This window comes from Eleutherodactylus coqui, chromosome 1, assembly GCF_035609145.1.
Source record: "Eleutherodactylus coqui strain aEleCoq1 chromosome 1, aEleCoq1.hap1, whole genome shotgun sequence".
Classification (NCBI taxonomy): Eukaryota; Metazoa; Chordata; class Amphibia; order Anura; family Eleutherodactylidae; genus Eleutherodactylus; species Eleutherodactylus coqui.
Window position 1 is genome coordinate 527,664,230 of NC_089837.1, and position 144,179 is coordinate 527,808,408.

The 144,179-nt window shown below is 48.6% G+C and overlaps 1 long non-coding RNA gene across 1 annotated transcript; it reads left to right on the forward strand.

Moving 5' to 3' along the window:
* The first annotated feature begins 48,954 nt into the window (after positions 1-48,954).
* On the forward strand, positions 48,955-49,524 carry LOC136615162 (uncharacterized). The gene is made up of 2 exons (XR_010790979.1): positions 48,955-49,059; positions 49,379-49,524. It is a non-coding gene; the product is annotated as an uncharacterized lncRNA (long non-coding RNA).
* The last annotated feature ends 94,655 nt before the right edge of the window (positions 49,525-144,179 follow it).

Sequence of the window (144,179 nt, forward strand, 5' to 3'; positions counted from 1 at the left end):
AGCCTTCTGTGCTCTACCCAAGTCATTCTTTTTTTTTTTTTTTAAAGGGATCTTTATTTAGCCAAAATAGACAAATATACAGAAACAGCAGACATCGTAAAGAATGCACACCTTGCTGATACATCACAGTACGAGAACTGGAAAAAAAAACAAAAGTAAAAACACTGAGTGGCTCGCATATTCGTGTGCATTTCTCATAAAACATAATACTTGGCTGTCCATTTTCACATTTATCTATCAACTACTCATAATGGAACAAACCCAAACCAGGGAGGGCTCCCAGTCCCGGAGCCCCAAAACACCAGGAGAAAAAGGAAGAAGGCTAGCCAAGTCATTCAGTTTATTTGTGCCAGATAGCTAAAACACCGCAATGGGAAATCTTCGTGCAACTCTGAAATATTTCTGTAGCAAATGTATAGGCGAACCCCTCAAATGTCTCATTAAATCAGTTACGGTTGCTTTCATCACTCCAAAGACTGGATGAACCACGAAGAAGTTCCACAGGCCAAACCTGGTGCAGCTGCACCCCCCCGAGGACCTCAGCCTCTGCCCACACCCTCAGCAATCGTGGGCATAAAGCAGACTCAAATGCTAGTACAGCTGTGAACATCTCATTAATTCAGTTATGCTTCTTTTGATTGGTCCAAAGCAGTGTCTAACTGTGCTAACACAAGAGAAAATACATGTCACCCAGCGCAGATCCCTAGACCCCAAGCAGGAGGAGCAGGTGGCATAATAAGCCCGAGAAACCATGACCGTGGTAGGAACCGCAATACTCTGTGGGAAGCCCGTGAGCGGGCCCTGGGTCAGGTTCAGTCCCAGCCTCCACCTTGTGTAACCCAATGTGCCGTGAGTTACATAGCTATGGGAAATCCATGTGTCCCAACACAAATCATTCAGTGTATTTGTGCCAGATAGCTGGGAAACCTTTGTGCACCCACAGCAAAGGTGAGCCCATGAAACCCAAAGATAGTATTACACATGAAGAAATGAGAGTGCCCAAACATGGCAGAGTTTCACCCCGCCCAGGACCTCAGCCTTGGCCCACACTTCTGCCTAAGTCATTCAGCGTATTTGTGCCAGACAGCTGAACAACGCTATGGGAAACCTTTGTGCACCCACAGTACAGGAGAACCCCTGAAACATTTCTGTAGCAAGAGTATAGGCAAACCTCTCAAACCTTTCAGTAGCAAGAGTATAGGCGGACCCCTGAAACATTTCTGTAGCAAGAGTATAGGCGGACCCCTGAAACATTTCTGTTGCAAGCGTATAGGCAAACCCCTCAAGAATTTCTGTAGCGAAAGTATAGGTGAACCCCTGAAACCTCCTGTAGCAAGTGTATAGGCGGACCCCTGAAACATTTCTGTAGCAAGAGTATAGGCGGACCCCTGAAACATTTCTGTAGCAAGAGTATAGGCGGACCCCTGAAACATTTCTGTTGCAAGCGTATAGGCAAACCCCTCAAGAATTTCTGTAGCGAAAGTATAGGTGAACCCCTGAAACCTCCTGTAGCAAGAGTATAGGTGGACCCCTGAAACATTTCTGTAGCAAGAGTATAGGTGAGCACCTGTAACATTTCTGTAGCAGGAGTATAGGCGGACCCCTCAAACCTTCCAGTAGCAAGAGTATAGGCGGACCCCTGAAACATTTCTGTAGCAAGAGTATAGGTGGATCCCTGAAACATTTCTGCAGCAAGAGTATAGGCGGACCCCTGTAACATGTCTGTAGCAAGAGTATAGGTAAACCCTTCAAACATTTCTGTAGCAGTAGTATAGGCGAACCCCTGAAAAAATTTGTTTACGAAGAGTCTAGGCAAAGCCCGGAAAAATTAGACAGACAACAGTATAGGCAAGGGCCTCAAAAATTGCTTATCCCCGAGGGCAGGTGAAAACCATAAACATTTTTTTAAAGATAGAGGTTGTTGTTGCTTAATTTGTAACAGCCTGGAGGCAGCCCCCCCAAAACATTAGTTTTAGCAGAGCCTTTTGGCCCGCAGAAAAATTGGCAGTTCAGCGTGATGACATGCTGTTTGATGCATGCTAATAAATTTAGTTGACTTGTGGTCTTTAGTCCTTGTCATTAGTCCTACAGTATATTAGACATCAAAAGGTACATTATGTGTAATGCAATTTGCATAATTAGTTTATCAACAGTAGCCTGACATTTAATGTATGTTCATTAGCAGTGACATGCATTACCTGTACAAGCATTTGCTGGTATTGATTGCTAATGAGCTGTGAAAAGAAGATAGGAGCTACCAGGGGTTAATATGGCTACCATAATAGCGTGGATAAGTCTATACAATGAAAAGTGTTGATATGATCTCCATGGCCGGAGATGCAGGCACGGCAGAGGAGATGATGTCTTTCGCGTGAGTTGAGAACGAGAGCATGACGCGGCAGGCTCTGGAGGATCCTCTGTATCGCACGAGGCTGAGAACCCGCGCATGCGCAGTGGAGTAACATCAATGCCGGTATGCATATTAGCAGTTTACGCTTCGGATATTCCTGCTGCCGATTCCAGCCAATGAGGTGGCTGGAATCGGCACCACGTGACTTCCCATCGTGCACGAGCAGTACAGTTCAGCAGCCGTGCACGATGAGAGCTGTGCCCGCACCTCACGTGACCTGTGACATCACCGACACTTGAATTTGCCCGCGGATTCCGAGCCCTGGCATCTACAGAGGAAGCTGATGGTTGGAGCCTTTTATACAACTTACAACGTGGGAGAGGAAGATTTGTGCGCTACGTGTGGTGAGTACCCACCTGAGATTTGTGCGCTGTGCGCTACGTGTGGAGATGCCGTCACCTGAGATTTGTGCGCTACGTGTGGAGACGCCGTCACCTGAGATTTGTGCGCTACGTGTGGAGACGCGGTCACCTGAGATTTGTGCGCTGTGCGCTACGTGTGGAGACGCGGTCACCTGAGATTTGTGCGCTGTGCGCTACGTGTGGAGACGCGGTCACCTGAGATTTGTGCGCTGTGCGCTACGTGTGGAGACGCGGTCACCTGAGATTTGTGCGCTACGTGTGGAGACGCGGTCACCTGAGATTTGTGCGCTGTGCGCTACGTGTGGAAACGCCGTCACCTGAGATTTGTGCGCTGTGCGCTACGTGTGGAGACGCGGTCACCTGAGATTTGTGCGCTGTGCGCTACGTGTGGAGACGTGGTCACCTGAGATTTGTGCGCTGTGCGCTACGTGTGGAGACGCCGTTACCTGAGATTTGTGCACTGTGCGCTTTGTGTGGAGACGCCGTCACCTGAGATTTGCGCGCTGTGCGCTACGTGTGGAGACGCCGTCACCTGAGATTTGTGCGCTACGTGTGGAGACGCGGCCACCTGAGATTTGTGCGCTACGTGTGGAGACACCGTCACCTGAGATTTGCGCGCTGTGCGCTACGTGTGGAGACGCCGTCACCTGAGATTTGTGTGCTACGTGTGGAGACGCGGTTACCTGAGATTTGTGCGTTGTGCGCTACGTGTGGAGACGCCGTCACCTGAGATTTGTGCGCTACGTGTGGAGACGCGGTCACCTGAGATTTGTGCGCTGTGCACTACGTGTGGAGACGCGGTCACCTGAGATTTGTGCGCTACGTGTGGAAACGCAGTCACCAGAAATTTGTGCGCTGTGCGCTACGTGTGGAGACGCGGTCATCTGAGATTTGTGCACTGTGCGCTGCTACTTGTGGAGACGCGGTCACCTGACATTTGTGCGCTGTGCGCTACGTGTGGAGACGCGGTCACCTGACATTTGTGGGCTACGCGTGGAGACGCCACCCGAGATTCGTGCGCTACGTGTGGTGAGTACGTCACCTAAGATTTGCGCGACGCCACCTGGCGCAACCTGACTTTTTTTGCAGATTCCTGCGCTACGTGTGGAGACGCGACCACCCGAGATTCGTGTGCTACGTGTGGAGACGCGGTCACCTGAGATTTGTGCGCTGTGCACTACGTGTGGAGACGCGGTCACCTGAGATTTGTGCACTGTGCACTACGTGTGGAGACGCGGTCACCTGAGATTTGTGCGCTGTGCACTACGTGTGGAGACGCGGTCACCTGAGATTTGTACGCTGTGCACTACGTGTGGAGACGCCGTCACCTGAGATTTGTGCGCTACGTGTGGAGACGCGGTCACCTGAGATTTGTGCGCTGTGCGCTACGTGTGGAGACGCGGTCACCTGAGATTTGTGCGCTACGTGTGGAGACGCGGTCACCTGAGATTTGTGCGCTGTGCGCCAAGTGTGGAGACGCCGTCACCTGAGATTTGTGCGCTGCTACTTGTGGAGACGCCGTCACCTGAGATTTGTGCGCTGTGCGCTACGTGTGGAGACGCGGTCACCTGAGATTTGTGCGCTACGTGTGGAGACGCGGTCACCTGAGATTTGTGCACTGTGCACCACGTGTGGAGACGCGGTCACCTGAGATTTGTGCGCTATGTTTGGAGACGCGGTCACCTGAGATTTGTGCGCTGTGCACTACGTGTGGAGACGCCGTCACCTGAGATTTGTGCGCTACTTGTGGAGACGCGGTCACCAGAGATTTGTGCGCTGTGCACTACGTGTGGAGAAGCGGTCATCTGAGATTTGTGCACTGTGCGCTGCTACTTGTGGAGACGCGGTCACCAGAGATTTGTGCGCTGTGCGCTACGTGTGGAGAAGCGGTCATCTGAGATTTGTGCACTGTGCGCTGCTACGTGTGGAGATGCGGTCACCTGAGATTTGTGGGCTACGTGTGGAGACGCCACCCGAGATTCGTGCGCTACGTGTGGTGAGTACGTCACCTGAGATTTGCGCGACGCCACCTGGCGCAACCTGACTTTTTTTGCAGATTCCTGCGCTACGTGTGGAGACGCGACCACCCGAGATTCGTGCGCTACGTGTGGAGACGTGGCTACCCGAGATTCGTGTGCTACGTGTGGTGAGTACGTCACCTGAGATTTGCGCAACGCAACCTGACTTTTTTTTGCAGATTCGTGCGCTACGTGTGGAGACGTGGCCCCCCCCCCCGAGATTCGTGCGCTATGTGTGGTGAGTACATCACCTGAGATTTGCGCGACGCCACCTGACTTCTTTTTTGCAGATTCGTGCGCTACGTGTGGAGACGCGGCCACCCGAGATTCGTGCGCTACGTGTGGTGAGTACGTCACGTGAGATTAGCGCGATGCCACCTAACGCAACCTGACTTTTTTTTGCAGATTTATGCGCTACGTGTGGAGACGCGGCCACCTGAGATTTGTGCGCCTTTTTGCAAACTTACGTGTGGAGAGGATTCTGACGTTTGGACGCATTTTGAGAAGAATTTCGCTTTGCTCAGACACCAGCTGACATAACTCGGCGAGGTAAGCTGCTGCATCTGCCAAAATTTTCATTGCGTGCATCTGCTCATTTTGCACATATTTGCAGGTTTTCGCTTGCATCTGCTCATATGCGCATATTTGCAGGTTTTCGCTTGCATCTGCTCATATGTGCACATTTTGCGCATATTTGCAGGTTTCCGCTTGCATCTGCTCATATGCGCATATTTGCAGGTTTTCGCTTGCATCTGCTCATATGCGCATATTTGCAGGTTTTCGCTTGCATCTGCTCATATGCGCATATTTGCAGGTTTTTGCTTGCATCTGCTCATATGCGCATATTTGCAGGTTTTCGCTTGCATCTGCTCATATGTGCACATTTTGCGCATATTTGCAGGTTTTCGCTTGCATCTGCTCATATGCGCATATTTGCAGGTTTTCGCTTGCATCTGCTCATATGTGCACATTTTGCGCATATTTGCAGGTTTTCACCTGCATCTGCTCATATGCGTATATTTGCAGGTTTTCACCTGCATCTGCTCATATGCGTATATTTGCAGGTTTTCGCTTGCATCTGCTCATATGCGCATATTTGCAGGTTTTCGCTTGCATCTGCTCATATGCGCATATTTGCAGGTTTTCGCTTGCATCTGCTCATACGTGTACCTGCGTGTATGTACATTGAATTTGGACAATAATTAGCTGTGTTAAATTTTCATCTTATAGGCCGGATAACAGATTACATAAAATTTTTGAATTTTTATTTTTTATTTGGCATTTTTGGATACACTAATAGCTTTTATTTATTTTCTAGCAAACGTACAGGTGCCATCACAATACTGTACCAAATTAGCACACAGCTAACAAAGCTTCGGAAAAACATACCAATTGTCCAAATGAGATGTCTGGATCTATTAAAGTTGTGGTGAAGAAAAGCAGGGACAGTATGTAGCTTATAGCGGTTTAGAGATTTATTAGCCACAAAGTACGCAAACCCCCAGAATAAAGCAAACTTTTTTCCTTCTTCTTTACAGGTGAGCTGATAAGTTATTTCCAGATTACCACACTGCGTTTGCTCACAATCATTGTTGAAGCAGCAGAGAGACTGACGGTCCTAGATGTTGGCTCAGTAGGACGCTTTCAAGATGGGCATGTTTGCAAATCGAAGTGATTCTTACATTGTTTTTTCTGTGCCTTGTTGTACTTCGTTTAAGTGGTAAAAATGGGCAGTTAGAAGTTGTGTATATTAATTAAAATTAAGAATATTGACAACATTTTGAATAACTTGTAATTTTTTAACATTTGCAAATGTTATATCTCATATGTGCAAGCATACTCTACAAATCTTTGCCAACATATATTTCCATCTGTTCACTTTATTCTAGACGCACAAAAACATCTTTTGTTTGGAACCATTTAGGAGACATTCAAGTTGAATCTTACTTTTCCTCATTTTGATAAACCCTTTTTCCTCCACCGAGCCAAGATTGCAAAGGCTCGTGGGTGTCAGAATACACACCCTCTAAAATGACCCTATTTTACAAAGTACACCCCTTAATGTGTTCACTGAGGGGTGTCAGGAGTATTTAGATCCCACTTTTTCAGGAATTAATGCAATTTAGATTTTTTTTTTTAAAGTGTTTATTCGGCTAATGTGCTTGTCTAAAAACTTTTTCCCCCCAAATCATTTTCATGTGCACTGACACCCCAAAATGGATACCCCTGTTTGTATTGTTTTCAGAAATGTACCCATTGTGGCCCTAATGTTATGTCAGTATGCACAAATGGGGCCCAAAATGTAATCAGTACTATGTGGCTTTCTGAACAGACTGTTATGATCGTGTGGGCAGATTTAGCAGACTGCCAACACCATCGTGACCAAAGGAGTAGTAGTCTAGCAGTATACATGCACACAGGAAACACAGGAGATTCACATGGAATCCATGCCACTGACCCTGTGCTAAAGGGGGGGGGGGGGTCGACAGTGGCCCAACCTAAGCGTAGACATCGCCCAAATAAGAGGGCGGCCCAGCAGTCTTCGGAACTGGGCCATAGCTGATCCTAGGAGCCACAGAACAGGACACACGCATGGCATATAACAGAGACGGAACAGAATACACAGAGATAGAAAACACTGCATACAGAAGCCAAAAATGCAACCACTACTAACAGATAGGCTGATTATAAAGAACAGGTATTACTTGACAATTTAGACAAAACGTGAAGCTAGCGGGCGAACTTCTAAGCTCCTGGTTATACCGCTATTCCCTACACTAACCATGAGTCCAGGAGACCCGGACAACGATCACACAGGAGATGAGGTAACACTAAACTGACAGAACGTAAACGTACAAACGGGCATGAAACTGCAAGACACAGATCACACAGAAAGCTTGCATCTGGGACAGGACAGAGCAGGTGGCACACTGCCAACTATCAAATATAGTGAAAACCACACAGACAATACCCCTACCTCACATGCACACAGCTGAAACCCACAGTAAGTCAATGTGTCCTCATACCAAGGGGAATAGACAGCTACACAAGGTGAGATAGGAGACTGTCAAGTTACACTAACTGACACACAGAGCAGACAAGACGTACGGAGGCCACAGCTGTAAAGGGAATGCATATAACGGAGACGAGGACTACAGGTGTCCAAACCGTCTTGGGGAAGCTGAGAGACATATAACTACTTACAAGTTCTGCGTGGGGAAAAAGGCAGATACCTCAAGACAAGGATTTATAACTGCTCAGTCTGAAACCCAGACACAGACTGCCAAGAGCTGGGTTTATATGTATGCACAGAGCCAGCAGATTGGCTTGCAGGAAGTACCACACCCAGGCAGCTCAAAAAATTAACCCTCTCAGGGCTCAGGGCTAATTGAGCGCTATGTAATGTGTAAAGGAGAAGGCAGAAAGGATTAAAAACCCTTTCTGCCTTCTCCTCGGGTGTCCTCGATGAGGACCAGTGCAGGAGTGCATCTGTACCCGATGTGTCTGACGATCGGGTGCAGATCCACTCCTGCACTGCAGTGTCGGGCCTGCCCCGACATTGGAGCTGTGGAGGGAAATTATGATGTCGGGGCAGGCCCGACATTGGACTGGAAAGGGTTAACAGCGGGAATCTGTTGTCTCACCCATCCCCTCTGTGGCTGCGGGAGGCCAACTGTCATTAGCAACAGTCTTCAGCAGTAGATGGTGTGGGCTCAGATCTGTAGGATGTAGATGCAAGTCCATTCCAGAAAGCTGCTTCCTAACATATACATACATTCACGTGCTGCGGTGGCAAGGGGTTAAAAGGGTTCCCTGGGACTCCAGTACTGATGATCTATGCGCAGTGAAGTGGTGATCTGCCTCCCAGAATCCCTGCCAATCAGCTGATGACGAGTGCGCACCGCTGCCACTTCAGTCTATGCCAGACGCAGCACCGTACATTTCCGGCTGTACACGCCTGCATAGGATTGCATTTCAATACGCAATCCTATGCAGAAGGCCGTGGTTTGTCTACGCGAAATTACGCGCAGAAAGCAAACCGCGCCATGCTCTAATTCTGTGCGGGGTTCGCAGAGCCCCGTACAGAAACGTCACTCGCTGGCTGCCGGCTCTGCGCATGCGCCGTCTGCTGGCACATGAGACAGAGCTGCGGGAGCGGGCGAGTTCCGCACTGCTCTCTGCAGGCGCTCAGGTCGGGTCCCGTTGCGAGCAGCTGGATGCGACACGGCCGTCTGCAGGCGGCCTTAGGCCTCATGTCCACTAGAAAAATACAATCCGCGTAGAATCAGCTTTCTATTGTATCATTTCTGCATGCAGATATCTGCACACATCAATGTGATAGCAATGTGGCCGATTCGCGGTAAAATGGAGCATGCCGGGTTTTTTTCTCCCACGCGTGAAAAACGCAATTCTATTAAAATTCCATCGGCGGGTGCAAAAATCAGTTTAATGGACTGCGGATGGCCAATGATTCCCTAGGGGCAAATCCGCTGCGGAAACCGCAATTCCATTTTGCTAGTGGACATGAGGCCTTAAGGCTCCTTTCCACAGACGGATCTATTCAACCTAATAGCTCAATGCTCACCCACGGCATGCTCTATTTGCCGCGGGTATACGCTCGGACGGCTTCCATTGCAGTCTGTGGAAGCCGTCCATTGACGCTATCTTCCGCTGAATTCCATGGCGGAGCCCGTCACAGCCATGTGCAGCCGGCTTTACAGCGTGGGTAATCAGGAGTCTGAAAACATAAAGGTAAAACAAAAAAACAAATTCAAATCACGTTTTATTTTTTATTAAAAATGTGGATTTTACACATTCCCTGATAAACCAAAGGCCGCTGTGTTTGGGGATCTTTTCTGTTTACTCAATCGGTGTAAAATATTGCAGTTTTTCAGGATCCTCCGTCATAATTCTTTGAAAGAAAAAGCTTATAAAAAAAAAAAGAAAAAAAAAAAGGTGAGTGACAGGCAAAAAGCAGTCCATAAAACGAAGGGTTTCAAGATTGCTGAACGTCGAGGGTCTCTTCACTGTCGGACAGCCTTCCCATTTTCAAGGACGTCACATCTGCAGGAAATGACGAAAAATCAGCAGGTTAACAGTCAAATCACACCAGTATTACTGATCCCTAGATCCGCTCCACCCACTTACATTGACCACTACTCCCCCAACCTGGTCAGAAGAATTATATATATATATATATATATATATATATATATATATATATATATATATATATATATATATACACACACACATACATACATGTACGTACATACATGTACATACATACACACACACACGTACATACACACACACGTACACACGTACATACACGTACGTACGTACATACATACATACATACACACACACACACGTACATACATACATACATACATACATACACACACGTACGTACATACATACATACACACACACGTACGTACATACACACACACACACGTACGTACATACACACACACACACACGTACGTACATACACACACACACACGTACGTACATACACACACACACGTATGTACATACACACACGTATGTACATACACACACACACGTACGTACATAAACACACACGTACGTACATACACACACACGTACGTACATACACACACGTACGTACATACACACACGTACGTACATACAGACACACACACACGTACATACATACATACACACACGTACGTACGTACATACATACATACACATTTGTACATACACGTACACATACGTACACACACACGTACGTACACACACACGTACGTACACACAAACACACACCTATATATCTATATATATACACACACACACACACACACATATATATCTATATACACATACATACACATATATATCTATATACATATACATACACACACATATATATATTACACACACAGATATACACATACATATATATAGTAATATATATACATATATGAACATATGAGCAGATGCAAGTGAAAACCTGCAAATATGCACAAAATATGCACGTATGAGCAGATGCACGCAATGAAAATTTTGGCAGATGCAGCAGCTTACCTCGATGAGTTATGTCAGCTGGTGTCCGAGCGAAGCGAAATTCTTCTCAAAATGCGTCCAAACGTCAGGATCCTCTCCACACGTAAGTTTGCAAAAAGGCGCACAAATCTCAGGTGGCCGCGTCTCCACACGTAGCGCACAAATCTGCAAAAAAAAGTCTGGTTGCGCCAGGTGGCGTCGCGCAAATCTCAGGTGACGTACTCACCACACGTAGCGCACGAATCTCGGGTAGCCACGTCTCCACACGTAGCGCACAGCGCACAAATCTCAGGTGACGGCGTCTCCAAACGTAGCGCACAGCGCACAAATCTCAGGTGACGGCGTCTCCACACGTAGCAGCGCACAGCGCACAAATCTCAGGTGACGGCGTCTCCACACATAGCAGCGCACAGCGCACAAATCTCAGGTGACGGCGTCTCCACACGTAGCAGCGCACAAATCTCAGGTGACGGCGTCTCCACACGTAGCAGCGCACAAATCTCAGGTGACGGCGTCTCCACACATAGCAGCGCACAAATCTCAGGTGACCGCGTCTCCACACGTAGCGCACAGCGCACAAATCTCAGGTGACCGCGTCTCCACACGTAGCGCACAGCGCACAAATCTCAGGTGACGGCGTCTCCACACATAGCAGCGCACAAATCTCAGGTGACCGCATCTCCACACGTAGCGCACAGCGCACAAATCTCAGGTGACCGCGTCTCCACACGTAGCGCACAAATCTCAGGTGACGGCGTCTCCACACATAGCGCACAGCGCACAAATCTCAGGTGACCGCATCTCCACACGTAGCGCACAGCGCACAAATCTCAGGTGACCGCGTCTCCACACGTAGCGCACAAATCTCAGGTGGCCGCGTCTCCACACATAGCGCACAGCGCACAAATCTCAGGTGGCCGCGTCTCCACACGTAGCGCACAGCGCACAAATCTCAGGTGGGTACTCACCACACGTAGCGCACAAATCTTCCTCTCCCACGTTGTAAGTTGTGTAAAAGGCTCCAACCATCAGCTTCCTCTGTAGATGCCAGGGCTCGGAATCCGCGGGCAAATTCAAGTGTCGGTGACGTCACAGGTCACGTGAGGTGCGGGCACAGCTCTCATCGTGCACGGCTGCTGAACTGTACTGCTCGTGCACGATGGGAAGTCACGTGGTGCCGATTCCAGCCACCTCATTGGCTGGAATCGGCAGCAGGAATATCCGAAGCGTAAACTGCTAATATGCTGCTGGTATACCAGGCTGTCAAGCGGTGGATTATGGATGTGGTTGCGGACCCAGCACCTGCGATAGCGGCGCATAACACAAGATCCAGCTGTAAGTGGGGGTGTTTTTTAATTGTTAGTGTATGGTGATTGGTGGTGGATATACATTTATTGTCTGTGTACAGCATTTTTAGTCACTTGAGAAAGACCCCTGCGTGGGTTGAAACGTTGTCTGTGTTCTACGAAGTAAATAAGCATCAGGCGGATGCACTTTTATCGAAAACACTCTTGTTGCTGCTCATTGGCTATCTAATATATGCATAGAGACACAGTTGTCTATCAGTGAGGTAGTAGTAAGGGCAGTAAGTCCGAGGGAGGAGCGCACAGAGGATTCGGAGGAAGAGCAGCTGGACGATGAGGTGACTGACCCCACCTGGTGTGATAAGCCTACTGAAGACAGGTCTTCAGAGGGGGAGGCAAGTGCAGCAGCAGGGCAGGTTGGAAAAGGCAGTGGAGTGGCCAGGGGTAGAGGCAGGGCCAGAGCGAAGAATCCCCCAACTGTTTCCCACAGCACCCCCTCGCACCATGCCACCCTGCAGAGGCCAAGGTGCTCAAAGGTGTGGATGTTTTTTAGTGAGAGCGCGGACGACCGCCGAACAGTGGTGTGCAAGATCAGCCGGGGAGCCACCAGTACCAGCCTCACCACCACCAGCATGCGCAGACATATGATGGCGAAGCACCCCACGATGTGAAACGAAGGCCATTCACCGCCTCTGGGTCACACCACTGCCTCTTCTCCTGTGCCCCAACCTGCCACACAGATCCAACCCCCCTCTCAGGACACAGGCACGAGTGTCTCCCGGCCTGCACCCACACCCTCACCTCCACTGTCCTCGGCCCCATCCAGCAATGTCTCCCAGCACAGTGCCCAGCTGTCGCTAACACAAGCATTGGACCAAAAGCGGAAATACACCGCCACACACCCCCATGCGCAATCTTTAAACATACACATTGCCAAATTACTCAGCCTGGGGGGGGGGGGGGGTCCGCCAGGCTCTTGCCCCCCATTTGGCTTAATTGTGAGACCTGGGAGCCTCCGATGCAGCCATGCATGCTGCCCCTGCCATTCCCTATCCGTTTCTATGGTGATTCCATCACTTTCTGATGTTTTCAGGTGTTTCACACAACCTCCCCCATGTGGAGCATCGGTCATATACAAAAATGCTTGAGTCCCCCATTGACTTCAATGGAGTTTATTACTCGAAACGAGCTCTCAAGCATTACAAAAAGTTTGACTCGAGTATCGATCACCCGAGCATTTAGTACTCTCTCCTCTCTAGGTATTATCCATGTATTTTCACTGTTCTGATTTCTTGCAGAGTTTGTATATAAAACGTAACTTTTATTAGTTTTAGAAATATAAATAATTCCCGGTCATACAGACCAATTATATATAAAACAGGACAGACGTGCGGCACAGCCCACCATCAGGGCCACAGCTGGTCAGACTATCGGTGGTCATCTGATCTGAGCAGGCTTCAGACCCGGAATGTCTGTTATTTTTATGAGATTCAGGGATAATGGTGTATCGCTCTCTCAATCACTCAGATCCACATACACATTCGTGGGACAAACACCATATAAATGCCGTTCCCTCACTGAATCGGGGCTTTAGGTCAGGCCATGTTTCTCCCACTTGTCTTGCTAGGCTTGCACTTGTAGTCCTATGGTTCTGCACTTCTATACCTGCACACAATGTGGTTTATCCAATGAACTCTCAATCATTCATTAGTTTATATGGACATTGCTGCCTGCATCCCCCCTGTGTTTGTGCACTTAGTGTTGGGCTGGATTATTCAGTCCCTCAGCCCTATAATAGTCTATCCAGCTGCGTGTAAAGTCACAGTTTGTTTTAGGAAGGATCATTTCTCAGATTTTCTTTTCTTTTGGTTCTTTATAATTTATTGATGGTATGACTCTCATTAGACACCTGATGGATAAGGTATGTAATAATGAGAGCCCCAAATCAGTGACCTTCTCTGTTGCTGAAAGCTCCAGTAGACACTGACCCCGAAGACCTGCAGTCTAATGATTGCCCAGGTATCTCGTACGTATTTCTCTAAGCCCAAACTCATCTTTGTTCTTCTATACTATCTCATTTGCAGCGTCCTATAGGGAGACCCCGGACACCTGACATACGTGGGGAGCTGGGAGTGTAGAGTGCTGACTTGTGGTGGCACTCACCATGCTCCTTCCCGGAGGGATAGACACACCCAAGGCCAGAGCAGGAACTTCTCCTTTATTAGCAAAAGAGCATTGCACACACGGATGTGAAAAGTGAGGACGCTGTATGCATATGGACCGTCAGGTCTTTCTCAGCAGCCTCTGTCCCCGTCACCTCTCCTTCAGCCTACATAGGACCCTCCATCTCCTCTCCCGTCGTCCCAGTGCAGTGTCCGAAGAGCGGGCCCGCAGCCAAGAAGACAGCGGGGTAGATGAGGCCTTGTCACGGGGCTCTACCATCTCCTCCCTTTGGGGGTAGCTTGGGACCCGACCAAGTTACTGCTGGGGAAGAACACAAGGAAAGCCATCTGTACATTACCTTCACTCTTTGGTCACACGTGACATCACTGCTCCGTCCTCTATGGTGAATCTTAATGATGGAATAAAGTAGTCCGCACACAGGGAAAACACACGCATGTCACACACACAGCTCTACTACACGTATGTCACAGAGACACCTCTACTACACACATGTCACACACACACAGCTCTACTACACGTATGTCACAGACACCTCTACTACACACATGTCACACACACAGCTCTAATACACGCATGTCACAAAGACACCTCTAGTACACACATGTCACACACACACAGCTCTACTACACGCATGTCACGCGGAATATGTTGGCGCTATACAAATAAAGATTATTATTATTATGTCACAGAGACACCTCTACTACACACATGTCACACACACACAGCTCTACTACACATATGTCACACAGACACCTCTAGTACAGACATGTGACACACACACACAGCTCTACTACATGCAGCTCAGCGTGGTGACCGATCACATGATGGTGACATCATCACAGGTCCTGTGAGCACACGGCTGCTGTCAGGCTCTGCAGGTTTTATGCTTCAGGACCTGTGATGACATCACTGTCATGTGATCAGGGCCTGCTTTCAGTTTTGCTTGCCTTAGGACAGGCTCATACGACCCGATTGGATTCTGCATGCAGGAAGCCCACAGTAGATGGCGGCAGTGAGCCCGGCCGGTGACCCTGCGTACGGCACCTTAATGACTGCGCATAACCATGGAGGCCGCAGCTTTATTTTCTTGCCTCCATTTCCCGCACCGTTGCTTAGCATTGACACGGATACCCACAGCCCTTACACAATGTTAATTACATATGGGCTGCGGATCGGACGCCTACATTGACGGATTCCGTGGTAACATAGAGCGGGCTGTATTTTTTCTTCTGCTCTCAGAATACGCAGTCCATATCCAGGAGTGTGAGGGAAAATTCAAAAGTTCATGGCTCTCAATGCCTCCATGCGGGCGCTGATCGTGGAAACCACAATGCAAACCGGTCATGTGACACCAGCCTAACTCTGACACTCCCTCAATGCCCCTCTGCACCCTGTAGCCCCTACACCTTACAATATTCACCAAGCCCCCCTGCAGCCTGTACCCCCTGCACCCTGCCCTCTCTACACCCTACAATATTCACCCTGCCTCCCCTGCACCCTGTACCCCCTGCACCCTGCCCTCTCTAGCCCCCTACACCCTGTACCCCACCCTCTCTACCCCCTACACCCTACAATATTCACCCCCCCCCTGTACCAGACTATTTATTTCCTCCCCCCTTCTACCATCTTACTGGTCTTTCACTGCAGCCCTCTTTCTATGGATGCATCACAAATGCGAGTGCGATATCAGTCCAAGTAACTCTGCCCAATATCGCACCTGTGCAGCCTGCGAGGGCGCTGCAATTTGTGGGAAAATCACTTGGATTTCCGATAGGAAAGACTTGAAATTGCATAGTCCTCACCTACCAGGAGCCATTAAATATACTATTGTCTTCTCGTATGTCAGAGCGCCCCCTTCAGGCAGCTGAGCCCAGGTGTGATGCTTCCTCTGCACCTCCTATAGTTACACCTCTGCTGGGAGGGGTCGGCTCTTCCTGAGTGATGATTCCCCCCCCCAACAGTATATATTGAAGTGTAGCATCCAGGTGGAGGCATATAGTGCTGCCATCAGAAGAAGAGAAGGACTGAGCCCATCATGAGACGCCTCAGCCTTTGTCTCCTGCTCCTCCTTGCTGCCACCTGGAGCCTCGGTAAGTGTCACTGGCGCCCCCCATAGGTTACTATGATGTCACTATACATCACTGGCACATAATGAGATGCTACTCCGCCTGGAGATCCCTATATAATACACTCATTACAGATCTCTCTGGTCTTCCTGGATCATGAAGAGAATGCTAGAATGTAGTACATACTGACACAGGATAGCTGAGGGATGTACTAGTGGGGGTCAAATAGCTGGGGAGCAGCTGGAATACTACTGATAATGGACAACCATGCAGGCAGAGCGAGAGGATTGAGAAAATACAAGGAATGCTAGAACTGCAGTGAAGACTGACACAGGGGATAAATAGGATAACTGGGAGACAGAGAAGCAGTTCTACACGGGAAGCCACATCTCTACAGAGGAGAGGGACTAGGAGCTCCTTGATTAGTGGGGGTCCCAGTTGTTTGACTGTCACCAACCACCCACTTCTGGTATGTCAGGTGGGATATCTCTGACCCCCTAATTTGTGGGTTAGTCGGGGTCTGTGTAAAGGTGGATGATGCCCCCTATGGGTAGTGGAAGAGTGGCTGGCACCAGCACAGATCAGACATATGGACATATACGTACGTGCTCACTGATACGAGACATGTATATACAGCAGTATATACCACCCATGTCTGAGGGGTTGTTACATTGTATCGGTTTATACAATACTCTCTGATATAAACACATCAGCAGCACAAATCTCTCTGCTAGAGATGAGCGAGCCCCAAAATGCTCGGGTGCTCGTTGCTCCAGTCGAACTTCCCGCGATGCTCGAGGGTTCGTTTCGAGTAACGAACCCCATTGAAGTCAATGGGCGACCCGAGCATTTTTTTATATCGCCAATGCTCGCTAAGGTTTTCATTTGTGCAAATCTTCAAAATGTACGAAAGTGATGGGAACGACACAAAAACGGATAGGGCAGGCGAGGGGCAACATGCTGGGCTGCATCTCAGGCTCCCAGGTCCCACTATTAAGCCACAATAGCGGCAAGAGTGCCCCCCCCCCCCCCTAACAATTTTTACTTCGGACAAACCCTCATTAGCAAGGCACACCTTAGCTAAGCACCACACTTCCTCAACCTGGTGCCGTTGCAGTTCCCCCGGGACATAGGCCTCGGCCAACAGCTTCAGCAATCGTAGGCAGGAAGCGGACTCCGATGCTAGTACAGCTGTGAAGGTCTCATTAATGCTGTGACGCTCCTCTCCTGTGGCCCAAACGAGTTTCTCAGATAACTGTGGTAACACGAGAGAAAATACATGATGCGCATTGCTGATCCCCTGACCCCAAGGGGGAGGAGGAGGAGGAGGTGGCCTTACAGGGCTAAGAAACCAGGACCAGGACCCGCTGTAGCCTGTGTGGGAAGGATGTGAGCGGGCCCTTGGCCAGGCTCGGTCCCAGCAAACACCTTGTGTGGCCCAAGGTGCTGCGACTGACATAACAATGGGGACTCCATGTGTCCACACACTACTCATTCTGTTTGGGTGTCGGATACCTCATCGACAACACAAGGGGTAAACCATCTGCCCTCTGCACCCTACCCAAATCTGTCAGTGTTTTGAGGACAGACAGGTAAAACACCTCTATGGGAAGTCTGTGTGCAGCATGGGTGGGCCCAAGGAACTTAAAGACAGTACACATAAAGAAATCAGAGTGCCCAAACATGGCAGACTTTCACTGCGCCCAGGACATAGGCCTCTGCACAAACCCTCAGCAATTGCGGACTCCGATGCTAGCGTAGCTGTGAACGTCTCATTAGCGCTGTATCGCTCTTCTTGTTTGTCCCAATGCAGGGGCCCGGATAGCTGTGGTAATGTGAGAGAAAATACATGTTGGCTTCGGCCCACACTCCATGCCCTAGTCAGTCTGGGTTTTTTTTAAAGTGCCAGGCAGGTACAACTCCGCTATGGCAAGTCTGTGTGCACCCACAGCAAGGGTGGGTCCCAGGAACCCAGAGAAGGTATATAAAGAAATCCCATTGCAGTGCCCCGGATAGCTGTGGAAACGTGAGAGAAAATACATGTTGGCTTCGGCCCACACTCCATGCCCGAGTCAGTCTGGGTTTTTTTTAAAGTGCCAGGCAGGTACAACTCCGCTATGAGAAGTCTGTGTGCACCCACAGCAAGGGTGGGTCCCAGGAACCCAGAGAAGGTATATAAAGAAATCCCATTGCAGTGCCCCGGATAGCTGTGGTAACGTCAGAGAAAATACATTTGGCCTCGGCCCACACTCCATGCCCTAGTCAGTCAGTGTTTTTTGGGGGGGCCAGAAAGGTAGAACACCGCGATGGGAAAACTTAGTGCACCCATAGTATGCACAGACCCCTGTAATAATCCTGTAGCAAAGGTATAAGCAGACCCCAGTAACAGTTATGTTGCAGAAGTCTAGGGAGACCCCAGTAACATTTCAGTAGTAACAGTATAGACAGACCCTAGTAACATTTCAGTTGTAACAGTATAGGCAGACCCCAGTAACATTTGTGTAGCAGCAGTATAGGCAGACCCCGGTAACATTTCAGTAGTAACAGTATAGACAGACCCTAGTAACATTTCAGTAGTAACAGTATAGGCAGACCCCAGTAACATTTCAGTAGTAACAGTATAGACAGACCCTAGTAACATTTCAGTAGTAACAGTATAGACAGACCCTAGTAACATTTCAGTAGTAACAGTATAGGCAGACCCCAGTAACATTTCAGTAGTAACAGTATAGGCAGACCCCAGTAACATTTGTGTAGCAGCAGTATAGGCAGACCCCAGTAACATTTCAGTAGTAACAGTATAGGCAGACCCCAGTAACATTTGTGTAGCAGCAGTATAGGCAGACCCCGGTAACATTTCTGCAGCTGAAGTATAGGCAGACCCCTGTAACATTTCTGCAGCTGAAGTATAGGCAGACCCTTGTAACATTAATGCAGTTACGCTCCTCTCCTTTGGCCCAAACAAGTTTCTCAGATAACTGTGGTAACACAAGAGAAAATACATGATGCGCATTGCTGATCACCTGACCCCAAGCAGGAGGAGGAGGTGGCCTTACAAGGCCAAGAAACCATGACCACGACCTGCTGTAGCCTGTATTGAAAGGATGTGAGCGGGCCCTTGGCCAGGCCTGGTCCCAGTAAATACCTTGTGAGACCCAAGGTGCTGCGACTGACATAGCAATGGGCAGTCCATGTGCCCACACAATATTCATTCTGTCTAGGTGTTGGATAGCTCTAGCGACACCACAAGGGGAAAGCTATCTGCACTATGCACCCTACCCAAGTCAGTCAGTGACTTTGTGCAGGACAGGGAAATCACCGCTATGGGAAGTCTGTGTGTACCCACAGCGTAGGTGAGCCGAAGGAACCCAAAGACAGCATTAAATATGGAGGAATCAGAGTGCCCAAACTTAGCAGACTTAAAGTGCGCCGAGGCCATAGGCCTCTGCCCACACCCTCAGCAATCGTGGGCATAGACCGGACTCCGATGCTAGTACAGCAGTGAAGGTCTCATTAATGCAGTTACTCTCCTTTGGCCCAAACAAGTTTCTCAGATAACTGTGGTAACACAAGGGAAAATTCATGATGCACATTGCTGATCCCCTGACCCCAAGCAGGAGGAGGAGGTGGCCTTACAAGGCCAAGAAACCATGACCAGGGCCCGATGTAGCCTGTGTGGGAAGTATGTGAGCGGGCCCTTGGCCAGGCTTGGTCCAAGCAAACACCTTGTGAAACCCAAGGTGTCGTGACTGACAGCAATGGGAAGTCCATGTGCCCACACAGTATTCATTCTGTCTAGGTGTTGGATAGCTTTATCGACACCGCAAGGGGAAAGCCATCTGCACTATGCACCCTACCCAAGTCAGTCAGTGTATTTGTGCTGGACAGGTAAATCACCACTATGGGAAGTTTTTGTGCACCCACAGCGTAGGCGAGCCGAAGGAACCCAAAGACAGTAATAAACATGAAGAAATGATAGTGCCCAAACATGCCAGACTTTCACTGTGCCGAGTACATAGGCCTCAGCACACACCCTCAGCAATCGTGGGCATAGAGCGGACTCCGATGCTAGTACAGCTGTGTACGTCTCATCAATGCAGTAACGCTCCTCTTCTTTGGCCCAAACCAGTGTCTCTGATAACTGTGGTAACACGGGAGAAAATACATGATGCCCAGTGCTGATCCCCTGACCCCAAGCAGGAGGAGGAGGTGGCATTACAAGGCCAAGACACCATGACCAGGACCCGCAATAGTCTGTGTGGGAAGCACGTTAGTGGGCCCAGGTCAGGCGCCTCCACCTCCTGTGACCCAAGGTGCCCTGAGTTACATAGCAATGGGAAATCTATGTGTCCCAACACAGATAGCTCAACACTGGAAGGGGCAGTCTTTGAGTTCCTTGGCCTAGCCTATGCTGTAAGTGCACAAAGATGGTATTACACAGGAAGAAATCGGAGTGCCCAACCGCAGGAGAGTTTCGCCCCGCCAAGCAACTTGGCCTCGGCCAGCAATTCTGGCCTAGTCAGTCACTGTATTATTTGTGCCACATAGGTAAAACACCGCGATGGGAAGACTTAGTGCACCCATAGTATAGACAGACAGCTGTAACATTCCTGTAGCAAAGGTATAAACAGACCCCAGGAACATTTCTGTAGCAGCAGTATAGGCAGACCCCAGTAACATTTTTGTAGCTGCAGTATAGGCAGACCCCAGTACCATTTCTGTAGCTGCAGTATAGGCAGACCCCAGTAACATTTCTCTAGCAGCAGTATACGCAGACCACTGTAACATTTATGTAGCAGCAGTATCAGCAGACCCCTGTAACATTTATGTAGCAGCAGTATTAGCAGACCCCTGTAACATTTATGTAGCAGCAGTATTAGCAGACCCCAGTACCATTTTTGCAGCAGCAGTATAGGCTGTGAGGAAGGAGGAGCAGCAGCCAGAGGATTCAGAGTTTCAGCAGTGGACTGCGTAGAAGACTGGGTGCCCGATACATTGCTGGATGCATTTTCTGCCATCCACGACAGGACGACACAGACCGCTGTAAATAATTATGGAATTATATGCATACACTTTCACGCAGAGAGCGGAATCATACCGCTAACTCCAGGCAGAAAAAAATGGAAGGAAGGCCGCAAACGGGCGTAGCAGTGCAATAGTGATGCACCAAAACTCCCAGCAGGCACCCAGTAATATGCAGACGGTCAGAAGTAGCCCAACGAAGGAGCTTTTTGGGGTTTTTTGGAAAAAGAAGTCCGGCTATATACTGTGTATATCACTTTCCCTCTATAAGTAGCTGTGTTGGCCGTACGCTGAGCGTCAAATTCACTGCAGACACAGGCCGGTGTAAAGAATCTTGGAATTATGTGCGTAGACTTTGTCACTTCTTCAGATTTATCCTATTATGCCTGATGAAGAATCCTCAGTAGGTCTAAGAGCTCCCTGGAACATCAGCTCTTCTTGTTGCCATTAGAAGGTCTCATATCTACAAGATGACTCTTGGCCCTTACTGACAATCACACTCGGCTCTACTGGCTAAGGGCTTATTCCCACGACCGTATCTCCGCCAGTGTTTTTACGGCCGGTACACACCAGCATCTGAGCTATCTCCCCCTTCCCCTCGCAGGCTCCCTGCCTCTCTCCTCCCCTCCGGCTGTTTGCAATGGGAGGGGCGGGGCAGGGCTAAGCTCCCACCTCCTCCCCACCATTTGTCCGCAGCCAGCAATGGGAGGGGGTGGAATGGGGCCGTAGCTTGGCTCCACCTTCTCCCATTGCAAACAGCCGGAGGGGAGGAGAGAGGCAGAGAGCCGGCGAGGGGAGGGAAGGGTGAGACAGCTCAGATGCTAGCGTATCTCAGCCGGTTGTGAAAACCTGCTGGTGGAATGTAAAAGACAACGTTTCCATGACAACCAGGCTATGTCCAAGAGGGGGCCGACCCCGGCCGATACAGGAACCATAGAGGGGGAGGAGCCTGAGCTCGGCTTGGATGCATTCCCCATGCAGGGCTGCAGACAAAACTAATTACTGAGAAACCATCAGCTGCTACACTGAAACATTCAGGGGCCAAATAACATATACAGCGGCACACAATTACTTACACCGGCTTGTAAATCCCCACAGCGGTACATGATTACACCTTCCGCTCCCCACTGGCTCCCATCTAGGGGTCTCTTCCCAAATTCCAACAATGGCCTTCAGGATATAACATGTGAAATGGAAACCACTTTGAACTTTATAATGGGCCTTACTAACCTTCTGGAAGGCCGGGCCCTTGGGATACTGACAGAGCCGCTGCCCTCGGTCCTCAAAGCAGCACGTGTTCATGCAGAAGCAGCGGACCCACAAGTTTACTGGAGGGCTAGTTTGAGTCTTCTTCTGATTTCTCCTTTTCTGCACCTCAATGCAGAACCTTAAAACTATTTGAGCTTCTGGGCTGAAGGGGTACAGATTTACTCCTGTGGAAGTCCTGCTGATTTTTGCTGCAGAGAAACCATAACATGTGAGCGTCTCCTTATACCGCTAGTGCAGCTGCTGCAGGGAATCCATAACATATGAGCCTCCCATTATACCGCTAGTGCAGCTGCTGCAAGGAATCCATAACATGTGAGCGTCCCCTTATACAGCTAGTACAGCTGCTGCAGGGAATCCATAACGTGAGCGTTCCCTTATACTGTCAGTGCGGCTCGTGCAGGGAATCCATAACATGTGAGCGTCCCCTCATACCACTAGTGCAGCTGCTGCAGGGAATCCAGAACATGTGAGCGTCCCCCTATACCACTAGTGCAGCTGCTGCAGGGAATCCATAACATGTGAGCATCCCCTTATACAGCTAGTACAGCTGCTGCAGGGAATCCATAACATGTGAGCATCCCCTTATACTGTCAGTGCGGCTCGTGCAGGGAATCCATAACATGTGAGCGTCCCCTCATACCACTAGTGCAGCTGCTGCAGGGAATCCATAACATGTGAACATCCCCTTATATCGCTAGTACAGCTGCTTCAGCGAAACCATAGTATGTGAACGTCCCCTTATACTGTTAGTGCAGCTGCTGCAGGGAATCCATAACATGTGAGCGTCCCCTCATACCGCTAGTGCAGCTTCTGCAGGGAATCCATAACATGTGAGCGTCCCCTTATACCGCTAGTATAGCTGCTACAGGGAATCCATAACATGTGAACATCCCCTTATATCGCTAGTATAGCTGCTACAGCGAAACCATAGTATGTGAACGTCCCCTTATACAGCTAGTGCAGCTGCTGCAGGGAATCCATAACATGTGAGCGTCCCCTCATACCGCTAGTGCAGCTTCTGCAGGGAATCCATAACATGTGAGCGTCCCCTTATACCGCTAGTATAGCTGCTACAGGGAATCCATAACATGTGAACATCCCCTTATATCGCTAGTATAGCTGCTACAGCGAAACCATAGTATGTGAACGTCCCCTTATACCGCTAGTGCAGCTGCTGCAGGGAAGCAATAACATGTGATCGTCCCCTTATACCGCTAGTGTAGCGGCTGCAGGGAATCCATAACATGTGAGCGTCTCCTTATACTGCTAGTGCAGCTGCTGCAGGGAATCCATAAGATGTGAGCGTCCAATTATACTACTAGTGCAGCTGCTGCAGGGAATCCATAACATGTGAGCATCCCCTTATACCACTAGTGTAGCTGCTGCAGGGAATCCATAACATGTGAGCGTCCCCTTATACCGCTAGTGCAGCTGCTGCAGGGAATCCATAACATGTGAGCGTCCCCTTATACCGCTAGTACAGCTGCTGCAGGGAATCCATAACATGTGAGCATCCCCTTATACCACTAGTGTAGCTGCTGCAGGGAATCCATAACATGTGAGCGTCCCCTTATACCGTTTGTACAGCTGCTGAAGGGAATCCAAAACATGTGAGCGTCCCCTTATACTGCTAGTGCAGCTGCTGCAGGGAATCCATAACATGTGAGCGTCCCCTTATACCACTAGTACAGCTGCTGCAGGGAATCCATAACATGTGAGCATTCCCTCATACCGCTAGTGCAGCTGCTGCAGGGAATCCATAGCATTTGAGCGTCCCCTTATACCACTAGTGCAGCTGCTGCAGGGAATCCATAACATGTGAGTGTCCCTTTATACCGCTAGTGCAGCTGCTGCGGGGGAATCCATAACATCTGAGCGTCCCCTTATACCGCCAGCTCAGCTCCTGCAGGGAATCCATAACATGTGAGCTTCCCCTTATACCGCTAGTACAGCTACTACAGGAAATCTATAACATGTGAGCATCCCTTTATACCACTAGTGCAGCTGCTGCAGGGAATCCATAACATGTGAGCGCCCCGTTATACCGCTAGTGCAGCTGCTGCAGGGAATCGATAACATGTGAGCGTCCCCTTATACCGGTAGTGCAGCTGCTGCAGGGAATCCGTAACATGTGAGCGTCCCCTTATACCGCTAGTGCAGCTGCTGCAAGGAATCCATAATATGTGAGCATCCCCTTATACTGCTAGTGCAGCTGCTGCAGGGAATCCATAACATGTGAGCGTCCCCTTATACTACTAGTGCAGCTGCTGCAAGGAATCCATAACATGTGAGCATCCCCTTATAACGCTAGTACAGCTACTACAGGGAATCTATAACATGTGAGCATCCCCTTATACCACTAGTACAGCTGCTGCAGGGAATCCATAACATGTGAGCGTACCCTAATACCACTAGTTCAGCTGCTGCAAGGAATCCATAACATGTGAGCATCCCCTTATACCGCTAGTACAGCTACTACAGGGAATCTATAACATGTGAGCATCCCCTTATACCATTAGTGCAGCTGCTGCAGGGGAATCCATAACATGTAAGCGTCCCCTTATACCATTAGTGCAGCTGCTGCAGGGGAATCCATAACATCTGAGCGTCCCCTTATACCATTAGTGCAGCTGCTGCAAGGAATCCATAACATGTCAGCGCCTCCTTATACCGCTTGTACAGCTGCTGTAGGGAATCCATAACATGTGAGCATCCCCTTATACCACTAGTGCAGCTGCTGCAGGGAATCCATAACATGTGAGTGTCCCCTTATACCACTAGTGCAGCTGCTGCAAGGAATCCATAACATGTGAGCATCCCCTTATACCGCTAGTGCAGCTGCTGTAGGGAATCCATAACATGTGAGCATCCCCTTATACAGCTGCTGCAGGGAATCCATAACGTGAGCGTTCCCTTATACTGTCAGTGCGGCTCGTGCAGGGAATCCATAACATGTAAGCGTCCCCTCATACCACTAGTGCAGCTGCTTCAGCGAAACCATAGCATGTGAGCGTCCCCTCATACCGCTAGTGCAGCTGCTGTAGGGAATCCATAACATGTGAGCATCCCCTTATACCGCTAGTATAGCTGCTTCAGCGAAACCATAGCATGTGAACGTCCCCTTACACTGTTAGTGCAGCTGCTGCAGGGAATCCATAACATGTGAGCGTCCCCTTATACCCCTAGTACAGCTGCTGCAGGGAATCCATAACATGTGAGCGTCCCCTTATACCGTTAGTGCAGCTGCTGCAGGGAATCCATAACATGTGAGCGTCCCCTTATACCGCTAGTATAGCTGCTGCAGGGAATCCATAACATGTGAACATCCCCTTATACCACTAGTGCAGCTGCTGCAGGGAATCCATAACATGTGAGCGTCCCCTTATACCGTTAGTGCAGCTGCTGCAGGGAATCCATAACATGTGAGCGTCCCCCTATATCGCTAGTGCAGCTGCTGCAGGGAAGCAATAACATGTGATCGTCCCCTTATACCGCTAGTGTAGCGGCTGCAGGGAATCCATAACATGTGAGCGTCTCCTTATACTGCTAGTGCAGCTGCTGCAGGGAATCCATAACATGTGAGCGTCCAATTATACCACTAGTGCAGCTGCTGCAGGGAATCCATAGCATGTGAGCGTCCCCTTATACCACTAGTGCAGCTGCTGCAGTGAATCCATAACATGTGAGCATCCCCTTATACCACTAGTGTAGCTGCTGCAGGGAATCCATAACATGTGAGCGTCCCCTTATACCGTTAGTACAGCTGCTGCAGGGAATCCATAACATGTGAGCGTCCCCTTATACTGCTAGTGCAGCTGCTGCAGGGAATCCATAACATGTGAGCGTCCCCTTATATCACTAGTACAGCTGCTGCAGGGAATCCATAACATGTAAGCGTCCCCTCATACCACTAGTGCAGCTGCTGCAGGGAATCCATAACATGTGAGCGTCCCCTTATACCCCTAGTACAGCTGCTGCAGGGAATCCATAACATGTGAGCGTCCCCTTATACCGTTAGTGCAGCTCCTGCAGGGAATCCATAACATGTGAGCGTCCCCTTATATCACTAGTACAGCTGCTGCAGGGAATCCATAACATGTGAGCGTCCCCTTATACCGCTAGTACAGCTGCTGCAGGGAATCCATAACATGTAAGCGTCCCCTCATACCACTAGTGCAGCTGCTGCAGGGAATCCATAACATGTGAGCGTCCCCTTATACCGCTAGTATAGCTGCTGCCGGGAATCCATAACATGTGAACATCCCCTTATATCGCTAGTATAGCTGCTTCAGCGAAACCATAGCATGTGAACGTCCCCTTATACTGTTAGTGCAGCTGCTGCAGGGAATCCATAACATGTGAGCGTCCCCTTATACCCCTAGTACAGCTGCTGCAGGGAATCCATAACATGTGAGCGTCCCCTTATACCGTTAGTGCAGCTGCTGCAGGGAATCCATAACATGTGAGCGTCCCCTTATACCGCCAGTATAGCTGCTGCAGGGAATCCATAACATGTGAACATCCCCTTATATCGCTAGTATAGCTGCTTCAGCGAAACCATAGCATGTGAGCGTCCCCTTATACTGTTAGTGCAGCTGCTGCAGGGAATCCATAACATGTGAGCGTCCAATTATACCACTAGTGCAGCTGCTGCAGGGAATCCATAACATGTGAGCGTCCCCTTATACCACTAGTGCAGCTGCTGCAGTGAATCCATAACATGTGAGCATCCCCTTATACCACTAGTGTAGCTGCTGCAGGGAATCCATAACATGTGAGCGTCCCCTTATACCGTTAGTACAGCTGCTGCAGGGAATCCATAACATGTGAGCGTCCCCTTATACTGCTAGTGCAGCTGCTGCAGGGAATCCATAACATGTGAGCGTCCCCTTATATCACTAGTACAGCTGCTGCAGGGAATCCATAACATGTGAGCGTCCCCTTATACCGCTAGTACAGCTGCTGCAGGGAATCCATAACATGTAAGCGTCCCCTCATACCACTAGTGCAGCTGCTGCAGGGAATCCATAACATGTGAGCGTCCCCTTATACCGCTAGTATATCTGCTGCAGGGGATCCATAACATGTGAACATCCCCTTATATCGCTAGTACAGCTGCTTCAGCGAAACCATAGCATGTGAGCGTCCCCTCAAACCGCTAGTGCAGCTGCTGCAGGGAATCCATAACATGTGAGCGTCCCCTTATACCACTAGTGCAGCTGCTGCAGGGAATCCATAACATGTGAGCGTCCCCTTATACCGCTAGTGCAGCTGCTGCAGGGAAGCAATAACATGTGATCGTCCCCTTATACCGCTAGTGTAGCGGCTGCAGGGAATCCATAACATGTGAGCGTCTCCTTATACCACTAGTGCAGCTGCTGCAGGGAATCCATAACATGTGAGCGTCCAATTATACCACTAGTGCAGCTGTTGCAGGGAATCCATAACATGTGAGCATCCCCTTATACCACTAGTGTAGCTGCTGCAGGGAATCCATAACATGTGAGCGTCCCCTTAGACCGCTAGTGCAGCTGCTGCAGGGAATCCATAACGTGAGCGTCCCCTTATACCGCTAGTACAGCTGCTGCAGGGAATCCATAACATGTGAGCATCCACTTATACCACTAGTGCAGCTGCTGCAGGGAATCCATAACATGTGAGCATCCCCTTATACCACTAGTGTAGCTGCTGCAGGGAATCCATAACATGTGAGCGTCCCCTTATACCGTTTGCACAGCTGCTGCAGGGAATCCATAACATGTGAGCGCCCTGTTATACCGCTAGTGCAGCTGCTGCAGGGAATCCATACCATGTGAGCGTCCCCTTATACCGTTTGTACAGCTGCTGCAGGGAATCCATAACATGTGAGCGTCCCCTTATACTGCTAGTGCAGCTGCTGCAGGGAATCCATAACATGTGAGCGTCCCCTTATACCACTAGTACAGCTGCTGCAAGGAATCCATAACATGTGAGTGTCCCTTTATACCGCTAGTGCAGCTGCTGCAGGGAATCCATAGCATTTGAGCGTCCCCTTATACCACTAGTGCAGCTGCTGCAGGGAATCCATAACATGTGAGTGTCCCTTTATACCGCTAGTGCAGCTGCTGCGGGGGAATCCATAACATCTGAGCGTCCACTTATACCGCCAGCTCAGCTCCTGCAGGGAATCCATAACATGTGAGCTTCCCCTTATACCGCTAGTACAGCTACTACAGGGAATCTATAACATGTGAGCATCCCCTTATACCACTAGTGCAGCTGCTGCAGGGAATCCATAACATGTGAGCGCCCCGTTATACCGCTAGTGCAGTTGCTGCAGGGAATCGATAACATGTGAGCATTCCCTCATACCGCTAGTGCAGCTGCTGCAGGGAATCCATAACATGTGAGCGTCCCCTTATACCGCTAGTGCAGCTGCTGCAAGGAATCCATAACATGTGAGCATCCCCTTATACCACTAGTACAGCTGCTGCAGGGAATCCATAACATGTGAGTGTCCCCTTATACCACTAGTACAGCTGCTGCAGGGAATCCATAACATGTGAGCGTCCCCTTATACTGCTAGTACAGCTGCTGCAGGGAATCCATAACATGTGAGCGTCCCCTTATACTGCTAGTACAGCTGCTGCAGGGAATCCATAATGTGAGCGTTCCCTTATACTGTCAGTGCGGCTCGTGCAGGGAATCCATAACATGTGAGCGTCCCCTCATACCACTAGTGCAGCTGCTTCAGCGAAACCATAGCATGTGAACGTCCCCTTATACTGTTAGTGCAGCTGCTGCAGGGAATCCATAACATGTGAGCGTCCCCTTATACCGTTAGTGCAGCTGCTGCAGGGAATCCATAACATGTGAGCGTCCCCCTATACTGTTAGTGCAGCTGCTGCAGTGAATCCATAACATGTGAGCGTCCCCTTATACCGCTAGTATAGCTGCTGCAGGGAATCCATAACATGTGAGCGTCCCCTTATACCGCTAGTGCAGCTGCTGCAGGGAATCCATAACATGTGAGCGTTCCCTTATACCGCTAGTATAGCTGCTGCAGGGAATCCATAACATGTGAGCGTCCCCTTATACCGCTAGTGCAGCTGCTGCAGGGAATCCATAACATGTGATCGTCCCCTTATACTGTTAGTGCAGCTGCTGCAGGGAATCCATAACATGTGAGCGTCCCCTTATACCGTTAGTGCAGCTGCTGCAGGGAATCCATAACATGTGAGCGTCCCCCTATATCGCTAGTGCAGCTGCTGCAGGGAAGCAATAACATGTGATCGTCCCCTTATACCGCTAGTGTAGCGGCTGCAGGGAATCCATAACATGTGAGCGTCTCCTTATACTGCTAGTGCAGCTGCTGCAGGGAATCCATAACATGTGAGCGTCCAATTATACCGCTAGTGCAGCTCCTGCACGGAATCCATAACATGTGAGCATCCCCTTATACCACTAGTGTAGCTGCTGCGGGGAATCCATTACAAATTGTTGGGCACGTTGGGACCTTTTCGCTGCCCATCTGTGCTCCTGCCATGGGTGCCGGGGACTTGTGCCCTCTCCTCTCTCCACATCATACCACCCTGGAAGTAATGGCACACAAGTCTTCTCCTGACGGAGCCGGGATGGTGGGGGGCAATTACATGTTCACTATGGGGGCCTCCTGGTAGGCAGCATGGTGAATAGTGCAGCTGCCAATGACTGCCGGGGGCCTTGTGCCTTTACAGATGGGAGGTGGTAAGCCGGTGACCCCGGCTCAACTTGCAGGGGTCACAGTGTTACCAGCAGAGGAAGGGCATGGGGTGGGTTACTTCTGCCAAGGACGGCAACCAGACACCCTCCCGCGCCACAGAGAGCAGTATGGGGAGGGTGTTCTGCTCTGTTTTGACGTGTGTTTCCTCTCATTGCGCGGTCGCCGTCACGGCTGAGGATCGGTCGATGTGAGGGAAGTTTTCAACAGCAACATTAATTATCCGGAGAGCTGAGGTCCTCGAGGGGTTAATGGGGGGTTCAGGACGGTTACAGCGGCGTGTTACGGTTCAAGCTGTAGATAACGCTGTGGCCGACCCCGCTTGGCCCGAGGTCGGTGTTGATGTGTTTTTGGTTTGAGGGTAACAATATAGTGGATGTGGCGTACCGGCCGTCGCCGTACATCACTGACTACATCTATGGAGGCTCCATGTCTGACTGCTCTGTATTCTGCTTCCCTTGCAGGTGAGGAGAGCAGTATTGATCCACGTACATGTATGTTACTGAGGGGTCGGTGTTACAGATCATCCTGTCCTGCCCACGCCTCTCCTGTATCCCTGTGCAGATGTGGGTATAGGGTTGTGTAAGTGACACAGACTGCCGGCTGCAGCGCCCGTCCAATGTACCATCAGCAGGTTATATTAGAGGCACTGTGCCCCCATTAGTGCCCCCACTAATAATGCCCCCCGCCTCTCCTGCCTCCTTCTAGCCCTGCCCTCACCACCCTGTATTAGGGCCATAGACCTTCCATACAGTATTCAGTCCTGATGACTGTTTCCACTAGTCATGTGACCTCACTGATCCCCAGACACCTAATAGCAGTGTGAAAAAGAGACATCATCCTCATCATCCTCATCATCCTCATCATCCTCATCTCTTTATATTCCTACAGATGTTGTAAAATACGAAATGGATAGAAAATGGAAGAAAAGAGGAAGATTATAAATATCGCTGACCGGCATCCGATATCGACGAGGGAACATCTCTATTAGAAAAGTGACGGCAGCGCGAGATGTAATAAAAGTACTACAACTCCTATCATTCTGCTGTTATTATGGCTCCGATAAGCAGTGCTTGCACCCCCCATATACATCCAGCCTGTGTTTATAGGACGATGCACCCCATTATGTATCTCTTTATAGGTCTCTGTCATCACTCTATAGTCCGCCTCAGCACCCCCATTCTATAGTTAGATGTGCCCCCCCATTCTATAGTCCATCTCAGCACCCCCATTCTATAGTCAGACTTGCCCCCCCACTATATAGTCCGCCTCAGCACCCCCATTCTATAATCCGCCTCAGCACCCCCATTCTGTAGTCAGACGTGCCCCCCCCATTCTATAATCAGACGTCCCCCCAAACAATCTGTCCAACCCATTATGTGGTCAGACATATTACTCCACCCCGTCTGGCCAGCCTTGGCATGCTCCATCATATAGCCAGCTTCCCCGTATACAGACAGCAGCGATCTATACATAAATGCTGCAGGATATTTGGTGAGGAAGGGGGACGGGACAGGGCTGAAATATTGGGATTGGAACCCCCGAATCACCTTTACATGTGCGATCCAATACCAATATTACTGAATGGATGAGTTAATCAGAAGATAGAAAGTTCCTGCGCCCCAGGGGTGCAGAAGAAGACAAGCAATTTATGTAGAAAGGTACCAAAAAATGTGACTGTCAGTTATGCATTTTTCCTTTTAAGGAAGGGGGGGGGGGTCCTTTTCCTAGAGCCCCCATAAATCCCAGTTATGCCTTGAAGTTACACAGGTGGGGAGAGTCCATGCCTACAGCTTCTGGATCTCGGCCATCATTTATCAGATGCATGAACAAAAAAGGAAAGTGCAGCGTCTCTCGAAGGTCGTGTCCTTATACTGCACCCCTGAACTTTTTATCTATTGATCAACTTATCTTTTTGCTTGACCGGGGTGGTATTCCACCTGCAGAACTTCCACAGACGCTCTCCACATCGTGGATATTCAGTGAGGATTGGGATCTTTGGCAACAGCTCAAAATGTGAGCCTTAAAGCAAACCTGGATATCAAGTGTGACATCCGTCCCTGTTGGGCAGTGGCTGCTCACGGCGGGTGGGCCATCTCTGACTTAGAATCTTGTTATTTAATATACTATTTAATTATTACTGCATGATACTGTATATACTGTATATACTGCCCAGCATCACCCTGGGGTATCCAGGAATGAGAGGAAGGGAGCTCATGTGATGGGGGGAGCAGCAGCCAAAATGGGCAAACACAACTCTAAGAGAAGCCTGGAGTCTGGATCACGTGAGGTCATTATCCTCCTCCACTCTTCCCTAGGGTGAATGCACACGGAGGGGAATTCTGCAGCAGGATTGCGCACAGAACTTTCACTGTTGCACGCGGCCTAGGATTCAAATATACGTCAGCATAACAATAATTACAAGTAGATTAAAAACACATAATGCAGTCACCTGACACTCCGTCCAGTCCATAACGTGATGACGCTACATCAGCATCTACGGTCCGTGCTTGAACGCCGCAGGATATCATCCAGGAACTACATGATGACGCTGCTTATATCTGCACGGTTTATGACAGCTGTTGTCTATCTCTCAATTGCCTCACATTAGGCGCGTTGCCTCCCCTTGCTGGACACACATGGACTGGACGGAGTGTCAGGTGACTGCATTATGTGTTTTTAATCTACTTGTAATTATTGTTATGCTGACGTTCTTGTGTCTGATTGGTGGGGGGTGGATTTGTTCCGCCCTCAATTTCACTTGTTGGTGCTATTTAAGATCTGGTTTGTGGGCACACTAACAGGCTTGATAAAGACTACTCTTTAGTCGAAACGTTGCCTGGATTTGTTTTTTTAAATATGGAGCAATAAAATTTGACATTTTATTTCAAAACCCTCATCGAATGCTGCCACTTCTTCCTCTTTGAATACGACACGGGGACTGGAGGTCCATGGTCCCATTGGTGGCTTGGCGTATTCTTCAAAGACCTCTGCGCTATTGGGCATTACTTGGTGTACTGCGGGCTTCCACCTTGGATACCATATCCCAGAACACAGACGCCATCACCTTAGTGGCTGAGAACCACTGGGCCTCCATTCTTCTGACTGCTCCTTGGTTTAAGGGTCATACAAATAAACCCAGGTCTCATCCATGGTGACCGGTCCATCCAGGAAGTTCTTATCAGTCCTGAAACGCTGACAAATGGACCGGGAAGTTTTCACTCGCATGCTTTTCTGATCTGTTGTCAGACATTTGGGGACCCACTTTCCAGATGGCTTCTTCATGGATAATGACACAAACACGTTCACCAGAAATCCCCATGATGTCGGCTATTCCTTCAGCTGACATTCGCTGATTCTCCAGTATGAGGTTGTGCACAGCATCGGCGATCTCCGGAACAACAACCTCTCTCGGTCATTCAGGACGTTCATCATCATTGGTGCTGAAGCAGCCACCCGGTTCTTAACTGTAGGATATGAAGGGCATTGATCCCCCCAATGTCTGCGACATATCACCAGGAATATCCTTCGCGGACTTTCCTTGCAGAAACAAGAATTTTATCACACCTCTGCTCTCATTTGCTGTGAATATCGCCTTAGACTCTGCCATGTTGTTTTCCCGCTTGCCGAGATCACTGTTGCCATAAGCTACAAACGCATATATTAGACACATAAGGCTTTCATGTGATGTAACATTCGTTACCATAGAAACAAAGAAAGAACACAAAGCCAAAGACTTATCAGCAGCCCCTCGTGTAAAGATGAAAGCCCTCACTGACTGACTGACTGACTGACTGGCCACTAATTTTCTAACTTCCCGGTGTCATACAAATATGAAATTTAGCACAACCATTCTTTAGGTCCTAAGTAGAAAAAGTAAGCTCTTAAATTGGAAAAGTAAGGGGGTCACAACTCAATTATGTAATGCTAATTGCAAAAGTAAGTACACCGCTATGTAATGTAACTTCCCGGTATCGTGCAAGCATGAAATTTGCCACGAGCATTATTTAGGTTGTAAATGAGAAGAGTGGGAGAGATGGCACATTCTGCAGAGGGACATCAGTACATGCAGCCTGAGGAGAATCTCAATCTCTCTCTTTCTCGTACATGCAGTTTCTTTTTGTTCAATATATTTTTATTGGTTTCACAAAATAAGCAAGACAGAGAAAAACATTTATGATTAGAGATGAGCGAACGTACTCGTCCGAGCTTGATGCTCGGGCGAATATTAGGGTGTTCGGGATGTTCGTTATTCGTAACGAACACCACACGATGTTCGGATGTTCGGGTTACTTTAACTTTCTTCCCTGAGAAATCTTTTCTATATGCGCTCAATGGGGCCGGCGGCAGCAGCGCCAACCCCATTGAGAACATATAGAAGACAAATCCTTCTTCTCTGCCACAGCTGTAACAGCTGTGACAGAGAAGAACGATGTTTGCCCATTGAATTCAATGGAACCGGCAATACAGCCGACTCCACTGAATGCAATGGGCTGCCGGCGATCGCGGGATGAATTGTCGGAAAGGGGTTAAATATATAAGCCCTTTCCTGCAATTCATCCAGAAATGTGTAAAAATAAAAAATATATATATACTCACGTGGTGCCGGCAGACGGAGTTCAGCGCGGCAGGCTGCAGTTCTCCTGAACTGCTCTGAACAGCTGTGAGTAGTATTCAGCAGCCTGGGATTTAAAATCGCCGCCTGCTGAATAAGATGCCTCTGAATGGTCACAGCCTGACCAATCAGAGGCCAGCCCTCACTCACACCCATTCATGAATTCATGAATGGGTGTGAGTGAGGGCTGGCCTCTGATTGGTCAGGCTGTGACCATTCAGAGGCATCTTATTCAGCAGGCGGGGATTTTAAATCCCCGGCTGCTGAATACTACTCACAGCTGTTCAGAGCAGTTCAGGAGAACTGCAGCCTGCCGCGCTGAACTCCGTCTGCCGGCACCAGGTGAGTATATATATATTTTTTATTTTTGCACATTTCTGGATGAATTGCAGGAAAGGGCTTATATATTTAACCCCTTTCCGACAATTCATCCCGCGATCGCCGGCAGCCCATTGCATTCAGTGGAGTCGGCTGTATTGACGGCTCCATTGAATTCAATGGGCTAACATCGTTCTTCTCTGCCACAGCTGTTACAGCTGTGGCAGAGGAGAACTTGCTGTGTCGTTCCCATCATTTTCTTGAATTGCCAAGATTTTCACACATGAAAACCTTAGCGAGCATCGGCGAAATACAAAAATGTTCCGGTCGCCCATTGACTTCAATGGGGTTCGTTATTCGAAACGAACACCCGAACATCGCGGGAAGTTCGTTTCGAATAACGCGAACCCGAACATTTTGGTGTTCGCTCATCTTTATTTATGATGTCTCAGTTTGCTATTAGATCAATTTAACAATAAGACTTAATAAATCTTAACTGGAAAAGTGCACTACTTGTCTGTGAAATTTTGTACAGTAAACAAACAGGGGGAGGGGGTAAGATGGGAGTGGGTAGAGGGGGGGGTTGGTGCAGAGGAGGGGGGGGGAATCGGTTGGGGACTCCAGGATTATTGTTTCTGGCTATAGATATAGTTTGGTCAAGTTACACACACCTCCCTGACTGTAGCCAACCAGCGAATAAGGGTGTGTTCCGGATGTCTATCCATGTTGCCCATGTATGATAGAATTTGTCATGACCCGACGGGTCGTCCGAGAGCCTCAGTCTCTCCATGCGTTCTATTTCATCCATCGCCCCCACCCAGGCGCTTCTAGGTATTTCTATTCCTTGTTTCCAAAACCTGGGAATCGATTGTCTCGTGGCCATGATGAAGAATTTCAATAGTTCTTTTTTGAGGGAGGGGGCGCCTTCCGGCGGGATGGACAATAGTGCCAACTCGGGTGTCAGGGTCAGGGATTCCCTGCTCACCCTCTCGTATAGGCGCTTCACATCCTGCCATATGGGAGTGACCATGGGACATCCCCACCATATGTGGAGCATTGAGCCCACGTCCGTCCTGCAGCGCCAACAGGTGTTTGGGGTCGCTGGAAAGAGAGTGTGTAGTCTCTCCGGGGTCATATACCACCGTGAAAGAATTTTAAAGTTTAGCTCCTGTAGTTTGCTGGCTATGGACATCTTATGTGTGAATTGGAATGCCTTGTTCCAGAGCTCCCCGGGAAATGACCTACCCAAGGCTTCCTCCCACGCGCCCAACCACCTGGGGAGATGGTTGTCAAGCTTTTCCTTTAGTAGTTGGTCGTATAGCAGTGAGGCCGTATGTCTGGGTATTTCCGAGGCACAGCATAATCTCTCGAAAGGGGTAGGGCTCTCGCTCCAGCCCCCCTCTGGTTTTATTCTCTCCAGGTAGCTGCGAACCTGAAGGTATTGCATCCATGAGCCCGGGGGGAGCTCCCGTGTCCCCCCCATATCCACCAGTCCTCGTCCACCACGTTCCCCACCCTGGGCTCCGTCCCCGGTGGCAGAAACCCCAAGTTATGGGAAGATATTGTTGCTGCGAGCTGTGGGTTACCCACTAGTGGAGTCAGGGGTCCCGGGACCGACATATTGCACCCCCCCCCCCCCCCCCGCCACGCCCCCATGAGTGTGTTCATCAGGGCTGATGTCTCTATGTTCCCCCGGCTGACCTTACCCGGAATCCAAAACACTCCCCTCGTCTCACAGGTGTTGTTTTCATTTTCAATTTGTACCCAACATTTGTCTGATCTATGATGGAATAGGTCCAGAATGAAAGTCTGGAAGTCCCGCACCCCCCTTCTCCTTTCGTTTAGTTAGGCTCTTATAGTTGAGTCTCTTGGATCCTCCTTTCCAAATGAACTGAAGTATTTGACTGCGTACTTTATCGAAGAAGTCTTTTGGGGGGTTGCATGGTGCAGTTTGGAAAACATACAGTAACCTGGGGAGGATGTCCATTTTAATCGCACCCATTCTGCCGAACCATGATAATGGTGCTCCTACCCAGCTTTCTAGGTCCCTTTTAAGGGTCAACAGGAGTGGTTTGTAGTTTAGTTCGTACAGTCTGGATGGATCAGTTGGGATCAGGATCCCCAGGTATTTAAAGGACTCCTGTTTCCAAAGAAATGGGAAGGCTAAGGTCAGGTCCTCCACGTCTCGTTGCGGAATAGAGACGTTAAGAATGACAGACTTTTGAGCATTGACCTTGTAGTTGCTAAGTTTACCGAATGTCGTAAATTCTTGTATAATGTTGGGGAGGCCAATGCGAGGGTCAGTAATGTAGACCAGAAGGTCATCCGCGAATAGTGAGATCTTGTGTTCTTCCCTCCCCACCTGCACGCCCCGTATGGAGGGGTTGTTTCTTATAGCGTTGGCTAAGGTTTCCATCACTAGGATGTACAGGGTGGGGGACAGGGGGCACTCCTGCCGCGTACCATTTTTGATCATGAAAGGGGGGACAGCCCACCATTGACCCTTACTTGTGCCGAGCGGTTATGATATAGGGCCATGATCCAGGAGAGCGCCCTGGGCCCCACTCCCAACTTTACGAGGGTCGCCTCCATGAATCTCCAGCTTATCCTGTCGAACGCTTTTTCAGCGTCGACCGATAATAGACAGAGTGGGTGTCTTTTCCTCCTTGCCCGATCAATTAGAGACAGGGTCTTGGTGGAGTTGTCCCTCGCTTCCCTCCCTGGGACGAAGCCCACCTGGTCCCTGTGTATAAGTCGGGGGACCGAGGGGTCCAGTCTGTTCGCTATGGTTTTGGCAAAGATTTTTAGGTCACAGTTGATGAGGGAGATCGGGCGGTAGCTGCCGCACGACAGGGGGTCCTTATCTGGCTCAGGTATTAAAACGATGTGTGCCGGAAGGGCCTGGGGGGGGGGGGGGAACGGGCACCCCCCAGCTACCGCGTTGAAGGCCTGAAGTAGTATGTCTGAGAACAGGGTTCCGCAGGTTTTAAAAAACCTTGGGGAGAACCCGTCTGGGCCTGGGCTTTTCCTACTTTTGATTCCCTTATTCCCTTTAGGACCTGTGTAAGTTCCTCTGTCTCAAAGTCTCTTTCTAGGTCTTTGGACTCTTCTAGGGAGAGGCGTCTCGGGGTGTAGCGGTCGAGGTATTCCGTAAGTGCGGTTGTGTGTTGGCCTCAGATGTGTCCTTAGCTACGGGGATGTTATAGAGTTTAGAGTAGTATAGGCGGAATTCCTCTGTTATTTCCCTAGGGGAATGTACTCGCCTACCCTCCGAGGAGTTGATAGCATGGATATGAGGGTGGGATGTTTTGGGGTGCAGTGCTCTGGCTAGCCATCGCCCACTTTTATCTCCATATTCATAATAGCCTGCTTTGAGTTTATCTCTCCTACACAGGGCTTTTTGATCTAAGATGTCCAGGATTTTGTGCCGGAGGTCCGATATCTCGGTTTGGAGAATGGCTGTCGGTTGGGCCTTGTTTGAGGTTTCTTTTGTGTTGAGCTCTCCTATTAGTTGGGTGAGACGGGCTGCTTGTTCTCTTTTAATTCTTGCACCGTGTGATATGAATACGCCTCTTATGACGCATTTCAACGCTTCCCATTTTATCGGCGCGGCCGTGGGGTCTGAGTTGTGATCTAGTTTAAAGTTTTCTATTGTTCTTTTAATGTCATTCATACATGGTGTCTTTAAGTAAATTGTCGTTGAGACGCCATGTGGGGGCCCCCCTCCTCTCTTCCCCCGGGCCCAAGGACACAAAAATTGGGGAGTGGTCAGACCATAGGAATACGTCTAAGGAGCATTGGGGTGCCCCATCTAGTAACCCATGTGAAATGAAGATATAGTCTATCCTGCTATACGAGTTGTGTACCATGGAATGAAAGCTGTAGTCTCGCTTACCCGGGTGGAGGATGTGCCACAGGTCAATCAGGTTCAAACTCTCGAGCAAGCACTGGACTCTACGGATGGCCGCCCTCGTGAGAGTCGAACGTCCCGATGAGGAGTCCAGCGGGGGTCCATACACATATTAAAGTCTCCGCCTAAGACGATCTGGGTCCCACCCGCGAAGTCCGAAAGTTCCCGGAGAGCTCTGGAAGCAAACCCCACCTGGCCTTGGTTAGGAAAGTACATGTTAGCCAATGTGAGTATCTTATTAGAGATGGATATTTTTAGAAAGATCTATCTCCCATCCTCATCTACTTCTTGCGCCAGGATCACCAGGGCCAGTGATTTATGGAAGGCTATAGAGACTCCACAGGATTTCCTTTCCGGGTGAGTTGAATGATACCAAACGTGGTAGAATTTGTTTTTGCCGCAGTCCGGGGGACTGTTGCGAGGAAAATGCGTCTCTTGGAGCATTGCTACCATGACCTTTTTCCTGTGGAGCCTGTACAGCACCTGGTTGTGCTTGTTGGGGCAGTTAAGCCCTTTAGCGTTAAATGAGCAAAATGTCAGACGGGCCATCGGGTCATGTGGTAGGGTGGTAGTGACAGCCAGCAAGTCTCCTGGGGTGATCCCCTTCTCTGGGGGGTGTTCTGGGTCGGGAGGACACACACGAGGGTAAACGGGGGAGGGGAAATGGGGATAACATGCATTCGCATATACATCTAAAACCTGCTGTGGTCCCTAGTGGGGAGGCGGCCAAGTCGGGTCGAGTCCTCTAGGCGCAGCTCCTCCTCCCCACGGCGACCGAAATTGGTAAACAACTGTATGGTGGGCATCCAAACCTTGGTACTGTATTCAGTGAGAGGAAAAGGAAGGCAGAAGGGGGGCGGGAGCAGATGGAGAGAGGACAACAAGGAGGGAAAGAAGAGAGAAGAGGAGAAAAAAAAAAGAGAGAAGGGGGGGTAGGGGGAAAGCCGGAGACGCACGGGTTATAGATGAGCGCGTCAGCAGCAAGTGGTGCTATGGGGGGGGGGGGGGGGGGGGGATCTGATGTCCCCATTGGGTGCACCGGGAGGCTCAGCAGTTTAAAATCCCGCTATGAGGAGAGGGCCCGATATCTCGGGTTCAGAGTAAAGTGTTCACTTGGATAGAGTTCCGTTCTTGTAGTTGTGGCGTGCCGGCTCCCAGGGGTTTGGCGTTCTGGTATGAGGTCCTGGGGTCGGGGTCTCCATGGGTTTTTCCTGTTTGTCTTACAGGAGGGGTGGCAACGAATTGTGTCTTCTTTTGTGGTTTAAGTGGTTTCCAGGATAGGAAGAGGCTCACTCATCCGTCAGTCCTTCCGGTTTTCAGGGGGCGGAGTCTCGTGGTGGTGGAACTCTGCCGTTGTTACTTTGTCTCCTCCGTCCCGGTTGCACTGTGTGCCATTGGCTTCTGGGTGGGTTCAGTGTCGGGGCACTTGTTTTCTGCCATTCCGGAAGCGAGACCATTGGAAGTCTAAGAGCTGTGAGAAAATTAGGGAGGTCTCCTAGGGATCTGAAGATGGCGGTCCCGTTGCCCGCACCGGCCACAAGTTGGAACGGATAGCCCCAGCGATACGGGATTCCCTTTTCCTTCAAGGCTGCTAGGAGGGGCCGGAGTGCACGGCGTTGTTGTAGTGTTCTCCTCGAAAGGTCGGGCAGGATCAGCAGGTCTTTGTCTCCGACTCTTATTGGGCCTTTAGTTCTTATCTGGCGCAGGATCTCCTCCTTCTCCTTGTAGAAGTGGATCCTGCAAACCACATCTCGCGGTCTTTCCGGGTCTGTTGATCTGGGACCTAGGGCTCTGTGTATTCTGTCTATCTCGATTGGGGTGCCTGGGGGCCTGTTTAGTAGATCTCCAAAGCACTCTTGTGCCCAGGTCTCGAGGTGTCTATTGTCTATCTCTTCGCTTAAGCCTCTAATCCTCAGATTATTACGTCTGTGGCGATTCTCGATATCGTCCAGGTGGGTTGTGAGCTCTGAGATCTGGCTAGCATGTTCGCTCAAGATATCGTGGTGTTCATTCACGTGTTGAAGTAGCTGTTCTTGTGTTTCCTCTGTTTCTCTGACTCGGTTTCCCATCTGTTGGATTTCTCTTTGTATTGACTCGAGCGCCGATTTTTGTGACGAGGCAAATTGGGTGAAGAGACGGTCAAGGTCTCCCTTGGTTGGGATAGATCTAAGGTGTTCCTTCCAGTCCCAGTTATCAGAGGAAGGTTCTGTAAGATGTATCCGAGACTCGCTCTCTGGCTGCCCGCTGGTCATTATGTTAGATCTCCTGTCTGTCTTGTGCGCACCCTTCGGGGGGTTTGTTATGTCGGCGTATGTTGGATGCTTTCCTCTATGATCCCAACTATGAGGTGTCCTTTCTTGTAGTGCTTCCCTGCGCTGTGGGGGTGTTCTGGGGGGCAGGGGGGTGAGGTGGGCAATATGGGCTGTGTGTGGCTGTTCCCTTCCGTTGCTGGGTCGAGTGCCTGTGTTTATTACGTTGCTGTTGCCTCCCCGGGTTACAGGTGAGGGCCCCGGGGGAAGCTGCCCATTCTTCGTCTCCCTCTGTGGGGAGTTCATGAGCTGCATATGGGGCATATGACTGTCTCTGTCTCTCCCCCCTCCCCCCTAGGTGCAACTCCGGGGCCCCGGAGCCTGGGCTGGTCTCCGTGGGAGAGGAAGGGTCCGTCCGGCCTCCCCCCCTTGCGTCTGGTGACTCACCGGGTGCTTCCTGGCTGCTGGTGTCACTCGCTGCAGCTCTCTGCAGCATCGCGCCCCCCCTGCCCTCCACCTCCGGTCCGGCGTGTTCACAAGATGGCGGCCGGGCCCGCACTTCCGGCAAGATTCTCCGGCGTCGCGGCTCCGGCGATGGCGTCTTGCTGGACCCTGTGGGTGGTGAGTAGGGTGTCTTCAGGGGCGGAAAGCCGGTGTGTCTCGTTGCGCTGTCAGGAGGGTCGTCGGCTGCTGTGGATGTCTGCGGTCGCGGCGCTGCTCCATCCGGCGCCATCTAGTCGCCGCTCGGATCTTCCATTCTGCCGGGCTGGGGCTTTACGGGCGTGGGAGGCTTGGGTCTGCGGGCTCCGTCTGGGGGTCTGTCCTCGTGGTCCGGTTCGGCATCTTCTGCTCGGCATCGGCTCTCTCCCCTCTCCACCGTCCGCTCTGCAGGGGGCCGTTTCCCGCCTTCACCTTCCCGCTCACGGCGGTCACCGCTGGCGGAGATGTACCGGTCCAGGGGTCCGGAATCCTCTTCCTTGTTCCTCCCGAGGCTTGCACCCCTTCTTCTCCTCACCATGGTCTACTTTTGGGTGTGTTTGAGGTGGATTGGATGCCTTTTATTATATAATTTCGGCCGTGGGGAAGACGGAGCTAAGGGGCAGCACGACTTAACTCTCCATCGGCTAGGCCACGCCCCCTCGTACATGCAGTTTGAAGTGTATCTAAAACTCCTCTATGTGTATACATATTTTATTCCTTTAACCCCCTTCCCTCCATATAGTGTAAGGGTGCGTCATGACAGCGGGGTACTTCTCGCAACTGGACGTACCCTTACGTCATGCGGAGACCGCGAGATCATAAGAGATAACACACACACACAGCTCTAATACACGCATGTCACACATACACCACTCTACTACACGCATGTCTCACACACACAGCTCTATTACACGCATTTCACACACACAGCTCTATTACATGCATATCACACACACAGCTTTACTACGTGCATGTCACACACACAGCTCTACTACACGCATGTCACACACACAGCTCTACTACACGCATGTCACACACACAGCTCTACTACACGCATGTTACACACACAGCTCTACTACACGCATGTCACACACACAGCTCTACTACATGCATGTCTCACAGCTGTAATACATGCATGCAGTAGAGCTGTGTGTGTGAAATAAATGTCCCACACACGGCTCTACTACACGCATGTCACACACAAACAGCTCTACTACACCCATGTCACACACACACAGCTCTACTACATGCATGTCTCACAGCTGTAATACATGTATTTCACACACACAGCTCTACTACACTCATCTCACACATACACAGCTCTACTATGCGCAGCTCAGAGCAGGTGAATGATTACATGATGGTGACATCGTCACAGGTCCTGTGAGCACACGGTTCTGCTAGTTTTATGCTTTAGGACCTGTGATGACATCACTGTCATGTGATCAGGGCCTGCTTCCAGTTTTGCTTGCCTTAGGACGGGCTCACATGACCGGGTCGGATTCCGCATGCAGGAAGCTCACAGTAGATGGCGGCAGTGAGCCCAGCCGGTGACCCTGCGTACGGCACCTTAATGACTGCGCATGGCCATGGAGGCCGCAGCTTTATTTTCTTGCTTGCATTTCCTGCACCGTTGCTTAGCATTGACACGGGTACCCGCAGCCCTCACACAATGTTAATTACATATGGGCTGCGGATCGGACGCAAACATTGACGGATTCCGTGGTAACATAGAACAGGCTGTATTTTTTCTTCTGCTCACAGAATACGCAATTCGTATCTATGAGTGTGAGGAAAATTCAAAAGTTCATGGCTCTCAATGCCTGCGTCTTACAGCGGAAAGTCCATGCGGATGCCGATCCTGGAATCCACAATACAAACCGGTCATGTGACACCAGCCTAACTTTGACACTCCTTCAATGCCCCCTGCACCCTGTGCCCCCTGCCCTCTCTACCCTCCTACATTCTACAATATTTACCCGACCCCCTGCACCCTACCCTCTCTACCCTCCTACACCCTACAATATTCACCTGTCCCCCCTGCACCCTGCCCTCTCTACACACTACAATATTTACTAGCCCCCCCTGTACCCCCTGCACCCTGCCCTCTCTACACCCTACAATATTTACTAGCCCCCCCCTGTACCCCCTGCCCTCTCTACACCCTACTATATTTACTAGCCCCCCCCCTGTACCCCCTGTACCCTGCCCTCTCTACCCCCCTACACACTACAATATTCACCTGTCCCCCTGCACCCTGCCCTCTCTACCCCCCCTACACCCTACAATATTCACCCGACCCCCTGCACCCTACCCTCTCTACACCCTACAATATTTACTAGCCCCCCCCGTACCCCTTGCACCCTGCCCTCTCTACCCCCCCACACACACTACAATATTCAACTGGCCCCCCTGTTCCCCTGCACCCTGCCCTCTCAACCCCCCTACAATATCTCCCCCCCCCCCCCCGTACCAGACTATTTATCTCCTTCTCCCTGCAATTTGTGGGAAAATGACTTATATTTTCAATAGGAAAAACTTAATATTGCATAGTCCTCACCTACCAGGAGCCATTAAAAATATTAGTGTATTCTTGTATGTCAGAGCGCCCCCTTCAGGCAGCTGAGCCCAGGTGTGATGCTTCCTCTGCACCTCCTAAAGCTGCACCTCCGTTGGGAGGGGTCGGCTCTTCCTGGGTGATTAGTCCCCCCCAATAGTATATATTGAGGTGTAGCATCTAGGTGAAGGCATATAGCACTGCCATCATAAGAAGTTGCTTAGCTCCGCCCCCTCCCATTGCAAACAGCCAGAGGGGAGGAGAGAGACAGAGAGCCGTCGAGGGGAGGGAGAGACAGCTCAGGTGTCAGCGTATATCGGCCAGCAATGAAAACACCGGTGGATACAGGCTCATGTGAATAAGCCCCAACACTGTACTAAACGGTTTTCTTTTAATTATATGGTCAGTAACATGATGGGTCTCGTTGTACATTAGGTGATGCCGGACGTCTACCGCCTCCTGCTGGTGGAAAGTAGAAGAAAATGTTTCCATGATAACCAGGCTATGTCCAAGAGGGGGCGACCTCTGCCGATACAGGGGCCACAGAGGGGAGGAGCCTGAGCTAGGCTTGGATGCATTCCACATGCAGGGCTGCAGGCAAAACTAATTACTAATAACTAAACTGAAACATTCAGGGCCAAACAACATATACAGCGGCTTGTAAATCCCCACAGCGGTACATGATTAGACTCCGGTCACATCTCACCTCCCCGGGCTCCCATCTAGGGGTCTCTTCCCAAATGCCGACAATGGCCTACAGGCTATAAAATGCGAAACGGAGACTCCTTTGGTCATCATCATGGGCCCTACTGGCCTGCTGGGAGGCCGGGCCCTTGGGAGACTGACGGAGTCGCTGCCCTCAGTCTGCAAAGCAGCACGTTTTCATGCAAGAGCAGCGGAGGGGGCCGAGCATGTCAACCTATGGAAGCGGGGCCGGGGGGGACAGATGGACCTTGCAATGTGATAGCAGTCATCAAATCCTGTAGGGGTAAGGGGTGGAGCGAGCTACCTACATGCATTTTAAAAAACAAATTCAACTTCTCGGTGCAGGGACCCACAAGTTCCCTGCTGGGCCAGTCTGAGTCTTCTTCTGACTTCTCCTTTTCTGCACCTCAAAGCTGAACCTTAAAACTATTTGAGCTTCTGGGCTGAAGGGGTGCAGATTTACTTCTGTGGAAGTCCTGCTGATTTTTGCTGCAGAGAATCCATAACATGTGAGCATCCCCTTATACCGCTAGTACAGCTGCTGCAGGGAATCCATAACATGTGAGCGTCCCCTTATACCTCTTGTACAGCTGCTGTAGGGAATCCATAACATGTGAGCGTCCCCTTATACCGCTAGTGCAACTGCTGCAGGGAATCCATAACATGTGAGCGTCCCCTTATACCGCTACTACAGCTGCTGCAGGGAATCCATAACATATGAGCGTCCCCTTATACCGCTAGTGCAGCTGCTGCAGGGAATCCATAACATGTGAGCGTCCCCTTATACCACTAGTACAGCTGCTGCAGGGAATCCATAACATGTGAGCGTCCCCTTATACCGCTACTACAGCTGCTGCAGGGAATCCATAACATGTGAGTGTCCACTTATACCGCTAGTGCAGCTGCTGCAGGGAATCCATAACATGTGAGCGTCCTCTTATACTGCTAGTACAGCTGCTGCAGGGAATCCATAACATGTGAGCGTCCCCTTATACCACTAGTACAGCTGCTGCAGGGAATCCATAACATGTGAGCGTCCACTTATACCGCTAGTGCAGCTGCTGCAGGGAATCCATAACATGTGAGCGTCCCTTTATACCGCTACTACAGCTGCTGCAGGGAATCCATAACATGTGAGCGTCCCCAATACCGCTACTACAGCTGCTGCAGGGAATCCATAACATGTGGCCGTCTCCTTATACCGCTAGTGCAGCTGCTGCAGGGAATCCATAACATGTGAGCGTCCCCTTATACTGCTAGTACAGCTGCTGCAGGGAATCCATAACATGTGAGCGTGCTCTTAAACTGCTAGTACAGCTGCTGCAGGGAATCCATAACATGTGAGTGCCCTTTATACTGCTAGTACAGCTGCTGCAGGGAATCCATAACATGTGAGTGCCCCCTTATACCACTAGTGCAGCTGCTGCAGGGAATCCATAACATGTGAGCGTCCCCTTATACTGCTAGTGCAGCTGCTGCAGGGAATCTATAACATGTGAGCATCCTCTTATACCGCTAGTGTAGCTGCTGCAGGGAATCCATAACATGTGAGCGTCCCCTTACACCACTAGTGCAGCTGCTGCAGGGAATCCATAACATGGGCGCATCCCCTTATACCACTAGTGCAGCTGCTGCAGGGAATCCATAACATGTGAGCTTCCCCTTATAGCTCTTGTACAGCTGCTGCAGGGAATCCATAACATGTGAGCGTCCCCTTATACCGCTAGTGCAACTGCTGCAGGGAATCCATAACATGTGAGCGTCCCCTTATACCGCTACTACAGCTGCTGCAGGGAATCCATAACATATGAGCGTCCCCTTATACCGCTAGTGCAGCTGCTGCAGGGAATCCATAACATGTGAGCGTCCCCTTATACCACTAGTACAGCTGCTGCAGGGAATCCATAACATGTGAGCGTCCCCTTATACCGCTACTACAGCTGCTGCAGGGAATCCATAACATGTGAGCGTCCACTTATACCGCTAGTGCAGCTGCTGCAGGGAATCCATAACATGTGAGCGTCCTCTTATACTGCTAGTACAGCTGCTGCAGGGAATCCATAACATGTGAGCGTCAACTTATACCACTAGTACAGCTGCTGCAGGGAATCCATAACATGTGAGCGTCCACTTATACCGCTAGTGCAGCTGCTGCAGGGAATCCATAACATGTGAGCGTCCCTTTATACCGCTACTACAGCTGCTGCAGGGAATCCATAACATGTGAGCGTCCCCAATACCGCTACTACAGCTGCTGCAGGGAATCCATAACATGTGGCCGTCTCCTTATACCGCTAGTGCAGCTGCTGCAGGGAATCCATAACATGTGAGCGTCCCCTTATACTGCTAGTACAGCTGCTGCAGGGAATCCATAACATGTGAGCGTGCTCTTAAACTGCTAGTACAGCTGCTGCAGGGAATCCATAACATGTGAGTGCCCTTTATACTGCTAGTACAGCTGCTGCAGGGAATCCATAACATGTGAGTGTCCCCTTATACCACTAGTGCAGCTGCTGCAGGGAATCCATAACATGTGAGCGTCCCCTTATACTGCTAGTGTAGCTGCTGCACGGAATCCATAACATGTGAGCGTCCCCTTACACCACTAGTGCAGCTGCTGCAGGGAATCCATAACATGTGAGCATCCCCTTATACCGCTAGTGCAGCTGCTGCAGGGAATCCATAACATGTGAGTGTCCCCTTATACCACTAGTGCAGCTGCTGCAGGGAATCCATAACATGTGAGCGTCTCCTTATACCACTAGTGCAGCTGCTGCAGGGAATCCATAACATGTGAGCATCCCCTTATACCACTAGTGCAGCTGCTTCATGGAATCCATAACATGTGAGCGTCCCCTTATACCACTAGTGCAGCTGCTGCAAGGAATCCATAACATGCGAGCGTCTCCTTATACCGCTAGTACAGCTGCAGGGAATGTATTACAAATTGTTGGGCACGTTGGGACCTTTTCGCTGCCCATCTGTGCTCCTGCCATGGGTGCCGGGGACTTGTGCCAGCTCCTCTCTCCACATCATACCTCCCTGGAGGTAATGGCACACAAGTCTCATCCTGACTGAGCCGGGATGGTGGGGGGCAATTACATGTTCACTATGGAGACCTCCTGGTAGGCAGCATGGTGAATAACGCAGCTGCCAATGACTTCCTGGCGCCCTGTGCCTTTACGGATGTGAGGTGGTAAGCCGGTGACCCCGGCTCAACTTGCAGGGGTCACAGTGTTACCAGCAGAGGAAGGGCATGGGGTGGGTTACTTCTGCCACGGACGACAACAAGACACCCTCCCGCGCCACAGAGAGCAGTATGGGGAGGGTGTTCTGCTCTGTTTTGATGTTTGTTTCGTCTCATTGCGCGGTCGCTGTCACGGCTGAGGATCGGTCGATGTGGCGGACGTTTTCTACACCAGCATTCATTTTCCGGAGAACTGAGGTCCTCGAGGGGTTAATGCGGGGCTTTTGGAGGGTTCACTCCGTTCAGGGCGGTTACAGCGGCGTGTTACGGTTCAAGCTATAAATAACGCTGTGGCCGACCCCACTTGGCCCGAGGTCGGTGTTGATGTGTTTTTCGTTTGAGGGTAACAACAAGATAGAGCGCATGTGGCGTACAGGCCGTCGCCGTACATTACTGACTACATCTATGGAGGCTCCATGTCTGACTGCTCTGTATTCTGCTTCCCTTGCAGGTGAGGAGAGCAGTATTGATCCACGTACATGTAGATTACTGAGGGGTCGGTGTTACGGATTTTCCTGTCCTCGCGGCACCTCTTGTGTATCCCTGTACGGATGTGGGTATAAGTATGTGTAAGTGACACTGACTGCTGGCTGCAGCGCCCGTCCAATGTACCATCAGCAGGTTATATTAGAGGCACTGTGCCCCCATTAGTGCCCCCACTAATAATGCCACCCGCCTCTCCTGCCTCCTTCTAGTCCTGCCCTCACCACCCTGTATTAGGGCCGTAGACCTTCCATACAGTATTCAGTCCTGATGACTGTTTCCACTAGTCATGTGACCTCACTGATCCCCAGACACCTGATAGCAGTGTGATAGGAGAGACATCATCCTCATCATCCTCATCATCCTCATCATCCTCATCATCCTCATCTCTTTATATTCCTACAGATGTTGTAAAAGATGGATCTGATAGAAAATGGAAGAAAAGAGGAAGATTATAAATATCGCTGACCGGCGTCCGATATCAACGAGGAAACATCTCTATTAGAAAAGTGACGGCAGCGCGAGATGTAATAAAAGTACTACAACTCCTATCATTCTGGTGTTATTATGGCTCTGATAAGCAGTGCTTGTGCCCCCCCGTATACATCCAGCCTGTGTTTATAGGACGTTGCACCCCATTATGTATCTCTTTATATGTATCTGTCATCCCTCTATAGCCTGCCTCAGCAGCCCCATTCTATAGTCAGACGTGCCCCCCCATTCTATAGTCCGCCTCAGCACCCCCCATTCTATAGTCCGCCTCAGCACCCCTCATTCTATAGTCCGTCTCAGCACCCCCATTCTATAGTCAGACTTGCCCCCCCACTATATAGTCCGCCTCAGCACCCCCATTCTATAATCCGCCTCAGCACCCCCATTCTATAATCCGCCTCAGCACCCGTTATTCTATAGTCAGACGTCCCCCCCCAACAATCTGTCCAACCCATTATGTGGTCAGACATATTATTCCACCCCGTCTGGCCAGCCTTGGCATGCTCCATCATATAGCCAGCTTCCCCATATACAGACAGCAGCGATCTGTACATAAATGCTGCAGGATATTTGGCAAGGAAGGGGGACGGGACAGGCTGAAATTGGGATTGGAACCCCTGAATCACCTTTACATGTGAGATGCACCATCAATATTACTGAATGGATGAGTTAATCAGAAGATAGAAAGTTCCCGCGCCCCAGGGGTGCAGAAGAAGACAAGCAATTTATGTAGAAAGGTACCAAGACAATGGGACTGTCAGTTATGCTTTTTTCCTTTTTAGGAAGGGTGGGGTCCTTTTCCTAGCCCCCATAAATCCCAGTTATGACTTGGCGCTATCACAGGTGGGGAGAGTCCATGCCTACAGCTTCTGGACCTCGGCCATCATTTATCAGATGCATGAACAGAAAAGTGCAGCGTCTCTCGAAGGTCGTGTCCTTATACTGCACCCCTGAACTTTTTATCTTTTGATCAACTTATCTCTTTGCTTGACTGGGGTGGTATTCCACCTGCAGAACTTCCACAGACGCTCTCCACATCGTGGATATTCAGTGAGGATTGGGATCTTTGGCAACAGCTCAAAATGTGAGCCTTAAAGCAAACCTGGATATCAAGTGTGACATCCGTTCCTGTTGGGCAATGGCTGCTCACGGTGGGTGGGCCATCTCTGACTTAGACTCTTGTTATTTAATATACTATTTAATTATTACTGGATGATACTGTATATACTGTATATACTGCCCAGCATCGCCCTGGGGTATCCAGGAATGAGAGGAAGGGAGCTCATGTGATGGGGGGAGCAGCAGCCAAAATGGGCAAACACAACTCTAAGAGAAGCCTGGAGTCTGGATCACGTGAGGTCATTATCCTCCTCCACTCTTCCCTAGGGTGAATGCACGCGGCCATTAGTTTATGCAATCCTATGCAGACAGTCGCAATTTGGCTGCATGAAATCTTACATAGTAAACAGATTGCAGCATGTCCTATTTCTGTGCGAGGCTGACGCGCCGGCTCTGCTCTGCACATGTGTGGCTGTGCGCCAGCTGGCACATCGCGGAGCAGAGAGAAGACACCAGAGGAGGTGAGCTGTGGGTCACTGCAGGGGCACAGGTCACATCCCGCTGTGAGAATTCTCGCAGTCGGGACTCATCCCAGCCGCCAGCATTCCCCCTTAGTCAGACCTCATCTGGAATACTGCCTCCAGTTCTGGGCACCCCACTTTAAAAAAGACATAGACAATCTGGAGCGAGTTCACCCCTCCGCCACCCTGGGTTGAGTTGAGTGGCTGCTCAATCAGCCTGCACATTTTTGCTCCTCTATAAAGCTATCTGGCTTTCTGCATGCTATCAGCGATTGAGCATTCCCTGTAGTATATATCCCGTATCTGGCTGCTTTTGGTCCGGCGTTATCCAGCAGAGCAACGTGTGATTGTTCTCATGAGAGAAACACATGGCCATACATTTGTACTCCCAAATTCTTCTGTGACGCTGCGACTTGAAATTGCCCTTCAGTATGATAACTCTCATCTGCCTATGCTGCGTCCCTGACCACAAAAATGTTTTAATACACAGATAGGCCCCCTGCACACGGGGGGATATTCCGCGGTGCGATTTCCGCAGAATTTCCATCCGTGGACGCTGCCACTGGCGAAATCACAAAAACGTATGGATCACAAAAACGTAATCTACCTGGAGTCAGCCAAGAGACTTAACCGGAGACGGGCACGGTGGTCATTGTTTCTTTCACGTTTTGACTTTCTTGTCACATGTCAACCAGGCAATAAAAACGTTAAGGGCTCCGGCACACTTGCGTTTTTCTTGCACGTTTTTTCATGCGATTGTCAATGGGACTTTCTAATGTTAAAAACGCAGCGCAGATTTGTGCTTTGCAATTTTTGTGCAATGCATTTTTAAGATTAGAAAGTCTCAATGACAATTGCGTAAAAAAAAAAATGCAGCGATATCACGTGAAAAAACGTGCATGGAAAAACGCAAAAGTGCAGGATCCCTAAGGGCTCCTTTCCACTGGGGAGGTAATCGCACATGTTCAGTGCGATGCGACAGTGCGAGCTCTCGCAGGAAAGTCCCACACATGTTGTTCTATGACAGCCTTTCCACTAGCGATGTTTCAGGGCAAAATCGCAGCCGGAGGATTGTTTCAGCATTTTGCATTTTTCTGTCGCCCATACAGTGCAATAGCAAAACAGATTCTCACATCGCAACGCAAACGCTTGCGATTTTGCAGCATTGCAATGTGATTTTAACATTGCGGTTTTCTCACAGCGATGTCGCTATCGCCAGTGGAAAGGAGCCCCAAGGGTGATGCGGTTTCAGGGAGTTTCGTTCCCGTAATTTCTGATAGACCTCCCATGCCCATTCTTTCGGAGGGGTTGGAGGAGCAGGTCTGTAATGTGCAGGACGTGTCACCGGCAGGGTTGGCTGGGCACCTGGAAGCTACTCACAAGAAGGTTTTGGTGGCCATCTTTGCGACGAGATGTTTTCTGTTTTGTTGCTTCCTGTGAGGTTTGTGCGAAGACTTAGTCACCTCGGGATTCTCCTGCTGGGAGACTGAGGCTTTTGCGCAAAACAATAGACCGCTGGATTTTACGGGGACCTCAGCTAAAAATTTTAAGCTGGTGACTAAGGATGAGCGAGTATACTCGCTAAAGCACTACTCGTCCGAGTAATGTGCCTTAGCCCAGTATCTCCCCGCTCGTTCCTAAAGATTCGGGTGCCGCCGCGGGGCGGGGAGCTGCGGGGGAGAGTGGGGAGGAACGGAGGGGAGATCTCTCTCTCTCTCCTGCCCGCTCTCCCCTGCTCCACGCCACGACTCACCTGTCAGCCGCAGCGGCCCCCGAATCTTTCGGGACGAGCAATGAGATACTCGTCTAAGGCACATTACTCGGACGAGTAGTGCTTTAGCGAGTATACTCGCTCATCCTTACTGGTGACGGATAACAGACGTTCGGAGAGATTTGTTTTCTTGGTGGGTCACTTGGTTTGGTTGTCTACTAGGAAACTAAAAATCAAACAGCGGTCATTCAGGTTGGATCCACGATTCGTCAGTCCATTCAAAATCATTGAAAGAATTGGTTCGGTGTAATTTCCTAGTTCTATGAGAATCCATCGTGTGTTTCATAAACCTCTGTTGAAAAAATTGTGGACTCTGGCAATGGTTCATCTGCGTCGGCCCCGGTTGTGGGGGGTGGACATGTTCATTTTGAGGTAGGTTGTATAGTGAATAGAGATGAGCACCAAAATGCTCGGGTGCTCGTTGCTCGACTCGAACTTCCAGCGATGCTCGAGAGGTTGTTTCGAGTAATGAACCCCATTGAAGTCAATGGGCGACTCGAGCATTTTTGTATATGACCGATGCTCCGCTTTGGTTTTCACTTGTGAAAATCTGGAAAACCTATGAAAGTGATGGAAACGCCACAGCAACGGAGAGGGCAGGTGAGGGGCAACATGCTGGGCCGCATCTCAGGCTCCCAGGTCTCACTATTAAACCACAATAGCGGCAAGAGTGCCCCCCCCCCCCCCCCCAACAATTTTTACTTTGGACAAACCCTCATTAGCAAGGCACACCTTAGCTAAGCACCACACTACCTCCAACCAAGGACAATCCCTGCTTGCAGGACACATCGCTGCCTCTTCTCCTGGGTTACATGCTGCCCAACCCCCCCACACGACCCAGTGTCCACAGCGCATACCAAAGTGTCCCTGCGCAGCCTTCAGCTGCCCTCATGCCACACCACCCTCATGCCTATTTATAAGTGCGTCTGCCATGAGGAGGATCCGGAGGAACACACTGCAGAGGGTTGGCAGGGCCAGGCAGTGGCCCTCTTTAAAAGGGGGGGGGGGGCGATAGCCCACAATGCTGTTGAGAATCGATGAGAAATTGACGTTCGATCTTCATTCCAATAAAGTGCTAACCTCCGTCAGGAGCTGCAAACGTGGACATGAGTTACATAGCTATGGGGAATCCATGTGCCCACACAGTATTGATTCTGTCTAGGTGTCGGATAGCTCAATCGACACCACAAGGGGAAAGCCATCTGCGCTCTGCCCCCTACCCAAGTCAGTCAGTGTTTTGGGGACAGACAGGTAAAACACCTCTATGGGAAGTCTGTGTGCACCAACAGCATAGGTTGGTCGTAGACATGAACAATAAATAAATAAGAGTTGCCAAACATGGCAGACTTACACTGCGCCGACGACATAGGCCTCGGCCCACAGCTTCAGCAATCGCGGGCATGAAGCACACTTCCATGCTAGTACACCTGTGAAGGTCTCATTAAATCAGTTACGCTTTCTTTCCCTGCTCACATGACTGGATTAGCCAGGAAAAAGGTCCACAGGCCCAACCTGGTGCAGTTGCAGTTCCCCAGGACATAGGGCTCGGCCAGCAGCTTCAGCAATCGTAGGCAGGAAGTGGACTTCGATGCAAGTACACCTGTGAAGGTCTTATTAAATCAGATACGTTTTCTTTCACAGCTCCAAAGACTGGATTAGCCAGGAAAAAGGTCCACAGGCCCAACCAGGCACAGTTGCAGTTCCCCCGGGACATAGGCCTCGGTCAACAGCTTCAGCAATCGTAGGCATGAAGCGGACTTCGATGCTAGTACACCTGTGAAGGTCTCATTAAATCATTTATGTTTTCTTTCACCGCTCCAAAGACTGGATAAGCCAGGAAAAAGTTCCACAGGCCCAACCTGGTGCAGTGGCAGTTCCCCCGGGACATAGGCCTCGGCCCACAGCCTCGGCAATCGCGGGCATGAAGCGGACTCCGATGCTAGTACTTGTGAGCCCCAAGGTGCCACGACTGACATAGCAATGGCAATTCCATGTGCCCACACAGTATTCATTCTGTCTAGGTTTCGGATAGCTCTAACGACACCGCAAGGGGAAAGGCATCTGCACTATGCACCCTACCCAAGTCAGTCACTTTGTGCCGGACAGGCAAATCACTATGGGAAGTCGGTGTGCACCCACAACATATTAGAGTCAAAGGAACCCAAAGACAGTATTAAATATGAAGGAATCAGAGTGCCCTAACATGGCAGACTTTAACTGCGCCGAGGCCATACGCCTCTGCCCACACCCTTAGCAATCGCAGGCATAGAGCGGACTCCGATGCTAGTACAGCAGTGAACGTCTCATTAATGCAGTAATGCTCCTCTCCTGTGGCCCAAACGAGTTTCTCAGATAACTGTGGTAACACGAGAGAAAATACATGATGCGCAATGCTGATCCCCTGACCCCAAGCAGGAGGAGGAGGTGGCCTTACAAGGCCAAGAAACCATGACCAGGACCCGCTGTAGCCTGTGTGGGAAGGATGTGAACGGGCCCTTGGCCAGGCTCGATCCCGGCAAACACCTTGCGACTGACATAGCAATGGAAAGTCCATGAGAAGTCTTTGTGCACCCACAGCGTAGGCGAGCTGAAGGAACCCAAAGACAGTAATAAACATGAAGAAATGATAGTGCCCAAACATGCCAGACTTTCACTGTGCCGAGGACATACGCCTCTGTCCACACCCTCAGCAATCGTGGGCATAGACCGGACTCCGATGCTAGTACAGCTGTGTACGTCTCATCAATGCAGTAACGCTCCTCTTCTTTGGCCCAAACCAGTGTCTCAGATAATTGTGGTAACACGGGAGAAAATACATGATGCCCAGTGCTGATCCCCTGACCCCAATTAGGAGGAGGAGGTGGCATTACAAGGCCAAGACACCATGACCAGGACCCGCAATAGTCTGTGTGGGAAGCACGTTAGCGGGCCCAGGTCAGGCGCCTCCACCTCCTGTGACCCAAGGTGCCCTGAGTTACATAGCAATGGGAAATCTATGTGTCCCAACACAGATAGCTCAACACTGGAAGGGGCAGTCTTTGAGTTCCTTGGCCTAGCCTATGCTGTAAGTGCACAAAGATGGTATTACACAGGAAGAAATCGGAGTGTCCAACCATGGGAGAGTTTCGCCCTGCCAAGCAACTTGGCCTCGGCCAGCAATTCTGGCCTAGTCAGTCACTGTATTATTTGTGCCACATAGGTAAAACACCGCGATGGGAAGACTTAGTGCACCCATAGTATAGACACACCGCTGTAACATTCCTGTAGCAAAGGTATAAACAGACCCCAGGAACATTTCTGTAGCAGCAGTATAGGCAGACCCCTGTAACATTTTTGTAACTGCAGTATAAGCAGACCCCAGTACCATTTGTGTAGTGGAAGTATAGGCGGACCTCAGTAACATTTCTCTAGCAGCAGTATACACAGACCCCTGTAAAATTTCTGTAGCAGCAGTATATGGTTCGTACTCTGATTGGACCACAGTCGCTAGCGGGGGGCCACAGGGTTCAGTATTAGGCCCCACTCTGTTCAACATATTTATCAATGACCTGATAGAGGGGCTGCACAGCAAAATATCAATATTTGCAGATGATACAAGATTATACAATATAATTAATACAACGGAAGACAATGTGCGGCTACAAACGGACCGAGATAAGCCAGGGGCTTGGGCAGAAAAATGGCAAATGAAGTTCAATACTGATAAATGTAAGTTTCTGCACATGGGCAGGAGAAACAGATGTCACCAATATACACTAAATGGGGTACCACTGGGGAAAAGTGATATGGAAAAGGATCTGGGGGTATTAGTGGATAATAGACTGAACTGGAGTAACCAATGCCAGTCAGCTGCTGCAAAGGCAAATAAAGTCTTGGGGTGCATTAAAAGACGTATAGGGGCGAAGGACGAGAACATTATCCTCCCACTATATAAGGCACTTGTCAGGCCTCACATGGAATACTGCGCACAGTTCTGGTCACCGGTGCTCAGAAAAGATGTTACAGTGCTGGAGGGGGTTCAAAGAAGGGTAACTAAACTAATAAATGGAATGACGGGACTGGAATACCCAGAGAGGCACCAAAACTGGGATTATTCACCCCGGAAAAAAGACGGCTAAGGGGCGACCAAATAACTATGTATAAGTACATGAGGGGACAATACAAGGATCTCTGCCGTAATCTGTTTATACCCAGGACTGCGACGGTAACGAGAGGGCATCCGCTACGATTAGAGGAAAGTAGGTTTCATCACCAACATAGAAGGGGATTCTTTACTGTAAGAGCAGTTAGACTGTGGAACTCTCTACCGGAGGAAGTGGTGATGGCAAAATCCATAGAGGAGTTTAAGAGAGACTAGATGTCTTTCTGGAGAGGAAGGACATATATATATATATATAAAGCTGAAAGCCCTCACTTACTCACTGACTCACTGACTGACTGACTGACTCGCCAAAAGTTCTCCAACTTCCCGATGTCGTAGAAACATGAAATTTGGCGCAAGCATAGATTATCTCCAAAATAGGAAAAGCTAATGGGTCCCAACTCGATTATTCAATTCTATGCGCAAAAGAATTGGCGTCAAAATTTTATGTACATAATCTAAATCTCTCACTTCCCAATGTCATAGAAACGTGAAATTTGGCACGAGCATTGATTATGTCATGAATAGGAGAAGCGAATGGGTCCCAACTCGATTATTCAATTCTAGCGCAAAAGAATTGGCGTCAAAATTTTACGTGCGGAATGTAGTTTTCTCACTTTCCAGTGTCATAGAAACAGGAAGTTTGGCACGAGCATTGATTATGTCATAAATAGGAAAAGCTAATGGGTCCCAACTCGATTATTCAATTCTATGCGCAAAAGAATAAGCGTCCAAATTTTACGTACGGAATCTAATTTTCTCACTTTCTGGTGTCATAGAAACGGGAAATTTGGCACGAACATTGATTATGTCATAAATAGGAATAGCTAATGGGTCCCAACTCGATTATTCAATTCTATGCGCAAAAGAATTAGCGTCCAAATTTTACGTGCGGAATGTAATTTTCTCACTTTCCGGTGTCATAGAAACGGGAAATTTGGCATGAGCATTGATTATGTCATAAGTAGGAAAAGCTTATGGGTCCCAACTCGATTATTCAATTCTATGCGCAAAAGAATTAGCGTCCAAATTTTACGTGTGGAATGTAATTTTCTCACTTTCCGGTGTCATAGAAACGGGAAATTTGGCACGAGCATTGATTATGTCATAAATAGGAAAAGTTATTCATTATTCAATTATTCATTATTCAATTCTAGCGCAAAAGAATTGGCATCAAAATTTTACGTGCGGAATGTAATTTTTTCACTTTCCGGTGTCATAGAAACAGGAAATTTGGCACGAGCATTGATTATGTCATAAATAGTAAAAGTTAATAGGTCCCAACTCCATTATTCAATTCTATGCGCAAAAGAATTAGCGTCCAAATTTTACGTACGGAATCTAATTTTCTCACTTTCTGGTGTCATAGAAACGTGAAATTTGGCACGAGCATTGATTATGTCATAAATAGGAAAAGCTAATGGGTCCTAACTCCATTATTCAATTGTATGCGCAAAAGAATTAGCGTCCAAATTTTACGTGCGGAATGTAATTTTCTCACTTTCCGGTGTCATAGAAATAGGAAATTTGGCACGAGCATTGATTATGTCATAAATAGGAAAAGCTAATGGGTCTCACTCTCAACTCGATTATTCAATTCTAAGCGCAAAAGAATTAGTGTCAAAATTTTATGTACGTAATCTAATTCTCTCACTTCCTGATGTCATTTTATATAAAAGAAACGTCGCATGGTTACCTCCACGTGGGGTTTCCTGGGTAACGCAGAGAACTATGCAAAATGGTGAACATATGTTTTTCCTCAGTATCTCTAAAGTAACTACGACTTCATAAGATTTTCCGTGTGAACACCAGATAAACACCAGTACCAAATTAACTCGGGCGAAGCCGGGTATATCAGCTAGTTATAGGATATAAATCTTAGGTTAATTGTCAATCCGAGTATACAGGCAGGTAGGAACTATTAGGGGTTTATCCAGGGAACAGTCTGATTGCCATTAGGGAGTCGGGAAGGAATTTTTCCCCCAAAAGGGCTAATTGGCTTCTGCCCTTGGGGGGTTTTTTGCTTCCTTCCTCTGGATCAACACAGGATAGACAGGCTGGACTAGATGGACATTGTCTTCATTCAGCCTTACGAACTATGTTACTATGTTACTATGTTTAGTATAGGCAAAGAGGTGTAACATTTATGTAGCAGAAGTATAGACCGACCACAGTACCATTTTTGTAGCAGCAGTATTGGCAGACTCCAGTACTATTTCTGTAGTGGAAGTATAGGCAGACCCCAGTACCATTTTTGTAGCAGCAGTATAGGCAGACCCCAGTACCATTTTTGTAGCAGCAGTATAGGCAGACCCCAGTACCATTTCTGTAGCAGCAGTATAGGCAGACCCCAGTACCATTTCTGTAGTAAAAGTATAGGCAGACCCCAGTTACATTTCTGTAGCAGCAGTATAGGCAGACCCCTGGAACATTTACGTGACAGAAGTATAGGCAGACCCCAGTAATATTTTTGTAGCAGAAGTATACGCAGACCCCTGTAACATTTCTGTAGTAATAGTATAGACAGGCCCCACTAACATTTCTGTAGCAGCAGTATACGCATACCCCTGTAATACTTATGTAGCAGAAGCATAGGCAGACCCCAGTACCATTTTTGTAGCAGCAGTATAGGCAGACCCCAGTACCATTTTTGTAGCAGCAGTATAGGCAGACCCCAGTACCATTTCTGTAGTAGAAGTATAGACAGACCCCAGTAACATTTGTGTAGCAGCAGTATAGGCAGACCCCTGTAACATTTATGTTGCAGAAGTATAGGCAGAACCCTGTAGCATTTCTTTAGCAGCAGTATAGGCAGACAGCTGTAACATTTTTGTAGCAGAAGTATACACAGACCCCTATAACATTTATGTTGCAGAAGTATAGGCAGACCCCAGTAACATTTACGTGGCAGAAGTAAAGGCAGACCCCAGTAACATTTATCTGGCAGAAGTATAGGCAGACCCATGTAACATTTCTGTTGCAGAAGTATAAGCAGACCGAAGTAACATTTCTGTTGCAGAAGTATAGGTAGACCCCTGTAGCATTACAGTGGCAGATGTATAGGCAGGCAGACCCCAGTTAAATTTCTGTAGCAAGAGTATAGGCCAACCCCTGACACATTGGTGTACCATGAGTGTAGGCGAAGGCCAGAAAAATTACTTGGATTACAGTATAGGCGAGGGCCCGAAAAATTAGTGTACCAACAGTACAACTGTACCCCTGAAAAATTGCTTAACCGAGAGGGCAGGTGAAACCCATTAATATTTTAGGAAAGATACAGCTTGCTGTGGCTTAATTTGTAACAGAGCCTGGAGGCAGCCCTGTTAAAAAAAATGCTGTCTGTTAAAGTATCAGTACTTTTGAAACTTTGAAAAATTGTAAACAGAGCCTTTTGGGCCGCGGAAAAATTTGCAGTTCAGCGTGATGACATGATGTTTCAGGAGGAGGAGCAGGAGGAGGAGGACTAATATCATACACAGGTTGACAAAGGTAAATGTCCTTTTTTTCCCCGGTGATAGAGAAGAATGCTTTTATCCGCGATTGCAGCGAAAAGAATCTTTAGGTTCCACTGCTCTCCGCTGGTGGAGAAGAGAAGTCTGGGGAAATCCAGGCTTTGTTCATCTTTATGAGTGTAAGCAAGTCGGCACTGGCAGTTGACCGGCAGGTACGCTTATCCGTGATAATTCCCCCAGCTGCTCTGACAAGACGCTAGCGGCAGGGCAAGCAAGCACCTCTAGGGCATACAGTGCAAGTTCGTGCCACGTGTCCAGCTTTGACACCCAGTAGTTGTACGGTGCAGAGGCATCACGGAGGACAGTGGTACGATCGGCTACGTACTCCCTCACCATCTTTTTACAGTGCTCCCTCTGACTCAGCCTTGGCTGGGGAGTGGTTACACAGTCTTGCTGGGGAGCCATAAAGCTGGCAAAGGCCTTGGAGAGTGTTCCCCTGCCTGCGCTGGACATGCTGCCTGATCTCCACGCCTCCCCTGCTACTTGGCCCTCGGAGCTGCGCCTTCGGCCACTAGCGCTGTCAGATGGGAAGTTTACCATCAGTTTGTCCACCAGGGCCCTGTGGTATTGCACCACTCTCGAACCCCTTTCCTCTTCGGGAATGAGAGTGGAAATGTTCTCCTTATACCATGGGTCGAGAAGGGTGTACAGCCAGTAATCCGTAGTGGCCAGAATGCATCTAACGCGAGGGTCATGAGAAAGGCAGCCTAACATGAAGTCAGCCATGTGTGCCAGGGTACCAGTATGCAACACATCGCTGTCCTCACTAGGAAGATCACCTTCAGGATCCTCCTCCATCTTCACAGCCCATACACGCTGAAAAGATGACCGGCAAGCAGCATGGGTACCCTCAGCAGTGGGCCCAGCTGTCTCTTCCCCCTCCTCCTCCTGCTTCTCCCCCTACTCCTCCTCCAAAACGCACTGGGATATAGACATGAGGGTGCTCTGACTATCAAGCGACATACTCTCTTCCCCCGTCTCCTGTTCCAACCGCAAAGCGTCAGCCTTTATGCTTTGCAGCGAACTTCTCAGCAGACATAGCAGAGGAATGGTTACACTAATGATTGCAGCATCGCCGCTCACCATCTGGGTAGACTCCTCATAGTTTCTGAGGACCTGGCAGATATCTGCAATCCAGGCCCATGCCTCAGTAAAGAATTGAGGAGGCTGACTCCCACTATGCCGCCCATGTTGGAGATGGTATTCCACTATTGTTTAACGCTGCTCATACAGCCTGGCCAACATGTGCAGCGTGGAATTCCACCGTGTGGGCACGTCGCACAGCAGATGTTGCAGGGTCCTCAGGGTGGCGGCGCCCGTCGTGGACTTGCGGAAATGTGCGCAGACGCGGTGCACCTTGCCGAGCAGGTCAGACAAGTGGGGGCAGTTTTTCAGAAACCGCTGAACCACCAGATTGAAGGTGTGGGCCAGGCATGGCACATGTGTGAGGCTGCCGAGCTGCAGAGCCGCCACCAGGTTACAGCCATTGTCACACATGACCATGCCCGATTGGAGGCTCAGCGGCGAAAGCCAGAGGTCGGTCTGCTCTGTCAGACCCTGCAACAGTTCGGCGGCTGTGTGCCTCTTGTCACCTAAGCTGATTAGTTTCAGCACGGATTGCCCACCGCTGTGCTGCCACGCGCTTTCGACTGCTGGCGACGTGCTCACACTTCTTAATTGAGAGGTAAAGGTGGCGGAGGAGGGTTTGGAGGAGGTGGCATAAAACGCCGTAGATACCAGCACCAAGGTAGGACCCACTATTCTGTGTGTGGGTAGGACGTGAGCGGTCCCAGAATCTGACTCGGTCCCAGCCTCCCCCAAATTCACCCAATGTGCCATCAGGGAGATATAGTGGCCCTGCCTGCCAGTACTTGTCCCCGTGTCCGTCGTTAAGTTGACCTTCCCAGTAACTGTGTTGGTGAGAGCACGATTTATGTTGCGGGAGACGTGCTGGTGTAGGGCTGGGACGGCACACCGAGAAAAATAGTGGTGACTGGGGACCGAGTAGCGTGGGACCACTGCCGCCATCATGTTTTTGAAAGCCTCCATTTCCACAAGCTTGTACGGCAGCATCTCCAGGCTGATTAGTTTGGCAATGCGCATGTTTAAAGCTTCTGCATGCGGGTGTGTGGCAGCATATTTGCACTTTCGCTCCAATGCTTGTGTTAGCGACAGCTAAACGCTGCGCTGAGAGACATTGCTGGATGGGGTGGAGGATCATGGAGGTGAGGGTGTGGGTGCAGGCCGGGAGGTGCTCGTGCCTGTGTCCTAGGAGGAAGATTGGATCTGTGTGGCAGGTTTGGGCACAGGGGAAGAGGCAGTGGTGGGGTGCTTGGCCATCATATGCCTGCACATGCTGGTGGTGGTGAGGCTGGTACTGGTGGCTCCTCGGCTGATCGTGGTGTGACACAGGTTGCACACCACTGTTCGTCGGTCATCCGCGCTCTCACTGAAAAACATCCACACCTTTGAACACCTAGCCCTCTGCACGGAGGCTTGCTGCGAGGGGGTGCTTTGGGAAACAGTTGGGGGATTCTTCGCTCTGGCCCTGTCTCTACCCCTGGCCACTCCACTGCCTCTTCCAACCTGTCCTGCTACTGCACTTGCCTCCCCCTCTGAAGACGTGTCCTCAGTTGGCTTATCACACCAGGTGGGGTCAGTCACCTCATCGTCCAGCGGCCTTTCCTCTGAATCCTCTGTGCGCTCCTCCCTCGGTCTTACCGCCCCTACTACTACCTCACTGATAGACAACTCTGTCTCATCGTCATCGTCCTCCTCACCCACTGAAAGCTCTTGAGACAGTTGCCAGAAGTCCCCAGCCTCTTCCCCCGGACCACGGGAACTTTCCAAAGGTTGGGCATCGGTCACGACAAACTCCTCCGGTGGGAGAGGAACCATTGTTGCCCAATCTGGGCACGGGCCCGAGAACAGTTCCTGGGAGTCTGCCTGCTGCTCAGAATGTGTCATTTTCATGGAGTGAGGAGGCTGGGAGGAAGGAGGAGCAGCAGCCAGAGAATTCAGAGTTGCAGCTGTGGACAGCGTAGAAGACTGGGTGGTCGATAGATTGCTGGATGCACTTTCTGCCATCCATGACAGGACCTGCTCACACTGCTCGGTTTTTAATAAAGGTCTACCACGTGGACCCAAAAATTGTGGTATGAAGATGGGGACCCCAGAAACTGTCCTCTCTCCTACTCCCGCAGCAGCCGGCTGTGATTTGCCTGGGCCAGGAACTCGGCCTATACCCATACCCTCACTTGGAACTCCGCATCCTCGCCCCCGTCCCTGTCCTTTAGCCCTACCACTACCCCTCAGCATGGTGGATTAAGAATCGAGCAGAGACAGAGCGGTAAAAATGTTTGGATGGACGTGAAGTCCCACAGGCCACGCCGGCAAATGCACTGGGTCACCATCAGCCGTAAAAAGGATTTCTTTTTAAAATTTCCTCTTTTTTCGATGCAATGCAGGCTGAGGCTATGCAGTGTGTATTGCACTTTCAATCTATGGGTGTCAGACACACCGTGCACTTGTGTAAAAAATTTGTGGTTTCTTGGCGTAGACTTGGAGGCAGACAGTGCAGACGTTACACTAACTGCGAACACAAAATATTTAAATGAAGGCTGCACGCAGGCCTTGCTGTGCACTATGCAGTTTGGAGGGACGTGAAGTCCCACAGGCCATGCAGGCAAATGCACTGGGTGACCGTCAGCCGTAAAAAGGATTTCTTTTTTAAATTTCCTTTTTTTCCGATGCAATGCAGGCTGAGGCTATGCAGAGTGTATTGCACTTTCAATCTATGGGCGTCTGATACACCGTACACTTCTGAGACACGCGTGTAACACAGAGCGGTGTAAAAAATGTGTGGTTTCTTGGCGTAGACTTAGAGGCAGACAGCGCTGATGTTACACTAACTGCGGACAGAAAAATATTTACATGAAGGCTGCACGCTGGCTCTGCTGTGCAATACTGAGGTACTACAACTCCCAGCAACCACGGAGTTAAATGCACACGGTCACAGGTAGCCCTAAGAAGAACCGTTGGAGTACTTGTAGACAGGATTCTACACTACCACTGTCCCTGCCTGACCAATACTGCCCCTATGCTCAAGTACAGACTGCAGCCTAAGAACGATATAGCCTGCACACCCAATATACATAAAAAAAAAGTGCAAAACTGCTCACAGCAGCCACAACAGTAATGCACTAGGTGAGCTGTGGCCCTAAGAAGGACCGTTGGGGTTCTTGAAGACGCTAACACTCTCCCTATAGCAGCACTTTCCCTGATCTTTCTTAGTGTGTGACTGTGGCGAGCCGCGGGCGGGCCCACTTTATATACTCAGCGGTCATTTGATCTCGCCAGCCACTCACTGCAGGGGGGTGGGATAGGGCTTGAACGTCACAGGAGGAAGTTGTAATGCCTTCCCTGTGCTTCTATTGGCCAGAAAAGCGCGCAAATTTCTCAGGGAAGATAATGCAATTGAGTCGAGTGCCGCGTGGTGCTCGTCTCGAGTAACGAGCGTCTCGAACACCCTAATACTCGTACGAGTATCAAGCTCGGAGGAGTGTGCTCGCTCATCTCTAGTGAGGATCTTTTCTGGTGTGCTATAAGGCAATAAGAAGGATTTCCAAAGCGTTTTGGCTGCTGTTTTGGCAGTTAGGTCTCTTACAGGAATTGATGCTGTAAACTTGGTGTAGTGGCCTATCATGGTAAGCAAGTAGGTATAGCCACTCCTACTTGGCTCAATCTTCAGATGGTTAAGGGCAAGCAGTCCTAATGGTTTCTTTGCCACTATTGAGTGTAACCAAAGGTAACGAGGAAAGAAACACTCTGCGCTCTTTAGGGACTCAGGTGCGGGGGAATTTCTTTAATACAAATTGCCACGCATATTGGCACCACACAATGTACCTTCCTCAAGCATACTTCACATCACTTAGATACAGATTATATATATATATATATATATATATATATATATATATATATATATATATATATATACACACATAAAGATAAACTCACATTGAGGCGTCCATCCCCATGGAAACAATCACTCACTAGACGCAAGTCTTTAGATCAACGAAAATAAAAAGACTTTTGATTGCAAGCATCAGCACTTTGCATAAAGTATAATCAGAAACCATAGTTTACCGATCAGTATATCATACTAAAACATATGTATACAATACCAGTTATCATAACAACTTTATAACGGAATAAATACATAATGTATTACACTTTGATAGAAGAAGGCTTAAAACTATTATTTATATATCACTCATAATGATTAAAAGTAATTAAAAATGCTATATTAAGCTTTGAAGTCGGAAGATACATTTTCGGGTCTTTTAATAGATAAATGAAATTGATTGATAAAAGAAAGTATTTGTGTCTGAAGTGTATTAAATTGATAATTGCATGCTCCGCAAGTGATGGATGTGCGGGGGGGGGGGGGGGTAGAGGCCTTTCCTCTTACTTTAAAAACTAATTTGAGTTGCCCATAACATTTCGTACAGTTAATAATTTGGTAAGAGATTCTAATGATTTTCAAACCCACAAATATTTCCCCAGGGGTTGTAAAAAGCCGATTACTAATAACATGAGGAATAATAAAGGATATTAAAGTCCCATAAAAGGGTGAGTGTGGACAGGGAAACAAAAGTTTTTTCTTAGACTCAGGCTGCATTCAGACGGACGTATATCGGCTCGGTTTTTACGCCAAGCCGATATACGTCGTCCTCATCTGCAGGGGGGGGGGGGGGAGCCTGGAAGAGCCATGAGCAGGAACTGAGCTCCCGCCCCCTCTCTGCCCCTCTGCACTATTTGCAATGAAAGGAGGCGGGACGGGGGCAGGGCTAAGTTCTGAGAATTAGCCCCGCCCCATTCCGCCTCTCCCTAATGCAAATAGAGCAGAGGGGCTGAGAGGAGGCAGAGAGGGGGAGGAGCTCAGTTCCTGCTCCTGGCTCTTCCATCCTCCCCCCCTGCAGATGAGGACAACGTATATCGGCTCGGCGTGAAAACCGAGCCGATATACGTTCGTGGGAATGCAGCCTCAGGTGAAGAAAAGGATGAGTAATTCCATAGTCAGCAAACCATTCAATATTTCATCAAGGGGGGCCACAAGTAAGAAGAAGCCCGACCAGACCCCGCTGGTTAGAATAGAAAATATCTATCCCATTACCCCAAATGATTTTGAACAAAAACACCTACGATGTCCATAATTCCAGCCAAAACCAAGGTCCTGGCGGAACCTGCTAGTGCTCTACAAGAAACTGATAACATTATCCTAAATCTATTCATAGAAGACACCCCACTGGATTTCATGGAAGCTAATAAAAAATTAGGAGAAGAAATGGAATTAAATTCCCCAAAAAACAGTAATCCGGAACCCTTTTCAGGTATTAGGGTGGCACGATTAGAACCACAAACAGCTATCACCCCTGAACCTGTATTAGGAAATAAAGGAATGACATGTTTTTTAGGGGCGCGCCCAAAAACAAGACTCCAGTGTCACTTAATGTTACGGCAAAAATATATGGCCATTTAGGGAAAGCGGAGTGTACCTTGTGACTGACATCATATGACCCATGCTACGGCGATAGCCTGGTGAGGGACAGCAGAGTGTACCCTGTGACTGAAGTCCAGGTGACCCGTGCAGTAGGGCTGCCCACACCCAGAGTTCAGTACGTCATATGATGGAGGAATTAAAGGAAAGAGCCCACACAGTTATGGATCCATCAAAGAAATTCCACCCGATCGGTGTCGGGCTTCTTTATTTATAGCCCCCCAACATAGGGGTGTCGCAGCATCATTGGACAATTAACTATGCACGTTTACTGATTAGTTTCCAATCCAAAACATTTCTTCATGTCCATTGGTTACATCTCATTATTCCAAGAAATATAATAGTTTTTTGCACAGTTCTCAATCTGACCTCTGATTGGTTACTTCTTAGACAATACATGGCATTCATTGGATACATTCTGATTCTTCATTTGCATACCTTCAAGAAACTATTAAGTCACAGTGTAAAAGCTCTTGACTGAGTGCCAAGAGTCCCAAGTAGCTCAAAGTTCTTATCTTACCTCATCATGTGTCCCTTAGCTAAGAATATGGTCACGCGATCTGTGTAATATATTTCAGGATGATTCTGTGGTGTAATATTTCAAATATCACTTCTATACATATATCTATATACATATAGGCACACACACATACATGTACACACACATTATATATATATCCAGTTCATGATTACTTTTATAACTTCAGTACATTATACTAAGGTTAATGTGAGATGCCAACCCCACCTAAGTTATATCTTGATATTCTTGGTAGGGCCCCTTGAGCCGACATGTGGAAGCTCCTTGATATCCTTATCTTATCTAGACATATGTCTCTCGGTACAGTTACACAACCCAGTCCGTGAAGTGTCTTTTCTGGCATATTTCGATGGTGTCTGTTATTGCGCAGTTTAAATTCATATAACATACAAATTATCCATAATCAAGTATTTTCCATGACATCTCCTCCTCCTCCTCTTATATGAATGGAGACTGGGCAATGTAATCTTCCTGCGGCGGCTTCTTGGCATCCTCCTCTTCACGATTAGTAATATATATATATATATATTCACATCACACATTATATTCTATGTTGCTATTATCTTATGCTTTCGTCAAGGATGACTCCTGTGATAACAGGTGTCTCATTACCAGTTCCTGGTCTCGTAGGTCGTTATAGTGCTTTAATCACTTTATAACATACCAGAGAGTGTTTACCTGGACCTCGGTTACTTGCTCCTTAAGAGAACAGCGACGTACATGATTTATTCTTACATTATGTATATACTCACCCAATATGTTCCTCCTAAAGCTTCACACACTATACTATAACTCCAAGAGTTTATCTTCCCGATCAGCCCTATTACTGCTACTCTTAATATTTCAATATATGTTAACTGAAATACACACATACAATTGTATCATCATAAATAATTAAGTCATGTGACTAGAGATGAGCGAACGTACTCGTCCGAGCTTGATACTTGTTCGAGTATTAGCGTGTTCGAGATGCTCGTTACTCGTGACGAGTACCACGCGATGTTCGGGTTACTTTCACTTTCATCTCTGAGACGTTAGCGCGCTTTTCTGGCTAATAGAAAGACAGGGAAGGCATTACAACTTCCCCCTGCGACGTTCAAGCCCTATACCACCCCCCTGCAGTGAGTGGCTGGCGAGATCAGGTGTCACCCGAGTATAAAAATCGGCCCCTCCCGCGGCTCGCCACAGATGCGTTCTGACAGAGATCAGGGACAGTGCTGCTGGTGCCGGAGCTGCTATAGGGAGAGTGTTAGGAGTGATTGTAGGCTTCAAGAAACCCAACGGTCTTTCTTAGGGCCACATCTAACCGTGTGCAGTACTGTGGAGGCTGCTTTCTGCAGTGTTGCACATTTTGTTTTTTTGGTATATCGGCCGTGCAGAGCATTGCACCCTGCAGTAATACTCCAGGGACAGAAGTGTGGAGGCAGGGACAGAAGACATATTATTGATTGAATATACGCAGTGGGCCTTTTCTAAAAAATGTTGGGCAAAAAATTTATTTGGCCTGCCTGTCATTGTGCTCAGTGTTCTGGGTCTGTGTGTGCTGGGTGTAGTAGTTCTACAAAATCATACGCAGCCAGCTAAGTGTTACAGCAGGCTTGCGCCAAATTATTTCCTGGCATTCCGTAAACGAAGTCAGCCTCCAACCACAGGCCAATAAGCGGCACATTTAATTACAGCGTTCTGTTTCTGCACTACTGGTAATACACCATGCTGAGGGGTAGGGGTAGGCCTATAGGACGTGGACGCGGGCGAGGACGCGGAGGCCCAAGTCAGGGTGTGGGCACAGGCCGAGCCAGTGCGGTGGCCAGGGGTAGAGGCAGGGCCAGACCGAATAATCCACCAACTGGTTCCCAAAGCGCCCCCTCGCGCCATGCCACCCTGCAGAGGTTAAGGTGCTCTACGGTGTGGCAGTTTTTCACAGACGCGCCTGACGACCGACGAACAGTGGTGTGCAACCTTTGTCGCGCCAAGATCAGCTGGGGAGGCACCACCACCAGCATGCGCAGGCATATGATGGCCAAGCACCCCACAAGGTGGGACGAAGGCCATTCACCGCCTCCGGTTTGCACCACTGCCTCTCCCCCTGTGCCCCAACCTGCCACTGAGATCCAACCCCCCTCTGAGGACACAGGCACTACCGTCTCCTGGCCTGCACCCACACCCTCACCTCCGCTGTCCTCGGCCCCATCCAGCAATGTCTCTCAGCGCAGCGTCCAGACGTCGCTAGCGCCACTGTTTGAGCGCAAGCACAACTACGACGCCACGCACCCGCACGCTCAAGCGTTAAACGTGCACACTGCCAAATTGATCAGCCTAGAGATGCTGCCGTATAGGCTTGTGGAAACGGAGGCTTTCAAAAGCATGATGGCGGCGGCCCCGCGCTACTCGGTTCCCAGTCGCCACTACTTTTCCCGATGTGCCGTTCCAGGCCTGCACGACCACGTCTCCTGCAACATTGTACGCGCCCTCACCAACGCGGTTACTGCCAAGGTCCACTTAACAACAGACACGTGGACAAGCACAGGCGGGCAGGGCCACTATATCTCCCTGACGGCACATTGGGTGAATTTAGTGGAGGCTGGGACAGAGTCAGAGCCTGGGACCGCTCACGTCCTACCCACCCCCCGAATTGCGTGCCCCAGCTCGGTGGTGGTATCTGCGGGGGTGTATGCTTCCTCCACTAAACCACCCTCCTCCTCCTCCTACGCAACCTCTGTCTCGCAATCAAGATGTGTCAGCAGCAGCACGTCACCAGCAGTCGGTGTCACGCGGCGTGGCAGCACAGCGGTGGGCAAGCGTCAGCAGGCCGTGCTGAAACTACTCAGCTTAGGAGAGAAGAGGCACACGGCCCACGAACTGCTGCAGGGTCTGACAGAGCAGACTGACCGCTGGCTTGCGCCGCTGAGCCTCCAACCGGGCATGGTCGTGTGTGACAACGGCCGTAACCTGGTGGCGGCTCTGCAGCTCGGCAGCCTCACGCACGTGCCATGCCTGGCCCATGTCTTTAATTTGGTGGTTCAGCGCTTTCTGAAAAGCTACCCACACTTGTCATACCTGCTCGGAAAGGTGCGCCAGCTCTGCGCACATTTCCGCAAGTCCCACAAGCACGCTGCCACCCTGCGGACACTGCAACATCGGTTTAATCTGCCAGTGCACCGACTGCTGTGCGACGTGCCCACACAGTGGAACTCTACGCTCCACATGTTGGCCAGACTCTATGAGCAGCGTAGAGCTATAGTGGAATACCAACTCCAACATGGGCGGCGCAGTGGGAGTCAGCCTCCTCAATTATTTACAGAAGAGTGGGCCTGGTTGGCAGCCATCTGCCAGGTCCTTGGAAACTTTGAGGAGTCTACCCAGATGGTGAGCGGGGATGCTGCAATCATTAGCGTCACCATTCCTCTGCTATGCCTCTTGAGAAGTTCCCTGCAAAGCATAAAAGCAGACGCTTTGGAATCAGAAACGGAGGCGGGGGAAGACAGTATGTCGCTGGATAGTCAGAGCAATCTCAAGTCTATATCTCAGCGCGTTGAGGAGGAGGGGGAGGAGCATGAGGAGGAGGGGGAAGAGACAGCTTGGCCCACTGCTGAGGGGACAGATGCTGCTTGCCTGTCATCCTTTCAGCGTGTATGGCCAGAGGAGGAGGAGGAGGAGGGGGTGGAGCATGAGGAGGAGGGGGAAGAGACAGCTTGGCCCACTGCTGAGGGTACAGATGCAGCTTGCCTGTCATCCTTTCATGGCCAGAGGAGGAGGAGGAGGAGGATCCTGAAAGTGATCTTCCTAGTGAGGACAGCCATGTGTTGCGTACAGGGACCCTGGCACACATGGCTGACTTCATGTTAGGTTGCCTTTCTCGTGACCCTCGCGTTACACGCATTCTGGCCACTACGGATTACTGGGTGTACACACTGCTCGACCCACGGTATAAGGAGAGCCTTTCCACTCTCATTCCCGAAGAGGAAAGGGGTTCGAGAATGATGCTATACCAAAGGGCGCTGGTGGACAAACTGATGGTAAACTTCCCATCCGACAGCGCTAGTGGCCGAAGGTGCATTTCCGCGGCCCAGGTAGCAGGGGAGGCGCAGAGATTAGGCAGCATGTACAGCGCAGCAGGGGAACATTATCCAAGGCCTTTGCCAGCTTTATGGCTCCCCAGCAAGACTGTGTCACCGGTCCCCAGTCAAGGCTGAGTTGGCGGGAGCACTGTAAAAGGATGGTGAGGGAGTACATAGCCGATCGCACGACCGTCCTCGGTGACACCTCTGCCCCCTACAACTACTGGGTGTCGAAGCTGGACATGTGGCCTGAACTCGCGCTGTATGCCCTGGAGGTGCTTGCTTGTCCTGCGGCTAGCGTCTTGTCAGAGAGGGTGTTTAGTGCGGGTGGGGGAATCATCACAGATAAGCGTACCCGCCTGTCAACCGACAGTGCCGACAGGCTTACACTCATCAAGATGAACAAAGCCTGGATTTCCCCAGACTTCTCTTCTCCACCAGCGGACAGCAGCGATACCTAAGCAATACGTAGGCTGCACCCGCGGATGGAAGCTACGTTCTCTCTCACCATCCAAAACGGGGACATTTCTTCTTCATCAATCTGTGTATAATATTCCTCCTCCTCCTCCTGCTCCTCCTCCTGAAACCTCACGTAATCACGCCGAACGGGCAATTTTTCTTAGGCCCACAAGGCTCAGTCATATAATTTTTCTAAACAATTTTTATACGTTTCATTGCTCATTAAAGCGTTGAAACTTTCACCTCAACCAATTTTTATTTTAACTGGGCTGCCTCCAGGCCTAGTTACCAATTAAGCCACATTAACCAAAGCGATTAATGGGTTTCACCTGCCATCTCGGTTGTGCATGGGCAATTTTTCTCAGGTACATTAGTACTGTTGGTACACCAATTTTTGTGGGCCCTCGCCTACAGTGTAATCCAATTAATTTTTTGCCCACCTGCATTACAGCTGACGTAACATCAGCTGTGTTGGGCACTGCAATGGGATATATTTATGTACCGCCGGTGGGTTCCAGGGAGCCACCCATGCTGTGGGTCCACAGGGAGTTGTAACTGCATGTGTCCACTTCTAAAGAACCCCAGTCTGACTGGGGCATGCAGTGTGGGCCGAAGCCCACCTGCATTAAACATGACATTACCTCAGCTGTGATGGGCAATGCAATGGGATATATTTATGTACTGCCGGTGGCTTCCTGGCACCCACCCATGCTGTGGGTCCACAGGGACTTCACAATAGGGAGTTGTACCTGCCTGTGTCTATGAATTAAAAACCACGGTCAGGTTGGGGCATGCATTTAATCTGACGTTAGCTCTGCTGTCCAGGGCACTGCAATTGGATACATTTATGTACAGCCGGTGGGTTCCAGGGAGCCACCCATGCTGTGGGTGCACACGGAATTCCCATTGCGGAGTTGTACCTGCCTGTGACTATTTATAAAAAAACGCGGTCTGACTGGGGCATGCAGACACCTTGACAGAATGAATAGTGTGTGGCACATAGGTTCCCCATTGCTATGCCCACGTCTGCAGCTCCAGATGGAGGTGGCACAGGATTGGATTTCTCATTGCTTATGTACAGCATTGTGGACTATCGCCCCGCCCCTTTTAAAGAGGGTCGCTGCCTAGCCGTGCCAACCCTCTGCAGTGTGTGCCCGCGGTTCCTCTGGCAGACGCACTTATAAATAGACATGAGGGTGGTGTGGCATGAGGGCAGCTGAAGGCTGGGCAGGGACAGTTTGGTATGCGCTGTGGACACTGGGTCGTGCGCGGGGGTTGGGCAGCATGTAACCCAGGAGAAGTGGCAGTGGAGTGTCATGCAGGCAGTGATTGTGCTTTGTTGGAGGTAGTGTAGTGCTTAGCTAAGGTATGCCTTACTAATGAGGGCTTTTCAGAAGTAAAAATTGTTGGGAGGGGGGGGGCACTCTTGCCGCTATTGTGGCTTAATAGTGGGACCTGTGAACTTGAGATGCAGCCCAACATGTAGCCCCTCGCCTGCCCTATCCGTTTCTGTGTCGTTCCCATCACTTTCTTGAATTGCCCAGATTTTCACAAACGAAAACCTTAGCGAGCATCGGTGATATACAAAAATGCTCGGGTCGCCCATTGACTTCAATGGGGTTTGTTACTCGAAACGAACCCTCGAGCATCGCGAAAAGTTCGTCTCGAGTAACGAGCACCCGAGCATTTTGGTGCTCGCAAACCTCTCACTCACCTTCCCGACCCCAAACTAAACTATCCTACAGGGGCAGGTTGTCTTACCCAACACTGGGAGAAGGGCATGAACACCCGGGGCTCTCTTCAGGAGTCCACACCCTTTACCCATACAAGGTAACCCCCCGTAGGGCATCCCCCACCGGAACCTATGGCAGCTATGCTATCCCTGGGTAAGAGAAGGAGCGAGCGTGTGTCTTCATGAGACAAGCAGAAGCGGAACACAATATTGTAAAGAGGTGTTTGGGAAACATTTCACAGTACAGTCCATCTTTGTTCATCTGTCCATAATTCATGCAGAATGCAGTCTTTGTAAGCGAACAGTACTTGCTGCTTTGCTCTGTGGTTCAATAGCTTCATAGATCAGGTCAACCAGTATGATAGACATCATGGAGATGATACTGGAGGGACAACAATTCCACAATGTTAGAAGAAAACATAGAAATACTAGACCTTTTCAAGTTTTATTTGTCTGTTTTTCAGTCTCAGGGTGAATTCACACGAACGTATATCGGCTCGGTTTTCACGCCGAGCCGATATACGTCGTCCTCGTGTGCAGGGGGGGAAGGCTGGAAGAGCGAGGAGCAGGAACTGAGCTCCCGCCCCCTCTCTGCCTCCTCCCCGCCCCTCTGCACTATTTGCAATGGGGAGAGGCGGGGTGGGGCAAATTATTGGAACTTAGCCCCGCCCCGTCCAGCCTCCTCTCATTGCAAATAGTGCAGAGGGGCGGGGAGGAGGCAGAGAGGGGGCGGGAGCTCAGTTCCTGCTTCTGGCTCTTCCATGCTCCCCCCCTGCACACGAGAACAACGTATATCGGCTCGGCGTGAAAACCGAGCCGATATACGTTCGTGTGAATGCACCCTGAGGCCTTAGTCAGACGGGCGTTTTTAGCCGCGATTTGCGCATGCGTCCGGCGATTTTATAAAACCATTGCTTTGCAATGGTATCGGACACATGAGCGCTTTTTATGCGCTCGTCCGATAAATTATAGAACAGAAATCGCAGATCGCACCTATGTGCGATCTGCGATTCCTGTTCTCTTCTCTATATGTGCTCAATGAGGCCAGCGGCAGCAGCGCCGACCCCATTGAGAACATATAGAAGACAAATCATTCTTCTCTGCCACAGCTGTAACAGCTGTGACAGAGAAGAACGATGTTTGCCCATTGAATTCAATGGAGCCGGCAATACAACCGTCTCCATTGAAAGCAATGGGCTGCCGGCGTGCGCGGGGTGAATTGTCGGGAAGGGCTTAAATATATAAGCCCTTCCCTGCAATTCATCCTAAAATATGTTAAAATAAAAAAAAATTGTATACTCACCTTTCCGCTGCAGCCGGAGTCCAGCCGCGGCCGCTGTCAGTTCTCCTGAACTACTTCTCGGCACTATTCAGCCGGTGGGGCTTTAAAATCCCTGCCTGCTGAATGATCTGCCTCTGATTGGTCACAGCCCTGACCAATCAGAGGCAGGTTTCACTCACACACCCATTCATGAATTCATGAATGGGTGAGTGACTGCTGCCTCTCAGCGCTGAACCAATCAGGGGCAGGTCTGACTCACACCCATTCATGAATTCATGAATGGGTGTGAGTGAGACATGCCTCTGATTGGCTCAGCGCTGAGCCAATCAGGGGGCAGGTCTGACTCACACCCCCTTCACACCCACTGCAGGACGGCCGCGCGGAGCTCCGGCTGCCGGGAGAAGGTAAGTATATATATATTTTTTATTTTTACACATTTTAGGATGAATTGCAGGGAAGGGCTTATATATTTAACCCCTTTCCGACAATTCATCCCGGGCTCGCCCGCAGCGCATTGCTTTAAATGGAGCCGGCTCTATTGCCGTCTCCATTGAATGCAATGCGCTGGACAGCTCCGGCCCGTTTCTAATGAAACGCGGCTAGGAGCAGATTTTCGGGCGATTTGCGGGCGACTTGCGCGCACCGGTAACGCGATTTGCGGATGCGCATCCGTCATGCGATCCGCAAATCGCGTGAAAAAACGCCCGTGTGACTAAGGCCTCAATGTGTGATTTGTAAGTAGTTTTCATCAATCTGATATTTCTTCACAAATGCTTATTATTGGTCATGAAGTTAGACTGAGTATATATGTATCTCTCAACCTACATTCTATAGCATTAGCACTCTAATATTTAAGCAAATTAGGCTGAGCAGCTAAGCTGGCATTTCAAAATTCTTAACACATTTTATCACAATCCAAACATTAACCCCTTAGTGACCAGGCTTTTTTGCTTTTTTCCATTTTTGTTTTTTCCTACTCCCTTTTAAAAAATCGTAGCTCCTTTATTTATCCATCGACGTCGCTGTATGAGGGCTTGTTTTTTGCGGGACGAGTTGTATTTTTCAATGTCACTATTTATTGTACCATATAATGTACTGAAAAACTTTTAAAAAATTCTTAGCGGAGAGAAATGGAAAAAAACCCGACATTCCACCATCTTTCGGTGCGTCCTGTTTCTACGACGCACAAGCTGCAACAAACACAAACTGATATTTTTATTCTATGGGTCGGTACGATTACTACGATACCAAACTTATATAGTATTGTTTTTGCTGTAGTACTTGTATTTTTTTTTTAAGATATTACATTTTTTTCAATTATTTTCTGCGGTCATTTTGTGTGCGCGATAACTTTTTAATTTTTTCATCGACGTAGTTGAGCAAGGGCTCATTTTTTGCGGGATGTCCTGTAGTTTCCGATAGTATCAATTTGGAATACATACGACTTTTTGATCGCTTTTTATTGCGTTTTTTCTGGGAGACAGGGCAACTAAAAAAATGCATTTCTGGCGTTCTTTTTTTTTTTTTCGGACGACGTTCACCGTGCAGAAAAAATAATGCACTACTTTGATAGATCGGACTTTTACGGAAGCGGCGATATCAAATACATATTTTTATTTTATGATTTAGATTTTTTAATAATAGAAATGGCAAAAGGGGGGTGATTTAAACTTTTAGAACTTTTTTTTTTTTTACAATTTAAAAAACTTTATAGATCTTTTTTTTAGTTTACATTGAAGTCCCCCTGGGGGAATTTAACATGCGATGCTTTGATCGCTCCTGCAGTATGACGTAATGCTATAGCATTACGTCATACTGCTTTTTTACAGGCAGTCTTTCAAGCCACCCTGTGTGGATGGCTTGATAGGCAGTCTGTTAAGGCAGCCCTGGGGCCATATTCATTAGGCCCACGGCTGCCATGACACCTGCACGGATCCCCCGATCTCACCGCGGGGGGGGGCCGTGCGGGACCCCCAAACAGCGTTCGGGGGATTTAAATGCCGCTGTCAGAATTGACAGCGGCATTTAAAGGGTTAATAGCCACGATCGGCCGAACATGTTTTGTATACATGGAGTCAGGATCTGGAAGGGAAGCAAACACTGGTTTATGAATCAAATATGAATGTTTCTACAGGGCCTGGACATATCCGTAGTACCATACTGTATCTGCAACTGCTGCTGAAAGTACCGCCCTGTACTGGAAGCTGATCCAAAGGGGATACAATGCAGAAGGAAGGGTGGCAGGGAGTGTGAAAAGCCGTTGTTTCTATTGTCTCTGGAATCCTATACCCACAAAATCACCTCATTCAGCAATTTGGCTGCTACCTCTGTAGTGGCAGAACGATACCTGATCGGACGGGCCTTAACGTATACAGATAAGCGGTCAACACAGATATGGCATAATATATATATACATACAGATTTGCAACCTTTACTTCTCTCCCTGTGTTATGTAAAGCACAGGTCATATGCTCCTGGGTACACCTGGCTGCGACCGTGCTGGATCCAGGAACAATCCAATGTGGAGACACAAGGTTTCACATATCAGTCTTTGACTGGTGTGTTTCTCAGTGTGCTCAGTGGGCCATCATCGAGTAGAGGGCATGAGACATGATCAGTGGTCTCTTCCCACAGGCCGGTGTCCGTCTGGCTTGCCCCTGCCTTTGTCCAGCGGCTCAGTTATCAAGCTCACTGGAGGGGCCGGGGTTACAGGTTTGGACGTTGACCTAACCCTCTTCCCTGGGTCTTACCACACCTGCCTTGGCAGCAGCGCCCGCATGTCTATTTCCTTTTGCTTCTATATAGTCCTTTATTATCCCTAGCTATGTAAGAGCCTGCATATTAGGCCGTAATCTGTGAATCTGTCTGCCTTACCCTCTGCCGCTCTACATGCTTCTGTCAGGGCCTTCACTTCCGCCTCCTGTGCTGACAGATGAGGTGGGAATGGTTCTGCCTTGGTACCTCATTCTGTGTGACTGCTGCATACTGCTGTACCCGCCATGTTCCTGGTATCCTCAGCCATCTACAAAACAAAACTGGAAATCTGAGTTAGCCATCGTTCATCTTTTACATATTCAAACCCCTCAGTTTCTTGTGCCATGAGGGTAATGCGGTCAGGTGACAGGAGTGCATCCTATTACTGTAACTAAAAAAAACTAAATATTCTCAATTTTAGGGTGAAGTCACACGAACGTATATCGGCTTGGTTTTCACGCCGAGCCGATATACGTTGTCCTCGTGTGCAGGGGGGGGGATGGAAGAGCCAGGAGCAGGAACTGAGCTCCCGCCCCCTCTCTGCCTCCTCTCCGCCCCTCTGCACTATTTGCAATGGGGAGAGGTGGGACTTGGGTGGGACTAATTCTCGGAACTTAGCCCCGCCCCCGCCCTGCCTCTTCCAATTGCAAATAGTGCAGAGGGGCGGAGAGGGGGGCGGGAGCTCAGTTCCTGCTCCTGGCTCTTCCATCCTCCCCCCCTCTGCACATGAGGACAACGTATATCAGCTCGAGCCGATATACGTTCATGTGACTTCACCCTTACTCCCCCCTCTAAATCCAGCGGAAGACCGAAGCGCAGTATAACCCCCGCAATCCAGCCACATGGCTCCTGCCGGATTTAGAATCACACCATACCCCAAGCCAACATTTGGGGGTAGAAGTAACTGTACACATGTTGTAGAATAAATACCCCAATCCTGCCCTGATACATATATATATACTGGGGATGTGCCTGACATAAAAAACCTTGTAATCCTATATATTTATTTATTTCTCCACCAATTAGGAATGCCATACAAACCCGAGAGTCTGACTGTAATATACCTGTGAGGACTGTATAGCACTTCAAATAAACGGAACCAATACATATATGTCCAATATATATCACACACGGCCTGAGCTGCACATGGTCCATGTATGTTATAATTATTTAGTACTCATGTTAGCAATATTCTCTAGCACAGGTGAAATACTAATTTACCAAGGGCGGATACAAGCATCAGCTAAAACTAAGGGTCTATATGGTAATGCTGACATTGTGTTCTTACCAAAGCCGTCACTTCCCAGCAACGGCCAACTACTGGTTGTGAGAGAGGCAGAAAACAAAATATATAAACCATATACACATATTATAGAGATATGCAGTTATTAAATGTGAAGGGAAATCCTATCAACGGCTCAGATAACAACAAAACCTATAATACCGCATTCTGACCTCATGATGTGAGGGGGCAGCGTGGAGCGCTCCACACTGTGTATGCAGATGTCTCACCAGTACAGCAGCGTAACAAGTCAGTAATATTAACCCTTTATGCTGGACCGTAAGCTGTCTATACAGCGACCCATACCTCCGCCCAATCTCTCTCAGCTGTGTTATAGTCTCTCTCTTTTCCTGGATGTCTAGTGTCTGAGCATAAAGTTACTTGTGAAGATAGTCATTGCCAATGTTACCTTGTATAAACTCTGTCCACTGCTCCAGTCCAGTAACGGTGCGTATGTGAAGATGTTCCGTCATCTGTCACTATTGTGTCTGTATAGTCTAAGTTATGGAGACTCTTATAAGTCAATCTATTACAATCAGCGCATCTGACAGGGGGGCTTACTGTCTCCTGGACCATCTGCCATCCCCTACCCTCTCATTTCCATGATCCACCTGGTTATTACTAAGCCTCAGGTGTGTCCTGCAAAATCATGTACAAATGTCATCACATAGGTGGATGCTCCCCCCTTTGTCTATGCACAGCCGTCTGGGGCTGATACCACCCCAGTGCCGTCACGACGGGTCACTAGGCGAAACAATCCACCTCTGTCTTGTACCCTTTGGGGCTGATACCATCCCAAAGTGACCAAGATGGGTGATGATATAAAGCTTATTGATAATACTCATGGCTTTATTACAATGGCTCACTGCATCGTCCTACCCAGGTTGCGCATACCCAGGTCACAGTGGTGAATAAGCTGCATCTCACCTACCTCGGGACAAAAAGAGAACTTATCACTCAGAGAAACAACAACATTTTAGCCGGCCGACATCCATACATTGCCATCCATGCCATACATGTATATATCTATGGGAAATGGGGGCAACTCAACTGCTACTGCTGTTCATACATCAGTGACTTAAGGGCAATACAGTACATTGGGTCATTGTCCAATTCACCTCTCTGACATGGGGAAATTGGATTACACAAAGTTTCATCATCCTGTCTCATTTCTTTCTGGGTAAAGCCAAAGACTTATCAGCAGCCCCTCGTGTATACAGATATACAGGAGATATGTAGGTTATACCAGCATGCTCTATATCGCTATATACTGGATGTATAATTTATACCAGCTGTACATATATAATTATATACAGGAGATACCCAGGTTATACCAGCATGCTCTATATCGCTATATACTGGATGTATAATTTATACCAGCTGTACATATATAATTATATACAGGAGATACCCAGGTTATACCAGCATGCTCCATATCACTATATACAGGATGTATAATTTATACCAGCTGTACATATATAATTATATATAGAAGAAACCCAGGTTATACCAGCATGCTCCATATCACTATATACAGGAGATGTATAACTTATACCAGCTGTACATATATAATTATATACAGGAGATACCCAGGTTACACCAGCATGCTCCATATCACTGTATACAGGATGTATAGCTTATACCAGCTGTACATATATAATTATATACAGGAGATACCCAGGTTATACCAGCATGCTCCATATCACTATATACAGGACATGTATAACTTATACCAGCTGTACATGTATAATTATATATAGAAGAAACCCAGGTTATACCAGCATGCTCCATATCACTATATACAGGAGATGTATAACTTATACCAGCTGTACATATATAATTATATACAGGAGATGCCCAGGTTATACCAGCATGCTCCATATCACTATATAAAGGAGATGTATAACTTATACCAGCTGTACATATATAATTATATACAGGAGATACCCAGGTTATTCCAGCATGCTCCATATCCCTATATACAGGAGATGTATAACTTATACCAGGTGTACATGCATCATTATATACAGGAGATACCCAGGTTATACCAGCACGCACCATATCACTATATACAGGATGTATAACTTATACCAGCTGTATATATATATATATATATATATATATATATATATATATATATATATATATATATATATACATATATATAATTATATACAGGAGATACCCAGGTTACACCAGCATGCTCCATATCACTGTATACAGGATGTATAGCTTATACCAGCTGTACATATATAATTATATACTGGAGATACCCAGGTTATACCAGCATGCTCCATATCACTATATACAGGAGACGTATAACATATACCAGCTGTACACATATAATTATATACTGGAGATACCCAGGTTATACCAGCATGCTCCATATCACTATATACAGGAGATGTATAACTTATACCAGCTGTATATATATAATTATATACAGGAGATACCCAGGTTATACCAGCATGCTCCATATCACTATATACAGGAGATGTATAACTTATACCAGCTGTACATATATAATTATATACAGGGGATACCCAGGTTATACCAGCATGGTCTATATCACTATATACAGGAGATGTATAACTTATACCAGGTGTACATGCATCATTATATACAGGAGATACCCAGGTTATACCAGCATGCTCCATATCACTGTATACAGGATGTATAACTTATACCAGCTGTACATATATAATTATATACTGGAGATACCCAGGTTATACCAGCATGCTCCATATCACTATATACAGGAGACGTATAACTTATACCAGCTGTACATATATAATTATATACAGGAGATCCCCAGGTTATACCAGTTTTTAATAGATTCTTCTTCAGTGACTATCTTCAGATTATATTTGAAGAATTACTGCCTCGCTGACGATTTTTGATTTATTATGGTGGGTTTCCTATCCGATGGTGTTAATACCAACAATTGGATAGCGGAAGCAAAAAATGTGTTCTCGAATTAGTACTTAGAACCAGGTGCTCAATTAGCATCCATCAATTCTACATTTAAAAGTTTGACAGTAATTTACAAAGAGTTCATTAGGTCCTGGTGGGAGGTCCAGGGCCTCAGTAATTATTTAGAGAATAAGATAGTACCAAGGGGTCTCCGAATCCATACCCTTCCATAGCCCAAATTGCGCACAGAGGCTTTCATGAAAAAATGGGAAAAGGAGGCCATAGATAGCTCACTGAGGTTGATGCATTTGCTTTGGGAGGAGGAAAAAGCCCTACTAGAGAAAAATAGCATCAAATTGAATGAGGCGATAGAAAGCGCTAAAAGGTTTTCTGGTGAAGGAGATTTTGGGGAAAAAAAGAGAAAAACTTACAACTATCTATTGAGAAGTATACTGGTTACTTAAAAGAAAGAAAACACTTCCAATTCACCAGAGACCTAAAAGACTTCATGGACAACAGGGACTAGGAGGCTCGGACTAGAGAGGAGTCTGAGCTAAGCTCCTCTGAATGCGATCTCTCTGAAAGTGAGGCACCTAGAAGACTGCCGCAGTATGCTAGGGGCAGGGTTAGAGGAGGAGGGGGAAGACAAAGGATGAGAGGAAGAGGAAACAGGGGACAAGTAAATGAAAAATGGTGGGGAAAAGGAAAGTAATACGAATGAACTTGAAGTCATTAATTTGTCCACCAGGAAACTTTCAGAGGCAGAAATAAGTTTGTTAAACAGGGGACTCTTGTTTGTACCAACTAATAAATATAAATCTTTTGATTCGGTAAAGGATGTGGCTCTTTTTCTCCGTAAAGTTAGATGGAGAAAATACTTTGCAATCAAGGGTCAAAATAGGTGTGAGGAACTGAACATCAGTCCCTAAGTCCCTGGAATCCTCTCATTCTCCTGAGCTTTTGGAGGAATTATCTCAGGAGAATTAGAGGATTCCAGGTCAGGGACCTTTTACACAACCGAGACCAAAAATTACCAGTATGCCTCCATCTGGTGACTGTCCGTATATAGACATCTTTGAGTCACTAGTAACAGAGAAATTGGAGAAACTCGAAGTACAAGAAATTATCAAACCCAAAATCTTTCAAAAGAGGAGAAAAAAGCATTGGTATTATTAAAGAAGGATCCAAATATCATTATAAAACCACCTGACAAAGGGGGAAACTTGGTGATTCTGGGACGCAAGGATTATAGAGATGTATCTTTAGTTTACTGATGGATACCACAAATTATGGGATCTTACCCTCTGACCCTACAGATGTCTTCCTCTCTGATTTGAAATCCCTGACACAGAAGGCACGAGACGAAAAAAATCCTCAAACCTACCTCAAACTGTGACGTTCTACGCACTCCCAAAGATCTACAAGGGCCTAACCCCGTTGAAGGGAAGGCCAATTGTGTCAGAGATAGATTCCCTCACACAAGGAGCCAGTGAATACATTGATATAATACTAAGATCATTTGTGGAGAGTTTGCCTTCCTACATATGGGACACTATTGATCTTCTGAAACGATTGGAGGGTATTACGATTTCAGATAACACCCTTCTGGCCAGCCTGGATGTGGAGGCTTTATATAGTAATATCTCACACAAAGATGGAATCGAAGCAAGTCGCTTTTTTCTGGACCAAAGGGTTATTCATATGAAACCCCATAGTAACTTAATTCTTGAGTTGCTCAAGCTCGTTTTGGAACATAATTTCTTTCTGTTTGAGGGGTGATACTTCCACCAGCAGAGAGGGACCGCGATGGGGAGTCCATGTGCCCCGACTTACGCGTGTCTCTTTTTGGGCTGGTGGGAGGATAAACATGTCTTCCAGGAGCATAACAAAAAATGGACAAACCTAATCGAGTTATGGGTTAGGTTTATAGACGATGTATTCATACTTCAGTCTGGTACTGCTAAGGATTCGGTGAATTTGTGGAATCTCTGCACAAGAATTGTCTGGGATTATTCCTTACATCTGAAATCCAACATGACAAGAATGCCTTTCTGGATTTAAATATTTCCAAGACCGCTATTGGTACTCTGGAAACAACAATTCACCGGAAACCAACAGCAACCAACAGTGTCCTGCATTGGGAAAGCTATCACCCAGGTCCCCTAAAAAGAGGAATTCCAAAGGGACAATATAACAGGGCGAGAAGAAACTGCTCTGACTAAGGGGAATTCCAAACACAAGCAGAAGATATGATAAGAAGATTCAGAGATAGAGGATACCCTGACAATATACTTACTGAGGCACTTGAAGAGACCAAAAATAGAGACAGAAAGGACTTATTGGATGTCATAAAAAAAACAGAATCTAAACATTTGGTAAGACTGATAGGTACATATGATGACCAGTCGAGAAATGTGAACAAGATCTTACAGAAATATTGGTATATTCTACTTAAGGACAAAGATTTGGTGGAATGTCTAGGAAACAGACCCTCCATTACATATCGGAGAGGGAGAAACCTGAAAGACCGCCTTGTTCACAGTCACCTCACTCCAGAAATACCAAGAGAAACTTGGTTGACCACAAAGAAAATCAGGGATACATACCCTTGCTCGGACTTTAAAGCTTGCGAGTTTAAAAGGAAGGGACCCACCTTTGCAAGCACGAACACCGGTCGCCACTATTTTTCCCGGTGTGCCATCCCAACCCTACACCAGCACGTCTCCCGCAACATTAATCGTGCCCCCTCCAACGCGGTTACTGGGAAGGTCCACTTAACCACGTACACGTTGACAATTACTGGCGGGCAGGGCCACTATATCTCCCTGACAGCACATTGGGTGAATTTGGTGAAGGCTGGGACCGAGTCAGAGCCTGGGACCGCTCTTGTCCTACCCACACCCAGAATAGCGGGTCCTACCTTGGTGCTGGTATCTGCGGCGTTTTATGCCATCACCTCAAAACCTTCCCCATCCTCCTCTTCCTACACCACCTCTACCTCTCAATTAAGAATTTTGAGCACGTTGCCAGCAGTCGGTATTGTGCGGCGCGGCAGCACAGCGATGGGCAAGCTTCAGTAGGCCGTGCTGAAACTAATCAGCCTAGGTGACAAGAGGCACATGGCCCCTGAACTGTTGCAGGGTCTGACAGAGCAGACCGACCTCTGGCTTTTGCCGCTGAGCCTCCAACCGGGCATGGTTGTGTGTGACAACGGCCGAAACCTTGTGGCGGCCCTGCAGCTCGGCAGCCTCACACACGTGCTATGCCTGGCCTACGTCTTCAATCTGGTGGTTCAGCGGTTTCTGAAAAACTAACCCCACTTGTCTGACCTGCTCGGTAAGGTGCGCTGCGTCTGCGCACATTTCCGCAAGTCCACAACGGATGCTGCCACCCTGAGGACCCTGCAACATCGGTTTCAGCTGCCAGAGCAACGACTGCTGTGCTACATGCCCACACGGTGGAATTCTACGCTGCACATGTTGGCCAGGCTGTACATGCAGCGTAGAGCAATAGTGGAATACGAACTCCAACATGGGTGGCGTAGTGGTAGTCAGCATCCCCAATTCTTTAATGAGGAGTGGGCCTGGATGGCAGATATCTGCCAGGTCCTCGGAAACTTTGAGGAGTCTACCCAGATGGTGAGCGGCAATGCTGCAATCATTAGCGTTACCATCCCACTGCTTTGTCTGCTGAGAAGTTTGCTGCAAAGCAAAAAGGCCGACGCTTTGCAGTTGGAACAGGAGACAGTGGATGACAGTATGTCGCTTGATAGCCAGACCACCCTCATGTCCATATCTCAACGCGTTTTAGAGGAGGAGGGGGTGGGGAAGAGCAGGAGAAGGAGGTGGAAGAGACAGCAAGGCACACTGCGAAGGGTACCCATGCTGCTTGCCTCTCATCTGTTCAGCATGTATGGGCTGTAGAGGAGGAGGAGAATCCTGAAAGTCATCTTCCTAGTGAGGACAGCAATGTGTTGCATACAGGTACCCTGTCACACATGCCTGACTTCATGTTAGGCTGCCTTTCTCATGACCCTCGAGTTAGATGCATTCTGGCCAACATGGATTACTGGGTGTACACCCTTCTCGACCCACGGTATAAGGAGAACCTTTCCACTCTCATTCCCGAAGAGGAAAGGGGTTCGAGAGTGATGCAATACCACAGGGCCCTGGTGGACAAACTGATGGTAAACTTCCCATCTGACAGCGCTAGTTCCGAGGGCCACGTAGCAGAGGAGGCGCAGAGATCAGGCAGCATGTCCAGCGCAGGCAGGGGAACACTCTCCAAGGCCTTTGCCAGCTTTATGGCTCCCCAGCAAGACTGTGTCACCACTCCCCAGTCAAGGCTGAGTCGGAGGGAGCACTGTAAAAAGATGGTGAGGGAGTGCGTAGCCAATCATACCACCGTCCTCCGTGATGCCTCTGCTCCATACAACTATTGGGTGTCAAAGATGGACACGTGGCACGGACTTGCGCTGTACGCCCTGGAGGTGCTGGCCTGCCCTGCTGCTAGCGTCTTGTCAGAGAGGGTGTTTAGTGCAGCTGGGCGAATCATCACGGATAAGTGTACCCGCCTGTCAACTGCCAGTGCCGACATGCTTACACTCATAAAGATGAACAAAGGCTGGATTTCCCCAGACTTCTCTTCTCCACCGACAGAGAGCAGCAGAACCTAAAGATTCTTTTCGCTGCAACTGGAGAAAAAAGCATTCTCTATCACCGGAAAAAAAGGGGAAATTAGCTTTGTCAATCCCTCTCGGGTATTATTACTACTCCTCCTCCTAAAACAGCATGTCATCACGCTAAACTGCCAATTTTTCAGCGACCCAAAAGGCTCTGCTTACAATTTGTTTTACAATTTTTCAAAGTTTCAAAAGTATTGTATTGATACTTTTTTTTTGTTAATTCACTTTTTATTGAAATTTTCCTTTTTACAGTGGTAAATGCAATGGAACAAGTGTACTTCAACAAATTCTCAGCTTAATATTAGGTAATTCAAACAAGTTATTTGAAGATGCAATGTAATCAAGCATAACGGTACTTATTAAATATATCAAAACGTTGATCTCAGTAGCCTCTTACCCCGGCCAATGCTCGCTTAAAGGCTTTATTTTCTGGACCGAGGTAGGCGACTGAGATCCCCTCCATAAATAAAAAGTGTACCCATTAAGAACAATATGAACTGTGTAGAGGGTAAAAAAAATGAAGCTGGTAAGGAGGGGTGTAGGAAAAGAGGGAAAAGGGAGGGGAAGAAGGGATGTACCTATTTTGTCAGCTGTTTGGGACTTAAGTGTCTTATTCTGCCCTACTTATATCTACCTTTGGCTTCAACAACTCCACCGGAGCCAACGTTTCTATGGTACCTCCCTCTCCTCTTTCAGATCTGCTATAGGGTCCAACGTATGCATCAGTACTCAATAGAAGGTACCCATGTCTCCAACGGGGGATTGAGGAGAAACAGCCACCCGATAGGGTTATCATCTTGCGGTTCTTTGAGTCAGGTCCGCCTTGGAGATGTCGAAGGGACACAATTTATTAGGGGAAGAAGTTTAATCATGTCCAAATATTGGGTGGGGTAGGGAGAAGCTAAGCAGATATGAGGGTAATATAATGGGGGAGGGATGGGTGTTGAGTTACTGCCAGATTTATTAATTAGTTAGCTTGGAGTAATGTTTGGAGTTAGGTTAGCGTTAGGTCGTCTGGTGTCGTTTCTAGCTTACTGATTAAGGTTGTTAATATCCTATTACATCTCATATCATTTCTCCAAGGGGGAAGAGTGTGGCATGTTGTAGTGGGTGAAAGGCTGAATTTAAGTTCTAGTGAGTTGTGTAATCCTAGTTTTGATAGGCTAGGTGTCTGATGTGGTACCAGCACTGTAAATTACCCAAGGCGACCAGACTTCAAGAAATGAAGTATATGTCGCGTTTGTCCAGCTGAGTATCTCTTCAAATTGGTGTATTTGACTTATCTTTTCTTTCCACATCTTTATTGATGGGGGTGTTGTATTACCCCAATGCAGGGGGATTAAGGCTTTTGCTGCCACTATCACGAAAGAGATAAGCTTATCTTTCAAAGGGTTAAATGTCTTGTTTGGTCTGCCAAGTATTAATGCATCTGGAGATAATTGAAATTTTTTTTGAGGATTGTTGCGATTAGGCTTTCAATTTCTGACCAGAATGGCTTGATTTTCTTACAGTCCCACCAAATGTGTAGGTATGAGCCCGTGTTTTCTTGGCAACTCCAGCACTTATCTGAATCAGAGAGTTTGTAGTTAAACAGCCATTCAGTTTTACACCACCTAGATAAGAGTTTGTAGTGGTTTTCCTGGAGGCGGACGCATGGGGAGGCACCGTATGATGTTTTAAATATTATTTTAGAATCCGCATCTGATATTTTTATGTCCAACTCCTTTTCCCATATTGAGATGTAGGTTGGTCTGATTAAGGTACGGGTTGTTGTAAAATTTTTGGTTAGGAGCGAAATTTTCCTGGCCTCTTTGTTTTGAGTGTTTATTAGAGATGAGCGAACACCAAAATGTTCGGGTGTTCGTTATTCGAAACGAACTTCCCGCGATGTTCGAGGGTTCGTTTCGAATAACGAACCCCATTGAAGTCAATGGGCGACCAGAGCATTTTTGTATTTCGCCGATGCTCGCTAAGGTTTTCATGTGTGAAAATCTGGGCAATTCAAGAAAGTGATGGGAATGACACAGAAACGGATAGGGCAGGCAAGGGGCTACATGTTGGGCTGCATCTCAAGTTCACAGGTCCCACTATTAAGCCACAATACCGGCAAGAGTGGGCCCCCCCCCCCCCTCCCAACAACTTTTACTTCTGAAAAGCCCTCATTAGCATGGCATACCTTTGCTAAGCACCACACTAGCTACAACAAAGCACAATCACTGCCTGGATGACACTCCACTGCCACTTCTCCTGGGTTACATGCTGACCAACCGCCCCCCCTCCCCCCCAAAGCGCACACCAAAGTGTCCCTGCGCAGCCTTCAGCTGCCCTCATGCCACACCACCCTCATGTCTATTTAGAAGTGCGTCTGCCATGAGGAGGAACCGCAGGCACACACTGCAGAGGGTTGGCACGGCTAGGCAGCGACCCTCTTTAAAAGGGGCAGGGCGATAGCCCACAATGCTGTACAGAAGCAATGAGAAATATAATCCTGTGCCACCGCCATCAGGAGCTGCACACGTGGGCATAGCAATGGGTAACCTATGTGCCACACACTATTCATTCTGTCAAGGTGTCTGCATGCCCCAGTCAGACTGGTAATATGCACCTTAACAGTAACCACGTTGGTGGTAATGTGGTGGTGACTGCAGACCTAGTAGCACGGTTGTATTTTGTTGGTTTTCGGAATGTGGCCAGGATTAAGTGGGCCGTGGCGGGGGGATGGTGTGGGGGCTCTCTTGTTGTGTCGGTAAAGGTGAAATTCTTGGACTGCCACCAGACGAACCAATGCAAAGGCATTTGCCAAGAATGTTTTCCCTGTTGGAGGAGGAGGGGGATGTTTTTGAGGCACTACGTGTCCTCTCCACGTGTCCGTGGTTATATGCACCTTAACAGTAACCGCGTTGGTGGTAATGTGGTGGTGACTGCGGACCTAGTAGCACGGTTGTATTTTGTTGGTTTTTGGAATGCGGCCAGGATTAAGTGGGCCGTGGCGGGGGGATGGTGTGGGGGCTCTCTTGTTGTGTCGGTAAAGGTGAAATTCTTGGACTGCCACCAGACGAACCAATGCAAAGGCATTTGCCAAGAATGTTTTTCCTGTTGGAGGAGGAGGGGAATGTTTTTGAGGCACTACGTGTCCTCTCCACGTGTCCGTGGTTATATGCACCTTAACAGTAACCGCGTTGGTGGGAAATGGCCTCGCCGCCATCATGTCTTTGGGAAGCCTCTGTTTCCACACCCCAGAGACATACCATTAGCAGCGGTATAGGCAGAGCCCAGAATTCGTAACATTTCAGCCGTAGCATTAGGACAGGCCCCACTAACATATCAGTAGCAGCATTATAGGAGGAGCGCAGTCTTCGTTCCATGTCAGCAATAGTAGCACTCAAGACAGGCCCCAGTAACAATTCCGAAGCAGCAGTATAGCGGGAGCGCAGTCTTCGTTCCATGTCAGCAATAGTAGCACTCAAGACAGGCCCCAGTAACAATTCCGAAGCAGCAGTATAGCGGGAGCGCAGTCTTCGTTCCATGTCAGCAATAGTAGCACTCAAGACAGGCCCCAGTAACAATTCCGAAGCAGCAGTATAGCGGGAGCGCAGTCTTCGTTCCATGTCAGCAATAGTAGCACTCAAGACAGGCCCCAGTAACAATTCCGAAGCAGCAGTATAGCGGGAGCGCAGTCTTCGTTCCATGTCAGCAATAGTAGCACTCAAGACAGGCCCCAGTAACAATTCTGAAGCAGCAGTATAGTGGGAGCGCAGTCTTAGTTCCATTTCAGTAGCCTTAGTATAGCCAAGGCCCAAGTTACATTTATGTAGCTAAAGTGTAGGCCAACCCCACACACCTTTCTGTACCATGAGTGCAGGCGAAGAACATACAAATTGCTATGATTACACTGTAGGTGAGGGCCCCAAAAAATTGGTGTACCAACAGTACTAATGTACCTCAGTAAAAATTGGCCATGCCCAACCAAGATGGCAGGTGAATCGCTTTGGTTAATGTGGCTTAAGTGGTAACTAGGCCTGGAGGCAGCCCAGTGTAATGAAAAATTGGTTCAAGTTAAAGTTCCAACGCTTTTAAGCGCATTGAAACTTATAAAAATTGTTCAGAAAAATTATTTGAGTGAGCCTTGTGGCCCTAAGAAAAATTGCCCGTTCAGCGTGATTACGTGAGGTTTCAGGAGGAGGAGCAGAAGGAGGAGGAGGAATATTAGACACAGATTGATGAAGCAGAAATGTCCCCGTTTTGGATGGTGAGAGAGAACGTAGCTTCCATCCGCGGGTGCAGCCTACGTATTGCTTACGTATCGCTGCTGTCCGCTGGTGGAGAACAGAAGTCTGGGGAAATCCAGCCTTTGTTCATCTTGATGAGTGTTAGCCTGTCGGCACTGTCGGTTGACAAGCGGCTACGCTTATCTGTGATGATTCCCCCAGCCGCACTAAACACCCTCTCCGACAAGACGCTAGCCGCAGGACAAGCAAGCACCTCCAGGGCATACAGCGCTAGTTCAGGCCACGTGTCCAGCTTCGACACCCAGTAGTTGTAGGGGGCAGAGGCGTCACCGAAGATGGTCGTGCGATCGGCTACGTACTCCCTCACCATCCTTTTACAGTGCTCCTGCCGACTCAGCTGTGACTGGGGAGCGGTGACACAGTCTTGCTGGGGAGCCATAAAGCTGGCCAGGCCCTTAAAGACTGTTGCACTGCCTGGGATGTACATGCTGCTCGATCTCTGCACCTCCCCTGCTACCTTGCCCTCGGTACTGCGCCTTCTGCCACTAGCGCTGTCGGCTGGGAATTTTACGATCAGCTTGTCCGCAAGGGTCCTGTGGTATAGCAACACTCTCGAACCCCTTTTCTCTTCGGGAATGAGAGTGGGCAGGTTCTCCTTATAGCGTGGGTCGAGCAGTGTGTACACCCAGTAATCCGTTGTGGCCAGAATGCGTGCAACGCGAGGGTCACGAGAAAGGCATCCTAACATGAAGTCAGCCATGTGTGCCAGGGTACCAGTACGCAACACATGGCTGTCCTCACTAGGAAGATCACTTTCAGGATCCTCCTCCTCCTCCTCCTCCTCAGGCCATACACGCTGAAAGGATGACAGGCAATCAGCCGGTGTACCGTCAGCAGCGGGCCAAGCTGTCTCTTCCCCCTCCTCCTCATCCTCCTCATGCTCCTCCTCCTCCTCCTGTACGCGCTGAGAAATAGACAGGAGGGTGCCCTGACTATCCAGCGGCATACTGTCTTCCACCGCCCCCGTTTCCGAGCGCAAAGCAGCTGCCTTTATGGTTTGCAGGGAATTTCTCAAGATGCATAGCAGAGGAATGGTGACGCTAATGATTGCAGCATCGCCGCTCACCACCTGGGTAGACTCCTCAAAATTACCAAGGACATGGCAGATGTCTGCCAACCAGGCCCACTCTTCTGAAAGGAATTGAGGAGGCTGACTCCCACTGCGCCGCCCATGTTGGAGTTGGTATTCGACTATAGCTCTACGCTGTTCATAGAGCCTGGCCAACATGTGGAGCGTAGAGTTCCACCGTGTGGGCACGTCGCACAGCAGTCGGTGCACTGGCAGCTTAAAGTGATGTTGCAGGGTGCGCAGGGTGGCAGCGTCCGTGTGGGACTTGCGGAAATGTGCGCAGAGCCGGCGCGCCTTTACGAGCAGGTCTGACAAGCGTGGGTAGCTTTTCAGAAAGCGCTGAACCACCAAATTAAAGACGTGGGCCAGGCATGGCACGTGCGTGAGGCTGCCGAGCTGCAGAGCCGCCACCAGGTTACGGCCGTTGTCACACACGACCATGCCCGGTTGGAGGCTCAGTGGCGCAAGCCAGCGGTCGGTCTGCTGTGTCAGACCCTGCAGCAGTTCGTGGGCCGTGTGCCTCTTATCGCCTAAGCTGAGTAGTTTCAGCACGGCCTGCTGACGCTTGCCCACCGCTGTGCTGCCACACCGCGCGACACCGACTGCTGGCGACATGCTGCTGCTAACACATCTTGATTGCGAGACAGAGGAGGAGGAGGAGGAGGAGGAGGAGGAGGAGGAGGAGAAGGAGGGTGCTTTAGTGGAGGAAGCATACACCTCCGCAGATACCACCACCGAGCTGGGGCCCGCAATTCTGGGGGTGGGTAGGACGTGAGCGGTCCCAGGCTCTGACTCTGACCCAGCCTCCACTAAATTCACCCAATGTGCCGTCAGGGAGATGTAGTGGCCCTGCCCGCCTGTGCTTGTCCACGTGTCCGTTGTTAAGTGGACCGTGGCAGTAACCGCGTTGGTGAGGGCGCGTACAATGTTGCGGGAGACGTGGTCGTGCAGGGCTGGGACGGCACATCGGGAAAAGTAGTGGCGACTGGGAACTGAGTAGCGCGGGGCCGCCGCCTCCATGATACTTTTGAAGGACTCAGTTTCCACAACCCTATATGGCAGCATCTCAAGGCTGATGAATTTTGCTATGCGGACGGTTAACGTTTGAGCGTGCGGGTGCGTGGCGGCGTACATGCGCTTGCGCTCCAACAGTTGCGCAAGCGACGGCTGGACGGTGCGCTGAACTACACTGCTGGATGGGGCCGAGGACAGCGGAGATGAGGGTGTGGGTGCAGGCCATGAGGCGGTAGTGCCCGTGTCCTGAGAGGGGGGTTGGATCTCAGTGGCAGGTTGGGGCACAGGGGGAGAGGCAGGGGTGCAAACCGGAGGCGCTGAACGGCCTTCGCCCCACCTTGTGGGGTGCTTGGCCATCATATGTCTGCGCATGGTGGTGGTGGTGAGGCTGTTGGTGTTGGCTCCCCGGCTGAGCTTTGCGCGACAAAGGTTGCACACCACTGTTCGTCGGTCGTCAGGCGTCTCTGTGAAAAACTGCCAGACCTTAGAGCACCTCGGCCTCTGCACGGTGGCATGGCGCGAGGGGGCGCTTTGGGAAACAGTTGGTGGATTATTCGGTCTGGCCCTGCCTCTACCCCTGGCCACCGCACTGCCTCTTGCAACCTGCCCTGCTGATTCCCTTGACTCCCCCTCTGAAGACCGGTCCTCCTGAGTAAGCGTTGCACACCAGGTGGGGTCAGTCACCTCATCGTCCTGCTGCTCTTCCTCCAAATCCTCTGTGCGCTGCTCCCTCGGACTTACTGCCCTTACTACTACCTCACTGCAAGACAACTGTGTCTGATCGTCATCGTCCTCCTCACCCACAGAAAGTTGTTGAGACAGTTGGCGGAAGTCCCCAGCCTCTTCCCCCGGACCCCGGGAACTTTCGAATGGTTGGGCATCAGTGACGATAAACTCCTCTGGTGGGAGAGGAACCGCTGCTGCCCAATCTAAGCAGGGGCCCGAGAACAGTTCCTGGGAGTGTTCCCGCTCCTGAGCATGTGTCATTGTAGTGGAGTGAGGAGGCTGGGAGGAAGGAGGAGCAGCAGACAGAGGATTCAGATTTGCAGCAGTGGACGGCGCAGAACTGCGGTTGGACGATAGGTTGCTCGAAGCACTTTCTGCCATCCAGGACAGGACCTGCTCACACTGCTCATTTTCTAATAACCGTCTCCCGAGTGGACCCATGAATTGTGCGATGACTGTCGGGACGCCAGAAACGTGCCTCTCTACTAATCGCGCCGCAGTCGGCTGCGATACACCTGGATCAGGAGTTTGGCCTGTGCCCACACCCTGACTTGGCCCTCCGCGTCCTCGGCCGCGTCCACGTCCTCTAGGCCTACCCCTGCCCCTCAGCATGCTGTATTACCAGTGATTTGATTTCACAGGCAGGAAATAAATTGGCGCAAGACTGCAGGCCAAATATAATTTTTTCCCTTTTTTGAAAACGAAAGGCCCCACTGCCTCTAGTGAATGAATAATCTAAGTTTAATAACTATACTGTGGCCCTGCTAATGTGGCACAGAAATTGAGGGTAGCAGAGTTATTATAACTCTGGCAGAGCAGGTATTTTTTTTCCAAATTAAGGAAAGCAAATGGCGAAGCCAGGAGTAAAACGTAGCTGGGTGCGTCTGATTTTTAAACGTTGCACACGCAGCCGACACGTGTCCACCGCCCTTAGGACGGACAGAGGCAGGACAAATAGATTTTTTTTCAGTTTTTTTCCACCAAAAGGCAGCACTGCGTATATTCAATGAACATGAGAAGTTTAATAACTGTGCTGTGGCCCTGCTAATGTGGCACAGAACTTGAGGGTAGCAGAGTTATTAACTCTAAAGGAAAATTCTTTTCAGCAGCACTCACCATAACCCATAAGGGGGGGGTTTCTTCCACATGTAGTGTCCTGCACGCCTAACTGGGATTGAATCCTAATCCCATAGATTGAGACAAAGTAAAAAAGAAAAATAGGCAGCAGAGTCCAGATCTTCAGGTGCAATAAAGACTTATATTTCCATCAGAACATCACATCATCATGAAATACAGCGACGTTTCGACCGTTACATAGATGGTCTTTGTCAAGCTTCATGTGCTCTACCAAACCAGTAATCTATATATACACCTACTAACCAATCAACAACATATATTAATTAAGAGTATACAACAGATGAGGCATACCTTGACACACAGGCAGATCCCATAGGCACTTCTCCATGAATATTTCCTATGCAGACGCCCTTGTTGGACATGTGTTGAATCCGGAAGTAACTGAGAGCACATGTGATGCCGGGACTAACGCTCCGCCCCCACCCCTTGCATTGCTGCATCTGTCATCACAGGGGAGGTGCTCAAACTCCCATATCGAGTCCTCTTCAGTTCAAAGTCAGCGTTCTATCTGGTATCTATCAGGGGGATCACATCATCGCTCAGAATGTTACAGTGTCTCACAGATATGCACCATGGGCTCAGTTTTAGATCATTAGGATAAATTTCACTGGCATCATCTCATAGTTATGCTGATTTATTCTTTTGGGCTACATTTAACCCTCTCACGTCCAACACATAATTAGATAGATAGTCACACATGGGATATTCTATATTGTTAAAGCATATCTCTAACTTATTATGATAGTCCCAGTTAATCTTTTAAATGGAAGCTATAAACCTTAAAACATGCCATATTATTTCTATAGGAGTTTGTTTTATAGGAGACTTTCAACACATGCCCAACCAAGGCAGAACATACAGCAACACAATATATTTATTATCAAAAAAATTTTTATTATTACCAAAAAGAATTTTTTTCTACAAAAAGGACTCACAAAAAAAGACTTAGATTCCACAAAAACAGATCAGACAGCTAATCAGGCCAAACACATTTTTTATAATATATATGCATCTGTGTGCCATGGTGTCTTCAACTCTGTTTAATACAGAAAAATGAAAGTTCAAGGTATGCCAAATTCCATCCAGTGTATACCTAAAATATAAAACATACCAAAGATTAAAATTCATAAAAGGAGGTAAGAGGATGAGTGCAGTGACTTAATTCATTGTAATGAAAGCGTGTTATATTCTAAGTTCATTCCCATAGGGGATAACGTATCCAAATTGAATATCCAACTGGCTTCTTTACGTTTTAATAATTGAATGCGGTCCCCACCACGGATGTTTTCAGGCACATGGTCAATAACCTTAAATTTGAGCTGACTAATATGGTGACCGGCCGAGATAAAGTGTTTGGGAATAGGCAACTCTACCTTTTCGTTTCTGATGGTACTCTTGTGTTTTGTAATTCTGGATCTGATTTCCTGTATAGTTTCCCCTACATAGTACAAACCACAAGGGCAGTATATTAAATAAACAACGTGTGTAGATTTACATGTATATCTATCCTTGATCTAAAAAAGTCTACCCGTTCGGGGATGCCTAAAGGTATCCCCCTTGCTCATATTGCTGCAACACAGACAATTGAGACAAGGGAAATTACCCTTTTTTGCAGGGGCCAACAATCGTTGTTTAGAGGGGGTTAAATCCGTAAGATATGAGTGTACCAGCTGGTCCTTTAAATTACGACAACGTCAGTAGGACATTAAAGGTTGAACATGGAATTCAGGGATATTCAAATGGCTCTTAGAAAATAGAGCCCAATGTTTCCTAATCACTCTGGATACCTGGTCGCTTGCAGGGCTATAGGTAGAAACAAATGGGATGCGGGGAGGGGGCGTTCGATTAATCTTTTGCGCTGACGCTTGTTGACGTGTAATTAGACGAGCTTTCTGTGCAATAGGGCCAATCAAATCTCGGGGGTACCCTCTAGCAATGAATTTTGAACACATTTCATCAAGCCTTTCATCCAAAAATTTGTCGCTCACTATTCGCCTCACCCGTAAAAGTTGACTCCAAGGAAGTGATTCGATAGTTCTTCTAGGATGGAAGCTATCATATGTTAGAAGATTATTTCTATCGGTTGTTTTTACAAATATATCTGTCTCTATGATATTATCCTTTTTCCGTACAAGTACGTCAAGAAATTGTAGTTGTTTTTCTGACATAGACATAGTAAACTTGAGCTCCGGGAGTATCCCATTGAGCTCTTCCACAAATAGCAGTAATTGTTCACTCGGCCCCCCCAGATCATAAAGATATCATCGATATACCTCCACCATCCACGCACATAGTGCCAGGATGGGGAGGTATATATTCTTGTTTTCTCAACATGATTCATAAACATGACCGCGTAAGTCGGGGCCACGTTTGAGCCCATCGCGGTCCCGCAATTTTGGCGATAAAAGACACCATCAAAGATAAAGTAATTGTTTGTTAGAATGAATTCAAGTAAGGTCAAGATGAACCCTATAGTCACATTATCCCACTCCGAGCTAATTAAACATTCCCGTACTGCTTCTAGTCCCTTCTGGTGCGAGATAATAGTGTATAGTGAAACCACGTCTAGTGTCACAAAAATAGTATGTTCACTGACTGTTATGTTTGATATTTTACCCAGAGCAGGTATTTTTTTTCCCAATTAAGGAAAGCAAATGGCGAAGCCAGCAGTAAACCGTAGCTGGGTGCGTCTGATTTTTAAACGTTGCACACGCAGCCGACACGTGTCCACCGCCCTTAGGACGGACAGAGGCAGGTCAAATAGAATTTTTTTCACTTGTTTTACAAGCAAAAGGCCGCACTGCGTATATTCAATGAATAATAACTGTGTTGTGGCCCTGCCTACACAATTCTTTCCCTGCAGTATCAATGGAGGGTGGAATGCTCTGCAAAGGCGATTTTGAGAAGAAAAAAAATATGCAGCACAGCTAACAGCAGCCTGGACAGTACTGCACACGGTTAAACACTCTCCCTGCCTATGCAACACTTCTGTCCCTAATGCCGGGTGCAACGCTCTGCAGAGGCGATTTTGAGAAAAAAAAAAAATTGCCACTGCTAACAGCAGCCAACACACAGCTATCAGTGGCCCTAATAAGGACCTTTGGGGGTCTTGAAGCCTACACTAACTACCAATTCTTTCCCTACAGCAGCTCCGGTACAAACAGCACTGTCCCTCATCTAACTCACAAGGCATCTGAGGCGAGCCGCGGGAGGGGCCGACTTTTATATTAGGCGGACACCTGATCTCGCCAGCCACTCACAGCAGGGGGGTGGTATAGGACTTGAACAACACAGGAGGAAGTTGTAATGCCTTCCCTGTCTTTCAATTGGCCAGAAAAGCGCGCTAACGTCTCAGGGAAGGAAGTGAAAGTAACCCGAACACCGCATGGTGTTCGTTACGAATAACGAACATCCCGAACACCCTAATATTCGCACGGATATCAAGTTCGGACGAACGCGTTCGCTCATCTCTAATAAGGATGTGTCTCATCCAATTGTAACCATAAATGCTCATTACCATATATGTACACACCCTATGCAGGGAGGTTTTCAATGGAGGAAAATCCTATATTTACATCCACAAGTGGCTCTCTCTTTCTGCACCTGTACTAACCTAACTCGCATGTGGCCCTATCTCTCTAAAAACTAAGTATATCTCTGCTCTCATATATACTCTCACTAGATGACTAAATGGTTATAGAAAATACTTAAATACCAATAAATACCCTATATATATATATTATTAAAAAAGCTTTTCTTTCCTTCCTCCTTCCCTTCCCCTTCTCCTCCCTACCTTTCTTTTCATATAGCAGTAAAAAACTGCCCCCGTAGTGGGAAATTAAATGGACTAAATAAATAGAGAAAACTGACTAGAATTTCTCCAAAACCTCGTTTAGGCCATGTGGGGTAAGTGTGTTTAATTTGTATATCCAATACATCTCCTTGATCCGTAGATTCCTAACGAGCCGTAAGGAGATGCTTTCTAGTGGGGTAACTTTCAGGCCTGATAGATTACTATCATGATATATTTTACAATGCCTGGAGATACTGTGTTGCATGAACCCCTTTTTTATGTTCCTCTTATGTCCTGAAACCCTTGCCCTCAGCAGATTAAGTGTTCTTCCAACATATTTTTTATGGCATGGACATTCCAGTAAATATATTACGCTCTCTGATCTGCACGTAAGATGTTGTTTTATCTGGATTTGCTCTTCTTCATGAGTTGTTACTTCCATAGTTTCATGAGTAATATGCATGCAGCTTTTTTTTTTTTTTTAAATCAATTTTTATTAAGGTTTTTTCACAGTAATTTCCATATATCAATACATTTAATAGAGTACGAGGAATGGGTTAAACAATTCTTTCAATATATAATTTTTTCCTTTGTGTGGCCGGCAGGGTCTGCCCGGGTCTCCTTCCTTCTTCCAGCTTGTACGCCGCTTAACCGGCTCCCTTATGCGGGCAGAGACAAATTAGGTTATTCATCTAGTGTATGCCACCTGCCGGTCACACTTGTACAGAGAACAGAAATAAAAACAGTAGTTCTTCCTGTAAGTATTAAGAATCTGGGGTTAATGGGAGTCTAGGAGGGGGGGGGGGGGGAAAGGAGGGCAGGGGGGTGGGTTAATATGGTGTTGGGAGAAGAAGGGAATGTGTACAAGAGAGAAGCCCCCAATGTTTAGTTTAGTATCCCCCGGGGGGAGCTGTCTCTCACTCTCTCTTACCTCCACTTAAGCTCTTTCGCTCCAGATGAGGCACTCCATGTCTATGTTCATGTCCAACGCTCGGGGTCCGATCTATTACCAGCGCCTCCCGGTGTCCGAGGCACGCCTCATCCCCCAGATACAGGGCGCTCACCTCTCCTATTTTTTGTCTAGGTATTAAGTGTGCCCTCTACTGATTTTTTCTTCTTAGTTCTCTCCAAGGGAACCAGGTTAGAATGAAATCTTCCTGAGTACCCTTCGCCCAGCTCGTCAATTCCTCCAGATTGCAGATTAAGTCTGCTTTTTCTCTCCATTGGCTTAGTAAGGGCGGAGTCTGTTGTAGCCAGTTCAAGGGGATGAGGGCCTTAGCTGCATCTAATAATGATGCTATTAGTTTATGCTTGTAGGGGTGAAAGTTTGCAGATGGTTTCCATAGAAACACCATTTCTGGGGAGATCGAGAAATCAGGGGAGAGATCTTTCAAGTCTCTCTCTACTTCCCTCCAGAATGTCATTATTCCCGGGCAGTCCCACCAGATGTGGAGATAGGACCCTATTGCCGCGTCGCATCTCCAACATCTGTCATGGGTCGCAAGTTTATAATTGTACAGCCATTGAGGGGTTTTGTACCACCTTACTAGTAGCTTGTAGTGGCTTTCTTGCATAAGAACACACGGTGATCGGCCGTACGCTAATTTTAGGATTAATTTGGTGTCGGCCGTCGATAAAGAGATCTTGAGTTCTCTTTCCCAGGAGATCAGGAAAGCGGGTTTCGTAAATAGAGGGGGGGCTATGAAGCTTTTCCTAATAAGGGCTATCTTTCTAGAGTTAGAGCTGCCTGCTTCGGTTGTAGTTTCAAAAGTTGTTTTAGGTCTAGTTGAAGTATGTTTATTAAGGAAGGTGCTAATGATCTTACTAGCGTGCGCAAGCTGCAGGAAGGAGAGAGTGTTGTTGGGTGCCAGTGTGGTTAGTATGTCCCCCGGGGTCTTATGAGCTAAGGCTTGTATGTCTCCAACCTTGGTGTCCCTCAACTGTTTCCAAATGCTTAAGGAGCCAGGGTCTGGCTGAAGGTCTAGTAACCTGTATATGCTTCGTATTGGTGTTAAGGGTGAAGGGGTTGGGGCCAATGATTCTTTAAGTTTTTCCCAGTTCTCACATGGGCCTTTGAGTAAGATATTAAATCCTTTTGCTCTGTACTGACTCTTCACCGGAAACCATAAGTCTTCCACGAGGCGGTCTCCGTGAGAGGCTCCTGCAAGTTCCCGGAGTAATGGGTCCCTAGAGGGATGCGTGAGGTCCATCCAATAGCTAAGTTGGTTAGCTTGATAGTAATCTCGGACGCTTGGCAGGTCCATTCCCCCCTCCGTCCTTCTCCTTGTCATTAAGCTATACGCTAACCTAGGTCTCTTCTGTCTCCATACAAATCCCGTAAAGAGTGTTCGGATTGATTTAAAAAAGGACAGAGGGAGATGGATTGGTATCATGCGTAATTTGTATAGGATTACGGGTAAGACATATGACTTCAACACGTTCTTTCTCCCAAACCATGAGAGACATGGGAGGTCAAAGGATTGTAGGAGCTTTTCTATTGAGGTAACCAAGGGTTGAAAGTTCTGTGTGAACAGGTCTTCTGCTTTTTTGGTGAGTTTGATCCCCAGATATTCTACCACCGTCTCGGACCAGGCGAAGGGCGAACCAGATCTCCACGGCGCGTCACATGTCTCGGGGATCGAGACATTAAGAATCGTAGATTTAGTAAAATTAACTTTAAAATTTGAGAGGAGGCCAAAGTCCCGAAGTGTGGTCAATCTAGGTATGCTTCTTTCGGGCTGCGTGATCACGAACATTATGTCGTCTGCGAAGGCAGCTGCTGACAGTGTGCACGAGTGGACGCTCAGCCCTTTTATGATCGGGTCTTGTCTCACCCACTGTAGGAGGGGTTCCAAAGTTAGAATGAATAGCGTAGGGGAAAGTGGACACCCCTGCCGTGTCCCATTTCGTATGTCAAACGGGGGTGACAGGGAGTCGTTCACCCTGAGTCTGGCATGGGGTTTTGAGTAGAGGGAAAATATAGCTGAGATGAGTGTTGGTGGGAAGTTGAATCTGACAAGTACCCTTTCCATGAAAGTCCAGTCCACCCTATCAAAGGCTTTCTCAGCGTCTGTGCTGACGAAAGCCGTAGGGATTTTTCTGGTTTGTGCGTATTTGGCAGCGTGAAGCAGCCTGAGGCAATTCTCTCTGCCCTCCCTACCCTTCACAAAGCCCGTCTGTTCAGGATCAATCAGAGAAGGGATGAATTCCCCCATTCTCCTGGCCAGGAGTTTGGCCCAGATCTTGACATCTTGATTGATAAGCGATATTGGCCTATAACTACCGCACTGCTCCGGGTCCTTGTTTTCCTTCAGAATGAGGGTAATATGAGCCTCCTGGGCTTGTTTAGGGAGGTCAGCGCCATTTAAGAGGGCATTTAGTGTTTCCGTCAAACGGGGGAGTAATTGGGTCTTAAAGGTCTTGTAGTAGGTTAGTGTCAAGCCATCAGGTCCTGGGCTTTTGCCCTGTGGGAAGGAGTCTAGGGTCTCCTCCACTTCCTTTTGCGTGATCGGGTTTAGTAGGGAAGCTGCGTCTGTGGAGTTTAATTTGGGGAGTTTTAGGGAGTTCAAGAATGAGTCTATTCTGTTTTTAGTGTGCAGGGATGGAGGAAGGTCTCCTGATTCCCTCAAATTGTAGAGTTGTGAGTAGAATTGTTGAAACTCCCTAGCTATGTCCGGGGTGGCAGAGACCGCTCTCCCTGTTTGTGTTTTTATTGTGTGGATAGCATTCCTGGTCTTAGTCTTTTTTTAAAGTGAGGTCGTGAGTTTGCTGCCTCGGTTGCCATGGGCATAGTATATTTGTTTTAAGTGCATATGTTTCTTATTAAATTTGTCCATTAGCAGGCAGCGTAATTGATGTCTTTTGGTAGCTAATTCTTCTAAGTTATTTTTAGTTTGTGACAGTTTAGCTGTGTATTCTAGTTTTGCTATTTGGGCCAGGAGGCTATAGATTTCTTTTTGTTTTTTGATCCTAGAACCGAGGGCTATCAGTAGGCCTCTTACAAAGGCTTTATGCGCCTCCCAGACCGTAGGTAGTGCCGTGTTTCCATCTGAATTAATTTGGAAGTATTCCTCTAATAGGCCCTCAATCTTAGATCTGTCTTCAATGGGATCTAATAGTGAGTCGTTCAATTTCCATCTCCACTCACCCGGAGCGGGGAAAGGGAGATCAATGTCCACATGAATGGGAGCATGATCCGAGACGGTGATAGAGCCCACGCTCGCCTTTTTTGTACCTGTCAGAAGGTTGTAGGAAATAAGTATATAGTCAAGTCTTTGGAAAGTAGAATGGACATGAGAGTAGTACGAATAGTCCTTAGTCGAGGGGTGGAGATAGCGCCAAGCATTCCGAGATTCCCAGTTCCTGTATAGAACGTCCTAGCCTCCTCAGTTTTGCTTGGGGGATTTGGGAGCGGCCCCAAGAGGAGTCCAACAGAGGGTTCAGGGTGGCATTTAGGTCCCCGCCCAAGATAATATATCCTGAGGCAAACTGTCTCAGGATGTCTAGTTGTTCAATCAGCCAGGATGTTTGATCTGAGTTGGGTGTGTATAGGTTAGCTATTATTAGTTTAATGTTGTTTATTGAGCCTCTGAGAAACAGTACCCTGCCCTCTCCATCCTGATGCCGCGCCTCCAGCTTAAATGGGGTTGATTTGTGGAATACTGTGGTTACTCCCTTTGAGGCTGAACTCGGGTGGGTACTATGGAAGTATTGCGAGAAACCCAACCCCTTTAAGGGGAAGTGTTTGTCGTTTTTGAAGTGCGTTTCCTGCATCATGAGTATTTTAGTATTACATTTTTTAAGGAGGCAAGCTATATTGTGTCTCTTACCCATGGAGTTCAGACCCCGAACGTTGAACGACGTGAACCTCACTGGAGCCATATCGGGAGAAGTCATTCGAGTCTCCGGCTGTACCTACAGGAATAAGCAAGCAGAGAGCAAGAGTGAGATGCGTGGTTTGAGAGTGGCTCCGGGGGGGTCTTCCTGCTTCTTCGACTATTAGGTAGGTCCTCTCACTATGCACGAGAGTGTAGGGAGGAGGAGGTGGGTGAGGAAGGGTGAGATAAGGTAGGATGGGATGGGGGGGGGGGGTATACAGATGAGAACGGTCCCGGTATACCCTCGGGAGTTACAGATAAAGAGCAAAACAAACAATTTAAGTCGAACTGGGTCGAGTAAAGTTTTAAACTAGAATTTCAGGGGAGCGTCAGGTGAGCCGTGATCCACGCGATCCTAAGAGGGGGGCGCGCGGAGCAGCCCACCGGATCTCCCGAATTCCCCTACGGATGATCCAAGTAGGTGAATTTAACCAACAACAACAGTGATACTTTTGTTTGGGTCTGGTCAGTAGGGCCAGGCCCCGTCACGGGAAAAAATCCCCGCCAACAATATAGGTAACGTGGGCAAAAAATGTCCGCTCGAGGAGAGAACTTTTTTCAACTGGTGCAATAACCTGTAACATTATCCAATTTTCACTTTTCAGCTAGAGCTTCAGTTGCTCAAGTTCTCAAGTATTTTCATAAGGGAGGTCTGCTTTGGTTTTCTTTTTCTTCCCTCTTGGAGACTTGGTAGTTCCGGTACTCTGCTCTGTATTACTCGCGAGCAATTGAGGCAGTGGGGAGAGATCTGGGATCGGGAGCCAGTTAGGAACCTCGATCGGTTCCATCTCCAGGAGATGCCAGCTTTTTTGTAGGTCTTCCGGAGTGCGAATATTGATCCTCCGGCCTTTTAGATTTATTCCGAGCCCAAATGGAAATAGCCATGAGTACCTGATTTCTTTGGCTCGTAACGCTACCAACAAGGGTCTCATCAGGCGACGCTTGGCTAATGTTGTCGGTGCGAGGTCTTGAAAAAGTGTAATCGGTACTCCCTCATATTGTAGATTTTGGTTATTTCTAGAGGCCTCTAAGATTGCATGAGCATCCGGGAACGCCAAGAGTTTGCATATAACGTCTCTGGGCGGTTCAGACCCAGCTGGTGGGGGTCTCAGAGATCTGTGTATGCGTTCAATAGCAATAAGTTTGGCTCTGTCTTGCCCGAGAAGAAGAGTGAACAGTTCGGTAGCAATTTTGGTTAAGGTCTCCGATGCCCATGTCTCGGGTAGTCCTTTAATTTTTATATTATTTCGCCTATTGCGATTTTCGAGGTCTTCTTGCATGGTCAGGACCTGATTAAGCTGGTGGTGATGTTCTCTTACTGCTTGTTCAAGTTCTGTTGAGTGTGAAATGAGATTTGATGTAGAGGATTCCAGTTCTTCTACCTTTTTTCCCATTGACTTTATTTCTTCTTTTATTTCTGAGAGATCTGAGACAATCGGCCTAAGTGCTTTGGTGATCAGGTTTCTCATAAAGCTTCTTGATACTTGTTCGCTTCCCTCTCCCTCTGACGAGGGCTCTTCCTCTCTTTCTAGACTCTGAGACATAGGAGTTGTTAAATTCAGAGATTTCCTGCCAGAGGGATGGGGAGATCTAGAGACTCTTTCTTTGAGGAACTTTTGCATGTCTGATTGTCCCTTAACTGGTCTGGGTGTGTCAAGGGTGTCAGCGCTTCTGTCTCGGTTGCTCTTTCCCATGCTTTGGAGATGTTGGCTAGGGACTTCCACCCCGCGGCTAGACCCGGCCCCTCAGCGCGCCTTCTCAGGGGGTCATTATGTGCCTGCGATTTCTTTCTGAGAATGCAGTTGCTTGGAGTGGTATGTTATGAGTGGCTCGCAGATACGTCACTGTTAAGTCGTTGGCTGTGTTCAGTGGGAGCAGTTCTTCTTGTGGGGTCCCGAACGGAGCTCCCTTACAAGAGTTCAGGAAAAGCCTGTAAATGCAGTCACTTGTGTGTCTGATAAGTGTGGGCGCTTTCGTCGCTTTTATTCTTGTCTCTATTCCCACCTAAGATTGTCAGTTCTAGTAGATAGGGAAGCAGGGTTCAACTCCCTGCTCCTTTTGGTTTGTGGGATGAAGACTCAAGTTTATTTGAGGCAGTTGCGTGGGAGGGCCGTTGGGGTCATCTGGTAATGCGCAGATGTACACTGCTGTACTGCTCAGGGGTCTCTGGACCCGACGGGATCACCAGGATGTTGCGCCCACAGCCTATAGAGGGGGGGGGGGGGCAGATCCTGTCTATGACACCTCAGTCCAGATTTCCTCAGGGTGCCCAGGAGGTTTGTTTATGTAGACATTATCTCCCGCTTCTTCCCTCTTTGAGTACTGCGGGATATCGGGGTTATGTAATTCTTTCCCCACTATATCTTGATGGGGTGCTCTCCGGCTCTGTAATTCTCCGGTGCTCGAGCCGACCTAGTTATGCAGGGTGCTGCTGTGATCTTTGGTAGTGGGGGAGGGGTGCGGTTCTTCTTGCGCTGTGAGAAGGGGCGCTCGGCGGGGGGTGCTAGGGGGTACAAGTGTGGTAGTGGAGCCCTCCTGTTGTTAGCCGTTCCTGCTGTGTTTACCCCACCACTTATTTCTGTAGTGTGGGCTGGGAGCTGCTCCTCACTCTTTCAGCTCTATGGTGCGGGCCCCCTTCCCCACTCACCGCTGCCCACCCTTATGAGGTCCGCCGCTGCCGTGCTGTTCTGCGGCCCCTCCGCTGCCTGCACCCACCTTCTCCGTCCGGGTTCTCGTCCGGTGCGTCCCTTTAGGTGTTTGAGAGGACGCCGCTGCCCGTTCCTGCACGACCGGGCTCTGTCACTTCTCTTACTTCCGCGCCGGCATCGAGGTCCCGGCTTTTCTCTCGGCACTAGGCCCCGGCGGGCAGCCGCGGTTTAGAGGGCTCCGGAGCGTCTCTTTCCGTGCTCTAGCTGTCGGAGATGTTGTTGGCGGTAATGAGCGGGGTCTCCAGAAGGCAGGGGTGCCGTTAAATCGGTTTATCTGCTCTGGCTGTCCGGAGTGAAGGCTCCGTGCGTCCGCTCTCTCTGCTCGCTAGGCCACGCCCCCGCATGCAGCTTTTGCACCTCTTTTTCCCACATCTATAAACACCCTTTTCCCCAGTTTTTTCATAATCCTCTAGATCTCCTTTCCCTCTTTTTTCTTTTTTCGGACGAGACGGGGCCAACATATTTTTGAGAGTCTTATTCTTTCTAAAGATGCATCTTGGGTTCTGCTCTATACATTTTCCTAAAAAACGATAATTTCTCAGTAAGCCCCAATTCTTTTTGATTATCCTCTTGATCTCATTATGCTGTGAACTATATTTTGTTATAAACATAGTCTTAAGGGATCTATTTTCTTGTATCTCTTCCCTATTCCCTCTTTTATGCCTTCTTTCTGATATTGAGCTCACTTTCTTGTAGGCCCCCTCTATTATTTCTCCAGGATACCCCTTTTCCCTAAACCTTTGTTTCATAATGTCCGCCTGTGTTTCAAAATCGGAATTCTTTGAACAATTCCTTTTTATCCTTTTGAGTTGGCCATATGGAATATTTGTTTGCCAACTCTTGAGGTGGCAGCTATTAAACTCTAAAAAACTATTTGTGTCCACCGGTTTGAAGAATGTTTTTGTAATGATCTTTTCTTCTTCCGTAGATATCTCTAAAATACTATATTATGTGGACTGATAGTGTCAGTGAACTTCAAATTGTATTCATTTAACCCCTTAACGACAAATGACGTACCGGTACGTCATGGAGCGTCGAGGTATGTATGAAGAGAGGTTGCGTGGCAACCTCTCTTCATACAGTGCGGGCATCAGCTGTTTATAACAGCTGACACCCGCGGGCAATAGCCGCGAGCGGCCACGCGGGCAATAGCCGCGAGCGGCCACGCGGCCGATCGCGGCTATTAACCATTTAAATGCCGCTGTCAATTCTGACAGCGGCATTTAAATCCCCCGAACGATGGTCGGGGGTCCCGCCCGGCCCCCCCACGGTGAGATCAGGGGAGCCGTGCAGGTGTCATGGCAGCTGGGGGCCTAATGAAAGGCCCCAGGGCTGCCTTAGCAGACTGCCTATCAAGCCGTCCCCGTGGGGTGGCTTCATAGGCTGCCTGTCAAAAAGCAGTATGACGTAATGCTATAGCATTACGTCATACTGCAGGAGCGATCAAAGCATCGCATCTTAAAGTCCCCCAGGGGGACTTCAAAGTAAAGTAAAAAAAAGGATCAATAAAGTTTTTTTTTAATTGAAAAAAAAAAAAAGTTGTAAAAGTTTAAATCACCCCCCTTTTGCCATATCTATTATTAAAAAATCTAAATAATAAATTAAAAATATGTATTTGATATCGCCGTGTCCGTAAAAGTCCGATCTATCAAAGTAGCACATAATTTTTCCCGCATGGTGAACGTCGTCCGAAAAAAAAAAAGAAGAACGCCAGAAATCCACTTTTTTAGTTACCCTGTCTCCCAGAAAAAACACAATAAAAAGCGATCAAAAAGTCATATGTATTCCAAAATGGTACTATCAGAAACTACAGGACATCCCGCAAAAAATGAGACCTTGCTCAACTACGTCGACGGAAAAATAAAAAGTTATTGCGCGCACAAAATGACGACAGAAAATAATTGAAAAAAATTTTATGTCTTTTTTAAAAAAAAAAAGAGGAGTATAGTAAAAAAAACCTAAACAAGTTTGGCATCGTAGTAATCGTACCGACCCATAGAATAAAGTTATCATGTCGTTTTTGTTGCCATTTGTGCGCCGTAGAAGCAAGACGCACTAAAAGATGGCAAAATGTTGTTGTTTTTTTTTCATTTTACTCCACTTAGAATTTTTTAAAAGTTTTTCAGTTCATTATATGGTACGTTAAATAGCACCATTGAAAAATACAACTCGTCCCGCAAAAAACAAGCCCTCATACAGCGACGTGGATGGATAAATAAAGGAGTTATGATTTTTTTAAAGGGGGGAGGAAAAAACAAAAATGGAAAAAGAAAAATGGCTGCGTCATTAAGGGGTTAAATTCAAAGTATCAATAAATTCTCTCAAACCTCCCAGGTTTCCTCTCAATATCATTAGGATATCGTCAATATATCGTTTATATAACCCAATACGTGGGTCTTTAAAACGATTCCTTTCAAATATGCCCATTACAAGATTGGCAAAACTTGGCGCACATTTAGTGCCCATAGCTGTGCCTCTTATCTGTTTGTAAAACACCTCATTATACGTAAAGCAATTATTGCTCAAAATAAAGGACATGGCCTGTATAAGGAAATCCTTTTGCTGAATGGGCATAAGGGGGTCCTCATCAAGGACTTCCCTTATGGCATCAAGGCCCTGTTGATGTGATATATTAGAGTACAGGGCCTCAACATCTAATGGACACCATAACGATGGACTATGCCATTATTCTTCCTTTAAGATCTCCAATAAATGGCCGGTGTCCTTAATATAGGACGGTAGTGTTTTTACGTACCGTTGTAGTTGTATATCTACGTACTCTGATAGATGACTAGTTATAGAACACATACCGGCTATGATGGGGTGTCCAGGGGGGTTGTGTATACATTTGTGCACCTTGGGAATATGGTAAAAATAAGGGGTCTCTGGATCGATATTGGTGATATATTTATATTCCATTTTGGAAATACTATTCTCCTCTAGGGCTGTTTTCATCATATCGTGAAACGTTTTGTTAATTTCTCCCATGGGGTCTTTGGTTAGTCTCTTATAATACGATGCATCATCTAATATTCTTAATGCTTCTTTATGGTAATCAGAATGATCAATTCGAACAATCCCCCCTCCTTTATCTGCTTGTCTAACGACAACTTCCTTCTCCTTCATGAGTCTATCTAATGTTTTCCTCTGCTTTTCATTTAAATTGGGCCTATCCATTATGTTTCCCTTTTTACACATTACATTAAAATCCCTCAGGACATTTTGGTAAAAGAGCTCAAGGTGCTCACCCTTGGCTTCTATTGGATAACATTTTGAATAAGGTTTCAAATCTGTAATAATGGGTTCCTCTAATGAAAATTCACTCACTGCACCCCTATTTTGTTCCTCACTGTTCATAATTCTATTTTTATCCTGTGAATGCTGTATGAAATATCTATTGAGGGTAAGTTTACGAAGAAATGCGTTCAAATCAACGAAAAGATCAAACATGTTAGACCTCTGGGTAGGACTAAAGGAGAGACCTTTAGATAACATTTCTACTTCTTTTCTTCTGAGTAGATACTGCGAAATATTAAATATACTGCATTTTCTTGCCTCTTCAAAGGTAACTATTTCCTCATCTGTGTTAGACTTCTTTCCGTATTTCTTATGTTTCTTACCCCCCCCCCCCCCCTTGTGCTCCTTCTCTTGTCCCTTCCAGTTTTCTTTTTTGTATTTGGGTGCACTGCGTCAATGGGTGGTAAAACTGTGTGATCTTGGACCTGGCCCCTGGTCCACTGGCAATTCTGTGGGTTCTGACACCGCTTGGACTGGGGGTGTTGTTCACTGGTATGGTAGTCAGGGATGGTGCTATTTGGTTGGTTGTAACCAGAGGGCAACGAATGGTATCTTGTGACCCTAAAAAAACCGAACCTGAGGCTGTTTAATTATGATGATTATTGTTGCTCATCACTCCCTCTTTATGTCTGACCGTCGAATTGGCTAAACATAGATCTAAGATATCCGTAGGGGAGTCACCTAGGGGAGAGGTCAGGAGGGCTCTCTCAACAGGGTGTGGGATTAATTCAGGAGTAAAATATATGTGATCACTGTTCAATCTTTCTGAACTCCTTCTAGATGCGTCTAATCTCCTAATAGGTGTAGTAATGGGACTTGAATTTAGGATTTCCCATTCCTATGTAACTCGCGGCACCTTGGGTCACACAAGATGGAGGCTGGGACCGAGCCTGACCCTGGGCCTGCTCACGTGTTTCCCACACTGAGTATTGCTGCACTGTGGAGATGTGTAGAAGTGCTGGCACCTGAGTCCCCTTTATGCCCACGTTTGCGGCTCCTGACAATTTTATGACGGAGGTGGCACGGGATTGGAATGAAGATCGTACGTCAATTTATCATCAATTCTCAACAGCATTGTGGGCTATCGCCCACACATTCAAAGAGGGTCACTGCCTGGCCCTGCCAACCCTCTGTTATACCAGCATGCTACATATCACTATATACGGAAGATAAGTAACTTATACCAGCCGTACATATATAATTATATACAGGAGATCCCCAGGTTATACCAGCATGTTCCATATTACTATATACAGGAGATGTATAACTTATACCAGCTGTACATACAGTATATAATTATATACAGGAGATCCCCAGGTTATACCAGCATGCTCCATATCACCATATACAGGAGATGTATAACTTATACCAGCTGTACATACATAATTATATACAGGAGATACTCAGGTTATACCAGCATGCTCCATATCACTATATACAGGAGATGTATAACTTATACCAGCTGTATATCTCCTAAAGGAGATACCCAGGTTATACCAGCATGCTCCATATCTCTATTTACAGGGTATGTATAACTTATACTAGCTGTACATATATAATTATATACAGGAGATACCCAGGATATAGCAGCATGCTCCATATCACTATATACAGGAGATGTATAACTTATACCCACTGTACATATATGATTATATACAGGAGATGTATAACTTATACCCGCTGTACATATATGATTATATACAGGAGATACCCAGGTTATACCAGCATGCTCCACATCACCATATACAGGAGATGTATAACTTATAGCAGCTGTACATACATAATTATATACAGGAGATACCCAGGTTATACCAGCACGCTCTATATCACTATATACAGGAGATGTGTAACTTATACCAGCTGTACATATATAATTATATACAGGAGATACCAAGGTTATACCAGCATGCTCCATATCACTATATACAGGAGATGTATAACACATACCAGCTGTACATATATAATCATATACAGGAGATACCCAGGTTATACCAGCATGTTCCATATCACTATATACAGGGGGATGTATAACTTATACCAGCTGTACATATATAATTATATACAGGAGATACCCAGGTTATACCAGCATGCCTCATATCACTATATACAGGAGATGTATAACTTATGCCAGCTGTACATATACAATTATATACAGGAGATACCCAGGATATAGCAGCATGCTCCATATCACTAAATACAGCGAGATGTGTAACTTATACCCGCTGTACATATATGATTATATACAGGAGATGTATAACTCATACCCACTGTACATATAGAATTATATACAGGAGATACCCAGCTTATACCAGCTTGGTCCATATCACTATATACAGCGAGATATATAACAGATGCCAGCTGTACATGTATAATTATATATAGAAGATACCCAGGTTATACCAGCATGCTCTATATTACTATATACAGGAAATGGGTAATGTATACCAACTGTACATATATAATTGCTAGTCATTTCATATATAAAAAGTGTTCAGAAGGTATCAAGTATCAGAAAGTATCAGAAAAGCTATGGCGCCAAAGAGGGAACTCCTGGCAGAACAGCGTCAGTCGCTGGAGAGGGAATTCACTGCTAAACCAGCTGACATTAATAGAAACAGATGCTGGCAGACTGGCAGGGACTCTTTATTACACTTAAGGGAGAAAGCCCAAAGCATCTCTGTTTCTCCCAACAGTCTTTTTTTGAGCTGGGCAATCAATCAAGCAAGTTACTGGCCTACATGGCCTGTTGGCAGACCCCCCCCCCCCCCCCCCCATAGTACTGCGGATTAGGGAGTCACACTCTCACATCTGGTAGATATCCTAAATAGATATCAACAGTTCTATAGCGCCCTGTATCCATCCCAGATTAATTACTCCACTACCGAACTAAATACCTATTTAACAGACACAGTAGTTCCTAAATTACAGGATACTCCTAAGTCACTATTAGACTCCCCTATTATGATGGAAGATGTTGTAGAGGCAATGATGGCCATGACCAAGGGTAAGACCCCGGGACGTCTATTTACAATATAAAGAAGGCATCGTGCCCCGCCTGCTTTCCTTATACCAACATATATTTGAAGAGGGACGCCTCCAGGAATCTATGCCACAGGCTAGCTTACTGATCATTTTGAAGCCCGATAAAGCCCCAGAGGAATGTGGCACATACAGGCCCAAATATCTATTAAACACTGATTATAAGATCCTCACTAAGATATTGGCCTCTCGCCTGAATCAAACAATAAAAGAAATTATACAGCGGGACTAAAACAGGTAGTCACGCAGGTGGGACGGAGGTGTGGGTCAGATTGGCCTTGGCTTCATTGAATGCAGATAAGATGTTCGAGATTTGGAGACTCATTTATGAAGTGGAACTCCATACTGTGTAAATCGCCAATGGCCATGGTCATGGTGAATGGCCTGGCTTCCACTTCCTTTCCACCACCCAGCGGCACCCAGCAGAGCTGCCCGCTTTCCCCCCTTCTGTCTGCCATTGCCATAGAGCTTTTGCCCCGATGATTCAGCAACATGCATCATACAAAAGTGTGAGGATCGGATCTAGAGAGGACAGGTAGGTCTGTCCACAGACAATCTAACACTATATGTGTCAGAGCCCAGGAATACTTTCCCATGGGCTATCTCTCTGATAGATGGGTTTGGGATAGTTTTCAGGCTTACGCATTAATTGGCAGAAGTCGTCATTTATGCCTCTGAGACTTCAGGGCTGGCACATGGGAGAGGTATTCTACAACCTACAGGTCACTCCCTAATTGAAATATATTGGAATATATATTTCTAGAGATCCCGCCCTCAGCTATAATCTGAACATTGCTTCCCTTTTAACGTCCCTCCAACATAAATACAAACCCTAGAGTGCTCCACCATTATCGGTGGCCGGCAGAATAAACCTTATTGAAAGGATTGTACTCCCCAAGTACTTCTACTGCTTGGAGCATGCAGACCATCAGACCACAGACATTTTTCAAGGACCAACTCAGCGGTGGCGTCTTTTATCTGGGGGAAAGCTAGAACCAACCTTCGCATGGAAACACCACAGCGTCCAAAAGATATGGCAGAAATGGCGCTACCAGATTTTAAGCTGTATTATTTGGCTGGACAAGTAAGATATATTCGTCACCGGTTGTCGGACTCTCCCCTCCCAAATTGACAACATCATCTAATTAGAGATGAGCAAGCACCAAAATGCTCGGGTGCTCGTTGCTCGAGTCGAACTTTCCGCGATGCTCGAGGGTTCGTTTCGAGTAATGAACCCCATTGAAGTCAATGGGCGACTCGAGCATTTTTGTAGATCACCCATGCTCCGCTAAGGTTTTCATTGGTGAAAATCTGCAAAACCCAAGAAAGTGATGGAAACGACACAGAAACGGATAGGGCAGGCGATGGGCAACATGCTGGGCTGCATTTCAGGTTCCCAGGTCTCACTATTAAGCCACAATAGCGGCAAGAGTGCCCCCCCCCTAACAATTTTTACTTCGGACAAACCCTCATTAGCAAGGCACACCTTAGCTAAGCACCACACTACCTCCAGCTAAGCACAATCACTGCCTGCATGACATTTCGCTGCCTCTTCTCCTGGGTTACATGCTGCCCAACCCCCCCCCCCCCCCCCGCACGACCCAGTGTCCACAGCACACACCAAAGTGTCCCTGCGCAGCCTTCAGCTGCCCTCATGCCACACGCTGGCCTCATAGCCACACCACCCTCATGTCTATTTATAAGTGCATCAGCCATGAGGAGGAACCGGAGGCACACACTGCAGAGGGTTGGCACGGCCAGGCAGCGACCCTCTGTAAAAGGGGCGGGGCGATAGCCCACAATGCTGTACAGAAGCAATGAGAAATCCAATCCTGTGCCACCTCCATCAGGAGCTGCAAACGTGGGCATAGCAATGGGGAATCCATGTGCCACACAGTATTCATTCTGTCAAGGTGTCGCATAGCTCAATCGACACTGCAAGGGGAAAGCCATCTGCACTCTGCACCCTACCCAAGTCAGTCAGTGTCTTTGTGCCAGACAGGACAAACACAGCGATGGGAACTAAGTGGGCAACAACAGCATAGGTGGGTCGTAGGAAACCCAAGACATGAACAAAAAATAGATCTGAGCGGCCAAAGATGGCAGACTTGCACCACGCCGACGACATAGGCCTCGGCCCACAGCTTCAGCAATCCTAGGCAGGAAGCGGAGTTTCACTGCACCCAGGACATAGGCCTCTGCACAAACCCTCAGCAATCGCGTGCCTACAGCGGACTCCAATGCTAGCGTAGCTGTGCACGTCTCATTAGCGCTGTATTGCTCCTGTAGTTTGTCCCAATGCAGTGCCCCGGATAGTAGAGCTAACGTCAGTTTAAATACAGGTGGGCTTCGGCCCACACTGCATGCCGCAGTCAGACTGGTTTTTTTTTATAAATAGTCACAGGCAGGTACAACTCCACAATGGTAAGTCCGTATGCACCCACAGCAGGGGTGGCTCCCTGGAACCCACCGGCGGTACATAACTATATCCCATTGCAGTGCCCTGGACAGCAGAGCTAATGTCAGATTACATACAGGTGGGCTTCGGCCCACACTGCATGCCCCAGTCAGACCGTTTTTTTTTATACATACACACGGGCAGGTACAACTCCCTAATGCGAAGTCCGTGTGGACAGACAGCATGGGTGGGTCCCAGGAAGCCACCAGCGGTACATTAATAAATCCCATTGCATTGCCCTGCACAGCTGAGGTAACATCAGATAAAATACAGGGGGGCTTTGGCCCACACTGCATGCCCCAGTCAGACCAGGGTTTTTAATACATAGACACTGGCAGCTACAAATCCCTAATGTGAAGTCCCTGTGGACCCACAGCATGGGTGGCTCCCTGGAACCCACCGGCGGTACATAACTATATCCCATTGCAGTGCCCTGGACAGCAGAGCTAACGCAGATGAAATACAGGTGGGCTTCGGCCCACACTGCATGCCCCAGTCAGACTGGGGTTCTTTATAAATAGTCACAGGCAGGTACAACTCCGCAATGGGAATTCCGTGTGCACCAACAGCAGGGGTGGCTCCCTGGAACTCACCGGCGGTACATAAATACATCCCATTGCAGTGCCCTGGACAGCAGAGCTAATGTCAGATTTCAGTAGCAACAGTATAGACAGACCCCAGTAACATTTCATTTACAGCAGTATTGACAGACCCCAGTAACATTTCAGTTCCAGCAGTGCAGACAGACCCCAGTAACATTTCAGTAGTATCAGTTGCGACATGCCCCAGTAACATTTCAGTTTCAGCAGTGCGGACAGACTCCAGTAACATTTCAGTAGTAGTAACAGTATAGACACACCCCTTTAACAATTCCGTTGCAGCAGTGTAGGCTGACCCCAGTAACATTTCATTTGCAGCAGTATTGAGTGCAGCAGTATTGAGTGCAGTAACTTTTCAGTTGTAGTAACAGTATAGACAGACCCCAGTAACATTTACGTTGAAGCACTATGGGCAAAGCTGCAGATTCACATTTCCCTGGCAGCAGTGTAGGGAGAGCACATTTTTTTTAACATTTCAGTAGTAGCAGTATAGTCAGAACCAAGTAACATTTATGTAGAAGCAGTGTGGACAAAGCAGCAGATTCACAATTCTCTTGCAGCAGTGTAGGAAGAGTACAGCATTTGTAACATTTCAGTAGTAGCAATGTAGTGAGACCCCAGTAACATTTACGTTGAAGCAGTATGGACAAAGCAGCAGATTCACAATTCCCTTGCAGCAGTGTAGGGAGAGCATAGTATTTCTAACATTTCAGTAGTAGCAGTATAGTCCGACCCCAGTAACATTAACGTAGAAGCAGTATGGACAAAGCAGCAGAAAAACATTTCCCTTGCAGCAGTGTAGGGAGAGCATAGTATTTCTAACATTTCAGTAGTAGCAGTATAGTCAGACCCCAGTAACATTTACGTAGAAGCAGTATGGGCAAAGCAGCAGATAAACATTTCCCTGGCAGCAGTGTAGGGAGAGCATAGTATTTGTAACATTTCAGTAGTAGCAGTATGACAGGACCCAGTAACATTTACGTAGAAGCAGTATGGGCAGAGCCCACTATTAGATTTCTGTTATAGCAGTATAGACATGCCCCAGTAACATTTCCGTTGAAGCAGTATGGGCAGAGCCCAGTATTAGTAAAATTGCAGTAGTTACATTTCTGTAGCAAAAGTGTAGGCCAACCCCAGACACAGTGGTGTACCATGAGTGCAGGCGAAGCCCATAAAATTTATTTGGATTACATTGTAGGCGAGGGCCGGAAAAATTGGTGTACCGACAGTACAAATGTACCCCAGAAAAATTGCCCATGCCCAACCCAGAGGGCAGGTGAAACCCATTAATCGCTTAGCGTACTGTGGCTTAATTTTTAACTAGGCCTGGAAGCAGCCCAGTCAAAATAAAAATTGGTTCAGGTGGAAGTTTCAATGCTTTAATGAGAATTGAAACAGATAAATATTATTTAGAAAAGTTATATGAGTCTTTTAGCCCACAGAAAAATTGCCCGTTCGGGCAATTACGTGAGGTTTCAGGAGGAGGAGCCGGAGGAGGAGGACGAATATCATACACAGATTGACAAAGGTCTTTAGGTACCGCTGCTGTCCGCTGGTGGAGAAGAGAAGTCTGGGGAAATCCAGGCTTTGTTCATCCTATGAGTGTAAGCCTGTCGGCACTGTCAGTTGACAGGTAGGTACGCTTGTCCGTGATGATTTCCCCAGCTGCACTAAACACCCTCTCTGACAAGACGCTAGCCGCAGGGCAAGCCAGCACCTCCAGGGCATACAGCGCGAGTTCAGGCCACGTGTCCAGCTTTGACACCCAGTAGTTGTACAGAGCAGAGGCGTCACGGAGGACGGTGGTACAATCGGCTACGTATTCCCTCACTATCTTCTTACAGTGCTCCTTCCGACTCAGCCTGGACTGGGGAGGTGTGACACAGTCTTGCTGGTGAGCCATAAAGCTGGCAAAGGCCTTGGAGAGTGTTCCCCTGCTGCGCTGAACATGCTGCATGATCTCCGCGTCTCCCCTTCTACTTGGCCCTCGGAACTGCGCCTTCTGCCACTAGCGCTGTCAGATGGGAAGTTTACCATCAGTTTGTCCACCAGGGCCCTGTGGTATTGCATCACTCTCAAACCCCTTTCCTCTTCGGGAATGAGAGTGGAAAGGTTCTCCTTATACTGTGGGTCAAGCAGTATGTACACCCAGGAATCCGTAGTGGCCAGAATGCGTCTAACGAGAGGGTCACAAGAAAGGCATGCTAACATAAAGTCAGACATGTGGGCCAGGGTGCCTGTATGTAACATATGGCTGTCCTTACTAGGAAGATCACTTTGAGGATCCTCCACCTCCTCCTCCTCAGGCCATACACACTGAATGGATGAGAGGCAAGCAGCATGGGTACCCTCTGCAGTGGGCCCAGCTCTCTCTTCCTCCTCAGGCTCCTCCCCCTCCTCCTCCTCCTCCTCCATGCGCTGAGATATAGACACGAGGGTGCTCTGACTATCCAGCGACATACTGTCTTCCCCCGCCTCCGTTTCCGAGTGCAAAGCATCAGCCTTTATGATTTGCAGGGAACTTCTCAACAGGCGTAGCAGGGGAATGGTGACGCTAATGATTGCAGCATCGCCGCTGACCATCAGGGTAGACTCCTCAAAGTTTCCAAGGCCCTGGCAGATATCTGCCATCCAGGCCCACTCTTCTGTGAAGAATTGAGGAGGCTGACTCCCACTACGCCGCCCATGTTGGAGTTGGTATTCCACTATAGCTCTACGCTGCTCATACAGCCGGGACAACATGTGGAGCGTAGAGTTCCACTGTGTGGGCACGTTCCAAAGCAGTCGGTGCACTGGCAGATTAAACCGATGTTGCAGGGTCCGCAGGGTGGCAGTGTCCGTGTTGGACTTGCGGAAATGTGCGCTGACAAGTGTGGGTAGCTTTTCAGAAACCGCTGAACCACCAAATTAAAGACGTGGGCCGGGCATGGCACGTGCGTGAGGCTGCCGAGCTGCAGAGCCGCCACCAGGTTACGGCCGTTGTCACACACGACCATGCCCGGTTGGAGGCTCAGTGGCGAAATCCAGCGGTCGGTCTGCTCTGTCAGACCATGCAACAGTTCGTGGGCCATGTGCCTCTTCTCTCCTAAGCGGAGTAGTTTCAGCACGGCCTGCTGCCGCTTGCCCAGCGCTGTGCTGCCACGCCGCGCGGCACCGACTGCTGGCGACGTGCTGCTGCTGCCACGTTTTGATCGCGAGGTAGAGGTTGCATTGGAGGAGGAGGAGGATTTAGTGGAAATGGCATACACCGCCGCAGATACCAGCACCGATCTGGGGCCCGCAATTCTGGGGGTGGGTAGGACATGAGCGGTGCCAGGCTCTGACTTGGTCCCAGCCTCCACTAAATTTACCCAATGTGCCGTCAGGGAGATATAGTGGCCCTGCCCGCCTGTGCTTGTCCACATGTCCATTGTTAAGTGGACCATGCCAGTAACCGAGTTGGTGAGGGCGCGTACAATGTTGCGTGAGACGTGGTCGTGTAGGACTGGGACGGCACACCGTGAAAAATAGTGGCAACTGGGGACAGAGTAGCGTGGGGCTGCCGCCGCCATCATGTTTTTGAAAGTCTCTGTTTCCACAAGCCTGTAGGGGAGCATCTCCAGACTGATCAATTTGGCTATGTGGACATTAAAGCTTGAGCGTGCGGGTGCGTGGCGGTGTATTTGCGCTTTCGCTCCAACGATTCTCTTAGCGACAGCTGGACGCTGCGCTGAGAGACATTGGTGGATGGGGCCAAGGAAGGCGGAGGTGAGGGTGTGGGTCCAGGCCAGAAGACGCTCGTGCCTGTGTCGTGAGAGGTGGGTTGGATCTCAGTGGCAGCTTGGGGCCCAGGGGGAGAGGCAGTGGCGCAAGCCGGAGGCGGTGAACGGCCTTCGTCCCACCTTGTGGGGTGCTTGGCCATCATATGCCTGCGCATGCTGGTGGTGGTGGCTCTCCGGCTGATCTTGGCGCGACAAAGGTTGCACACCACTGTTTGCCGGTCGTCCGCGGTCTCAGTGAAAAACTGCCACACCTTAGAGCACCTTGGCCTCTGCACGGTGGCTTGGCGCGAGGGGGTGCTTTGGGAAACAGCTGGTGGATTCTTCGCTCTGGCCCTGCTTCTACCCCTGGCCACCCCACTGCCTCTTCCAACCTTTCCTGCGGCTGCAATTGCCTCCCCCTCTGAAGACCTGTCCTCAGTTGGCTTATCACACCAGGTGGGGTCAGCACCTCATCATCCAGCGGCTCTTCCTCCGAATCCTCTGTGCGCTCCTCCCTCGGACTTACTGCTCTTACTACTACCTCACTGATAGACAACTGTGTCTCATCGTCATCGTCCTCCTCACCCACTGAAAGCTCTTGAGACAGTTGCCAGCCTCATCCCCCGGACCCCGGGAACTTTCTAAAGGTTAGGCATCGGTCACGACAAACTCCTCCGGTGGGAGAGGAACCATTGTTGCCCAATCTGGGCAGGGGCCCGAGAACAGTTCCTGGGAGTCTGCCTGCTCCTCAGAATGTGTCGATTTCATGGAGTGAGGAGGCTGGGAGCAAGGAGTAGCAGCAGTGAGAGGATTCAGAGTTGCAGCAGTGGACGGCGTAGAAGACTGGGTGGCCGATACATTGCTGGATGCACTTTCCGCCATCCACGACAGGACCTGCTCACACTGCTTGGTTTTTAATAAAGGTCTACGACGTGGACCCAAAAATTGTGATATGAAGCTATGGACCCCAGAAACTTTCCTCTCTCCTAATCCCGCAGCAGCCGGCTGCGATTCACCTGGACCAGGAACTGGGCCTCTGCACACACCCTCATGTGGACCTCCGCGTCCTCGACCGCGTCCACGTCCTCTACCCCTACCCCTCAGCATGGTGGATTAAGAATCGAGCAGAGACAGAGCGGTGTAAAAATGTTTGTGAATTATTGCCGCGCAGTTGGTGGCTGCCAGCGGTAATATAATGCAAAATGAAGCCAGAGATAAATTATAAGGAAGGCTGAACTTGGCCTTGCTGTGCACTATGCAGTTTGGATGGACGTGAAGTCCCACAGGCCACGCAGGCAAATGCACTGGGTCATCGGTAGCCGTAAAAAGGATTTCCTTTTTAAATTTCCTTTTTTTTCTATGCAATGCAGGCTGAGGCTATGCAGAGTGTATTGCACTTTCAATCTATGGGTGTCTGACACACCGTGCACTTCTGAGGCAGCTGGCGTGTAACACAGAGCGTTGTACAAAATTTGTGGTTTCTTGGCGTACACTTGGAGGCAGACAGTACTGACGTTACGCTAACTGCGGACAGAAAAATATTTAAATGGAGGCTGCACGCAGGCTCTGCTGTGCAATACTGAGGTACTACAACTCCCAGCAACCACGGAGTTAAATGCACACGGTCACACGTAGCCCTAAGAAGGACCGTTGGTGTTCTTGTAGACAGGATTCTACACTACCACTGTCCCTGCCTGACCAATACTGCCCCTATACTGAAGTACAGACTGCAGCCTGAGAACGATATAGCCAGCATGCCCAATATACAGAAAAAAAAAAAGTGCAAAACTGCTCACAGCAGCCACAACAGTAATGCACTAGGTGAGCTGTGGCCCTAAGAAGGACTGTTGTGGTTCTTGAAGACGCTAACACTCTCCCTATAGCAGCAGCAGCAGCACTTTCCCTGATCTCTCTTAGCGTGTGTCTGTAGCGAGCCGCGGGCGGTCCCACTTTATATACTCGGCGTTCACTTGATCTCGCCAGCCACTCACTGCAGGGGGGTGGGATAGGGCTGGAATGTCACAGGAGGAAGTTGTAATGCCTTCCCTGTGTTTCTATTGGCCAGAAAATGGCGCAAATTTCTCAGGGAAGGAAATGGAATTAACTCGAACACCACGTGGTGCTCGTCTCGAGTACCCTAATACTCGAACGAACATCAAGCTCGGACGAGTGCGCTCGCTTATCTCTACATCTAATGTTTTTTCTGTCCGGAATATTCCTGCGGGTCATTTTGGAAAAGCCGGAGTTACTGGCTAAGCAGATGCTACCTATGCATAAGTTGGTGGTTAGAGTATGGCAGGCATGTAAAGCACTGACCAAGTATGTAGATACCCCCTTAGAAACCCTCTGTGGGATAATAGAGCACTTCTGCACCTCTGAATTTACCAGATAAGCAGTTCTGGGTGCACTTGGGAATGACCACATTAGAACACCTATATATCAATGGAGTACTGGCCTACTTTGTACAGTTACAGCAACTCTACCAGGCCCCGAGGATTGGCTTCTATAGGTACCTGCAGCTCCCATGTATCTTGGTGGCACAATATCCAGAACCCAAACAACCCTTTTCGTTGTACCCACTGATAGGTATAATGCACAACCAAGGCCCCCAGAGGCCGGACATCTGTGTTATATACCCATCTGCTGCATTCTAAAATATTTTATATGCCAATGAAGGCGATGGATAGATGGAAAGAGCTTATTCCCTCCCTTACTGGGAAGAATGGGATGCAAATAATAAACAGTGATTGTTCCCAGCCAGAGAAACCAATTAATCCTGTAGATATACATAGTAATATAGTATGTTAGCCTGAATGAAGACAATGTCCAGTTGATCCAGAGGAAGGCAAAAACCCAACGAGGCAGAAGCCAATTAGCCCATTTGGGGGAGAATTCCTTCCCAACTCCATAATGGCAGTCAGAATAATCCCTTGATCAAGCTTTGATAGTTCCTACCTGCCTGTAAGACCCAGAACTTCAAACACGCTGGTCACCTAATGTCTATTGCCATCACCACGTCCTCAGGCAGAGAGTTCCACAGTCTCACTGCTCTTATAGTAAAGAACCCTCTTCTCTTTTAGACGTAGCGGATGCCTTCTTGTTACCGTCGCAGTCCTGGGTATAAACAGATAATGGGAGAGATCCTTGTATCGTCCCCTCATGTATTTATACATGGTTATTTGGTCGCCCCTTAGCCGTCTTTTCTCCAGGGTGAATAATCCCAGTTTTGGTGCCTCTCGGGGTATTCCAGTCCCGTCATTCCATGTATTAGTTTAGTTGCCCTTCTTTGAACCCCCTCCAGCACTGTAACATCCTTCCTCAGCAGCAGAGTCCAGAACTGTACGCAGTATTCCATGTGGGGCCTGACTAGTGCCTTATATAGTGGGAGGATAATGTTCTCGTCTCTCCCCCTATACCTCTTTTAATGCACCCCAAGACTTTATTAGCTTTTGCAGCAGCTGACTGGCATTGGTTACTCCAGTTAAGTCTACAGTCCACTAGTACCCCCAGGTCTTTTTCCTAGTGGTAACCCATTTAGTGTATATTGGTAACATCCGTTTCTCCTGCCCATGTGCAGAACCTTACATTTATCAACATTGAACTTTATTTGCCATTTTCCTGCCCAAACAATACCTTTTAATGGCTAACATAAATACATGATGTTACAATAAGTTTGTGAACCTCTTGGGGTTCTTCTTCAGGCTGAAATGGAATAGATCTGAAGAGACATGAATATTTATACACACGCAGTTGTCTATACTCCATCAGTGCTATCCAACACCGACTAGGCTCTATAAAATGAACAGAGTGCCTACCAACCAATGTCATCAGTGCCAGGCGCTGGGTGCAAATTGTAATCATTTAACCCCTTAGTGACGGCTGCATAGTGTTTTTACGTCCTGCCTATGTGGGCTTTATTCCTAAAGAATGTGAAAATGTGCATCCTCTAAGGATTAAAGCCACGTGGCCTGTGGACGTGACACTGCCATGCTGTTGGTTCCTGGAGGTAGCTGACACCATGGAGCTGTCACCCCGGGCTGCAGGGAGCCCCCCTGGCAATGCGATCAGCGCTATTCAACGGATAGCACCGATTGCAATAAAATAAATAAAAAGATGATCAAATTTAAAGATTCAGCTGCTATGATGCATTGGATCCATCAGGGCAGCAGAGATTACTCACCCCGGTCCTCTGTTATGTCCCGTGGTGATCTGGTCCTCCGGGACCCGACACCGCTCTTCTGTGCATGTGCGCCAGATGCATGCCATGACGCGCATGCGCAGAAGGCCGGGAGCCCCAACAAATTTGAAATCTCCTGGCTCCCGGCTTCTGAAGGTAGCTGGGAGGCAGGAGATGTCACCAGGGACTGCGGTGAACGGTCCCCAGGCCCTTGATCACCGGTATCCATTGGCAATCATGGAAAGGAAAAAAAGTATAAAAAAAAAGATAAATTCTCAGCTGCCAGCATGTATCGGATCCATGAGGGGAGGTGAAAATACTCACCCCATTCCTCTGTGATATCCCACCTGATCGGGACCTGCGGCGGGCTTCTGTGCATGCGCTAATGTGTCCTGCATATACAGAAGGCCGGAAAGCCTGGCAAATTTAAAATCTGTCTGCACTCGGCTGTCAAAGATAGCCGAGTGCAGGGAGATGTGATGGGGAACCGCTGTATGGGTTCCTGGTCACATGATTAGTGTTATCCATCGGATATCAGTGACCATGGAAAGTTAAAAAAAAAAAGTAAAAATAAAGGTATAAAAAGTTATAGTTTCATCTCCCCTTATGGATCGTGTCCATGAGGGGAGATGAAATTACATATCTAAGGTCCCTGGATTTGTCCCACAATGGGATCTTTATCAGCGGACCTTACCTTATCTTTGGGGCAAGCGCCTGTCAGCGAAATACCGGACGCCTGTGCAAAAGTTGAGGATTGCCCAGGAAATTTAAAATCTCCCTGCTCTCGGCTAGCAAAGTTAGCGGAGAGCCTGGAGAGGTTATGGGGTAGGGGCGTGGTATGTGGTTCCTCTTCACGTGATTGCCGTTATCGAATGGATAGCGGTGATCACATAAAAGTTTTAAAAAAGTTCAAGTTTCATCTGCCCTCACCCATGCGATTAGCGAGAGGAGATGAAACTTTTTATTAGAAGCCTCAGTATTTAAACCCTAACGCGATCCTCCTCCGTGGACCCTCCCTGGCTTCTGCGCCCGCCGGCAAAATGCTGGACACATTTGCAGGAGTCGAGGAGCCCAGGAAATGTAAAATCTCCTTGCTCCCGGTGAGGAACGGTTGCTGAGAGCCTGGAGCAGTGACCGGTGGCCTGGTTGAACGGTCCCCGATCACGTGATAAAAAGGTAGAATTCTGCCATTAGGCCAGTCTCATAAGACCGGATAGGAATAATGGATTTAGCATGCGTCTGATCCGCTATAATACGCAGATCAATCAAATGCCCTGGATTACACAATTCCGCTCACATTAGCGGGTTGGAATTACGTAATCCACTTGCAGGAAACAGAACGCATCATGTCCTATTTTACCACAGATATCTGCAACATGGAGCCCATTGTGCTCCATGGGCATGGATATACCCGCAGCCCATACGCAACTACATTGTATACGGGCTGCAGGACCCGTGTCATCGCTAAGCGACAGCGCGGGAAATACGAATGAAAAACAGTGTACTACGCATGACCGCCTGTCTCAGTACACAGTTATGCGCATGGTATTAGTGTATGTTGATGCCACCAGGAAGTACTGGTGGAGACAAGATTGACAGCTGTGTCACGCCCCCTGAACCTGATAGGCTGCATAGTGGTCTCCCCAGCAGGTCCTGGCAGCTCACTAGAATTCTGCTCTCACCTCCTGCCTCCCGTCTCGGCTGCCGGCAGTGATAGAAAAATGTGGTTGCTGGTTGCAGGGGCGCCTCCCGCAGCGTGTGTAAGACTTTCCACTCTCCCCGCTGCAACTTTATATTCCCCACCGGCTGTACATTTGCACCTGCGGTCCTGATGCTGCTGCTGATTCGTGGCCGGCAGTTTGGCTGAGGTGGTCGATATCCCCGCTGGCAGGCCAGCATCCATGGGCAGTCACGGCTTCCACACCCCTATCCAAGGCTCCCCCCTGCAGCTGTATACTTCCTGCCGGCTGTAGCGTCGCATGTGCGCTTCTTTTGCCTCTCCTGCTGTCGCCACTCACAAAGCAGCGCTGAGAGACGCCGGCTGGCACATGTGACCGCTGCTATCGTCCATGCGGCTGCTCATATACTGCGGGAGTAGGCAGCAGACACAATTGCCTGACACAAGATGTGAGTGCAGCTCAGCGGCAATGCGGCGTATTGGGGGAGGAAATTTTTTCGGCCCACCGACAGACTCTATGGGTATCATTTGGGGCGCACACGGATGTCAGATATGCACCATACTGAAGGACACTATGTGGCACCCCGGAGGCCTGTATGCCTATTAGTGTATGTTGCTGTCAACCGTTCATGACTTTGCCGACTTCACCCAATCGGCAGCTAGGGGTGTGACAGGGGCGTTCCTTCATGGAAGACCTGTCAAACCCCGAACTTCCTGGTGGCGTCAAGATAAACTAATACTTATGCGCACTACATTACGCAGCCATACGCAGGGGCTGGGATCACAGCTCACAGCTGGGTTCCACTGCGGTCCTCCACAAGCAAATTCCACATACGGCCGTGTGAGCCCGGCATTATTCAGAGCGCTACCTGTAATAAGTAATTTACAAGAAGCCCCGGGAACGCTCACTTTCCTGCAGTTCCGGGAGCAGCAGCTCAGCAAGCTTACGAAGCCGCACAGAGTGACACTTTTACACCCCATCCCTGCCACTGAGGTCAAGAAATACCCCCCAAAAAAGCATGAGAGGAGGGGGATACCCGGTGTTATTGCCCCATGTGCCCATCCCAACCAGCCTCCATAATAAGGAATAATTCAGTCCACGGCAGATGAAACAAAACCAGAAACCATATCGCAGTCCGGGGTCTTGTGGTGACTTACTTCACCCCTCCATAAAAATAGCTGAATCCAGATTCTGTATGTCAGTTTTATCAGTCCAACTAACTCTGCCCAGAGTGACCTTATAAATTACCGGCTGCAGCAAATATTTGTAACATTCCTAATCTATTTATCTCTATGAGCGCAAACAGCCTCTAAATCCCATATAAAGATAACTCATTAATTAGTCACTTAAACAAACAGCAATAATTCCTTCATATGATGGGATCAAATCTTACAAGTCAATGAAGTTTATAAACATAATAATTCTACATTTTCCATCATCATCCTCAGCAGTTATTCGCTTATAACATACATATCAAACACTGCAGACAAGTTAATCAAATGTATAACACAATAGTCTTAGATTTCTGATCATCTCCATCAGCAGTTCCATATTCATACATCCCATTCCTAGATTTGTCATAACACAATTAATGATTACGCAATATACATTCACCTAATATTCAGAGTTTCCCCCAAACGATATGTGAATAGACCAACTATTAATGCTAATTCATGCAAATGACTGTACAGTTATCAGTCTCCTGTATCTCCCACCTACACTTTCCCTGACTTCACTAATCCTTCTATCAATATACATAAGAGTGTCTTAATTACTACTAAGTACCAGACATCTGACAAACTACACATTTGCTTACAAACAATCACCATATAGATGAACATTTACACAAACATTAGACACTGAACAAGGGGCTTCCTGCAGCTAATATGCAGAAGAAAGACGCTGCCTGACTCTCCAACATATGAGATCTCCAGCACTCGCTGTGCACTGGGCGCTCCAAGAAAAGGAAAATGCGAAAACCTTGTCTGAATTTAGGCATCTATGGTAGTTTTTTACAAAAGCAAAGCTAACACCATGTATTGTAGGGTGATATCACCGGTCACTGAACTGCCAAGGTACGGCCCTTGTATTCCTACAAACAAAGGGGTTATCGGCATTTCCCTCGCCAATCAAGCAGTCTTGGGATCGGCTCTGAAAGTAATACATATCATTAGTAAAAGGTAAAAACATTTATTTTTCAAGACCAAAGATGTCAGCCAGCGCATCATCACCGGAATATTTCTCATCACATGTTACCTTGAGGCCGCCTGCAGACGGCTGGGTCGGATTTGGCAGGGAGAATTCTCACTGCAGGACCCGACCCGAGCGCCTGCAGAGAGCAGCGCGTACTCACCCGCGCCCCGCAGCTCCAGATCTTACATGTGCCAGCTGCCGGAGCCGGTGGCGGATGAGTGACGTTTCTGTGCGGGGCTCTGCGAGACCCGCACAGAAATAGGCCATGCCGCAGTTTGGTTGCCACGCGAGATTTCGCACGGTCAAACCGCGGCCGTCTGCATAGGATTGCGTTTGTTAACACAATCCTATGCAGGCTTCCAGCAGCAGAAATCCTGCAGGAAATCCCGCCGCGGAATTTCCGCCCGTCTGCAGGCGGCCTGAAGCGGGAAAAAAAAACAAAGTGAAACGGCAATAACAAACGAAAGCTTAGAACAATTCCTGAAATGCGATTACACAGGGTTACATTCCCACATTGGAGAGTCTGGAGTTCTATCAGGTGGTTCTTGTAACTGTCACTTTTTATAATTCTCCCCCAGGGTCATATAATTCCCTCTGCAGGGACCATATATATGTGTCAGATAGCTCAACAATGCAATGGGAAAGCCATCTGCACTCTGCACCCTACCCAAGTCAGTCAGTGTATTTGTGCCAGATAGCTAGCATAGACGAGCCCATGCAACCCAGGGACAGTATTAAATATGAAAAAATCAGAGTGCCCACACATGGCAGAGTTTTACCCCGCCAACGACCTTGGCTTCTGCCCACACTTCTGCCCAATTAATTCTCTGTGTACGTCAGATAGCTGAACACTGTAATGGAAAAAGCCTTCTGTGCCCTACCCAAGTCATTCTTTTTTTTTTTAAAGGGACGTTTATTTAGCCAAAATAGACAAATATACAGAAACAGCAGACATCATAAAGAATGCACACCTTGCTGATACATCACAGTACGAGAACTGGAAAAAAAAAACAAAAGTAAAAACACTGAGTGGCTCGCATATTCGTGTACATTTCTCATAAAACATAATACTTGGCTGTCCATTTTCACATTTATTTATCAACTACTCATAATGAAACAAACCCAAACCAGGGAGGGCTCCCAGTCCCGGAGCCCCAAAACACCAGGAGAAAAAGGAAGAAGGCTAGCCAAGTCAGTCAGTGTATTTGTGCCAGATAGCTAAAACACCGCAATGGGAAATCTTCGTGCAACTCTGAAATATTTCTGTAGCAAATGTATAGGCGAACCCCTCAAACATCTCATTAAATCAGTTACGGTTGCTTTCATCACTCCAAAGACTGGATGAACCACGAAGAAGTTCCACAGGCCAAACCTGGTGCAGTTGCACCCCCCCGAGGACCTCAGCCTCTGCCCACACCCTCAGCAATCGTGGGCATAAAGCAGACTCAGATGCTAGTACAGCTGTGAACATCTCATTAATTCAGTTAAGCTTCTTTTGACTGGTCCAAAGCAGTGTCTAACTGTGCTAACACAAGAGAAAATACATGTCACCCAGCGCAGAACCCTAGACCCCAAGCAGGAGGAGCAGGTGGCATAATAAGCCCGAGAAACCATGACCGTGGTAGGAACCGCAATACTCTGTGGGAAGCACGTGAGCGGGCCCTGGGTCAGGTTCAGTCCCAGCCTCCACCTTGTGTGACCCAATGTGCCGTGAGTTACATAGCTATGGGAAATCCATGTGTCCCAACACAAATCATTCAGTGTATTTGTGCCAGATAGCTGGGAAACCTTTGTGCACCCACAGCAAAGGCGAGCCCATGAAACCCAAAGATAGTATTACACATGAAGAAATGAGAGTGCCCAAACATGGCAGAGTTTCACCCCACCCAGGACCTCAGCCTCAGCCTACACTTCTGCCTAAGTCATTTATCGTATTTGTGCTAGACAGCTGAACAACGCTATGGGAAACCTTTGTGCACCCACAGTACAGGAGAACCCCTGAAACATTTCTGTAGCAAGAGTATAGACGAAACTCTCAAACCTTTCAGTAGCAAGAGTATGGGCGAACCCCTGAAACATTTCTGTTGCAAGCATATAGGCAAACCCCTCAAGAATTTCTGTAGCGAGAGTATGGACGAAACTCTCAAACCTTTCAGTAGCAAGTGTATAGGCAGACCCCTGAAACATTTCTGTAGCAAGAGTATAGCGGACCCCTGAAACATTTCTGTTGCAAGCGTATAGGCAAACCCCTCAAGAATTTCTGTAGCGAGAGTATAGGTGAACCCCTGAAACCTCCTGTAGCAAGTGTATAGGCGGACCCCTGAAACATTTCTGTAGCAAGAGTATAGGTAAACCCTTCCAACATTTCTGTAGCAAGAGTATAGGTAAACCCTTCCAACATTTCTGTAGCAAGAGTATAGGCGAACCCCTGAAAAAATTTGTTTACGAAGAGTCTAGGCAAAGCCCGGAAAAATTAGTTAGACAACAGTATAGGCAAGGGCCTCAAAAATTGCTTATCCCCAAGGGCAGGTGAAAACCATAAACATTTTTTTAAAGATAGAGGTTGTTAACTTGTAACAGAGCCTGGAGGCAGCCCCCCCAAAACATTAGTTTTAGCAGAGCCTTTTGGCCCGCAGAAAAATTGGCAGTTCAGCGTGATGACATGCTGTTTGATGCATGCTAATAAATTTAGTCGACTTGTGGGCTTTAGTCCTTGTCCTATTATACAGTATATTGGACATCAAAAGGTACATTATGTGTAATGCAATTTGCATAATTAGTTTATCAACAGTAGCCTGACATTTAATGTATGTTCATTAACAGTGACATGCATTACCTGTACAAGCATTTGCTGGTATTGATTGCTAATGAGCTGTGAAAAGAAGATAGGAGCTACCAGGGGTTAATATGGCTACCATAATAGCATGGATAAGTCTATACAATGAGAAGTGTTGATATGATCTCCATGGCCGGAGATGCACGCACGGCAGAGGAGATGCTGGCTCTCACGAGAGTTGAGAACGAGAGCATGACGCGGCAGGCTCTGGAGGATCCTCTGTATCGCACGAGGCTGAGAACCCGCGCATGCGCAGTGGAGTAACATCAACGCCGGTATACCAGGCTGTCAAGCGGTGGATTATGGATGTGGTTGCCGACCCAGCACCTGCGATAGCGGCGCATAACACAAGATCCAGCTGTAAGTGGGGGTGTTTTTTAATTGTTAGTGTATGGTGATTGGTGGTGGATATACATTTATTGTCTGTGTACAGCAGTTTTAGTCACTTGAGAAAGACCCCTGCATGGGTTGAAACGTTGTCTGTGTGCTACGAAGTAAATAAGCATCAGGCGGATGCACTTTTATCGAAAATGCTCTTGTTGCTGCTCATTGGCTATCTAATATATGCATAGAGACACAGTTGTCTATCAGTGAGGTAGTAGTAAGGGCAATAAGTCCGAGGGAGGAGCGCACAGAGGATTCGGAGGAAGAGCCGCTGGACGATGAGGTGACTGACCCCACCTGGTTTGCTAAGCCTACTGAGGACAGGTCTTCAGAGGGGGAGGCAAATGCAGCAGCAGAACAGGTTGGAAGAGGCAGTGGAGTGGCCAGGGGTAGAGGCAGGGCCAGACCGAATAATCCACCAACTGTTTCCCAAAGCACCCCCTCGCGGCAAGCCTCTGTGCAGAGGGCTAGGTGTTCACAGGTGTGGATGTTTTTTAGTGAGAGCATGGACAACCGACGAACAGTGGTGTGCAAGATCAGCCGGGGAGCCACCAGTACCAGCCTCACCACCAGCAGCAGGGCCAAGCACCCCACAAGGTGGGAAGAAGGCCGTTCACCGCTTCCAGGTCACACCACTGCCTCTTCCCCTGGGCCCTAACCTGCCACTCAGATCCAAACACCCTCTCAGGACACAGGCATGAGCTCCTCCCAGCATGCACCCACACCCTCACCTCCATGATCCTCCACTCCATTCAGCAATGTCTCTCAGTGCAGCGTCCAGCTGTCCCTAACACAAGCGTTGGAGCGAGAGCAGAAATATGCCGCCACCCACCTGCATGCACAAGCTTTAAACGTGCACATTGCCAAATTACTCAGCCTGGGGGGGGGGTGACCGACAGGCTCTTGTCCCCAATTTGGCTTAATAGTGGGACCTGGGAGCCTGAGATGCAGCCATGCATGCTGCCCCTGCCCTTCCCTATCTGTTTCTGTGGTGTTTCCATGACTTTCTGATGTTTTCAGGTGTTTCACACAACCTCCCCCATGTGGAGCATCGGTCCCATACAAAAATTCTCAAGTCACCCATTGACTTCAATGGGTTTGTTACTCGAAACGAGCTCTCAAGCATTACGAAAAGTTCGACACGAGCACCCGAGCATTTAGTACTCGCTCATCTCTAGGTATTATCTATGTATTTTCACTGTTCTGATTTCTTGCAGAGTTTGTATATAAAACGTAACTTTTATTAGTTTTAGAAAGATAAATAATTCCCGGTCATACAGACCAATTATATATAAAACAGGACAGACGTGCGGCACAGCCCACCATCAGGGCCACAGCTGGTCAGACTATCGGTTGTCATCTGAGCAGGCTTCAGACCCGGAATGTCTGTTATTTTTATGAGATTCAGGGATAATGGTGTATCGCTCTCTCAATCACTCAGATCCACATACACATTCGTGGGACAAACATCATATAAATGCCGTTCCCTCACTGAATCGGGGCTTTAGGTCAGGCCATGTTTCTCCCACTTGTCTTGCTAGGCTTGCACTTGTAGTCCTATGGTTCTGCAGTTATATACCTGCACACAATGTGGTTTATCCAATGAACTCTCAATCACTCATTAGTTTATATGGACATTGCTGCCTGCATCCCCCCTGTGTTTGTGCACTTAGTGTTGGGCTGGATTATTCAGTCCCTCAGCCGTATAATAGTCTATCCAGCTGCGTGTAAAGTCACAGTTTGTTTTAGGAAGGATCATTTCTCAGATTTTCTTTTCTTTTGGTTCTTTATACTTTATTTATGGTATGACTCTCATTAGACACCTGATGGATAAGGTATGTAATAATGAGAGCCCCAAATCAGTGACCTTCTCTGTTGCTGAAAGCTCCAGTAGACACTGGCCCCGAAGACCTGCAGTCTAATGATTGCCCAGGTATCTCGTACGTATTTCTCTAAGCCCAAACTCATCTTTGTTCTTCTATACTATCTCATTTGCAGCGTCCCATAGGGAGACCCCGGACACCTGAGATACGCGGGGAGCTGGGAGTGTGGAGTGCTGACTTGTGGTGGCACTCACCATGCTCCTTCCCGGAGGGAGAGACACACCCAAGGCCAGAGCAGGAACTTCTCCTTTATTAGCAAAAGAGCATTGCACACACGGATGTGAAAAGTCAGGACGCTGTATGCATATGGACCGTCAGGTCTTTCTCAGCAGCCTCTGTCCCCGTCACCTCTCCTTCAGCCTAGATAGGACCCTCCATCTCCTCTCCCGTCGTCCCAGTGCAGTGTCCGAGGAGCGGGCCCGCTGACAAGAAGACAGCGGGGTAGACGAGGCCTTGTCACGGGGCTCTACCATCTCCTCCCTTTGGGGGTAGCTTGGGACCCGACCAAGTTACTGCTGGGGAAGAACACAAGGAAAGCCATCTGTGCATTACCTTCACTCTTTGGTCACACGTGACATCACTGCTCCGTCCTCTGCAGTGAATCTTAATGATGGAATAAAGTAGTCCGCACACAGGGAAAACACACGCATGTCACACACACACAGCTCTACTACACACGTCACACACAGCTCTACTACACGTATGTCACACAGACACCTCTAGTACACACATGTCACACACACACACAGCTCTGCTACATGCGGCTCAGAGTGGTGACCGATCACATGACAGTGACATCATCACAGGTCCTGTGAGCACACGGCTGCTGTCAGGCTCTGCAGGTTTTATGCTTCAGGACCTGTGATGACATCACTGTCATGTGATCAGGGCCTGCTTTCAGTTTTGCTTGCGTTAGGACGGGCTCATACGACCCGATTGGATTCCGCATGCAGGAGGCCCACAGCGGATTGCGGCAGTGAGCTCAGCCGGTGACCCTGCGTACGGCACCTTAATGACTGCGCATGGCCATGGAGGCCGCGGCTTTATTTTCTTGCTTGCATTTCCCGCACCGTTGCTTAGCATTGACACGGGTACCCGCAGCCCTCACACAATGTTAATTACATATGGGCCGCGGATCAGACGCCCACATTGATGGATTCCGTGGTAACATAGAGCAGGCTGTATTTTTTTTCCGCTTGCAGAATACGCAATTCGTATCCATGAGCGTGAGGGAAAATTCAAAAGTGCATGGCTCTCAATGCCTGCGTCTTACCGCGGAAAGACCATGCGGGCGCTGATCCTGGAATCCACAATACAAACCGGTCATGTGACACCAGCCTAACTTTGACACTCCCTCAATGCCCCTCTGCACCCTGTAGCCCCTACACCTTACAATATTCACCAAGCCCCCCTGCAGCCTGTACCCCCTGCACCCTGCCCTCTCTACACCCTACAATATTCACCCTGCCTCCCCTGTACCCCCTGCACCCTGCCCTCTCTAGCCCCCTACACCCTGTACCACACCCTCTCTACCCCCCTACACCCTACAATATTCACCCCCCCTGTACCCTGCCCTCTCTACACCCTACAATATTCACCCTGCCTCCACTGCACCCTGTACCCCCTGCACCCTGTCCTCTCTAGCCCCCTACACCCTGTACCCCGCCCTCTCTACCCCCCTGCATCCTGTACCCCTCCCTCTCTACACCCCTACACACTACAATATTCACCCCCCCCCCACCTGTACCCCGCCCTCTCTACCACCCTACAATATTCACCCCCCCCTGTACCAGACTGTTTATTTCCTCCTCCCCTCTACCACCTTACTGGTCTTTCACTGCAGCCCTCTTTCTATGGATGCATCACAAAGGCGAGTGCGATATCAGTCCAAGTAACTCTGCCCAATATCGCACCTGTACAGCCTGCGAGGGCGCTGCAATTTGTGGGAAAATCACTTGGATTTCTGATAGGAAAGACTTAAAATTGCATAGTGCTCACCTACCAGGAGCCATTAAATATACTATTGTCTTCTCGTATGTCAGAGCGCCCCCTTCAGGCAGCTGAGCCCAGGTGTGATGCTTCCTCTGCACCTCCTATAGCTGCACCTCTGCTGGGAGGAGTCGGCTCTTCCTGAGTGATGAGTCCCCCCCCCAATAGTATATATTGAGGTGTAGCATCCAGGTGAAGGCATATAGCGCTGCCATCAGAAGAAGAGAAGGACTGAGCCCATCATGAGACGTCTCAGCCTGTGTCTCCTGCTCCTCCTTGCTGCCACCTGGAGCCTCGGTAAGTGTCACCGGCGCCCCCCATAGGTTACTATGATGTCACTATACATTACTGGCACATAATGAGATGCTACTCCGCCTGGAGATCCCTATATAATACACTCATTACAGATCTCTCTGGTCTTCCTGGATCATGAAGAGAATGCTAGAATGTAGTACATACTGACACAGGATAACTGAGGGATGTACTAGTGGGGGTCAAATAGCTGGGGAGCAGCTGGAATACTACTGATAATGGACAACCATGCAGGCAGAGCGAGAGGATTGAGAAAATACAAGGAATGCTAGAACTGCAGTGAAGACTGACACAGGGAGATAAATAGGATAATTGGGAGACAGAGAAGCAGTTCTACACGGGAAGCCACCTCTCTACAGAGGATAGGGACTAGGAACTCCTTGATTAGTGGGGGTTCCAGTTTTTTGACTGTCACCAACCACCCACTTCTGGTATGTCAGGTGGGATATCTCTGACCCCCTAATTTGTAGGTTAGTCAGGGTCTGTGTAAAGGTGGATGATGCCCCCTATGGGTAGTGGAAGAGTGGCTGGCACCAGCACAGATCGGACATATACATACGTGCTCACTGATACGAGACATGTATATACAGCAGTATATACCACGCATGTCTGAGGGGTTGTTACATTGTATCGGTCTATACAATACTCTCTGATATAAACACATCAGCAGCACAAATCTCTCTGCTAGAGATGAGCGAGCCCCAAAATGCTCGGGTGCTCGTTGCTCGAGTGGAGCTTTCCGCGATGCTCGAGGGTTCGTTTCGAGTAACGAACCCCATTGAAGTCAATGGGCGACTCGAGCATTTTTGTATGTGACCCATGCTCCACTAAGGTTTTCATTTGTGCAAATCTTCAAAACGTACGAAAGTGATGGAAACGACACAGAAACGGATAGGGCAGGCGAGGGGCAGCATGTTGGGCTGCATCTCAGGCTCCCAGGTCCCACTATTAAGCCACAATAGCGGCAAGAGTGCCCCCCCCCCCCCTAACAATTTTTACTTCGGACAAACCCTCATTAGCAAGGCACACCTTAGCTAAGCACCACACTTCCTCAACCTGGCGCCGTTGCAGTTCCCCCGGGACATAGGCCTCGGCCAACAGCTTCAGCAATCGTAGGCAGGAAGCGGACTTCGATACTAGTACATCTGTGAAGGTCTCATTAATGCAGTTACGCTCCTTTTGTTTGGCCCAAATGAGTTTCTCAGATAACTGTGGTAACACGAGAGAAAATACATGATGCGCAATGCTGACCCCCTGACCCCAAGCAGGAGGAGGAGGTGGCCTTACAAGGCCAAGACACCATGACCAGGACCTGCTGTAGCCTGTGCTGAAAGGATGTGAGCGGGCCCTTGGCCAGGCTCGGTCCCAGCAAACACCTTGTGTGGCCCAAGGTGCTGCGACTGACATAACAATGGGGAATCTATGTGTCCACACACTACTCATTCTGTTTGGGTGTCGGGTACCTCATCGACAACACAAGGGGTAAACCATCTGCACTCTGCGCCCTACCCAAGTCTGTCAGTGTTTTGAGGACAGACAGGTAAAACACCTCTATGGGAAGTCTGTGTGCAGCATGGGTGGGCCCAAGGAACTTAAAGACAGTACACATAAAGATATCAGAGTGCCCAAACATGGCAGACTTTCACTGCGCCCAGGACATAGGCCTCTGCACAAACCCTCAGCAATCGCGGGCATAGAGCGGACTCCGATGCTAGCGTAGCTGTGAAGGTCTCATTAGCGCTGTATCGCTCCTCTTGTTTGTCCCAATGCAGTGCCCCGGATAGCTGTGGTAATGTGAGAGAAAATGCATGTTGGCTTCGGCCCACACTCCATGCCCTAGTCAGTCTGGGGTTTTTTTAAAGTGCCAGGCAGGTACAACTCCGCTATGAGAAGTCTGTGTGCACCCACAGCAAGGGTGGGTCCCAGGAACCCAGAGAAGGTATATAAAGAAATCCCATTGCAGTGCCCCGGATAGCTGTGGTAAAGTGAGAGAAAATACATTTGGCCTCGGCCCACACTCCATGCCCTAGTCAGTCAGTGTTTTTTGGGGGGCCAGAAAGGTAGAACACCACGATGGGAAAACCCGCTGTAGCCTGTGTTGAAAGGATGTGAGCGGGCCCTTGGCCAGGCTCGGTCCCAGTAAATACCTTGTGAGACCCAAGGTGCTGCGACTGACATAGCAATGGGCAGTCCATGTGCCCACACAGTATTCATTCTGTCTAGGTGTTGGATAGCTCTAGCAACACCGCAAGGGGAAAGGCATCTGCACTCTGCCCCCTACCCAAGTCAGTCAGTCACTTTGTGCAGGACAGGTAAATCACCGCTATGGGAAGTCTTTGTGCGCCCACAGCGTAGGCGAGCCGAAGGAACCCAAAGACAGCATTAAATATGGAGGAATCAGACTGCCCAAACTTAGCAGATTTAAAGTGCGCCGAGGCCATAGGCCTCTGTCCACACCCTTAGCAATCGCAGGCATAGAGCGGACTCCGATGCTAGTACAGCAGTGAACGTCTCATTAATGCAGTAATGCTCCTCTCCTTTGGCCCAAACGAGTTTCTCAGATAACTGTGGTAACACAAGAGAAAATTCATGATGCGCATTGCTGATCCCCTGACCCCAAGCAGGAGGAGGAGGAGGTGGCCTTACAAGGCCAAGAAACCATGACCAGGACCCGCTGTAGCCTGTGTGGGAAGTATGTGAGCGGGCCCTTGGCCAGGCTCGATCCCGGCAAACACCTTGTGAAACCCAAGGTGTCGTGACTGACAGCAATGGGAAGTCCATGTGCCCACACAGTATTCATTCTGTTTGGGTGTCGGATAGCTCTATCGACACCGCAAGGGGAAAGCCATCTGCACTATGCACCCTACCCAAGTCAGTCAGTGTCTTTGTGCCAGACAGGTAAATCACCGCTATGGGAAGTCTTTGTGCACCCACAGCGTAGGCGAGCCGAAGGACCCCAAAGACAGTAATAAACATGAAGAAATGATAGTGCCCAAACATGGCAGACCTTCACTGTGCCGAGTACATAGGCAGTATCAGCAGACCCCTGTAACATTTCTGTAGCAGCAGTATCAGCAGACCCCTGTAACATTTATGTAGCAGCAGTATTAGCAGACCCCTGTAACATTTATGTAGCAGAAGCATATGCAGACCCCAGTACCATCTTTGCAGCAGCAGTATAGGCTGTGAGGAAGGAGGAGCAGCAGCCAGAGGATTCAGAGTTTCAGCAGTGGACTGCGTAGAAGACTGGGTGCCCGATACATTGCTGGATGCATTTTCTGCCATCCACGACAGGACCTGCTCACACTGCTCTGTTTGCAATAAAGGTCTACCACGTGGACCCATAAATTGTGATATGAAGCTGGGGACCCCAGAATCTTGCCTCTCTCCTAATCCGGCAGCAGCCGGCTGGGATACACCTGGACCAGGAACTCGGCCTGTGCCAACACCCTCACTTGGAACTCCGCATCCTCGCCCGCGTCCTCGACCCCTGCCCCTACCCCTCAGCATGGTGGATTACGAATAGAGCAGACACAGACCGCTGTAAATAATTATGGAATTATATGCGTACACTTTCACGCAGAGAGCGGAATCGTATCGCTAACTCCAGGCAGAAAAAAATGGAAGGAAGGCCGCAAACAGGCCTAGCAATGCAATAGTGATGCACCAAAACTCCCAGCAGGCACCCAGTAATATGCAGACTGTCAGAGGTAGCCCAACGAAGGAGCTTTTTGGGGTTTTTTGGAAAAAGAAGACAGGCTACATACTGTGTATATCACTTTCCCTCTATAAGTACCTGTGTTGGCCGTACGCTGAGCGTCAAATTCACTGCAGACACAGGCCGGTGTAAAGAATCTTGGAATTATGTGCGTAGTCTTGGTCACTGAGAGCAGTATAGTAAGGCAAACTCCAGGCAGAAAAAAATAGCCAGGAAGGCCACAAACAGGCCTAAGTGCAATAGTGTGGGACTACAACTCCCATCAGACAACCTGTAAAATGCACACGGTCACAGGTAGCCCTAAGAAGGAGCTTTTATTTAAAAAAATTTTTGAAAATCGTGGACAGTCAGTAAGCCACGCCCACAGTAATGAGACTCGCATATATGGCGCAAATGGTTAATAAATATGCTGCACAGCAGATAAGACAGGAGAGTGGAGGAAAACGTGCTGAAAGGAGAAAACCCAATGATAAATGTGAGCGGAGGTCTGTTAGGAAGCTGCAGAACCTCTTATTATATGATTACTCTCACAGCTGGAGTTACATTGGTGTAGCGCCCCCTGCTGGGGGAAGGTGACTGGTGGTGATCTCCATATGGAAGCACACAGTGTACAGGGACTATCAGCTGCTGCCCTACAGCTGGGAATTAGTGAGAGAGGAGGCTGAATGCTGGTTGCTTTACAGCTCTCTGTATCTTGACCCCTAGGTGGCGCCTCGGCACTATATGTATAATATGTGGTCCACATGGGGTTTTTAAGAAACAAAGTCATCTTGTAGATATGAGACCTTCTAATGGCAACAAGAAGAACTGATGTTCCAGGGAGCTCTCAGATCTACGGAGGATTCTTCATCAGGTATAATAGGATAAATCTGAAGAAGTCTATATATATATATATACACATACACACACACTTCTTCAGATTTATCCTATTATACCTGATGAAGAATCCTCAGTAGGTCTAAGAGCTCCCTGGAACATCAGCTCTTCTTGTTGCCATTAGAAGGTCTCATACCTACAAGATGACTCTTGGCCCTTACTAACAATCACACTCTGCTCTACTGGCTAAGGGCTTATTCCCACGACCGTATCTCCGCCAGTGTTTTTACGGCCGGCCGGTACACGCCAGCATCTGAGCTATCTCCCCCTTCCCCTCGCAGGCTCCCTGCCTCTCTCCTCCCCTCCGGCTGTTTGCAATGGGAGGGGCGGGGCAGGGCTAAGCTCCCACCTCCTCCCCACCATTTGTCCGCAGCCAGCAATGAGAGGGGGTGGGATGGGGCCGTAGCTTGGCTCCACCTTCTCCCATTGCAAACAGCCGGAGGGGAGGAGAGAGGCAGAGAGCCGGCGAGGGGAGGGAAGGGTGAGACAGCTCAGATGCTAGCGTATCTCAGCCGGTTGTGAAAACCTGCTGGTGGAATGTAAAAGACAACGTTTCCATGACAACCAGGCTATGTCCAAGAGGGGGCCGACCCCGGCCGATACAGGAACCATAGAGGGGGAGGAGCCTGAGCTCGGCTTGGATACATTCCCCATGCAGGGCTGCAGACAAAACTAATTTCTGAGAAACCATGAGCTGCTAAACTGAAACATTCAGGGGCCAAATAACATATACAGCGGCGCACAATTACTTACACCGGCTTGTAAATCCCCACAGCGGTACATGATTACACCTTCCGCTCCCCACTGGCTCCCATCTAGGGGTCTCTGCCCAAATTCCAACAATGGCCTTCAGGATATAACATGTGAAATGGAGACCACTTTGAACTTTATAATGGGCCTTCCTGAACTTCTGGAAGGCCGGGCCCTCAGGGGACTGACAGAGCCGCTGCCCTCGGTCCTCAAAGCAGCACGTGTTCATGCAGAAGCAGCGGACCCACAAGTTTCCTAAAGGGCAAGTCTGAGTCTTCTGATTTCTCCTTTTCTGCACCTCAATGCAGAACCTTAAAACTATTTGAGCTTCTGGGCTGAAGGGGTGCAGATTTACTCCTGTGGAAGTCCTGCTGATTTTTGCTGCAGAGAAACCATAACATGTGAGCGTCCCCTTATACCGCTAGTGCAGCTGCTGCAGGGAATCCATAACATATGAGCGTCCCCTTATACCGCTAGTGCAGCTGCTGCAGGGAATCCATAACATGTGAGCGCCTCCTTATACCGCTAGTACAGCTGCTGCAGGGAATCCATAACATGTGAGCGTCCCCTTATACCGCTAGTACAGCTGCTGCAGGGAACCCATAACATGTGAGCGTCCCCTTATACCGCTAGTACAACTGCTGCAGGGAATCCGTAATATGTGAGCGTCCCCTTATACCACTAATACATCTGCTGCAGGGAATCCATAACATGTGAGCGTCCCCTTATACCGCTAGTGCAGCTGCGGCTGCGAAACCATAACATGTGACCGCCCAATGATACTGCTAGTGCAGTTTTTGCAGGCTATCCATAACATGTGATCATTCTCTTATACCGCTAGTGCAGCAACAGCAGGGAATCCATAGCATATGAGCATCCCCTCATACCGCTAGTGCAGCTGCTGCAGGGAATACATACCATGTGAGCATCCCCTTATACCGCTAGTACAGCTGCTGCAGGGAATCCATAACATGTGAGCGCCTCCTTATTCCGCTAGTACAGCTGCTGCAGGGAATCCATAAAGTGAGCGTCCCCTTATACTGTCAGTATAGCTCAAGCAAGGAATCCATAACATGTGAGCGTCCCCTTATACCGCTAGTGCAGCTGCTGCAGGGACTCCATAACATGTAAGCGTCCCCTTATACCGCTAGTACAGCTGCTGCACGGAATCCATAACATATGAGCATCCCCTTATACCGCTAGTGCAGCTGCTGCAAGGAATCCATAACATGTGAGCATCCCCTTATACCACTAGTGCAGCTGCTGCAGGGAATCCATAGCATATGAGCATCCCCTTATACAGCTAGTGCAGCTGCTGCAGGGAATCCATAAAGTGAGCATCCCCTTATACCGCTAGTACAGCTGCTGCAGGGAATCCATAACATGTGAGGATCCCCTTATACCAATAGTGCAGCTGCAGCAAGGAATCCAGAACATGTGAGCATCCCCTTATACCACTAGTACAGCTGCTGCAGGGAATCCATAACATGTGAGCATCCCCGTATACCGCTAGTGCAGCTACTGCAGGGAATCCATAACATGTAAGCATCCCCTTAAACCGCTACTGCAGCTGCTGCAGGGAATCCATAACATGTGAGCGTCCCCTTATACCGCTAGTACAGCTGCTGCAGGGAATCCATAACATGTAAGCATCCCCTTATACCACTAGTACAGCTGCTGCAAGGAATCTATAACATGTGAGCGTCCCCTTATAACGCTAGTGCAGCTGCTGCAGGGAATCCATAACATGTGAGCGTCCCCTTATACTGTTAGTCCAGCTGCTGCAGGGAATCCATAACATGTGAGCTTTCCCTTATACCCCTAGTGCAGCAGCTGCAGGGAATCCATAACATGTGACCATCCCCTTATACCGCTAGTATAGCTGCTGCAGGGAATCCATAACATGTGAGCATCCTCTTATACAGCTAGTGCAGCTGCTGCAGGGAATCCATAACATGTGAGCATCCTCTTATACAGCTAGTGCAGCTGCTGCAGGGAATCCATAACATGTGAGCATCCCCTTATACTGCTAGTGCAGCTGCTGCAGGGAATCCATAACATGTGAGCATCCCCTTAAACCGCTAGTGCAGCTGCTGCAGGGAATCCATAACATGTGAGTGTCCAATTATACAGCTAGTGCAGCTGCTGCAGGGAATCCATAACGTGAGCGTTCCCTTATACTATCAGTGCGACTCGTACAGGGAATCCATAACATGTAAGCGTCCCGTTATACTGCTAGTCCAGCTGCTGCAGGGAATCCATAACATGTGAGCGTCCAATTATACAGCTAGTGCAGCTGCTGCAGGGAATCCATAACGTGAGCGTTCCCTTATACTGTCAGTGCGACTCGTACAGGGAATCCATAACATGTAAGCGTCCCGTTATACCGCTAGTGCAGCTGCTGCAGGGAATCCATAACATGTGAGCGTCCCCTTATACCGGTAGTACAGCTGCTACAGGGAATCCATAACATGTGAGCGTCCTCTTATACCAGTAGTGCAGCAGCTGCGGGGGAATCCATAACATGTGAGCATCCCTTTATACCGCTAGTGCAGCTGCTGCGGGGGAATCCATAACATGTGAGCATCCCTTTATACCGCTAGTACAGCAGCTGCGGGGGAATCCATAATATGTGAGCATCCCTTTATACCGCTAGTGCAGCTGCTGCAGGGAATCCATAACATGTGAGCGTCCCCTTATACCACTAGGGCAGCTGCTGCAAGGAATTCATAACATGTCAGCGCCTCCTTATACCACTAGTGCAGCTGCTGCAAGGAATTCATAACATGTCAGCGTCACCTTATACCGCTAGTACAGCTGCTGCAGGGAAACCATAACATGTGAGAGTCCCCTTATACCGCTAGTACAGCTGCTGCAGGGAATCCATAACATGTCAGCGCCACCTTATACCGCTAGTACAGCTGCTGTAGGGAATCCATAACATGTAAGCATCCCGTTGTACTGCTAGTCCAGCTGCTGTAGGGAATCCATAACATGTGAGCATCCCCTTATACCGCTAGTACAGCTGCTGTAGGGAATCCATAACATGTAAGCGTCCCGTTATACTGCTAGTCCAGCTGCTGTAGGGAATCCATAACATGTGAGCGTCCCCTTATACCACTAGTGCAGCTGCTGCGGGGGAATCCATAACATGTGAGTTTCCCCTTATACCGCTAGTACAGCTGCTACAGGGAATCCATAACATGTGAGCGACCCCTTATACCGCTAGTGCAGCTGCTGCAGTGAATCCATAACATGTGAGCGTCCCCTTATACCGCTAGTGCAGCTGCTGCAGGGAATCCATAACATGTGAGCGTCCCCTTATACCGCTAGTACAGCTGCTGCAGGGAATCCATAACATGTGAGCGTCCCCTTATACCGCTAGTGCAGCTGCTACAGGGAATCCATAACATGTGAGCGTCCCCTTATACCATTAGTGCAGCTGCTGCACGGAATCCATAACATGTGAGTGTCCCCTTATACCGCTAGTGCAGCTGCTGCAGGGAATCCATAACATGTGAGCGTCCCCTTATACCGCTAGTGCAGCTGATGGAGGGAATCCATAACATGTGAGAGTCCCCTTATACCGCTAGTGCAGCTGCTGCAGGGAATCCATAACATGTGAGCGTCCCCTTATACCACTAGTACAGCTGCTGCAGGGAATCCATAACATGTGAGTGTCCCCTTATACCCCTAGTGCAGCTGCTGCAGGGAATCCATAACATGTGAGCGTCCCCTTATACCCCTAGTGCAGCTGCTGCAGGGAATCCATAACATGTGAGCGTCCCCTTATACCCCTAGTGCAGCTGCTGCAGGGAATCCATAACATGTGAGCGTCCCCTTATACCACTAGTACAGCTGCTGCAGGGAATCCATAACATGTAGCGTCCCCTTATACCACTA